The sequence below is a fragment of the Lemur catta genome, chromosome 16 (assembly GCF_020740605.2).
Source record: "Lemur catta isolate mLemCat1 chromosome 16, mLemCat1.pri, whole genome shotgun sequence".
Lineage (NCBI taxonomy): Eukaryota > Metazoa > Chordata > Mammalia > Primates > Lemuridae > Lemur > Lemur catta.
Genome location: NC_059143.1, coordinates 39,687,403 through 39,831,581, shown reverse-complemented (window position 1 = coordinate 39,831,581; position 144,179 = coordinate 39,687,403). Strand labels below are relative to the sequence as shown.

Genomic DNA, 144,179 nt, shown 5'->3' with positions numbered 1-144,179 from the left:
GGTACATTATGGGCTATTATTAATATTTGGCTTAATATTGTGGGATAGATAGTGGCTAGTTATCACGTATCTCATCTGCTGCCCTACACTCTCTACTTCCCATGTAATTAGGTTATGATCATGTGACTGTTTCTGGCCAATGGACAGTGGTGTGTGACGTGCATCACTTTTAGGTCAAGACAGTTAAAAATATGTGCACTCCTTTCATTCTTCTTTTCCCCTTGCTACAGTGACCTTGGAAGCCACATGCTGGAATAAGAACATCACAAGGTGAAGAAAGCATGGGTGTCCAAGTCACTAGGTAGAAGAGAGCCCTTCAAAAACTCCATAAAGAAGAAATAAGCTCTTCTTATACTAAGCCAAGAGTTGGCAAGCTATGACCCATGGCAAATCTGACCTTCAGCCTGCTTCATATGGCTCGCATGCTAAAAATAGTTTTTACTTTTCCAACAGCTGGGCAAAAAAAAAAAAAGAAGAAGAAGAAGAATATATTGCGATCCATGAAATTATATGAAATTCAACTTCAGTGTCTACAAATAAACCTTTCTGAGAATACAGGTGGCTCTCATTTGTTTAGGCATTGGCTGCTTTTGTGCTACAAGAGTTAAGTATTTGTGACAAAGATTATCTGGGCCACAAACCCTAAAATACTTACTACCTAGCTTTTTACAGAAACCTTTTGTAGTCAATGCCCCCCATCTCCTAGGCACACATGTGATGGATCCCTAGCATCATATTTTTCCTAGCTGATTCCTGCCCTTCACCAATAACAGCTGATTAGATAAGAGTGAAAACTGACCCAGACTGAACAAATAAAATTGTCTCTGCATTAAAATTGGAGTAAAACTTGGAATTCGAGAGATGAAAAAAGATATATGTCAGGTGTTTCTAATCTCTGGAAGTGAGAACAAGATAATTTGAGAGCTAAGTTCAGCCATTGTCCAACATGGGCTCAAAGAAGGAGAGATGAGAACCAGGGGATTACAAGAAGAAGGAGAGTGAGAGAGAGGAATTCCTGGTCCCTTGACACCTCTCCCATTCTTGGTTCCAGGTGTGCCATACTTCCTTTTCTCATCTTATACAAAATACCCCTTTATCTTTATTTTCAATGCTCTGTAATTAATTGATTGATTTACCTGCTTGAGCTGGTGTGAAGGAATTTCTTTTACTTGGAATGGAAAAAAGCATCTACAGACTCTGACCTCAAAAGACTTGTAATTAAAATTTCCAGAAAGCTTTCATCAATATTTAATAGGGAAAAGCGCTAGTGAAAAAGAGGCAATTTGTCATAGAGACAGCAACAACATCCTAGAGATATTCTAGAGGCCTTTTGCAAAGTTTCTAATACATTCTTCAAGGTTTAAGATAATGTTTATAATTAACTTTTATACCTCTTTTCTCTTTTATAATTTGACATATTAACTAGAGAGATTTTTTACATGTAATAAAGAAGGAGTTTGAGCCACAAATTCATTACTTACTTGCTGCATGACTTTGTAGAGTAACTTAAGCAAGTAAACTGCTAAGGCTCAGTTTCATACTTAATTAAATGGGAGCAATGCTCTATAAGTCTAATAGCAGAATTTCTTAACTTAAAATTCATGGATAAAATTCAGCAAGTGTTCAAATATCTTCTCAACATTATAAGCAACATTTGATATGTGTATGTATTTTTATTTTTTTTTCGATAGAGGGCAGATAGCTTTCATCAGAATCTTAAAGGGGTCCATGACCAACAGCAGGACTAAAAAACATTAACATAAATAATTTTCATTAAGATCAATGAAGAAAAGGTATGAAAAGTTTTTAGCACAGTACATAGAACACTCATCATTTATTCCAACTTCTGACCTATTCTAGTCTTATTCTCCCAGTTATTATGCAATTCCTTTGGGGGCACAGACTATCTTATATTTCTTCGTATGGCTTCCATTGCACTTAAGTGCAGTAGGAAACTATTATGTATTTATTGAATAGATTGCAAAAAAAAGTGATCTTTTGTGTGTGTATTATTTTCAATTTCAAATGGCCCTTTTCCTTATTTTCATTTTTTTTTCTTTTAGCTTTTTAGACATGAAATAAAACATGGAGAAATGTGGAGAGAAAGTTTCAGCAGCTAGATCTCTTTTGATTAGTATCTATAATTGTATTTTTCCCTTAAAACCTCAGGGATCTTCCTGTCGAATTATTTCCCTTGGAAATGCTGTCGCTGCCCTGTTGCTACTGAAGGTCTCTCTTCACACTACTACCTCTGACCTGCTTCCTTCCTGGCTTCGACCCTTCCTGGGACCGCATCCCTACTGGGTTGCTATGCAACCAGTCCCAGGAGGCAGTTTTATTACACATGTGCTTTCCCTTGGATGGATGATTTGTTTTATGAGTTTTTATTCAACCACAATTTGAATCTAATTCTTTCCAACATCTTCGACTGTAGCTTTGAATCTTGGGTTTTGACAAACTATTACAGTACACAAGTCCTTACATTTTTACTCCTGATTTTTGTCTGATTTCTTCTCTAGGAAGCCTTCTTTTTTGATGTCTCCCATGAGTTTCTCCTTTTTCATTAAATGTTGGCATGGATCTCACAGTCAACCAATTTACATTTATATTCTCTCACTGTGGAATGATGATTTTCGACCTGGTTATTGAACTGTAGGTTGTATTATAAGCACTAAAACTGTTACATTTAAGAATCACACTTAATTTACTGACTTTCACTGTAGATTTTACATCCTACTCTGGAATTTTTCTAAACGTAGAGTGAAAATGTCAGTGATAAAGTTGTTATGAGTTAAGTCTTTTTCCTTTAAACATCATAAAACTAGCTACAAAATCTGTGTGGTCATCTGATAGACTGCACTGAATAACTGAATATGTAAAAAGCTAAAATTATCTGTATCCTCCCAAATGAATTAACATTAAAATCTTATTACATGTAATAAATCAATTTATTTTCTGAACCTATTTTCTGTACCTTTCTGAATAGATGAAAATAAGCCCCCTATTATTAAAAAATTTGAAAATATTTACAAAGAAAAATTTTAACTATCTTACATTATGATTTGGACTATTCTGTGCTAGCCCTAAATCAAACAACAGAGACATCACTTTGAACCTACCAAATTGCCAAATTTTTTGAAACGGTAATAACTAGGGTTGATAAACCTCAGTGAAATGATTGTTTTGTACTTTTTGAAGCTTAATAAGTCAGTATATCCTTGCTAGGGACAATTATGATATCAAGAAGCTATAATTCTGAAATTATAGCTTTGTTTTACTTCCCAATTTTTTGACCAAGCCAATTTACTTCCAGATACCCATCCTAAGGAAATAACTGACATTCAGTCAAAAAGTTAGGGTTAAGGCTGATTATCACACAGTGATGATAATGAAGGCTGTGATTACAAATGTTGTCTTCCTAGCAGGTTTCCTTCTGTTTCCCTTCTACTACCCCACAGGGGTGCACATGATTAAAGCCTGGCTTTGTGGAGTTTCTCTTGCAGATTATTTGAAGTTTGGAAACAGGTACAGCACACAGGGATGATTGAAGTAAGCCCTCTGACAGCAATGTGCCAAAGAGAAGTTCCAGGGAGGTTTTATTACTACTGTGATTCCTATAGCTGCTCTGGTTCCTATCTTTCCCAAGCCTTGAGCACTTAGTTCTTAATTCTTTTTACAATTTTCCTGGTGAGCTAGTCTTCCTCCTATTTGTTTATTTTGGTATAAATTTAATAGAATCGATTTCTTTGGCTTAAAAAAATATTATGATATAGAAATTAGGACCATATTGTGCATTGTAAGCACACTCCCTAGGGGATTATGGAATATTTGAAATGGGTTACAGCATCACAATGGGGCTAAAAGCAGAGAAAGTTTGGCTATACACTGGGAAAGGAAAATGGCATCCTTAGGTGAGCAATAGAGAAACACCCAATCATGTTATCACCTGTCACTTCACATATAAATCAGCCCAGGAGGGAGCTCTGGGAAGATCAGCCAATTTCAAGGTGATTAGGAGTATCAGGACCAGAGGTGGGAAACAAAACAAAACAAGGCATTTCAATATCAGAATTCTTACTTTAAGGCAGCACACAATAAAACTCAGAATCAGTGTGCCCAAGTGCCAGAAGAATGTCTCTCTGCTTGGCCAAGAACGTCGAAAGGCAAATTTAGATTTGTGTTAGAGACTGGTCTCTGATTCAGAGGCTACTGAGTTATAGCGTCACTTGAATGAACAACTTTGCCATATCTCTCATGTTCAGATTAGAGGATGTTACAGAAAAATTGGGATCTTAGCTGCTGAAATGAAGAAATATGGGAGTTTCTAAGGACCTGGAAATGCTAGTACTGCTTTATCTCTATTACTGTAGATTTATGATAAGTTTTGAAATGGAGAGATATGAGTCCTTGTATACAAATAACCAAAGCTATTATAAAATACAAGTCAGAATTAAATAAATGCTGGAAGAGATACATAAAGAGTTATGGGAGGCTGGGCACTATGGTTTGCACCTGTAATCCCAGCTACTCGGGAGGCTGAGGTGGATCTCTTGAGCCCAAGGGGTTCAAGGCCTTACTGAGCTATGATTGCACTACTGCACTCTAACATGGGCAACAAATCGAGACTATATCTCTGAAAAATAAGAATAAAAGTAAAAGAGTTATGGAAACATAGTTAGATTAATGATTAACCTAGGAAGAGAATTTATAATTGGGAGAGAGCATGGGAATTGAGTGTGAAAGAATAAATAGGAGTGTTAATAAATAAAGAAGGGGAGAGGATATATATTTGATTTTAAGAAAATTCAAACAATAAAAATTTATACTATGTGTTAATCAGTAGAGCAGAATAGTGGACTTAGAAATAAACCTAGATAAATACGCTCAACTGATTTTTTACAAAGGCACAAAATCAATGGTGCTCAAGCAATTTGATACCCACGGGGAAAAAAGGGAACTTTGACCTAAAGCTCACATCTTATACAAAATTAACACAAAATATATCATAAAATTAAATATAATATATAAAACTATGAAATGTTTAGAAAATAGGATAAAATCTTCAGGATATAAGGCTAAGCAGACTTTTGAAACATGACACCAAAAAGTATAATTTATAAAGGGGAAAACTGATAAATTTTCATCAAAAATTTTAAAAATTTGTTCTATGAAAGGTCATATGAATAGGATGAAAAGAAAAATTATAGCTAAAACAAAATATTTGCAAACCACATCCTGAAGAAAGGCCTAGTATCTGGAATATATATAAAAAATTCTCAAAACTTACAGTAAAATCCCCAAATAATCCAATTAGAAAACAGACAAAAGATATGGACAGACATTTCATCAAAAAGGCTATATAGATGACAAACATATAAAGAAGATATTCAACATCATTAACTATTAGGGAAATGCAATTAAAACTACAAAAAAGTGTTACATAACTATCAGAATAGCAAAAATAAAAAATAGTGACAACACAAAATGCTGGCATGGATGCAGAGAAACTGTATCTCTTATATATTGTAGGTAGGAATTTAAAATGATATAGCCACTCTTGAAAACAGTTTAGAAAGTTGCATACACACATATCTCAGAATGCTATTAGCAATAAAAAGGAACAAACCACTGATACACATAACAACTTCAATGAATCTCCAGGTGTTTATGTTGAGCAAAAAAAATGCCAATCCTGAAAGGTCACACACTGTATAATTCCATTTATATAACATCTGAGAAATGAAAAAAATTGTAGAAATGGAGGACCAATTAATGATTGCCAGGGTTTGGTGGGGGTAAGGGAGGATGTAGAGGGGGATGGATGGAGGTGGATGGGATTAAAACAGGACAATTTCAAAACCACAGGAGGGTCCTGTCCAATATCTCCATGTGGTGGTGGATACACAAAACTACACCAGTAGTAAAATTGTACAAACTAAACAAGCACACATATACATGTGTACACGCATACACACAGATGAGTGCAAGTAAGACTGTGAATATTTGAATAAGGTCAGTAGGTTGTATCCGTATCAATATCCTGCTTATAATATATTAGTACAGTTTTGCAAGATCGTATCATTGGGAGAAACTGAGCAGAGTGCACAAGGGGTCTTTCTATATTATTTCTTACAATTGCATGTCAATCTATAATCATCCCAATAAAAGCATCAATTTAAAAAATTGATTGAAAATTCATACTTACAGAAAAAACATATTACTAGTTTATTATTTGCTTGACTAAATAAAGAAAAAGATTTTTAACCCCACAAGAAAATAGTCACAGGAATTCTTTAACTAAATTTACATACATATTTTTCTATAGTAAATTCACAAGGAGAAAAAATTGGATTCTACATTTTGCAGAGATATGCTCATTGTTTAAAGAGAGTTGTGCATCTTTAAAATTTTACTTTCGTTATTAAAGAGCAAGCAAGTCCCACTCTATAATGATTATGCTTCAAAATATGCTATTTACAAACCCATGGTACTTGCTTTAGTAGTAGCCAAATCCCTAAATTCATTCTTAACCCTGGAGGGTTAGAGGGGTGTCTTCGGTAGCATGTGATTTTCCCAAGGGCAGTTAACCAGCACCTTAGAATGCTCCATGCTCTAACTCAGGGGCACCCCATTGTGGTCAGTAGAGGAATGTTTGAAAGATAAAACAGGGGAGCATGAGTTCTCAGTGGCCCCTGGAACATTTCTGAGTTGTCTGTACAATTGGCGGACATTCTTTGGTGATGTCCTATTTCCTTCCAGAGTGTCATTTCCTCTGCTATTCAGGGATTGGAACTATTTAGTAGGACACGATGTATTTTTTTCTCTAGGTAAACTTTCCCCTGGATACACACTTCTGAAGTTGTCAATGTGATCGTTTTATAAAAATTTATTCAAAGTTTCAAACTTGCTCATCTTTGTAAGTAAAACATACTTTTTTAAAAGATGAGATCAAAAGTACAGATGTTAATGGCTAGATTTATTTTCAGAAATTATACAAAACTTACTGTTTCAGAGTTTTGGCATATTTACAGACACTTTTCTCCCTCCCCCCACTCACCCAGAATAAAAGGTACAAATCTTCATAACATTCTATTTCCAAACCCACATATATCTGCGGCTAATAGTGCAAGAACATGACCAAACTGAAGCACTACAGAGACATCTACTGGTTGATTTCTTTTCTTTTGGTTTGGCTTTTCAGAGATTATATTCTGTGTCATAGGAATTGTAACTGAACAGGACTATTTAGCCTTGCATATAAGCACTATATAATACAGCTATGCAAACCATTATATTGCCCCCAAATCTAGGACAACTAACTGGAAATGTGGAGGGACTGATGTGCTCACAGTCCAATCTGCCCATCACATGCACTCCACCAGATTCTAAAGCACGTCTGACAGCCACAGGGGCAAAGAGCCAACCCTGTTAAATCTAGCGAGCAAGGCAGAGGGTGGTCACCAACAGGGAAATTCACAAATATGGCCCACCTGGAAAAATCTGCAGATGCCATTCTAATCTTTCCATAGATTATTTCCTATAGCTCATTAAATAGGCAATAATTATGAACAGGGTTAGAAATACTTGTTTGGGACATTTTCTTAGAATCATATCTGAAGCTGAGAATCTAAGGTTTTTTTAAGAGGGAGACTTGAGGTGGTAACTCCTCAAAGCTATTGGGCTCTGCCCTCTTGGACATCAAGGGATGGTGGCTTTGGTGCTCCCTGCCTCATGGTAAGTTAATGTTCTGTAAACCTATTTATACTTTTCTAGAATTTTTCAACTGTTGTTCTGTATTTTTATACTTCACAGACATCTTTGGAGGCCTAGCTGTTTTTAGGTTTCAGCACAGAGAATATTTTACCTCAAATACAATTGTGGAGAACAATGATAGCATAAGCTGAGCTGTGTAACATTTGATTGAATTTTGATTCAATTATCGAATAAATCTGGAGCATATGAGGTGATTCATGGATCTTAAGTCATCACGGGCTTAGATGCTGGGCACAAGAGTCATGATTTATTTCTGTGGCTTTCCTCTCACCCTTTCCCGCATGAGGAGAAATCATGTTTATGGTAGAACCAAAGACAAGAAACATTACCTGTCTAGCCAATTACATATAAAATATATCCTTATTAGTATATAACAGAACTACATTGATATCGATTTGCAAAAGAGAAATGGAGAAGCACACTAAAGAAAAGGTACATTTCCTTTGGCTGATTTAAACCAATTTTAGAATTGATCGTATTACCATAAGCATTAGCTATGAGGTAGGATTTCTATTGTTTTTGCTGATTATGAAGACAGCACATGCTCATGAAAAATTCTAACCCCTCATCATCCTATCATTTTCCAGAGAAAACTACCGCCAAGAGATTGCTGTATGTTCTTTCAGGGTTTATATGCATATACAAACATGCATCTACACGCACAAACATAAACATGGAAACACACCCTAGTACTCATCTGTCACCTGGTTGCTGCTTTTTTCCCTAAACTAAGCTTGTTTAGGATATATTTCCCTTGCAACACAGATAATAGCTACTTCATCTTTTCTAAATGCATTCTATATTTACACAGATATTAACTCTTCTCTCATTTTCCCTTTGAGAGAACAGTGTTCTTTGACCCAAAGCAGTAATCAGAGGTTATGATCTTCCTCTTGAAGGGCTCTTTCTATTTCTCCTAGTTCTGCTATGGGCCTCTTTCTCTTATTATCTGTTGCCTCCTTTACATTTTTCCTATAGATCCAGCAAGTATGTGGACAGTCTTGTCTTGTCACAATGCCAGGATTTGTCCTTCCCCTTGTCTTATGGAGTCATTTATTAATAACAAGTGGCACCTAGAGTGAAACTATTAACATATTTCAAGACCTCTGCTGCACATTTGATAGATATGAGTCAGCAAAATAGACATGAGCCCTGCCCTCTTGAAGCTTATAGTCGATGTCGTATATATTTCTTGATTAAAAGAATTTATGAACAAATCAGGACACTGAAGCTCAGAGAAAATAAGTTAACCCTTGCCCAGAGTAACTCAGCTAGTACATTTTCAGAAAATTTGTCTAAACCTAATAATAAAAATATCTCACTTTTATTGCTGTTTCTATGTATTTAATTATTAGTGAAGTCAAGTATCTTACCCGTTGTTTATATTCATTACATAGATTTTTCTTCTGTGATGAGCACATTAATGTCCTTTGTCCATTTCTCTTTTTGTGTGTCTATAAGTACCTTATTAATTTGTAAGAACTCATTATATGTAAATAATATTTGAATTTTTTTCTATGTGTTGAAAATATTTAATATTTTTCCCCGTTTGTTGTTGACTTTGGTTTATTGTGTCTTTATCATGTAAAAATTAAAAGACTTTCATGCATTGACATCTATCAATATTTATTCTTGAAACTCTGAGTTTTGGTGTAGGATATATAGTGTGCCTACATAATATAAATTTCATTTTATCTCTGATTTTTAATGAAATAAGGTGACATAATACAGGCAGCATATTTTTAACAATTTTGATATGTCTGTAAATATTTGATTATACACCACATCTATTAAAGTACTTAGAAACTGCTCAGCAAATTTCACTTTGATTTTCTTTCCTTAAATTCACACAAAGGTGAATTCTGGCAGAGGTGAATTTGGGCCACAGCCTTCACTCTAAAGAATGTGGAAATTATTGCCAATGTCCAAAGAGAAATTGAGCAAAAGCTAAAAGAAAACAACCAAACAAACAAATAAGGAAGTGTAGGGATAGATAGAGAATTTAAAATGTTATTCTCTCTTGCTTTCTCAGACGGTTTTGTTTGTGTGAATACAAAATTAGGCCCCGTGTGTGACCAATGAATCTTCCCAGGCATTCTGGGGACTGTGTTGTCAGCCATTTTAATGGCCTATTAAGCACACAATTGATTGGATTAAGCATGCAGCCATCCCAATTAGACTTGAAGTCATCAGACTGACCATGTTAGACCCTGTGTGACTCGGCATCCCTTAGGCTGATGCTAAGGACTCAGACAAGGTGAGAAAAGAGGCTGAGGCTGTGCCCCAGAAACCCTGTCCTCCCCAGGACAAAATAAGCCAACAGATATGGAGGGCAATGGTTACTTGGCTGGAGAGGTTCACAGAACAAGGATGTTGCTCAAAGCCCAGTTCTGCCTGTTAATAATGATGTGATTTTGGACAAGTTATTTAAATCTTTAAGCCTTAACTCCTAAGAGGAAATGGCAAAATCAGTATCTGTCTTTCTTGGTAGTTTTCATCGAATTAAGTAAGAATGTCTATAGTGCCCTTGGAATATAACCAAATGTGAAACAAATTCGTACAAACCTCCTTCATTAGCTTCTCTTCCTATCTTCTTTTCATGTTTCATAATCTCCAGGTCTCATCATTCTCTTTCCATTTAAACTTATTTTTGAGTGCCTGCTTTGTGTAAGACACTATGCTATGGGCTACTAGACTAGTACACTGTTGAATAAAACATGAGTTTTGCTCTAAAAAAGCTTATAGGTTAATTAGAGACATAATGATAATAAAAGTCAATATTTATTGGGAAATTATTCTGCACTAGATGCTTAATTCTAAGTTAAGCATCCCTAAGGGCTACATTCTCTCATTATCCCCATTTTTAGAGGAGAAAAAAAGTCAGAAGAAATGTCCAAAGTCACAAAACCTGTGCCTGAGCAAAGGCACAAGCCCAGATATCTATGAATTCATAGCCCAAGTTTTTAATCAGGCTTAACCACTATGCTGTATAAAACATAATAGAACCGTGGTGCATTAGAACTAGAATGGAATAAGTGGTATATAAAGGGCAGATAGATCTCCATGGAGATTTAGAGGAAGGGGTGGCCACTTTTGGCTGCAAGAGTCAGGGAAGACTTTGTGTAGGAGATGTTGGAGATCTAGCTTTAAAAGCATTCACGTATTAGTCTATGCTCTGCCAAGATATTATTTTTTCTTTCTGCAGAAATGCTTTCAAGTGAGACTAGGGGGCTATCCAATGACAAACCAACATGAGTAAAACACAGCTTTAAAAGTTAAGTGCCCACTGCTGTGAAATAAATGTTCTTGTCTTAGGCCTCCAAATGCCAAGCCTGGAAGTGGAAATTTTCCACAGAGGAGCAAGCACTATTTCACCCTTGGCTAGCCATGAGTGGGGGCCAATCTGTGAGCTCTTTAACATGTTAGCTGGGAAGATGGACTATGTGCATGCTAGTGTGACAGCCCAGCGACTGTGTGAACAAAGACAAGTGTTGTTCTTAGAACCATCCAGAATAATCTCTTTGAAACCAGGATTCCCTATAGAGCATGGAATCATATTACCTATTTCATGGGAAGGAGACAAACAAGGATTTCTCTAACCTTAGGCTAATATTTTTATGAAAATATATATCCCTAGATTTTTTTTATTAAATTATTAAAAACAAAATACAAAGCTGCTAATTTTCTTTTTAATGTAACACATTTCCAGGACTAGGTCCTATCAGGCAACTGGGAATGGACATGGAAGGGAACTCATTCCAGTCCTACTCTTGACACCCTGAGCTGTGGATTTTTAGGTCAGCCAGGGTCCATGCCAGGGGATTCACTGCCTTTAATTTTCCTGTTTGCACCCCCAGTCCTCTTTTGTAGATGTTTCAGCTAGAATTGCTAAAGACTGACTCTTAATAGGGTACAAGGTGAAAAATAGGTAGGGAACCTGTGGCCTTCTGATTTCAAGATTGTTCTTTTTTAAGCACCAAGGAGGCAAGAAAAGCTTCATCTTTCTCTGCTGCTCCCCTTTTAATAATGGGATTTGTTCTGTGAAGTTTGGATTCTGTCGAGGGGCCACACTTGGGGATCTGGATGGGACACATGTGGCCTTGAGGCTGCAGGTTCCCCATCTCTGGCTCTAATTGCCTGTCCTCCCATTCCTGAAACTCCTCACCATGCTGGGTTGGATTTGAAACAGGCATTGGCAGCAGACTGTCTACCTCTTGGGCTGACCCCTGACACACAGGTGCCTTGCTCAGCCCTGCATCATTTTCTTTTGTTTGTCCAATCTGTTCTGTTGTCTTGCACTCCCATGCTACCACGACTCTTATTCTCAGGAGCACAGATTTCATGCCCTGCTTCTGTTAGTCCCCTCAGTCTGTTCAGGTGGGACAATCCTGAATGAAGGGTCTCACTGCTCATCTGGCTGAAGTTGAAATCAAAATTGACTTCAGTGCAAATAATATCTTCAACTTAAATGCTTAACTTCTGTGTTTTGGCATACAGTACCTTTCTAATGGGCATCATTTTGCAAATGTAGACTCAGATGAACAAGAAATTTCTTACTATTTTATTTAATTTGCATAAAATAGAATAAAATGAAATATTACCCTAAATCCTTTTGTCACTTGGCTCTTGGGAAATTCAGTCACATCATTAGTGGCTTCCCTGCCTTTCGTTCTGTTTCTACAGTCAAAATCTGAAGGAGTAGTAAGAAAGCTATCATTTTTGGTTCAAATAAAATAATTTAACTGAGCATGAGAATGTATACTGTAATACACCCCCAAAAAATATTTCCAAGACTATCTTCTTAGCTAGATTGAGAACAATGAACACTGAGGCACATTGGGAGGGAGAACACAGAGTGGAGGGTATGAGGGTCTTAGATGTTGAGTGCGGATATTCAAACAGAATCCTCTAGGTCTTACCAGTTAGCCCTTGTGTGCTTCTAGGAATGCAGATTCCTGATACCAATGTCCAGAGATTCTGATTCTGTAGGTCTGAGGTTCCATCCAAGAACCAGCCTTATGAACATGCATTCCAGGTGATTTGCCTGCAGGTAGTCCATGGACCACAGAGTGAGCAGTGCTGCTATTGGTGATGCAGAGGCAATGGCAATTTAGAGCAGGGAGCTGACACTGTGTCCTGGAAGAACAGTTAAAAAGTGTCCTGCAAGAAGGATCAGAGAAAGATATATTTAAAGACAGAAGAGGCCAATTAAGTACAACTAAAAGAATTTAGGCTGCAAGTAAGGGGAGGATGGATGAGGCTGGCAGAAGTTTGTTTAAAATTTTGTTTTACACTAACATGATTCTAGATCTTACTGCCTGTCATTATGCTGCTTCTGCTACATTGCCAAACACATGGTAACTCTTCAGTAAGTGTTTATGGGCAGGCTAACTTCAGAGTTTCTCTATGAAAATTTTATGTGCAAAACTCTCCTTTTACATCATTTTATTCTGCAATAAAATTACACTTTTATTCAGCATGATTCTTTAAAGAGAAAAGATAAAATATTATTTTTACTCTTCTAAACTTTTAGGTTTGGGTTCTTTTCTGTTTTTAAAAATGACTTTTTAATTTTGAATTAATTTTAGAGTTATAGAAAAGTTGCAAACATAGTAAAGAGAGTTTCCAACTATCTCTTAGCCAGCTTGAAACAGAAAAAGGACATCAATGGAAAGACTGGTTCAAATAAGGTCTTTAGTAGAGAATACTGTACCAATGTTAAATCCTGGTTTGACACTTTTAGTCTATCTTAAAGTAATTATTGTAAACAAAAAACTATTGAGAGGCTATAGGGGTAATTTTGTGAAGGTTATTTCTTCCCTACCAGAAACAACTATTTCTCTGTATTAGGCTTATGCCTTACTTGTATGCATTTCTTATTTTTCCATTTTCCAAGATGTTGATGGAAAATTAAAAGCATTTTTACTCCTTAAATTACTTAGCTATAAGCTTCCCATCAAGATTTTATGTTCTCTTTTTAGTACCACCATTTAATTTTTATGATGAATTGTGAAAAATTATATAAAGAGAAAAATAAATTATATCTATAATAATCATATATAATTGCTATAATTAGCTATAGAGCAAAATTAAGAGTATGCGTTCTGGATGTAGGCAGACCTGGCTTCAAATCCTTCCAACCCCTTCCTAGCCGTGTGACCTCCAACACACTGTACACTTTTTCTCTTGTCTATAAAATGAAAAACTGATACTATGAATTTACATGGTTTTTTTTGAAGAGGATTAATATAATTCATGAAAAGCAATGAGAACAGTCATTGGTACGTGATAAGCACTCAATGGGAGTTTCAATATGATGTTACAGTAACATCATCATGATCGTCATCATCACCATCATCATCACCATCATCATCATTCACTACTGTGTCAGCACATCTACCGAAAAGATAGAGCCGTATCCCACAATCCATTACATTGTTGCATAGTTCTCATTATTACCAAGCTTTTGTCAATTAAGGTAAAAGAAAGACTCTAGATTTTCAATACACATGAACTCTAGCTGTCTGCATCCTTCTATATGTTACATTGTGCTCCTGCACTAGCATCCTTGCCAAAAATGTTTTTTCACCCATTTCACTTCAGTGAGTGATGTGGACCAACAAACACACAAGTATACTCTATATTGATATAGAAAAAAATATGATTGTTTAAAAAAGAATTTTATTTAATAATGGCAAACAATAAAGTGGCTTCCTGTTTCTGAAACTAATAAAGAACAAAATTTTGTAGAATTAACATCATGAATGTTATGCTAAAATATGCTGGGTTATTTCCCTAAAATATTTAGTTGTAGTAAATCATATTCTTTCCAAACTAAGTAATTTTGTAAGAAATTACATTCTTGTTATTAACACTTGTATGCTTAATAGCACTATCAACTCACTTCCTTCTGAATAGCATAATTTGAAATTTTTGATTGATGAGAAATACATTTTGTGGAGTTTTAAATTAGGTTTGAGAACTTTGATTTCTTCAATAAAAGAGAGTGATTGTGAGCTATTTGGGCAATATCAACGTATTTCTTAGCTAATTGAAAAACTGGTTATTTAATGCAATATTAAGCAATTCTAAAATGTGATGACTCTCTTACATACTAATTTAGGAAACCTAAAATTAAAATTATATACATTCAGTGATTTTTGTAAGTAATAAAATGCAACAAGCCTTTTTTTTTAATTTTTGTTCACTATAAACTACCCACTAGATGGCACTGAGCAACAACCAAAATTTTTCTGACAATGACTTTATACCAGGACAAGAAAATAATCCAGGAATCCTAATGATTAATGGGATAGTTGTTGCAGACACACCTAGTTTCAAAGTCCCTAAGTTGCAAGTAAGGTGATATTGAAAGTACAATTGAGTAGCTATCTTCTCTATATACTCCATATACGAGGCAAGTAGCTATATCTTAACAACTCAACACAAATGGTAAAATGTAAATGATTCTTATGATTAAATTGCACTCATTTGAATTCCACTAAGATTCCACTATCTGACCAAGGCCTGGACTTTCTTGGTGTTTATGAAGAAATACCAGTAACGAATAATGAAAAAGAGTTCCAGGAGTAACAATTGAGATATAATTTGAACTGATATTTATAATTACTCTTGACCAAGTGCTGGTGGGTGAAGGTAAACATAAAACATTTTCATTTCTGTAAGAAATTCTGACATTTAGAATAATCTTTGTCCAAGATATTGAGCTTATAACCTAGTTCATAAAATTAGGACCATTATAACATACCTACATAAAGCCAAACCCTTAGACAAAAGCTCCAAGTTTCAGATAATGGTCAGCATATTTGTATGTGTTATCCTGTAGAAATATTCTACTAACTCATTTGAAGGCTGATGTATATTCCGCCAGAAAATGCATAGTCAAAACAGTAGATGGTTTTGAGGCAGTGCAATTTACCACTTTGCACCCATTTTATTGTATACAGATGAGGTAATGGCGATCACTTTGATATCACTTCATTTTTGCTCCCAGTTTTGCATGCAGGGTGTTAGATCCCTGAAATGTGCACCCCTCCTAAAACATTTATGAAGCTCCCCAAACACCTGACTCTTGTTCAGTCACCATAATGCTCTCTGCCCTTTTGTTTGCCCTCTAAGTTAGCCCCATCCCTGCTGGGTACCTTAGAGGCCTCCCAGGCACTTCTGCCACCGTGCGCCACCATGTATGTGTACTGGTCACTGCAGTTCACTGTTACAACTTAGCTACTAAGGCCACAGAAGTACCCAGGCCATGTGGTGTTGTGAGAGGTGGTTTGTACTGGGCACTGGGCCAACTGCTGGAAACACAGTGGTGAACCAAACATGGCCCTTCCCTCATGGAATTTGCTGGTAGTCATTATTTCTTTCTCTCTGCCTGTCTATCTGCTTTACTAATTGGAAACAAAATTGCTAAGAATGTGGTAGCTTCATCAAATTCTCTCACTTGGATTACAAACAGGAAAAACAATTAGGTGGTAAACGGTATGTTTTGAATTTGGATTTAACTTGTGACTGTTTATGTAATTCTTACTATATTTCTTTTAATTAATATATAACAGGATTGTATATTTATTCATGGTAGAAAATTTGGGAGAAAACACTAAAATATACAAAGTAAACATAACAGTCATAACCCTACCTCCCAGTGAAAATTAATATTAATATTTTGGTGAGATCCTCAAATAATTTCCAAGAATATACTTGCCTGCATTATTGTTTACTCATATGTGCACATCTCCAGTTCAGATTAGTGTGAACTTGTTAGGGTCCAGTGATTAAATGGTTTCATTTATTTATTTATCTTTCCACGTGCAGCCACTTTGACAACTCTCTCAAGTCCTTAACATGTAGAAAGATCGTATCACATAGTGGTTTCGATCAGAAACCCAAGAACTAGCTAGCCTGCCCCTTCAGTTTGTGGGACCCTGGGAAAATTGACTAAATCTGTGTGTGTTGGTTCCCTTACCTATGAAATAGTGATAAAATAGTATTTACCTGATACAGCTGTTATGAGTTGAACGAATCAACACTTGTAAAACAGTTAGAATAGGGCCTGCTCCAAAACAAAGCCGATTTCCTTTGAGTTATAGAAATTTTTCTTTCCCATTAAGCTCTAATCTCATCTTTTCCTTTCTCTCTCCAGCTCCTGCTTGCAACTGGAGGGAAGGGGGCTATTATCCACTCTTCCATTTTTCTCTCTTTTTTGTTCTAGTTCTTCAGCTATTGGGGGATGGGGAGGGAAGAGGGGGTAAAATTTAGAATAAAAGGCCAAAAAGATTTTTGCTTAGCAGGGAGAGAGAGTGTCAAATCATCTGTGGGGGGTTGCCGTGTCTCTGGATGATATTCCCTGGTGGCCGAAGCTGGCTCTACATGGGCCATGTTAGCTGGGAGGGAGGATTCTTTAGGGACTTCCCCAGCACTGTGGGAGCCGCTCTCCCTCTGGATGAATCTTCCCATCAGTTCTCACCAGCGGGTCATCCACAGAAATGAATCTGGCTCTGGGATCCCCCTGCTGGGCAGGCCATCCATATTCATAGGAACAAAAAGGCTCTTACCTGGCTGTTTTCCCTGCATGAACTCCAGGCATAAACTCCCAGTCCACCCTTGCCAAGAGGGACAACACATGCTGGCCATCTTGCTGTTCTGTGGTCTCTTTTTTGTCCTCTTTCTCCTTGCATAGGCAGGCACAGGGCAGATCAACAAATCTGCTGTCTAATTTAACATCCATCCAGGGGATGAGGTGCCAGTTTCCTCTTCTTACTTGCTTCTTACAAAGCCACTCTCACATGGCTCTGAGCTGAAGAGGGCCACTTTCTCCTCTTTCCTGCTGGGAGGGAGAAGGAAAAGCCTCTTTGTTGTGAACTCTGCACTTCCTTGACTTGGAGATTCTAACAGTTCCCAGCTGTAACTCTTAGAATTCCTAGTCCTGTACAGGTGGGAGATGGGTGGTGATCACAAGATCATTTTGGCCACTTCATTTGCAGCAAGACCTGGAGGGCTGCCCGGCCCCTCCTTGGTGCTCTAGAATACAAGCATCTTAGGGTATAGCTCACACCTGTTGCACTCAGCTTTGGGGCTCTAATGAGAATCAAGGTAGTAGAAAAAGTGTTGTTCGATATCCTGTTAAATATGTTTATTTACGTTTTTGTCAAAAGTTTGCATCTTTAACCCAGACCTCTCCTCAGAGCTCCAGACCTTTATGTCTAATTGTGATTCTGACATCTCTTCTAGAACTTCTCAAGGACAACTCACACTTAACACGTCCAAGATAGACTTTCCCCTCAAACTTGAGCAGCTTTCATTATTTGTCTCCACCAAAACCTAAGTCTAAGAAGTCATCTGTCTTCTTTACCTTGTGGATTTTACATTCAAAATATTCCCTAAATCAATCCACTTCTCAATCCCCAAGACTAGCACTTTCAACCAAAGGCCCAACCTCTCCCGTCAGGTTTCCTTCAAAGCCTTGTTTTATTATACAGACTCCTGACTTTTTCTGTCTCCCTCCCTGTGCCCAGGCTGACCTTTGCAAAATGCATGCACAGTCTGCAGTCTGGTTATTCCTCTGCTTAAAATGGCTCAGTGATGTTCCATTACTCTTTAGAACTAAAACTAAAAAAAAAAAATTTTAATTAAAGTTAAAACTAAAAATTTTATAACTTGATTTATAAGACCATTCAGTTCTTACCTGTGGTGGTTTAAACTATGTCCACAAATTCTTTGGCATTGTCCCATTGAAGGCTGAGCATTGGCACTCTCCCCTGGAATCTGAGCCAAATTTAGTTACTGGTCAACTAATAGAGTAGGCAGAAATGGTTTTATATGACTTTTGAGGATAGGTCATAAAAAGCAATGTAGCTTCCACCTTCTTTGCTGGAACCATTGACTAGTGTCCTGAGCTGTGACATAAGATGTCCTACCACCCAGTGGGATCTTAGCATTGGTGGGGAGAAATCTTTGCAAATAAACCTGTAGGAATACACTCCTAACTAACTCTAAAAACCTGGGCTGAGACAACTATTAATGGCAACCTTCTCATATGATCTACATCTGTCTATTTTTCCCAGACTATCTATGTTTTCTCCCAAGGCCCATCAAAGTAAATTTCATATAGTTGGCACTCAATAAATATTTTTGAATAAGTAAATGAATGATTGAATATGAAATTAAGACATACTGTACATACTGTTTTGTAAGCTGCTTTCTTCACTTTTCCATGTCATTAAATATTCTTCCACAATATGATTTTCTTGGCAAAAATATTCCTTCATGAAGTGTAGGTTAGTTTATTTAATGAATCTCCTTTTGATGAGCATTTTAGCAGTTTTTGATTTTTCCCTGTTATAAATAGCACTAGCTTGAACATTCTTATACAGAATGCTTTTTGCATCTCTTAGATTCTTTGCTTAGGATGAAAGTCCTAGAAATGAAATCATTGCATCATGGAACACTAGTATTTTAAAGTCATTGAGATATCCAATATGACATTTTAAAGTAAGTGTGTTTTATCTTCAGAGCAGGTAGCCTTCACTAAGCTTCAGCCTGGTTTATAGTTGTCATGGGCTCTTAATAATTTGAGTTTCAACCTGAGACTCAAGGACAGAATTATACCGCTTTTTTAATAACAAGAGGATTGTTGTAGGTAGTAATTTTTACTCCCAATATACATGTTCAATAAATGAGACACATTAGCAAAAATCATCCAAGGATATTCTGGAACTCGGAACCTATAAGAATAGCAATCTTAACCTTATTCATTGTTGCTGATGAAGAAGTGATCTTCAAGCCATATATGAGTTGTTTATGTCCCATTCATATTATGACAGACATAGATAATAGAACCATAGCAATTGTACTTTGTCTTCAAATACTAATTGGTTTAAATATGGTGGGTAGAAATCCTTCTCAAATACTTTTCCAAAAGTAATAATAATTATGGAATAGTTTGCATTGTCCTTTGGCTACATCATAACAAAACCTTCTCCTTCCCCAGAAAGAAATGAAAACTATATATAAATGTTATATTTTGTTACAAATTGATATAATTTAATATAATATAATGTAGAATATTAATATATATTATTAAACACATTTAAAACAACTTTATTGAGATATAATTCACATACCACACTACTGATACATTTAAAGGGTATACTTCAATGATTTTTCATATATTCATGAGTTTGCAACCATGACCACATGTATTTTAGAACATTTTCTTCACCCTAAAAAAAGCCCTGCACTCATTAGCAGTCCCTATCCATTTCCCCCAGCCTTCCCAGCTCTAAGGAACAATTAATCTATTCTCTCTATATAGAATTGCCTATTCTGGAAATTTAATATAAATGGAATCATAAAATATGATTCTTCTGTAAGTGGCTTCTTTCACTTAGCATACCATGTTCAAGGTGCATCTAGGATCCAGCACATAGTAGTACTTCATTCGTTTTTATTGCCAAATAACATTATTGTTGCATAACGTTCTATTGTATGGCTATTTCAAATTTTATTCATCCAGTCTTCAGTTGATGGACATTTGGGCCGTTTCCATTTGGGGCTGTTACGAAAAATTCTGCTTTGAATAGGTTTTTGTGGGGACATATGTTTTCATTTCTCTTGAGTATATACCTAGAAAGGGAATTACTGGGTCATATGATAACTCTATATATAACCTTTTTAAGGACTGCCAGACTGTTTTCCAGAGCATCTGCACCATTATACGTTCCCATCAGCAATATATGAGGCTTCCAATTTCAACAGTGTCTTTTAACGATGGAAAAAATGAAGATGCTGCAGGTGTATTTATTAACTTTTGTAAATGATGTGAGCTTTTTCTGCTCGCAATGAAGGAAGATACTGGAATTCTCTCAGCTTATCAAGAAAAAGATTGCACTCTCTCAAAATGCCTAAGTTGTTATCAGGGAGCAGTTTAGATTCTGAAACAATTTGGCTCAGGTTCAGGGAAAACATGAACACTTTCACCTGTTTTCATTTGTAACTTAATTTTAACTTCTATTTAGCAGCTTTGGTTAAATAAGGACACGAGAACTATTTTTATGTGGATAACAGTTGTCATCTGGGTTTTCATAATGGTGAAGATAGCAGACTATTCATCAGAAGATGTGACTTTCCTTTGAAGTTAAAACTAGAAAAAAAAAAATCTGCGTCTTAATGCATAAAGTGTCCCCACCAGGGATGTAATTCCTAGGGGGCCCTTGTGCCTCTTTGAACAAGAGCTTAATCAAGTGTCAGTAATGATTTTACATCCTTTAAAAGGGGAAATTAAATTTACCATCTTATGTGCCAAGACATTAGAAACCAATATAAAAGAAGAAATCTGTATATTGCATAATGGATATGAGAATTATAAGTTCATTTATCACAAAAGATCACCTGTTCATGAGCCCTAATGAGAGCTCCCATTTGGTGAGCATTTGGCTAATAACTCAGCAGCTGTGGAGAATTATTGCATAATCTACTTATTTCCAAAGATATGTGATCTATGTTCTACAAACAAAAATGTGGGTAGAGAAAGAAATAGGTCTTTCTGTTTCTAACTATTCCAAATTAACCACAGAAGGTAGAAAAATAATATTTACCTATGAGCCCACTGTAGTCCCAATGTAATGCTAAGTCCAGATTGTCAGGGAAGGAGCATCTTAGAGAATGAAAGCAATTAGGCTGATAATTAAAGGAAAAGCAATCATTGTCCCCTCCCCTTTTTCCTCTTTGTCTCTTTAATTATCAGAAAATTAACATGAAATATTTTTTTCTTTAAAAAGTGAACTATATGAGTAATTGCTTTAATTTTCTGCTTGATTTTTCTAGAAAGTCCTATTAAATGAGAAGTCAATTAGGAGCATTTGTTCATTACCCAAAATGGTTAATTCAAGCATTGATGAAGTGCCCATCCTTTCGTGTATAGAAAACTACCTGCATAAGAATCACCTGGGACTGGAGACGCAACCCTACTACCAACCAAATGTTTCTTCATTGACTATTTCCTAAACCAAAAACAAAAGCTATAAAAAACAATTTTGTGACAATTGGGAAAATTTGAAAATAGATTGTATGCTAGATGATATTATGATGGTATTTTTTAATATTCTTGGGTAAAATAATGATATTGTGATTGTCTCTTTGGAGATCCATGCTGAAATATTAAGGAATGATTCAGCCAAAAAAGGTGGAATTTAGGTCAAGAGTCAATAGATATTGCTTCTTTTCACTTCTCTGTAGGCTTGAAATTTTTCAAAATAAAATATAATTGGGGGAAGGGATGGGAAGAAGATATACTCTTGCTGCCTATGAGAAATTTAAATATCCTCTAAATCCTGCCTTAAATGCTACTGTGTGGGGGGGGGTGTGTGAAATCTTATCTACCCCATTGTGAATCCCACCTCTCTGAGTTACTACAACACTTTGTGGTTAGCCACTGAATCAGCAATTAGTCATGCTCTGCTCCCAATATACATCTGTTAATTGATGGATTGATGTAGGTTTGAAGTTCAAGCCATCAGTCTCTAAAGCAGATTTTGTAAGAGCTGATAATAACAAAGATAACAATGACAGCTGTCATTAATCACATGCTCATTGTGTGCCTGGCATACGGATAAATGTTCACATAAAGCACATCATGTTATTTCACTTACTTTTGATGTAGAATCCTGGATTTTCTGATTATTCATGAAACAAAACCCTGATTTACCTTAGTAAAGCAGTTCTCAGTGCACCATGGTATTAAAAATGAATGAAATTCAGGTTGCTTCCTTTCCTGTGATGTCACACAACCTAGAGATGTTTGGTGGAGATTGTGTTGCTTTAAAACCCAAGGAATAAACCACTGAAAGAGTAAAACTACTGGGAAATAATTTGGGGGCAATGATGTACTAGCTCTATTTACGCAGGGTGATTTCATTTTCAGGGAAAGCAGCAATGAGCAGCTGGGCTCGGTGTGTGCTCCATCTCCTGGCAGGGCCCAGCGAGGCCGTCAACACACCAGCTCCATCAGGGTGCTGGGCCAGAGGCTCTGTAGATCCTGAATTCGTCCAGCAACCTGCTGAATGCTTTTTCTAATTGTCCCTGTCAATGGGTAAGATTAATTAATAGAATGAAGCCTGGGGTCTATTTCCAAGATGGAAGGTTGTCTTTTCTGTCTACATAAAGCATGATATCCCATGGCTTTTATATTAGATGTCCTTGACTCACGATGTTCAAGGAAGAATCCTTTAGGCAAAACATTGTGCATAAAACTGTGAGAAGGCCATGGAGATAATTATACAAGTAGCTATTGGCAAGACAATTTGTCACAGAGGCACCGAGGCTAACCTTAGGTTGGACACGGTTGTTAAGAAAATCGTTGAAATGGATGCTGCAGAAACGGAAAGTCACTGGAACATTTAGGAAGATGATAAGAAATACAATTATTACCTTCAGCCTCAATATTTTAGATGTGTTATCTTTGGGTAATCAAATAAAAGTAATCATAAAGTAATTAAAATGAGTGATACTTTTCTATCAATAAATTGTAATGATGTATTGTGTGACCTAACTCATGAAAAATGTGTTTATTCATATTTTTGAATGATTAACTTCAGTGAAGTTATGTGACCATACACAAAGCAGAGTTAAAAAATATTTTTCATAGAATGGAATTCTTTGTTTTATGAAATGTCTTTAAAAACCCAAATGGCCCTTAATTTAAAAAAATAAAGCCTAGACTCAAACATATTTGGCCCTGGTGTTTTTCCTGCTCAGCAATGTCTGTCTACATAGGACAAAATCACTGGGTAAATCAAACAGGAGATGAGTGCAGGTATTCTTGTCTTTAGCTTATCCTCGAGTGAATAGGGAACCAGCATGCTGGCACATTTATATGGCTGAAAACTGCTCTGGAATTTAGCTTTGCTCAAACCAACATCATCTCTCATTCCACGTGACACACTGACATTTTTAGTGCTTCAAACCAAGCCCAGGTATTTCCCACGCTACAACCTTTGCATGCAGTTCCCTCTGCCTGCAGTGATTGAAACTGTCACATAGTAAAATTCATAAATGTTTGTTAATGGAAAGAGTGAATGACTGGATGACTGAACCTTCTCTGAACACCGGAACACCAAGCAGGTTCTGTTTATTTTTTACATTGTGGCATCATTAAATTTAACTCTGCATTTTATATATATTTAGTCCCCAAACTAAATATAATATAATGTGGCTTAAATTATTTATTAACAATCATATGTTTTCTAATATAGTTAAAGTTAATTAAACATGTTTTAATTAATATATAAGTGGTAAAATAATTTTGAAACACATGTTTTATCTAGTTGAAATATTATTAAATATTTTATTAAAATAAACTTTATAATATCTTTAACAATGTACTGATCTAATGTAAAGTGTTTTTACTAAAAATAACTTCTTTATTATGCAACATACAAATTATAAGATTATTTGAAAAAATCTTCAGAGGACTTACTAGAAACATATTATTGTAAAAGGACTTAGTAAATTTATAAAAAAAATAGCAAATGTATCTGAATAATTTTTAAGTCCTTTCCAACTTTGAATGCCTGTAGTCTGTATTTCCTCTATTAATTTAGTATATATATAAGTTAAATTGTTTAACAATTCACTATATATTATTCAATATATCTTTATAGTAACCCATATTACTGTTTGTAAAATAGTGTATGTGTTAACTAGTTATCATAATATGTGTTCTTTATGTATATATTTTAATTTTTAGCTATTTAATTCCAGTTAGGCTAAAGGTCATTTAAAAAAAATTTCTATGTGAGAATTCTTCACATCCTTAGTGAATGAATTAAAAGGAATATGTCAATTTTACTTCCTCAGATTCCTTGATGACAAAAATTCCAAAATCATGAACATAAAACTTAATGTCATCTTCAATCAAGATATAATAAAAAGTATTAAAAGGTTAAATAAAATTGATCCAAAAATGCATAGAGAAAAATGAAAACTTATTTTACATTCACTATTCAAATTTCAAACCAACAGACTTTATGAAAATTGTTTTAAGACAATTCCTTATAGTTTTGGATTTATAGCACCTAAAATTTACACAAAAATCCTGTCAAAGTTATTGCTACAGACTTTTAGTTACAAAACCCAGATACAATGAACCATCTAGAGAATGGATTACTAAACATTTTTTATACTGAATTATATTCTGCTGTACAAAAGTTAAACTACATTACAAAATGTGCCATTTGAAAATGAAAATGTCTCCGAAGTATCACAAATGTGTAATAATGTGACCATCAGAGCAACTTGGCAGTGTCAATGCTGAGATTATTTTACCTGTACTATAATATTAAATTCTAATATTGTCATTCTAAAATTTTAATAACAAATCTTTCATCATTATTGTACTTGATAAAATATCAGATTTTTTCTTTTCTCCCAGAAGTCCATTTTCTTAATGGTGTTATTTGGCTTTGGCCTCAGCATTAGCTGAATGTAGATTTTAACCCGTGGTCCTTCAGCAGTCAAAACACATATTCTGTAAACTTCTAAACAAACATTCATGTGTATACACATCCTTTTTATGCAAATCATTTATTACTGCAATACTGTTCAGGAATTAGCTTAATGATAACAGATCTATCTCATTCTTTGTAAGTATTACGTTTCATTACATTGGCATTCTCCAGTGGATTTAGTCACTCTTGTAGCATGGAAATCCAAGTTGTTTCTAGGTTTTTGTTTCTTACAAACTATGCTTAATGAACATGGTCTTACATTTATCATTGGGTACTGTTGCCAGTGCATGAGTGGTATACATTTCTAGAAGTTGAATTGCTTTTTTTCTATGTACATTTTATTTAAACTTTGATAGAGAGTGCCAACAGCAATATAAAAAATAGATTTTGAGAAAGCTTTTCTCATAGACACTGGATAGCTCATCATTGTTTTTATTTTCCCCAAAATGTATTCAATCCTGTGTCAAGGCTAAAAATGGTAACAAAAAATATTAGAGGTGCTAGCTAGCTAGAGGAAGAGAGAGAAAAATATATATATTTAAAAATTCAAGCTCATTTAAAATAATTTTAACTGTTGCCAACAAAGACTAATGAGTAAATTATCAAGATCTTTAATATCCTTACCCTCTGTCCTTTTTATTTACTCAATATTGTCTTTTCAAAAACATCTATTGCTTTCAGAAACATCTGTTGGCAGAGTAAAAGTCACAATATTTTTTCATAGAATTTGTTTTATTTCAGGGCACATATTATCTCTTTAAAAATAAACATATGAAATTTCTTCTTTTAGAACTACTACCTGAGTAAAAATGGCTTGAAACTAACAGCATTTTTTCCATTTTGAAAAAAAAAAGAAGGGGGACCGGTTTCCATCACAGAAAAAAAAATTCAGGAAAACATTATATGTGAGGATGGGATGTACCTTAATAACATAAAACTAGTTTACTGAAGAGGATCTATCAACCAAACTCATTTGTTCTGGTGTAATAAAGATATATCTGCTTATAGTTGAAATATATTTACCTCCACTTAGATTTTTATGAAAGCCCTATTTGGTACTTTCTGAGTTTCTCAAAGGCAAGCTCTTTCAAGTGTAGCCAAATTATAAATATTGAGTGTTCAATACATATATTTAATACCTCCTATATCACTTGGTACAGGAAGGTGATTTACAAGAACAAAGGAAAACCCCTACATCCATAAAGGAGCTATGCAAACAGGAGAAGGGTAGGCAAATAGGGAGGAGTGCCTCAAAAACAAAAAAGAAAGCTCAATTATTCAATGTAGTGTAGCATTTACAGTATTGGGTATCTAAATAGTCATGGTAGAACAATAAGTATGAGAAATCTGTGTACAATGATAATAAATGACTATGTTGCTGGTTTATGTATTTACTATACTATACTATACTTTTTATGATTAATTTAGAGTGTGCTCCTTCTACTTATAAATAAAAGTTAACTGTAAAACAGCCTCAGGCAGGTCCTTCAGGAGGGATTCCAGAAGAAGGTATTTTTATTACAGAAGATGACAGCTCCATACAAGTTATTGCCCTAAAGACGTTCTAGTGGAACAAATGCGAAAATGCAAGACAGTGATATTGGTGACTCTGACCCTAGGTAGACCTAGGCTAATGTGTGTTTTTATGTCTCAGTGTTTAACAAAAAAGTTTAAAAAGTAAAAAATAAATTTTTTTTGAATACAAAAAGGCTTGTAGAATAAAGATATAAAGAAAATATTTTTGTACAGCTGTACAAGGTGTTTGTGTTTTAGGCTAAGTATTATTACAAAGGAGTCAAAAAGTTAAAAAAAAATTAAAAAGTTTACAAATGTACAAAGTTACAGTAAGCTAAGGTTAATCTATTATTGAAGAAAGAAAAATATTTTTATAAATTTCATGTAGACTAAGTGTACAGTGTTTATAAAGTCTGTGTAGTGTACAGTAATGTCCTAGGCCTTCACCTTCACTCACCACTCACTCACTGACTCACCTAGAGTAACTTCTAGTTCTTCAAGCTCCACTCATAAGTGTGCCCTATATAGGTGTGCAAGGTATTTTTTACTGTACCTTTTCTATGTTCAGATATACAAATACTTTCTATTGTGTTACAATTGCCTACAGTATTCAGAACAGTAACATGCTGTACAGGATTGTACCCCAAGAGCAATCAACTTTACCATACAGCCTCGATGGTAGCAGGCTATACCATCAGCTTTGTGTAAGTGCACTCCATGATGTCTGCATAATGATGAAATCACCTGAACATGAATGTCTCAGGACATATCCCCATCTTTAAGTGATGCATGACAGTACTAAAATGTGTATAGTGCTTGCTACTGTGTGGTGATATAACATAAGTTATTTTTAAAAAAATATTGTCCTGTTTTCCAGAAAGTCTTTTGCTTTGAACAAATTTCATTTTCCCAATTAAGGTAATAATATTAAAATATAGAAGTACTAAACAGAATATAGATTTGAATTCATTTATGTCAAGTCCAACTCAATTAACCAATTAGTGCTGAGTCTGACCAGGACTGCTTCGGAGCTCACAGAAGCATTTAGACTAGTTAAGATTTACCTTTTCTCCAACAGCACAAAATAGTTATCTTCAGGGAAAAAACGCTCTTCTCCTATTAGTCCCTTTATCCCATTTATAGAAGTGTTGTTTACAGAGTAATGAGCATTATTTATTTCCACAAAGCAGAAGGGGTTGGGCTTGTCATCGGGAGCTTAGAAAGCAGTTCTTTTGGTCTTCAAAGAAAAATGTCTCTATAAAAATTTGAGGTAGGATTACTGCTGAACAAGGTTATTCATGTTTAAAGATATTGCTCAATCAGTAGGCTTTCCTCTCATCATGTCTGTGGTAATTCAGGATTATTAAACAAAGTGATTGAGACATCAAGGTATTAAATAATTTAGCAAGAGCCACTTTTTGTTTCTCAGAAGTCATGAAGATCTCTGACATGTGGAGGACGGCTGGGCTGGGCTGGGCAGGGGTGGAGGAGGAGAGTGCCCGGGAAAGCTCCTGTCCTCTGGGAACTCGGAGAAACTCCAGTGGAACAGTGGAAGTGCCACTGGACAGGACCTGACTGGGAGTCCCCAAAGTGCATCTGACTTCATCTCAGAGCCAGAACGGATGCTTCCTGCCTTCCTCAGTTTCTCCACCAGACATGGCTTTGTCTTCAGTGGTCCATTTCAGGCTGTACCAAGTTTCATTGTTTTCTGGTGCCAATGCCTTAATTTTCACAAAATGAGTTTAATATTGAAAGACATAATAAGGCAGCTGACTAACTTTCTTTTGCCAACTTTGAGAAAAATAATGGATTAACATAATATTGTATCTAGACTAAAATAAAGGAGAACAAACTAAAATTACTCAGAGACAGATGTGTATATTTTGCCAACATGTAGTGTAGTTTTATTACAGTAACTGCTTATCTTTAAGAGCTAAATTATACTTTAAAAAGAAGTCAGTGATTATGGACAACATATAGTTGAGGCGAAAGAGGAAAGGAAAAAGGGAAAAAATGAACTAGTGACCTCCTCCTACTGACACAGTTCGGAATATGTCCAAGAAAAGTCAGTTAATTTTTTATTTCACATTCTCTAATTTTTGATTTTGTAATTCAAGATTTTTTTTTCAAAATTGTTTGATTTCTCAGAAAATCTGGACAAATTTATTCTGATTTGGCTAGATCTTTTCAGTGACATACTTTACAAATTTTTAGCAGGCATACTTCACTACCAAATTTGAAATCTGCACTATCACGTTGGTTAGCATTCTGTTTTCTACGTTTAAGAAAATTCAGTTCTATTTATAACACTGTAATTTGGTTATCTGTATTGTTCAGTATGGCTATTCTTTTTTTTTTTTTTTAGGTGCTTTCCACAAACTAATATTATTAGCATTTCATTAAAGAATCTTTAGGGGACTCCTGGATTTTGGATAAATTATCAGTTTCAAAGTAACTGGGGTCTGAAATGTGTTCATACATATTGAAGGCAGGTACCTTTACGGAAGACACTCAAGTTTTTGTACAATCTTCAAAGCTTTGTGACTGTCAATTTAATGCATACGGTATTTTATCAGTTTTTAAACGTTTCACCCCTAAAGTGATCAATAATTTTTATTTTCCTTTCTTTACAGGATCATATTCCAAGGAAAAGGATGGTGTTTATAGAAAACAGCTGATATACGTGCCACCATGTTTAAAACCACTGGGTCAAGATGAAGACCACTTGGTGACATTAATTCTCAATTTCAGTTCAGAGTTTTGCCTATGGTAAATACTAAAAAAACATTTTTGGTTGTCTTTTTAAAAAGGTACCACCAAAAAATTCATAAAAATATCCCTTCATATTGTTTTCTTGAAAAGCACTTAATTTTATCAGTCTACAAAGACTTCCTATGTACCCTATTTTTTAGCCATGAGGAAATACAGGAAAGAGACTTTACCAGTGTATTTAGATTTTATTTTTGTTGCTATCACTGACTATTTGTCATCATTTAATACTTGCATTGAGTAAATTTAGAATGCTTGGAATTAACTATGTAGGGTTGACGTAGGTTTCTGATCTTGATTTGCCTGTTGGGCAGATGAAGTAATAGAGTCTCCCTGGCCTTCAGGGCTTTCCCTTTGTCATGAAGTGGCGGGCAGGGTGATCATGGTACGAGACCTTTGGGTGGGGATGAGCCTTCTCAGAGCTCCGTAGCAGAGGGAATTCATTATTCCTTCTTCAATTTATTCCTCTTGTTTTTCCTCTTTCTCTCCTGCCATGAAAGTAAATGGCAGCAAATTGAGGACTGAGAAAACCCTCTAAGATCTGTACTCGAGCAAGGGGAACTCTATCGTGCCCATGCTGGTACAGTGGCTAATGCCGTCACAGTACAATGCTGAACTCTTTAGGCAAACCAGGTATGGCTAGCCCAGTTTAGAGAGTGGAAATGGGAGTAGGTAGAGCCCAAGATTAGGCAGTGTTGAAACAGGGATGAAACATACAACATAAAATAATTTTGAAGCTTCTACATTGAAACTGCTTCCTGATCATTTAGTCAGTTGGGGAGATGACAGAGTTGATAGAGACTTGTAAGGATGCATACTGATTATCTGTGAAAATATTCAATAATGGTAAATCAAAATAAGTGATGTTCTGATTGGCCCTGAGAACGAACAGTCATCATAACACTGACAATCTAAGCAGAACACAAACTTTAAGCATTAGTCATGCAAACAAATGTGAAATTACAAAACATAAATGTGCTAAATGCTATAAAGATGAAATTCAGGGTGTTATAAAAGAATGTAACTGAGAGATAAGATTTAGGTTGTAGGGTCAGGAAAGACCTTTTAAAGAATAAGCAGGAACTAGCCAAAGCTAGAATTGGAAAAGAGTTTTTTGGACAGGAGAGCAATTGAGCAGTGACTCCCTAAGGTGAAAAAGAGCTTGGAGTATTCAAAATGCCAAAGGAAGGCCAATGTGACAGTTGTTAATGAGCAAGGGGAGAAGGTGGAGGCCATGTTGGAGAAGGACTCTCGAGGATTTGCAGGAAGTTATAAGCCATGGGAAGGGTTTGGAATTCCTGGTGTTCCGCTGAGCATGCCAACCTGCATGCAACTGACTCAGCACTTGGATGATTCAGTCCAGCTCCTCCTTTGCTTTCTTTCATGTCCTGGCGACAGACAACCTTTCACAGTCAACTGGTCCAATAAATGTTATGGAACAGCAAAATGGCTGAAACCCAAGATTCATAATGCTGTCAACCTGTGCATCTAAGAAATAGTAGAGTCATCATTGTCCTTTCTTTGTCCCGAAAGAGCAAAGGTAGAGAATTCTCCTTGATCACAGGGCACCTCTATTACTTAAGGAGACCCTGCCCATAGCTCTATTTACCAGAGCCTAACCTCTGTGTGTTTAGGCTTTTATGTTGTCTAGAGTAGATAATGAATGAAAATTGTCCTAGTAGAAAGTTGGAACTTACAAATAATGTAGAGTAACTTATTTATTTCAGGGGAGAATTTACAAGGAATAATAAACACTAGTGTTCTACATCAGGCAGGTCCTGAACCATACTGTCAAAAAGTGACCCCACCTACACCTGTCCAATAATTAAGCAAGGGTCCTCACTTTAACACCCTCTTCTCTCTTCATTGAAATGTCAATATTCTTTCTCAAATTCTGAGCCTCCTTAATAGAAACCATCAATTGACAGAACAATCTGCACCAAAGGGGTGAGTGGGTTTGGGAAGCAAAGGATCTTCCCCTTCTGCAAAATTAACCTCTGACATTTTAGTACTGATCATCTGGAAACAAGGTGGGGAAAACACAAATTTTGTTCTACTCTCAGGTAGGAGGATCCTTTTAAGAAGACAAGAACTGAAATTCATGAGTTAGCTACTGCAAACTCTCCTGGCTGATCTGAAGCCTGGGCTTTCAAACTCCAGGAAGCATCGGGCAAGGAGGGAGCGTGGTAAATGCACACCCACAGTTTGACTTGGTTTGCATATGAGTCTTTTGCATTTCTCACAAGTTTGAGATGCTGGGAAGGGAGACCCCTTCCTTAAGAACCACTAATCTAGAGGGCAAATACTTCTAACTCTTTGTTACAAGATGGGGTCTCCTGGGAACCTGCTTGCTTATTCTGGAGGCATCTTTTCTTGCTCCCGCTTTCTAGCCAGGGTTTCTACCTCGACCTGCTGCTCTCTTCCCGGGCCCTGTCTTAGTTTCAATCTGTTTTTGGTCCTTTTCTCTCTTCTACTCAGATGACTTGATGGAAATTCAGAGATTCTGGCCTCTCCCACCTGTAAGCTCTACTGGAGAACCTCACTGATCAGCTGACTAACTTCTCTCCCCAGATACTGACCACACAGCTCTCAGCTATTGACTCTCTGCCCTGGCCCTTTTGATTAGAAACTGAATTAAATGACCACATTTGGCCCTGTTCTTGCAAGAAATACTTCCATCAAAATGAGTGACTTTAGAGGGAAATAATTTAAGGTTTATAGGGCCTTTCAGATCACACTCTGTAGAAAGCCACACATTTCACCTATGTGTTCATTAGTGCAATATAATTGAAGCAATGAAATGAGACTGGAATGCATAAATGGAAGGTCCCTAATGAGATGTGCAATTAATTACAGGAAAGGAGATGAGGTGTTAGGAAGCATTAGATCAGCCTGAATAAAGTTCTCCCTCTGTAAAAGATTCCTGCTATCCTAGTCTATGGAGTTCTTGCTATAAGAAACTGAAAATACCTTTGCACATGAGTCTTTTGGTTCCTATAGCCACCTGCAGTGGAAGCCAAAAGATGTCTCCTAATTGAAGGCAAAGGGTACTTGTTGGAAATATGTGTGGAAATTTAGTATTCTAGAGGGGGAAAATGTTCTTTCTGCCAACATTTATTAAACATTTATTTTACATTCATAGCAAAGAACTGCATTAGGGAAATGCTTGACTATGGTTTTGGAGCTAAATTTCTGTCCTCTAAAAATATTACAGTTCTGCAAATTTCCAGAGGACTTAGGACAGATGAGGAGTGTCTTTGCCCTGTAAATCTCTAATAAGATATTGTCACTCCCACCTAAACATATACCTGTTACCAGCAAGGAGACTTCAGTAAAGAAGAGAAGAACTCCATGCCTTTGGGTAGGGGCTTCCTAACTCAGAGGATGCTAAGTGATTATTTGCCTTCTGGTTCAGACTTGTAGGTAATGTAGGCATGGAACCTGGTCAATGAAACATGGACTGGGGAGGATGGAGGAGAAGAGAGCAGAGGGTACAGGGAGTAGGCTGTGCATAAGACTGTATTATTTCAAATTGAATATTTGGTATAAATGAATGTACACAGAAGAACTGGTATAGCCAAGGTTCAAAAACAGAGCTCCCCTCCCTGACTTTGGCTGGCAGGAATCTCTGGGAGGTCCAGAACTGGCAAGAGGTGAATGGAAACCTACTGTGAGCTAAGCTATTACCAAGTTGTCTTGAAACCCATTCCCCCACTTCAGGGTTCTCAATTGGGCTCAGCATTGGTCCTTCCCCTCAGGATGCTCTGCTTGACAGGAGCTAACCTCGTAACCATATTCAAGGTCAGGTGTAATACCTGATGAGAATTTCATGCTCTGTCCCTATTCTATGCTCCCATAACTTGGTGTTTATTACACTATTATATACTCCCATCCTTACTTCCTTTATCTTCCAGTTTCAGGGCATATTGTTATGCCTGCTGTCCAAGGCATGTTCCATTTCCTCAAGGATTTCCCTGCTCTGGTCATTCTTAATCATTGTCCTTTAGGGAGCAGTCAGAGTGTTTCTATATAGTTCACTATTTATAAAAATGCCATGATGAATAGTTTTGTACTTGAGTCTTTATCTACATTCCTAATTATGACTTTTAAGAATTCTATAAGAAGAAGTATTGTATTAAAGGCTATGACCATTTAAAAAATTTTGATACATGTGGCCAAGGTGTGATATGGTATCATAAAGAAAGGAAAATATTAATAGTGATTTCTTCTGGTGCTAAGAAAATTGGTGATATTTTTTCCTTCTGCTCAAACATAGTTCTTTGAACTCTGCAATTTTGTTTTTCCCAATGAACATGTATTTCATTTAAATTAGAAAAACAAATCTACAAAAAAAACCCCCAAAGAACAAAATCCTAGCTCAGCACAAATGCTACCTCTTCCACGAAGTCTTCATTGATTTCTCCAGAAAGGAACATCTACAAACTAGGAAAGCCTCTGTTTGTACGACTGTGACCCCACAGGTATTAAGCACTTCTGATTTTCATCGCAGGCTAAAGTTCTTTGGGGATAGAGGCTATTTCTACATGTTCTTTTATGCCCCCAATGTCTTTAGCATAATAAATATATGAGCAACCAAATGAAAATTGTCAATCAGCAGTGTCAAAATCTGCTTCTTGGGAAAAGCCTAGTGCCTGCCATCCCAGCTCAGTAAAGTTTTGCTAGAATTTGGCTAGTACTTCACATTCCACTGAGTAATGGTAGAAGCTTTCTTGAAAATGGTGAGGAGTAGTAAGGCAAAACCCCCTCTAATACTGATCTCTAGTAGATTTATTCCCATACATACACAGGTTGCTGAGCTTGAAGCAGTGGTTCCTGATCAGAGGTACTAACCAGAATTTCCTGGGGCAAATTAACACATCTACAAAACAGGTTACAGTTGTGTTCCAGTCTCCACTGGCTACTGCTGAGGCTTTGCCAGTAAGAACAATGTAGAAAATAAAATCCCCCAAACCAAGTTTTACTTCCTTTTCCTCTGGATTCTCACTGGCTTGAAGGTCACTGGGCAGTTTCTGGACTACAGTTTGTTATTCAGGTGTAGAGCCATGAATAGAGTCTCAGATGACTGTCCCCAGGGGGTTCCCATGCTTCACGGATGCCAACGTCACCATTTTTTGCAGCAGAATCTTGTGGCTTCTCCACCAGTAATATAATTTCATTCACTATATGCCACAGTTGCTTTTGAGGCTGCTAATCTCCCATAATCCAGTCATGGCTTGGAAAACTCTTCCTTTGAAGTATTCTATTCAGAAATATGATTAAAATGGAGATTACTAACCTGCTTGTAGACGACAGATAAGGAAAACAAAGACACTTCATGACCTTGCTAAGAGCCTCGGGAAGCAAGACTGAAATGGGGTGTGGGTGATGAGAAAAGGCACAACCAACTATTGTGCCAAGAATTTGAATCCAAAATGAGCTTGAGGCAGAATCCTAAATAATGATCCTCTCCTCATAGAACCACCGTCTTTTCAGGCATACTTTATTTTTTATTACACGAACCCCTAACCTCTATTCAGCTTTGAGGGAACTGTGTCATCATACTTTCTCGGGAACTTCGTCATCTTGTGACATTTTTTAGCTGAATGACAGTATTAGTTGTAATTTTCTGAATATTTATCAATTCTTAATTAAAAGAAGAGAAATGACCAGAAGTATGCCAGGTGGCAAGGAAAACCCCATTTTTGACTTAAGAGTTCACCATTATCCTCTGACACCAGCTAACACTTATTGAACATTTGCCACCTCCTGGGCCACTGTCCTGAGTGCCTCACGTATACCAATCTATTCATTCTTCACAACAGACCTGGGAAGTAGGCAGCCTTGTTATCCCCGCTTTCTAGATGAGGAAACCAAGGAAAGGAAAGGTTAGGTAATTAGCCAAAGGCCATGTAGTAACTGAGAGAGCTAGTTTCAAATCCTGGCTGCCCAGTTTTAGAGTGTGTACACTTTGACTTCTCCATGACTCAATAAACACAAAACCCTTTAAGACTTAGAAAGTTGAAAACATGGATCTCAGGAAAACGGAAAGGTAAAATTGATCTTATGGAAGTAAAAAGTAGAAGAGAAGGGGGGATAGGGAGATATTTGTTAAAGGTTACGAAATTATAGCTACGTAAGAGGAATAAGATTCACCGTTCTATACCACTGTATGGTGACTACAGTTAGGACGTTGAATGTTTCCAACACAAAGAAATGATAAATATTTGAGATGATGGATATGCTAATTACACTGATCTGATCATTACGTATATATCAAAACATCACTATGTATACTCCACGAATACAATTATTATTTGTCAAATAAATAAATAAATTTTTTAAAAGCAATAAGAGGAAGGCTTATATAACAAATGTAAATGGAAGAAATAATAAAAAAAATTCAAAGTGGTGGGAAAAAAATGATAAATGTTGCAGGTGATTTTAGAAAGAAATTGTTTGCTGGTAGAGATCCTCTTCAATGACAATAAGAGACTACTGCAAAACTTGGGGAAAGTTCTCATAATGCCATGGCAAAAGTCAGCAAGCAATGTGGCAAAATAAAAACATGTTTGACTTGAGAATAACTCCAGTATGAGACGTCTATCACTACCATGGCCATTAAGAAGCCAGGAAGGTTATTGAAGAACTTGAAGACTAAGCAGGTGAAAGTTCACAAGTTATAATTTGTTACAAAGTGTAGATGGTTCAAAAAGCTTTTGAAACTGCACGATATCAAAGGCATACCTTCTAAAGCTTTCCCTAAAATACTTGTGGACATCATAGTGGAGCAGGGCTATCTGTTACAACAGATCTTCAGTGTAGATAAATGGGCGTATTTTAGAAACAAAATGCCTAGTAGAGTATTTTTCAGTGAAACAGCTAAAGGAGTGAAATATACTCTTACCTGCTGCAGGTATTTAATATATTTGATTCAACTCCATGGAAGCGTATTTGAAAACTGAATGTTTTAATCCCATATGAAGTTACTTGGATTTAAACAAAAATGATGAACTCAAAAAAGTGCTTGTAAAAGGTGTTTCAAATACAGACATTTCCTGACTGATTCAAAATATATTACTGTCATTCAAGTTCAGTGAACACATTTTTGAAGTAATAAATACTAGAACATATATGGTTTTAATATTTGCTGAATAAATCATTAAAAGTGGGTCATTAGGTACCTATTGAATATGCACATTTCGCTCAGTATTTTCATAGTACTTTGTAAAATCTTTGTTCAAGTTATGTATTTTAACTTGTGAAGACATTTTCTATAACCCTGTTGATTATTTTTAATACTTTATTAAACTATAAAAACCTAAAGCATAAGAAGAATCCAAGAGCTCATTCACATCCTTATTTTATAAAGTACATAAACCTGATCATCTCAGATAACCATATCAATCATCTAGTTACTTAGTACAGTTCCTAGAATACAAAACCTTTTTTATTATCCTTTATTAAGTGGACATTTAGGTCTTTTTAAAAAACTTTTCATTACTTTTATATCACAAAGCAAAGTTTAAATTACATAAGAAAGCACATTGAACCTAGTGAATTTAAGCTTTCTTCTTCATGAGCATTTAAATCCAAGTATAATAGAAATAAACCATTCTAAAAGTATACTGGGGAAAAATGTATGCACACTTACTCCCTTCAGCTTTATTAATCTTATCTAGAGCTTAATAAAATTTCTTTTTTAAAATGTATATAATATCCCTCATTATTCTTAAATTCTACTACTATACTTAATAATGGTTAAGGTATATGAAATTATTCTTCAAAGACTCAAATTTTTACACTTATCTGTGTCTGAGAAATAATACTAACAGCTATCTAAATAACGGTCTCATTTCTAACCTTTCTTTTACAGAATCTAATTACTCAACAAGGCCTCAAGGTCTATGCTAATTTAAATGGCCTATTATTGGCTGCAGCAAACCAATCTAGAATTATATAGAACACAAAATCTTTTGCTTTGGGAAATCTTGGGAAAAAAAATGCTTTTAGAACCTGTGTGCAGAAATTCTAATGCTTTGCAAAAGAGAAATGGATGTTGTAAACTGGAGATGTGGGTTCTAGCATTGGCTCGCTGGGCCTGGGTCTTTGGCTGGGAGTACCCCCTCACTGGGACAATCTTCCCCTTTTATAAAGTTAAGAGGTTAAGGCGTAAAGCAGGAGGGTTTGTTTAGCTCTAAGTTCTTTTCCAGACTGAAAAGTGTACGCTTCCAAGAAGTACAAAGCCCTCAGGATATAAGCAACATTGAACAATAATTTGTTTTTCACAGCAAATTATAAGCAATGTGTCCCTCAAAGTTGCAGTATGAAGTGTCAGACAATTTAAAAGTTCAAAATTTCTAAGTAGCAGTTTAAAGTGGGTAAGAGATTCAGCTAAATATCAAATATGGAGAAAAATACTGACAATATCAATGAAAAAGTGCAGATATATATACCTATGTCATTTGTTAACATTTCAAGTCCTCTGAGTGTGCCTTTGATTTTGGTTCTATTAACTTCCCTTGGAGCTCTCATTTTGTTTTAATTATCTCTACTTAAATCTAAACCTTCACCCTTTTCTTATGTTAAAGCCTTCACTGAAAGCTTTTTTTTGACTATTCCTACTTTCACTGATCTCTACTGTTTTCTGAATTCTCCAAGAGGAGGAACCCCTCTGTAAAGATTAATAGAGTATTTAATACGTCATGCTTTTCAATCACTTGAACCAAACATTTGCTTCTTTCTCTGCTGGCATACAAGCACTGAAAATAGTCAAGCACATGAGATTGGGAGATAATCAACAGTGACCAGGTGGTAGATACAGGCTTGAGAACCAGCATGCAGGGGGTTAAATAGAGCAGGATGCACCAGGCAGCCTCATCCAGGCTGAAATTTTCTTTTCCAAACATTTGAACATGAGTGGGTCCAAGATTGAGTCATCACCATGTGGGAAGCCAGCAAAGAATTGAACAAGAGTGGCAAGATCTCAGGAAGCTAAATGCTTCGGGACCTCATGGCAGGGAGGAGAGGGGCTTGGATGTACCTCTTTTAGCGTAAGGATGTTGATCTGGCTCGAGGAGGACTGAGGGGTCAAGAATGTGACTGCTACTCGACGACAACTTCATGGCGCTGTGTTGCAGCAGATGTGGATACCTTAGCAGAGGAACTTTGGTTGATCACAGGAGTATCAGGTGGGATGTACTGAGGCCCAGGAGGGGCAAGAGATGGGGTAGGACCAGGGAGGCAGTTGACCCGACAGGACTTTCCATCTGCGTGGATGATGATAGTGGTATCACTGGTGGGCTTGCCAAAGTGGATAAAATATAAGACCAGAACTACAAGGGAGGTGGCAATTAGACAGGCCAACAGAGACACCAGAAATGTTTTCCAGAGTGACCATGGTTTTCCTGTAACCTGCAAAGGTTTATAAAAAGTGATTATTTCAGCAAATTAGATAATAGTGACTTAGGTAACTGATTTCAATTAGAATAAGACAAACATTTTGCATTACTCTAAATGCTGTAATTTAAAGCACAAAATTTTCAGCCCCCCCCACAATACATATACATAATGCATGCACACAACACATATACACGACATACACACACAATACACATACACAATATACACATACATATACACAAACATCTTGTCCACAAGCCTGTGAAGACAAAATATCCCCTCTCAATTACCCCTTTGTGCTAAAGCAATAAGGCTTCATCTCCAATGCAAATAGATTGCCATGGGAATATAGTACATGAAGTTATTCTCAGCTACCAACATCGCAGTATAAATTAAATTACCTAATTAATCCTAACGGGTAGAAAAATAATGGAGAGGCATATCAAAACATCTAGATAGATTACCTTTGGATAGTGGAAAATTGCAAGGTTTTTTTCTCATTATTTTCAATTTTCACATTACATATTGAGATTTTGTAATGATAAAGTTACTTATTAAATACATTTTTGTATGTTAAACATAAATTAAAGGAATTTCATTTGAGTTTGAAAGTATATGAAAATAGAAAAAAATAGCTGTGTTGTGGAGCAGCATCTTAGAGGAATAAAATCCAGCACTGACATACTGTTAGGGGCCTTGTGTCCCAGGTGAACTCAGGAGATTGTGTAGAGACAGCTTGAGCCTGGCAGAAGGGCTGATGGAGAAGGGTCTGCCTGTCCTATTTTATCATTATTCCAAAGGACTGCTGAAGACCCTGAAGACTTCCCACAGCCTCCCCAGTCCCCAAATCTTATCCACTGTGGCTGGAAGGTCACATTGTGCAATCTACAACCACAGTGTATTCCTTCATGTGAATAGTATGAATTTCTGGGTAACTGTACAGAAAGCTAGATAAACAAACAAATCCTGATTGTTAGGGACGAAGAAAGTTTATCTTACCCAAGAACATAAGCATATAAAATAAATATCGAATGATATGGATCCAACATAAATAAAGAAATAACCAAGTTTTAGGAGAATTTTGAAACTGTAATAATGGCTTAAGGATAGGAAATATATAAATACATTTCTCACATCAAATGATCAAAGAAGGAAAATAAAATGATCATCTTAATAGATGCGCAAGTATCATTTAACAAATTTCAGCATTCAGTCCTGACAAAAGCAGACAAACAAAACAAATCTCAATAAACTAAAAATAAAAGAATAATTTCTAAATGTGGTAAGGGGTGTTTACCTCAAAACAATAACCAACATCATATTTAACAGTGAAATATCAGGGGCATTTCATTATAGTCAGGAGATGTGAAGAATGTCTTCTACTACTGCTATTTGGTAACATTTTCCAGAAGTTCTAGTTAGTACATATGAATAGAAATGTAAGCACAAAATTATCCTTCTTTGCAGATAGTATGATTGTCTACAATCAGAATCCCAATCAACCATATGATCTAGTCAAAGTAATAAGATCTCATTAAGTTGGTTGATTATAAAAATATGAAAAATATATACAGTATAAGCAATTGTTTTCTGGGAGTGTAAGTATGTGTGCATTGCTATTTACCATAGGAATAGAGTATATAAAATACAGGACTTATATAAAGAAAACCATAAAACTTTACTGAGGAACAAAAAGGGAACTAGAATAAATGTTCTTTTATAAAAAGTTTCAGTAGCATAACCTGTCAATTCCCTGAAATTCAATTAAGATCTTTATAGAATCTTTGGAGGAAAAACTTAGGTAATTTGACAAGGATTTCATGTGGCAAAATAAATCAACCAAAAAAAAATAAAATTATATGAGATTGGACAGGGAGAAAGAGCTCGCATGTGAGAGACAGAGAGGACAGGAAGAAAATATAAGTAGTGATTTTCTCTGGGCAGGATCACAGGTGATTTTTAAATTTTTTTTTGTCATTTTCTATATATTTAAATGCTCTTAAGCAAATAACACTCATATAATAATTGTCAAAAAAAAGCATCATTTACCCCTTCTTTCGGGGGATATAAGAGGTAAATGGTTAGATTATCTTATTGTAGGTTTCTCATATAAATACCAAAATTTAGGCAAAAAGTCTAATCTACAATTGCAAATAAACTGAAAGCTCTGTTTGGTATACTAAACCACTCTCTCAACACTGTGATTACTAATAATAACAACTCAGATTCCATACATCTTATAATAGCAAACATCATAAAAAATGCAACCCAATTTTCTTGAAGGATTAAATGTTAAATGTTGAAAGTAATAATATTAGACATGAAAGCAATTAAACATTATTTACAATACTCACCTGCTCAGCCTTATTTTGTTCAATATTCACAACATGCTGCTGTTGTTTTCCATCCATTCTGAGGGTGCTGTTATCTCAAATCCAACTCCAAAAATGTCTGTATTGACTTTGTGAATTAGAAGTGAGGAAATATTGGATTTATGTTAAATTAATAACATTATATTTATTCAATGTGGATTATGTAAACTAATATTTATTTTCTGGAAAACTTCCAAATTCAATCTGAAAGTACACAATTTATGTTAGGTGGAGAAAAGTAAATAGAAATATCTGATCCCTTCAAAAAATAATGTGTAAAAAATGATCTCACGTGTAAGAATGACTCTAGGTTTCTGAGAAGATATAAGCTCTTGCTTTCCTTATTTCATGTAATTTATTTGACATCACTGATATTTGATTTCTCACAGGTTAGGAATTTAGTTTTGGCTTCTAAAAAAGCCCACAAAGTCACTCGTTGATGATAACTATTGCAGAATTCAATGACTAAGCAGACAGGAGGATGATGGTAATGACTAATCTCAAACCTGTCCAATGATAAGATAGTATTACTGGATGCCAATAAATTTAGGTGAATGGTGAATAAAATCTTCTGTACTATTGAAGTCAGTGGCTGCGCTGAGATAAACAAGGAAAAAAAACTTATTAAAGAGGTTTTAGCTAGAATTAAAGGTAAAAATAGGAGTTAAGCACACTTCAGTTACTCTTGATTGTATGAATAAACACTTATTCAAGGTAAATCTTGTCTGCTTCTTGTGACATTATATTTTGCTTTGGGCTATGTAGTGATTAACATTGTTTCCAATGACCTTAATCTTTTAGATTGGCAGGAACTAGGAGAAAAAAAAGTCTCTGGTACTTTTCCACTCCTCAAAAGAGAAAATGTATATGATATAGCATGCAAAATTCAGATAATGTTTTATATCAACCTGAGAGCTGATGTTTTCTGACCATTTGGCAGAGTAGCACAGTAGTATACAATAAAGAAAAAATAACTTTAAAGGTCTTTCTTAGCCATGCAATTTTATAGGTCAACCACTTTTGAGGAGGTTAGTGACATGCATTTCCAAAATATTGATAGACTTACACTCATAGCCTTATTCAAGAGCAGACCTGTTTTCTTGTGTGTAATCGATATAGTCATACAAAAAAGTATATAACTGAACTAAAGGTGAAATTCATTAGATCAAAAACTCTTGAAAAATATTGTCAACTTAATGACGAAAATTGTACCAGTTTACACTCGCTAACAATGTGACAATTATCCCCTACTTACTGCATTCTCCCTGCCTGGGCCATTCTGTCAGTCTTTGCTAATCCAGTCAGGAAAAAAATGTGTGTGTATTTAGTCATTTCCTTTGTTTTGTAATTTTGAAAATGAATATATAAGTAACCACTTACATATTATTTAATACTTGTATTTATGAAGTATTCATATTTATATATTCACATATGCCAATTCATATATTTTTGTTTGTTCATATTCATATTTATATTTTATATCTGTTTACTGTGATTCTGTGCTCTTTATTCTTATGAGCATTGCATCTATTAAGTTATTAATGACTTTTTATCCTATGTGTTGCAAATATTTTCCCAGCAGTTTTTCCTGTTTTTTTAAAGAAAGATTTTTTTTTTAACTTCCAGAAGTTTTAAACATTTCAGAGGTTAAACTAGTTATTTCTGATTTTCTATTTTGATTTTCATCAATTAACTTATTAGTGCATTTGAGATCAATTTCTAGTTTTCCCCAAATATCTAATCAATTTTCCTGGAACATTTATTGCTCAGTTTCTTCTTTCCTACTAATTTATAATATATCTGAGTTTTTCCATCATATAATTTTGGTCATTTTCTTCTAAACAATTTAACCTGATAACAATCCAATTTAATTATTGAATCAAGAGCCCAGGGTAATTAAAGGTTGTTGGAAATTCTGGCTACCACATACAGGGCACAAATATTTTAAAAAATATGACATGAACATCCAAACTTTTATACTTCATTTGAATTTTAGGTAATTGGCTTACATATGTTATTTTTATAAGGATCATTAGTAATTGGTTACACATCTGGTTGACAGCCAGATCACATCCTGCTATCTATTCTTCACAATAATTCCCTGATTCTTATCAAATAATTTGGGCACTTGACTTTTAACGGTTGTCCTTTCAATACCGCCTTTCTCTGAAAATGTTTTTTCTTGCTTTAATTACCATCTGTATTTCTGCCTTTTTATCCTGTGACTCCTAATTCACTCTGCACACAGTATAGTCCCAGGTTAGCTCTGCCCTAGAATTGAACATAGGCAAATATAAATATTACAATGTTTATGTGGGGTCCAGGTCTATTATTTGAAATGAGTTTGCTGAGTGGATAGTATCCAACTGCAAAATGTATAAGAATGTAATTAATAAGGACCACTGAGTTTCAATGGCAAAAAAAATAATCAATACTGGGTGACTAACTGATAAATTACTGTTTTGGGATTACAAAGTTCCATAGTATGTAGTTTATGATAATTACAAAGAGTCTCTCTTTTGTTTGAGAATACATGACAGCCAACTCACTTGGAATATACAAGTTAATTAATGCACATATATTTGGTGTCACTTTTTAAGTCTGAAGGTTCTATCCACCCTATAGAATATTTCATTATAATGAAGGTTTCAAACTTCTCATTTCTGCTATCTTGATAGGAGTTTTCAGTCCTACATCCTTTTGTATTGCTATATCTGCTTTGTTTTGATCAGTAGCAAATGAAGGCTAAAGTTCCCATGAAAACAGAACCTAGAACTTTTGTGACCATTGCTCCAACAGCTACAACTACAGTTTAAAACTACCGTGTCCAAAGTGACTCAGCAACCTATTTTCACATAGTGGCATAAGTTGGAGTAAAAACATTTGTTAAATTATTAGATTTTTCTAAGCATTCACCAAAAGAATATTTAATAGTAAAGAAAAATGATAAGACACTTACATATCTACTGCCCATCATAATAAATAGAAATTACTAATACAACTGAAGCCCCAGTATACACTTCCCAGCTAATATCCCTAACCCCAGAAATAGCCAACACTCCAAATTATTTTTTTATCATTCTTTTGTTTTCCCTTATGGACATCCAAACTTTTATACTTTACTGGAGCCTTAGGAAATTGGTCTACACATATACCATGTTGAGTAATAATTTATTTTTTATCTGGTTAAACTCCATATCTGTGCAGCTTTGGAAACATAAGTGGCATGGATATCAGATAGTAGGCTTCTGGACTTGCCTTTATTGGTTGACATTTAAATTTATTTTGGCTTAAATTCTTTATTCTTTACAAACATTGCTTTTTTTTTTCTTCTTATAATTTTCTATTTTGTGCACCAGATACTTCAAACATAGTTTTGAAACTCAGCATCAATTAAAGGATTTCCTATTTCTTTCAACAGTGAGTTTGGGAAGTGGCAAGTATTCCTTTAGGTATTGCTTCTGGCATTGCTTTGGGCATTGCTGCAGCATTACCTAACTGAGTCAGGAAGTCTCACAACAAAATTTCAAATTGCCCTGATCAAAACAGGACGTAGGCAGGCAAGTTCCAACTGGTTAGAACCAAGATGGTGGAGAAATGGAGGATGGTACCCTGATTCCAGGAAAACAGTGCCCCTTCTATGAATATTCCTCCCCTTGCTTAGGCTATAATTAAATTGCTTAAATAGAAAGGAAACAGGATCCAATGGGCTGGTTCTCTCTCTGCAGAGAGAACTTGCCCCTGCTCTGTCTGTGGAGTAGACTTTCTATAGTTTGTGACTAAATCTCGCTTTCACCTTCTACTGTTGCTGCGCTGCTGAATTCTTTCTTGCATGAAGCCAAGGACTCACTTGGACCTCAAGGGGCTCCCAGCATTGGGAGTCATTTTCCTGTGTCCAGTGGACTGGGCCAAAGACTCCTCGACTTGGAATCTGTGTATTCTTTCCCTTCCATTCCCACTCCCACTACTCTGAATGATTTCAACAGACTCCTGAAGGTTCTCTCTGTCTTCTCTCTTTTTGCTTTCCAATCCTTTCTGTACAGTTTCTAGGCTAACAGCCCTAAATGCAGGTGTTAAGACACCGAGTCACCTCCCGTTACCAAATAAAGGCCAGATTCCCTTCATTAGGCAGTCTCCAGTCTCCAGTCACCACAGGCTGAATCCAGCTTCTCTGGCTTCCCATAAAACTCAGTTATGAGCATATGTAATTTCCATTTGTTAATTGGAAATCCTTTAAGAGCAGAATCTGGAATAGATTTGTCTTTGTATCCCCACTATCTCTGACAGATACTGTGTATCATTACATGAACTTTCCTCTTTGGTCTTGTCCTGTCATGACTTCCAAGATTACACAAAAAGACAAGATCACGTTCTGGGTAACTCACACTCATAACAGCAACAACAAAATGACAATGTGTGTGGTTTGTGGAAATAAAGTGTGGGAATTTGTGGTTTGCAGGATTCCCTAAACAAGGAATTTTACTAGTATTCCTGTCCTCTGCTTCCCTTCAAAGAAGGAAACTCCCACTTGGCTCTTGTCCCGCCCTCCCTGTTCTTAGTGAGTCAGAAAAATATTCATCACAGCTGCCACTACCTCACTCCTATAATAAATTACCATAAACTTAGAGGTTTGAAACAATACAAATGTGTTGTCTTTCAGTTCTGGAGGTTAGAGGTCCAAAATTAGCCTCACTGAGTGGGAGTCAAGATGTCAGCCTGGCTGTGTACCTTCTGGAAGCTCTAGGAGAAAATCCATGTCCTGGACTGTTTTAGCTTCTAGAGACCACCTGCATCCCTTGGCTTGTGGCCCCTTCCTCACATCACTCTTGCATCTGTCATTCCACCAACTACTGACTCTTCACCTCCCTTTTATAATAACCCTTGTGATTACATTTGGCCCACTGGATAATCTGAGATAATCTTTTCATCTCAAGATCCTTGCTTTGATTACACTCGCAAAGTCTCTTTTTCCATGTAAGGTAATAATTAACAGGTTCCAGGGATTAGGACATGGACATCAATATTCAGCCCCCCACAATGGTTACTAAAAGTTCACTATCTGACATGGAAAAGAAATGTATTAATGTTACTGGGATTGAAGAGAACTTGTTTCTAGACTTGGCTTAGTCAAAAGCAAGCACCCACTCCTAGGGCTGCTGCACGTCCTCTGCAGTTTCCTACAGCATCCTGGGCTTGCTGCTCCCACAGCCTCTATTACTCAGCTTTGAAATAGTCAGCTCATCATATCATATTTTCCATTGACTTACCAGCACTTAGCACAATGCAAAGCACATAGGAAACACATGCCTGTGAAATAAAATTAATGATGTTAGAAATATTTCATATTAAAAGATAATGTATAGCATAGTACCTTGAAAATATTAGCATTCAATTGATGTTTGCTGATTAATCTGGTGAACCAGAAAGACTGAGGCTCCTCTTAGAACAGAAAACGTCCTATTTAAGTTAGACCTTGGCAATCGTTAAATACACAAGTCTTTGTTCACTGGCTCCTCAATGCTTACAACACATGGCCCTGTTTTTAATATTAATTATGTAGTGATACACAACCACAAATGCAAATGTATTTTAGAAGGTGTCTACTGCCTTTTGCAAAATACAGTTAGGAGGCACAGGAAGTATTTAAGTAGGACTAGGAATCTACTGTAAATTAATAATGAGGTATTAATACATTAGTAAGAATTATACTAAACAGACATTTGCCAAAGATTCCACTTTTGAATTTTTAGCTAATTAACCAAATCAGAGAAACCCAAAGAAATTGACGTTAAATAGAACCAGACAATAAGCATCCGACTTTCATTAGTTCCTAAGGTTTAAGTACATTTATGTTGCTCATGTTGAGCCTAAATTATAGTTGTGAGCTTCTTTCCAAGGAAGCTTGTGCCATCATTTTAAAGCACAAAGCAGACTCTTTATAAAACTCTTCTGTGACTACACATTTCACTGCAAATGAAATCTACAAAGGCTCAGTATAAGGGGGCTGCTACCTCCTTGAAAAATTCATCTTCCTTCACTTAATAGTTCCAGCCACACAAGCCTTATGTCAGGGCACTGAATATACCAGGCTTTATCTTGTGTGTTTTTTGTGTCTGCAGAACTCTTACTCAGGGTTCTAAGTGCTTCAGTTCTTACAACGACCACATGAGATACAACAATTACCACCATTTTATACCAGAGGTTAATAAAGTGCTCAAGATCACAAAGTTAGTAGTGGCAGAGCTCAGATTTGCACCCACGGGAAATACGGCTCCAACCCTTGCTTTTCACATGTGGTTGGTTGTCTTAAATTTATTTAAGTTCAGATTTTTTTTTCCATTTCTCAAACTCTTTTTTTTTTAACTGCATAACTGGATAAACCTGCCTGGAAAGAGGGGGCATGGCCCTGCCAACAGCATTTGACCCCACTGACAGCTCTTCCCTCCTCCATACAACGTGGCTTCCAGGGCCACAGTTTTTCCTGATTCTTCCTCTGGATCACATACCCTTTCTCAGAAGGCTTTTCTGGGTCCTCCTCATCTCTGTAACCTCAACTGACTGCAGTTCTTGGACTATCTGCCTGCTTCACTCTTATGCTCTAGGTGAGCTCATGCAGTCTATGGTTTAAGTACTAATCACATGCTGGCTCCCAGATTTGTATCTAAAGCCTGGAATTATCTTCTAAACTCCAGACACATATGTCTGTCTACCCTACAACTTCACTTTGACATCTAGCAGGCTACTCAAACAATTCTTTATTCCTTCTTCCCCCTCCCTCTTCTCCCCCCAGTCCCAGGAAACCGATTTGCTTCTGTTGTAGATGTCCCGAGTAGGTGAGATGGACCACCACACCCAAATTTGGCTTGGTGATGCCAAAACACCGTGAGGGTATGAGGGATTTATTACTCACATAATGAGACTTTCTGAGGCGGACAGGGCAGGATTGCAAGCAGGTCTGAAAATGGCTTGAGAAAGCCGGGAAGACAGGCGTTTGGCTTTCCTTGTGATGAGGGAGTGATACTGGAGTGAAAATTTCTGTATGCGGGCTGTGACTTGCATTTCTTGAACTTCCTGCTGATGCAAAGGAGAGACTGAAAGAATGGCATTGTTAGTATAACAGAGACCACTCAGACTTTCTTATCAGCTTGCCCAGATGTGGACCAGAAGGATGAAGAGTCTACACCCTTTTCAGTAAATGGCAATTCTATCATTTCTGTTAAAGAAGGCAAAACATAGGATGCCGTCATATTTCTCCCACACCCCATAACCAATCCATCAGTAAATTCTGATGACTCTATTATCAAGCAGACCCCAAATCCTGGCACTTAGTGCCTCCACTGCTACCATCCTGATCCAGACCCAATCATCTCTCACTGGGGTTATTTGGATTTTCTCCTAACAAGTCTCTTTGCCCGTATAGTGGCCCTTTTGTAATCTACTTAGTATATAGCAGTTGAAATGATTATTTTCATGCCACTGTTCTGTTAAAACTCTGTAATGGATCCCCATGTCTCTTAGAATAGAATTTAGTCCTTATAATGGTGTGAAGAGCTCTACACAATCTGCCTTCCCACTGCCACCTTCTGTGACTTCACCCCTCCACCATCTCTCTCACCCCCTCTTCTGTAGCCACATTGGCCTTTGCACTTTCTGGTGGCTCTGAGTAGAATGGTTTCCACAGTTACCTACATGGCTTGCCCCTTTATTTAGGTCTCTCCCTTTCTTGACAATCCTACATCAAATAACACCCCTAGTTCCTCTGAAATCTCCACATTTTACTTATTTCACTTTTCTCCAGAGCACCTATCCTCAAAGGACATTCTGTAAATTTCTCTTATTTATTTTATTATCTGTCTTTATGACTAGATTATATGCTCCATGGGGGGGGTCTATCTACAATAGTTTCTATCACATAACAAATAATCAATGATTATTGAATGAATAAAAGAATGCAATATCTTCTGTACAAAGTATTCAATGATAGTCATGTCATATATAACACATAGATTAAAAAATATTGTAATTCATTCCCTCCTCTCATTCCATAAACATATGCAAGGCTCTGCCATCTGAAAACAAATGAAGGAACAAAAACAAATGCTGCTCTAGCCCTGCACCCTCTGGTAATTGTTTCATTTCTTTCCTGGAATGTTGTGAAGAGGACTGAGTGCACTGGGTCCCCTTCGTGCTGTCCCACCCACTCCTCCACCCTGCAACTGGCTTCTCCACCCAACATGCCTCTGAACTGTTCTACTATTTTCTTTATAACTCCCTCATTGCTAAATCCAGTTAACGTTCTTTCTTCTCCTTTCGGATGATTTGACAATATTGAGGTCTTGATGATTAGACAATACTGAGGTCTCCTCTTTTCTAACAATTTCCTCTTTTGGTTTCATCATACTGTGGTTCCCCACCTCTCTTCTGACCTCTTTAATGACTCCTTCTTGGTCCCTTTTACGGGTACTTAGTCTTCTGCTTCAAATATCAATATGCCATGCTTGGAGAAGGAGCACTCATAGCCCTCTCACCAAATGGCAGATTTCAGAGGAGAACAAGGGAGAGGGAAGGGAAGGAAGAGTGGGCCAGAGAAGAAGGAAGCCCACAAAGAGCTTTGTAAATTGAAATTTACACTTCCAATGGGGGAGCTATTCCTATAAGTGACAGGTCTAGGGTGGGGTTGTGGGTTATTGGAAACTGGATGGCTATTCACTACTTAAAATTGATGGTCACTGGTACTAAGGTTGTCAAAGAACGATGCTGGCAGCAAGAGTCAAGTAGGGAAAAGGACTGAGCAGGTATCAAGCCAGAGTGGCCAGAAGCTGAATGACAACAATAACAAGGAAGGGGAGAAGGTGGAGGAGACAAATGTCAAGAGCTCCAAATAATGTGTGTTTCAATGAGGAAAGATAAGTAATGGTTTTCCAGTAACAACAGAAAACTAGAACACTCACCTTCCCCTTACCACCACCCCCAATCTGGCCAAAATATGGTAGAAATGATATAGAGCAACGAGAAATCATCAAAGAAGACAAAGGGAAGCCTTGTCCTATAGAAAAAGACAACTTCCATTAAGGTAAAAAGATGGTGTCATCATTGTTCAAAGAGACTCAAGGCAGAGGAGAGTTTGTGTACTTGGCAATGAGGGTTCCATGAGGCACAGTGGAAAAGACTAGGAAGGAGGGAAAGAATTGAAGGGTCGACTAGGAGAGAGGAAGTAGAGCACCAGATGGGGATGGGGGTCAGGCCAAAGATTGGTGATGAGAAGGGCTTCACTTGGGTTATAGGCCAATTAGAATTTGCTGATCTTAAGGTTCCAAGGAGGATCATACTCTGGTTAAAATGGGTTCAGTGATTCACAAGCCAAAGCTTGATGTCTCAGGGCTCCAAATGGTGGGACTTTGATGAATGAGTCAAGGTCTAATTAAGCATGTTCAGCAAATATTTTCTAACCATATATTATGAGGTTGGCACTATACTACGTACTGGGGATTAAACATGTGTATGTCTCAGCTTTAGAACTATAAGCATAGTTAGCTTGTAGATCCAACATGGCCAATAAACAGAATTGCTGACCTCCCTAAACTTGGGTTTTATTGCTAATTTTTAGAGATTATTCAACTTACCCAGTGGTGGAGACTGAAAAACAAATCAGAGGTATTTCAAAAAGAAAAAAACCCTCTGACTCTCTCAGCCAGATGTTTTGCAGATTCTTCCTGCCTTGCTGGAGTCCAGTTCTCATTAACAGGCTGCAGAAGAAAGTGTGAGCATCAGAATGGTATAGAAATTCCATGGAGCAGACACTGAGTGAACCCCTTTTCTCACATCATCTTATTTCCACTCTTGGAGATTAAGACTGTCTATACCCCAACTCTAGGATTTGAGACTGTTGTCTAAGAACTTAGCTAAATCCTGAAGAACTATTTAGAAATTGTTCTCTGAAATGACATATTCTATCTTCTATCTATTTGTTTACATAGTTAATACTGTGAAAATGTGGCATTGAATCTGTATTCTGGAGAGTGTGACCTCTCAAATGGCTAAAATAGAAAAGCAATTTATTAATATACCTAAATTATTGCCATTTAGCCTCCCAACAAGAAGTTTATATATTAGAAATGCATGTCCCTATGGAATTGTGCCTGTTTTAATATTTTTTAAAATAAATCTCTTGTTATGAATTCATAAGCTATAGGAAAGCTTTATTTTTTCAATTTGTCTCATTGTTTTGTTTTGTTTTGTTTTTATCCTATCTTTTGCAAATTCTTTTTATTTTTATTTTTTTTAATTTTTTTAAATATTGGAATATTATGGGATACAAATGCTTTGGTTACATAAATTGCCTTTGCACCACCTGACAAGAATGCCCATCCCCCAGAAAGTGCGCCACTCATCTGTTAGGTGTGGATTTACCATCTCCTCCTCCCCTATTTCAATCTTAATATAAGTGAAAAAGAAACTGTTGTAAAATATATCTTGATTTAGCAATAGAAAGCTAGATATTTCATGATAAATAGTTCACTACTAAAGATAATCATTCATTCATTTATTCATTTATTTAACAAATACCTATTGACATCAACTATGTGCCAGGTAAAGTCCTGTGAGTTCAGAGATAAAAGCCAGTGAGTTCAGCCTGTTTAGGAGACTGACACCCAAGCAGGTGATTCCAATAGAGTGTAGCATGTGCTTTGATAAAGGTACTTAACTCCATGGGCTCTCAGAAAAGGGTGCCAAACCACCTAACCCCACTGGCAATAATACCAGAGGATTCTGTAGGATTCAGCAGCTAAGCTGAGTTTCAAAGGATAGGTAAGGAGGTATCCAGGTGAAATCACAAGAGCAAGTGCTCCAGGAAGAGCTGGCAGCCTATGAAGAGACTGATGGAACTTCGGGGAGTTCATTAGGCACAGGGATAGAGTGGAAAGGAAAGACATCATGTGCAGAAAACTGGGTTTTATTCTGAAGCCTATTTGAAACCACAGCATTCATTTAAGTATCAGAGTGGCAAAATAGAATTTGTCATTTTGAAAACTCCTTCTAGCTGAGGCAGAGAGGATGGTTTGAAAGGGCAAGAGGGGAGAGAGGGAGCCCAGGCTGAAGGTTGAGAGAAAGGAATGATTTTAAGAAATAGTAAAGAGGTAAAATCAATGTATTTTATAAATTTCATTATGGGTTAACCCAATACCTGAAATTAAAACTTCAGCTAATGGGATTTTTCAATGTACATAGCTTTTGTGATTAACCTAGATTATACTTACACTAATAATAGCTAATAGCTGAAAATATTCACTAGTGTACATAACCATTTACTGAGGAACTCAAGCTTCTGTAATGTCTACATGAAACAGGGTATGTATTTTATAAAACCTGCTTTCAACTATACTATGTTGAGTTCCTCTTTGCCAGTGGATACCAGAATGCTTAATGACACATCAGTCAGTCTACAACTTTCCTGCCTTTTTTTGGTATTAAATCTTATTTTGGTATTTAATCTTGACCAATTAAAAAAACCCTTTAATCTCAAACTCAATTCTATTTGTCTCCTCCCTTTCCTCAGCTGGGTCCATATTATTTTTTCCAACATCTCTAAGGAACAGAGGTCGTACAAAGGGTAGCACACGGATCAGGGTGGGGGTGTGGATCTGTTTTGAGACACCTCCTGTCCCTTCCTCTTCTAAACTCCAGCTCCTTCTAGTCAAGGGCAGAGACGAAGGATAACAAAGGTGGAACTTGTTTACCTTTGGTTCAGGACGGTTCCACTTGATGCTGGTGGCCTGTACTCATGTGGTCCTCACTGTGTGGGGGGCATGTGAGATTTTGAGGGAGGGCTGTATTCGGCTTCGCTCCAGCCCCTCTGTAGCTGCCCTGCTAGAGCACCAATTATGTCTTAGCACTGCCAGCAATCTCGCCACACCCATGAGTCTTTCCCTTACCCCAGAGGCCAACAAGGGCACACACCTTCTGCACCTTCACCGACCCCATGATCTTTCATCTGCTGCTAAGGGCACTCAAGTTCTCTTCTTACCTTCAAGAGCCTCAGAGATATTGCCATGGGGGGATGTTGCCATGGCTTCTCAGGAAGATTCCAACAAGGTCCCTTTAAACCCTACTCCAACCAATGAACCAAACTAACTACCTTCCTTCCATCCTTCCTTCCGGGAATTCTGTCAGGTTTCAGTGTGAAAATGTCAATTCTTTACGCTCATGGCTGAAGAATTTTAGTTGAATTCATACCTGCTCATATGGTGACCTCATCTTCCTCCTATGCTCTGTCACAGGTGAGCCAGTGTGTGGGTCCCACCTTTCCCTGGAGGGCACCATGTTATATCTTTAGCTTCGCTGCAAGAGAGAGAATAGAAATGCTGATCAAAGCAGGATCGTGAATCACCAAGTTCTGATGGCATTCTGCCTCTTTTTGGTCAAGTGGCTGAGCAGTCATCATAAATTAGTAAATAGGGAGGAGCTGGAATTTGTGGGCCAAGATTAAGTGGGGTAGAAGTCATTACAAGTCTTAAGGAGAAGTGAAAGAAAATCAAAAGACTGTTTCCAGAAACATTAATCCAGATGGAAAACCAGTACTGAAGCTAAATGTGAAGATGAGGGTCCACTAGGTGTGATCCTGAAGCAAAGTCAAGTAAAGAGGGTTTGAACACAGTGTTTCAATGTTAGATGTCTACACTCCATTTATCTGGGAAGCTGCACTGTGTCTGTGTTAAAGCAGTTGGATTCAGAAGTGCTGTCTGGAAACTGGCTAAAACCATAGCACGCGTTGTCTGATGCACCCACAGAAAAGCTGTAAGTTTCTTGTGCTATCATTAAGAAGGGAAAATATACTAAAAAGTTTCAGGCCGGGCGCAGTAGCTCACGCCTATAATCCTAGCACTCTGAGAGGCCGAGGCGGGCAGATCGTTTGAGCTCAGGAGTTCCAGACCAGCCTGAGCAAGAGCGAGACCCCGTCTCTACTAAAAATAGAAAGAAATTATCTGGCCAACTAAAATATATATAGAAAAAATTAGCCGGGCATGGTGGTGCATGCCTGTAGTCCCAGCTACCCGGGAGGCTGAGGCGGTAGGATCGCTTAAGCCCAGGAGTTTTAGGTTGCTGTGAGCTAGGCGGATGCCACGGCACTCACTCTAGCCTGGGCAACAGGGCGAGACTCTGTCTCAAAAAAAAAAAAAAAAAAAAAAGTTTCAAAACAGTGTATGCCGACATCTGGAAGTAAGCGGCAAGGAACGAAGAAACAGAGCAAGACAGGTGTACAATGTTCCAGGAGCTAAAGTGTGAGAGAAGAATATTCCAGAGGAGCGAATACCACAAGCAAAGACTTACAAGATAAACTGTGCATGAGAGAGCCAGTGAATGCAAACATAGGGCTCATGAGCAGAAGATTCTTCCCAGGAGTTTTTAGAAGAGGAGATTGGATGGATAAGGTGTAGTGAGTTTGGGAAGGGTGAATTGATTTGAAGAAAGATTAAGGAAAAAAAGAGTAATAGGAAGTTAGAATGAAACTCTTTTATTCATTTGAGTTTCTCCATCAACCTAGTTGGTACCTACTGTCCCCAGCAGCCACCAGAGGCCCAGACAAAAGAACACCAGCAGGGGATCCACCCACATGGGTCTCACTGGGGTGGTCTCACTGCCAGGGATTGGATTGTGAGCATGGCTTCAGTGACACAACCACAGTGTGAAAGTTTAAGGATTTTAGTATTTACACACCGTGGGTGGTACATGGCATGCACGCATACACACACACAAACACACACACACACACACACACACACACACACACACACACACGGAGGTCAGGGGGTGCAGATAGGGAGAGGGAAGGGATCCGTGGGTGGGCCCATACCTTTATTGGGTTCAGGGCATTATCCAAACAGGTTTCCCACAGGGAACTTTAATTGGTGGGTTTAAAGCAACCAGGCACTAGTTCCAGGAGGTCACACTGTGACTGAGAGATGGGCACTCTAAGTTTGGGGCCAAATGTCTGAATGGTCCCTTTAAAGAAAGCCGCAAGCAAGTGGGGAGTCCATCCTGCTAGGCAGAAGAGATGCCTCCTAAGTTTTTATCTCTGGCCACCAGCTGGAGCCATTCCGGTGGGGTATGGTCTTGGAAACTGTCCAGAGTGACTGAGCCATGCTTCTGGTATGAGAAAGCTAAATTGTAGTTTTAAATGGATGCTGAGGCAATGTCAAATTATGGGCACTCACTACACGGCAATTCAGAGGAAAGACTGTAAGAGATAGATTATCCACCTGCTTATTCTCTTACACACACACACACACACACACACACACACACCAATTGCCCACTCTATTCTCACACCTTCTGGGCTCCCAGGCTTAAACCCATTCACTCTCTTGGATAGTCAAAGGCTGCATAAGACTTTCCAGGCTAAAGAAACGTCTCTTCAAGGGTTTCTATTCTCAGGAATGTCGTGTTCAACAACTCCAAGGAGGAACATGGAGGAATCGGCACCAGGGGAGCCCTGTCACTGGTTCCCTGTGTTAGGCTGTCCTCATCACAGCCCAGTCATACGAGGCTTGACATCCACTGGGCTTCTGTCTGCACATCTACTCTCGCTGCCATTGGATCAGTGAAACATGAAATGGGGGTTGTGTGATTGGTCTTGCAGGCCACTGCCACTTGGGGAAACCTAGAAGCAATCCTGCAACAATCATTTGAGAACTGTCACATAGCTTTTGCCTATCATGTTATGGCCTTTTGTCTCTTTTTGTTCCATATTATTGTGAAATTTTTTAAACTCATAGGTAAGTTGCAAATATCATGCCATAGAGACTCATTTACCCACCATCCAGAACAATTTTTAAAGTTTTGCTATATTTGCTTCATATTTAAAGTCATGTTGCTGTTATTATTGTAGCTGTCATGCTGCAAGTTGATATTGTATTTTTATGTATATATTACATATTTATCAGACACATCACCAATTTCTATTGGATATAAAAATAAACAATAGAAGAACATTAGAACGCCAAAGACTTCAAAGGTTATGAAGTACATTAAAACCTCTTTGTTTTAGAAATAAGGGTACTAAGGCCAAAGAAAAGTGAAGCTAGCCTTGTTTTATGACTTGTCCTCAGTGCCGATCATAATCTCCAAAGACACAATCCTGAACGCCATAATCCTGAATGTTAAAATCCCAAAAGATCAAAATTCCTTAGAATCTAAAATCCCTAACTTCAAAATTCTTAAAATCACAAACCCAGAAGATTAAAGTCCCAAATGTGCTGAAAGCTGAATTCCAGGGAAGGGATTAGTGCATTTTCAGTTATATGCAGGATAGTTACATCTTGTTAGTTGCATCATGTTAGGTGGAACTATTACCTTGTTAGTGTCTTTATTTGGGAATTAAGTAAGGTTTAAAGAGCTGTGCATGGCTGCCTGAAGAAGCCAGCAAAGTTACTGACTGGTTCAAAAATAATTATGTGCACTCAGGGATAAGAAGACACAGAACTCTGCTGCTGTTTAATCACTAGCATTGTTTCCACCAAATTTGTGGTCTGTATATTAGTGCATGTGGAATGGATTTTCACATACCCAAAACAACATAGAAGCATGGCAGAGAAGATTGGAAGATTTAATAGAGAATGCTCATGTCAGTGTATATAGAATCATAGAAGAATTTCAAAGGGAGCAGTGCCATACGGGAAAATGAAGTAAACATATTCTGAGGACAGCCATAAAAAACCCTAAAAGAAAAAAAGCAGTTTCTCATCTAAATTTGAGACTTCAATATCGTTAACAGTTGTGATAGGCAGCCAGCTCTCATGGACTACCTCTATGCAATTGCTCATAATCTATCCCTGTAATACATTTTTTCACGTGTCAAATTTTCTTTTTGTGTTGTTTTTTCTCCTTTTTTTTTTCCTTTTTTAGGTTTTTTTCTCTACTATTTTAAATTGTCAGCATTAATTTTTACAATTCACTATGTTATGTGTTTCATCTTTGCCTCATTTCCAATGCTGGAGGTATAAACTGTGTAAAGACTTTGAGGGAGTTCTAATTTGTTTTATGCATTTTTTGCAAATTTGGCTCCACAAAAGTGCATTATCACAATGTTGACTAGCATTGTGTGTGTATGTAAAATGTTGAAACTTTCTCAATAAATGAAGAGATGTCCTTTTCGTACATCTACCTTTGTGAAAGATAAAATTTCTCTAGATCTCAACTCTGGGTGACCATTGTGATGCCAAATTCCTAGCACCTGACACTTAGTATATACTGAATAAATAGTGGTTGGATGAATGAATTAGGAGATAAATGAATGACAAATCAATGCATAAACCAAGGGCAAAAAATATAACCAAAGAAACTTTGACTACAAAGCATGTCATATGGAGTAGGTCCAAAAAAGCTACCTGATTGAGTTCAAAGGCACTCTCAGCAATGTGTTAGATATTACTTTTTACCTATGTGTGATGTCTCCTCTACTAGACTATAAGCCCTTCAAGGTCTGTGTCTATGTCATTCTCATCTCTAGCAAAGAGCCAAGCCCAGCCTGGTATAGTGAAGACAGCACAGACCTTTATAGCCAAGACACTTGTGACTCCTGAGACCACCACTCACTCACTGTGGGACTTCACTGCACTATTGCAAGGGTTAAGTGAGGCAATGTTGGCAGAGCCACCAGAATAGTGCCTGACACAGAAGACGAGGTCCGCAGATGTTACTATACTTTCTTTACTCAATCTTATACTCCCACTTTGATCTTACATATAGTAGACACTAAATAAATATATGTTCAAAGGCATGCTATTTATGCTTTCTTTGTAGATATTCATTTATTCAGGCATTCACTTATTCAACAAATACAAATTGCATGGCTACCTATGTGTACTAGGCATTAGGTATCCAATGGCAAACAAGCAATTCTGGTATCTGACCTTTTGAAGTTTATTGTCTTACGGTAGTGTATTGATAAACTTTAGCCACAAAATTACTGCTTAACAATAACTCACGAAACCTCAGTGGCATATGACAATAAACATTTGAGCATGCAAGGTTCCTTTCATCAAGGCTGCCTCAGCCGAGTAGTTCTACTTATCTCTACTGGGCTTGCTCATAGATTGGGGAATCACCTGGGCATTGGCTGATCTAGGCCAGCTTGGCTAAGGTGCCTCCACTTTAGCTTTTCCTGTTTTGCATCCTCCATCCTCCTACTAGGACCAGTAGGCTGGGCCAAGTATGAATTTCTCATGCAGACAGCCGAAGAGTGAGAGAGCAAGTGGAAACGGGCAAGGCTGCTGGAGACCTAGGCTCAGAACTGTCACTCCATCACTCTGTCTCTTATAAGTCAGTGCATGTCACACGACTAAACCCAGAGCCTGAGTATGAGGCCTCTGCAAAGTAACCTAGCAAAGAACATGGAAACCATGAGAGCTGAAGACCTGGGGCCCTTAACGCAATCTACCATAGAAGAGACAAACCACTAAGCAATAAATCATAAATATATCGGCAACCATTAATTATGTCAAGTGATATGAAGGAAATGGCTTTTAATTGTTACTTTTACACAAGTTTGCTTGAAATGATCTATCCAAGGTAGCTTTAGTTGAGGGAGGTAAGATTTAATGAACACCTTTTTTACACAAAATAAAAATAAGAGCAATAATTTCTGAGCATGCACAGGTTGAGTATCCCTTATCTGAAATGCTTGAGAACAGCAGAGTTTCAGGTTTTGGATTTTTTTTTAGATTTGGGAATATTTGCATATGAGATATCTTGGGAATGAGACCAAAGTCTAAACACAAAATTCATTTATGTTTCATATACGCCTCATAAACACAGCCTGAAGGCATTTTTATGCAGTATTTTCAATAACTTTGCACATAAAACAAAGTTTTTGTTAAGTACTTATGTGTGGAATTTTCCACTTGTGTTGTCATGTTGGACAACACAAAAAGTTTTAGGTTTTGGAACTTTCTGGATTTTGGGTATTCAGATTAGGGCTGCTCAACCTGCACTAAGCACAAAAATATTAATAGAAAGTTCTAAAGAAGCAGTGATTATGTGATAAAAAATGTAAATGAAGTTAGGAATCAAGAACAGAAGAAGACCACAAGCCAAGAAAGGGCAGAGCTCAACTATACACATCATATTTAGGACTTTTAAAAAGTCTTTTTCAGGCAGGGGACAAGGAACAGTTGCAAAAGTTCTCACAGAAACTTTGAGATCAACAGATTCACCCCACTATGTCTTACATTTCTTCAAGGTCCCTTATAGAAAGGACTTATGTAAATAATTCCTACAGAATTATAAATGATTTATCCCTTAGCATTGCACAGCACCCTTGAATATTTTCCTTTTCAAAGAAGACATTTGGAAAGACAACACCTTATTGAAAGCATTGAAGATCCATGGTCTAGTTAGCTAGTGGGGTGGGAGATTCTGGCCTTGGTAAGATTATCAGATACTTACTGATGGAGTATTGCTGTCCATTTGAAGTTCATCTGGCATTTGGTAGAAGCACCTTATTTGTTTCTTTAGGTCTCAGGAAGAAACTGCATCCATAGGCCATTAATGTAGAAGCACCGTATTTACTACTCTCCCGAGGTTGCATCTCAAGTTGTAGCTCATCGTTCTCAAATAAGGAGTTTGGGTAGTGAATCCTTCATCATTACGCCAATTGGCCTACTTGATTTACTTGTGTAAAGGCTGGTAAATGAGCTTAAATCTTCTAAATGATCCATTGGTTTGTAATTGAATCAAGGTGACGTCCCTGCTGTTTGCAAAAGAGAAGACCTTCCCCAGCCCACATTATGCAACACTCATTGAACCATTCTTTTTCAATGGATTTAGGAATAAAAAGATTATAAGCCAAGTTTATATAGTTTATATAGGGAGAAAAATTCCAAATAATGTTCATTTAATATATTAAAGTTGGGGAGAAAAGCACATAGAAGTGTTACACATAGAAAATTCTCTAGTTAGATATTTACTGAAATGGGAGAAGTATTGGGGCCAGTGGTGGATCACAAAATGACCACATAATAAAAATAGCATTAGGGAAAACATAAATATGAGCCAAATGTATGAAAATACCTTATAATCATGCCTGATATATAAGAGTTGATCCATAGTTATTATTGTACCCTTCCACTACCACCACAGTGAGCAACAGTGACCTGAAGCCTTAATTGTCTACTATAAGAACTTATGAACTCCAAATTTATGAAAACTTTGAGCATTCACAACATAATAAAGCACACTATTGAAAAGTGGAAAATCAGTCTTCGGAAAAAAGATTTAAAAATTGGAATGATCCAACCTAAACAAAAATGGGCTAAAATGTTTTACTAATTTTAACACTGAAAATGTTAAATAATCTTTTGTTGCAGAATAATACATTAAAAATTATCTTTCATTTCTGAGTATTTATTGGGGTCTACTATGTGCCAGATAAATACAATCATAAGTAATAAAGAAGGTCTATTCTCAAGGATCTTATATAGTACAAGACAGCTACCACTTATTCACTTACTTAACATGTATTTCTTAAGCACCAATTGTGTTACAAACTGAGGCAATCTTACCATTTTTTATAAAATAAGCTGTACATGTATTTATTTACAAACATGGATAAGTTTTAGATCATTTATCATTCTGATGACTGGAAGAGCTGTGAAAGAATTAGAAAATGGTAACTCCAAGTCAGTGATGTTTTAAATAGCTCATAAAATACTCCTCATCAAAACAGCAAGGAGAGAAGAGAAGGCCAATGTGCATTATTAGAAATCCAAATGAATGTTCTTACTAAAATGTCATTACTTCTAAGCACACATAATTAAAATAACTCAGCTAGTAAAATTTAACAATAACTATCCCCTTAGGTCCAACTTTAAGAGACTAACTGATTTAAAATTTGTATAGCTTAAAATTAAAAGCTTTTTTAAAAATATTTCTTTACCAAAGAAATGATCTTCTTGATCATTGGTTAATCAAGCTTTTGTATGTAGCTAGGTCTATAATTTCTTTTCTTCTTGCATGCCTTGATCCATGATTCTCTGATTTTTAATATTTCAAATTATAATTTATATCACTCTAATTAACATCATTATTATTATAGATTAAATCAGTTACTCTCAAATCTTTCTAGACATTACAAACATCTATGAAGTTTTTTAAATTATAGGTTTCTAGTTCTAATCTAAAAATTCTGATTTTGCAAGTCTGGGGCATCATAAATTATAATTTAAATCTGCCAGAATTATTAAGAGTTCAAAATTAACTGACTCTAAATTAAGGAATTTACTACTTAATGTACATTGCTATTTTCTTCTTCTATACCTTCTTCAGTGCTTAGTACACAGTTAGGACTTAAGAAATGTCATTTAGTTGAGTGACTTGCAAGACTGCAGAAAATTAATTATTTAATTTTAAAATGCAGATTTGAGTGCATTTTCAATAATATTAATGCAAACAGAATACTACTGCTTAAAAGGCAATATAATCTAAGGAAAAATTGAAGAAACATAATGAACTTCACCATAGAGGAAACAGTTATCATAAACCCTAAAATTTTTTCTACATAAATTTGTTTATATCTTCCCTTATGAAATTTCTGTTCATTATGTATATGATTTGTGTACAGAGGAACACAAGAGTCTGAACTGAAACCAATACATATTAAAATCTAAATGGATAATTTTACTATAAGATTTTATATACAATTTCTTAAAGATTTTTTAAGTGAGCAAATTGGATCGCTTTTTCTGTATGAAATTGTATTATTTTGAACTATAGAATCACTATTAGACTCTTATAGCTTAAATGTTCTGTTCTTTTAACACATTAACTGCTGTGAGAGTTGTATTTAACTCACCCTAGTTTTGAACCCAGGGCCTCATGAAGCTTGTATAACTCACACGTCTCTTCATCTTGGGAGCCACATAAGCTATTTTTCAAGTTGCATATAACTCACACACAGAAAACAATAAAAAAAAACAAATTTTTCATTAAATTAGAAAGGATTATTTTGTTTTCAAAGTTTTTATTCTATGTTCATAATAAAACACCATGGTTGGCCCCAAGGAAAAATTTTTTCTTTCTATTGTGGCAGCCAATGTGTTAATAATAAAAAGAGTTTGACAGTTTTAGAAATCATAAGTGTTGATATAGCGAACATTGGGGTAATTATTACATTATTTGTGGTCCAAACTATTATTCCTTAAGTGGCATTGTGGTAGTTGCCATAGGCATAGTGTAGTAATAGCAATGATATAGAATTAGCTACTGTAGAACAGGTAGCCACAATTTCAATTTTGGGGAAGAGCTGGTGCAAGGGGTAATTTCAGTGGTGATAACTAAAGGGTAACTTGATATGGAACAGGTCATTTTGATGATTTATGGCAGTTCTATTAAGTTTAAAGTGGTAATAGTGGCATCTGTGGTTGCAGGTTCAGATGAATACGTGGAGATTACAAATTGTTGAAGGACAGTGATTAGCATTGTTATTGTAGGTTAAATAGAAGTCACCATAGTTATAGGTTAAGTGGAAGTGGTCGTGGTTGTATAGATTCATTTGAAGTGAATGTAGTTGTGGATTCAGTTAAAGAGATGGTGGAAGTGGTGAGTGTTTTGGTTGTCAGCTACGGTGAATTTGGAATAGCACGTGACGTTATTAAAGTTGTAGCAGTTGTAGAGTCTGTTGAAGTGGAGGCATCTGTGGTTCCACTTGAAGTGGTAGGAACAGCTGTTGTGGTTGCAAGCTGAGTTGATGGAGTAGGGGTTGTAGTTTCAGCTGATGTGACGGTTGTGGCTGCTGAAGTTGGAGACTGAGTGGAAGTTGTAGCAGTTGTGGTATCTGTTGAAGTGGTTGTTGTTGTAGGTTCTGTTGAAGGGGTAGAGGTTGTAGGTTCAGCTGAAGTGACGGTTGTGGTTACTGAAGTTGTAGATTGAGTGGAAGTTGTAGCAGTTGTGGTATCCGTTGAAGTGGTTGTCGTTGTAGGTTCCGTTGAAGTGGTCTCTGTAGTTTGAGAAGTTGTCGAGGTTGTTCCAGGTGAGGTAACTGTAGGCTCTCCATTGTTTCTTGGTAGCTGGATAACAACGGAGACATTGTCATTTCCTTTATTATTCACCAGGCATATTATGAGCACTCCAATTGCTGTCGTTATCACACAGGCTAAGAGACAAGCCAGGAAGACTTTCCACAGAGACCAGTCATTGCGGCAATTTCCTTTCAACTAAGAAAAGTGTAAATAAAAATATCAATTATGAAAAACAAAAATGCTTATGAGTCACATCTCTTTGTTATTATTTATAATTTATTGCATTAACATCATTTGAATCACTATGTGTCTCTGAAGTTTAGACTCGAAGTCCAGGTTTTCATTCAAGTAGAAATAATTGCATGCTATCCCTAACATTAGAAGGAAGACAAATCTGCCAGTATCTCACTTTCTGTTATTCTATTTTCCAGTAGGGGGCCTTTGGGTTTTTTTTTTTTCTAATAAACTTTATTTATTTTTCAGAGCAGTTTTCGGTTCACAGAAAAACTGAGCAGAAGACACAGAGATTTCCTCTTTGGCCCCTGCCCCACTGGAGTGGTGGATTTGTTACAACTGATGAACCTACAATGACATGTCATTGATGATACATCACTATCAACCAGAGTCCATAGTTTACTTTAGGGTTCACTATTGGTGTACATTATATGGGTCTGAACAACGTATAATGACATGTATCCACCGTTATAGGACCACACAGAGTAGTTTCACTGCCCTAGAAGTTCTCTGTGGTCCACTTATTCTTCCCTCCATCACCCCGACCATTTGTCTTTTTTGTGAGCAGAAGAGCACTTTTAAACGGCAAATTCTCCATTATGTACTTCATCCTCCACTGGATATTGTCATTATCCCAAACTGCTCCACTTCCAAAATCACTTCCTCAAGAATCTTGTCCTCTAACCACTGTGGCCTCTCCTTCCAGCTTGTTGGTTTTACAATTCCATAATGACCTGTCTTCATTTTTATTGAAACTTTTAGTTCAGCAGCCCTTACTTCATGCATATCCCTCCTTATTCACTTTTTTTTGGATGGTCCATTATTTCAATAACACTCTTGCTAATTCCCTAAAATCTCTTGCACTTCCCTCTTCTCATCTCTCCTTGCTGGCAAATAAATGACTGTTTGCTTTCTCTGGACCTTTGCTGGAGCAGCCATATTGTTGGGGAAAGCCAAGCATCTGAGCAGATGAGACTCAATATAAATGCATGGTCACCATCCTCAAATGAATTTTCTGCAATGCTCTACCATCCTATTGTATTAATCTGATTAAGCTACTCCCTCATTTTTTTTAATACCTTCTCAACCTTCTTTTCTCAAACCTGTAACTTCCATCCACCAATGCTCGCATGCAATTGCTCCTCCTCATTCCTATCAAATGACTTCATATCCTTCCTACTTCACTGGGAAACTTGAAACCATCAAACGGAAACTCTTTCAAACCCTTACTAGCTACCAAACCTGCAAACTTAAACCTACCTGGACTCTACCTCTCCTTCTTCATTCCATTGACATAGAGGAACTATCACTCTCTTTGCCTGAAGCTAAACCCCTGTCTGTCCTTGGGCATGGGCCATGGTATTTGTGGGAAGGCCAGGGTTTTGTGAAAAGGATGGCAGCACCAAGACAGCTGGAACAGAATGAGGGCAATTATCAGCAAGGCCGGGGAAATGAGGGCCACTAAGACCAAGTTAGCCCTTGGACAAAGAGCATCTTCTTTACCTTGAATGGAGACACTGAAAAAGGAGGCTCAAGGAAAGAAAGTGCCAAACAGGTTTATGTCCGTCTGCGAGGAGTCTGTAATACTGCCTCAGACAAACTGAACAAGAGCACTTTAGTGAAACAAAGTGAACATAACCAGACAACAGGTTCTTCTCTTGCTTAGGCCCCTTTTAGCAAAAAATGTGTGAGTTCTCGCAAATCTCTAAACTTTCCTTAGCCATATTTTTCCTACTAGAATGGGACTAGATCAGTCATTCTCATCACTTCTTGCACATTAGATTCAACTGTAAAAATTTTTTTTAAGCTTTTAAAAAATATCTTGTTGTAAGGGCCCCACCTCCAGAGATTTTTATTTAATTGGTCTGGCATGGGGGCTTGGCCATTTCTCTTTCTTAAGCAGCCCCCAGGTGATTCTAAGGTATAGGCAGGGGGAAGAACCAGCAGAGTTGATGTTACTGAAGATCTCTCTCAATTCTATAATTGATATGAGTTATTTTGCCTCTGCAGACAAGAAGAAACATTTTCATTTTCTAACTTCACCCTATTGAGTTCATTCATCCCTTCACATTGCCCCAGAAACAGTATAAACAGTTGAAATTTTTTATCCACAATCAAGAAACAAGGCTCAGGGGCTCTCTAGTGAGTCTCTATAGTAAGAAATTCCAGAGTCTCGGGAATCCAACCAAACTGCCAAGCCAAATCAGCAATTTGTAGTCAAGATCAAGTTTCTATATAAGGGCTGAAGACTTAAGAGATACAGTCTGAGGGAAAGTTAATTCAGCCAACAGGACATGAGGTCAGGAACCAAGTAGAGCTGGATCTGGTCTCCAAAGCTAGTAGAGAAGCTTCAGAGAACAGTTAGGTTTCTGTGTCAAGGTCACATGCATCAGAGGTCAGGCCCCAGGAAGCTAAAAAAAAAAAAAAAACGTGCCACACATTGGTTCAGAGACTGCACGGTAAAGAAAATAAGGTGATCACCAATAGAATAGGACCCATGAAACTTCAAATATGACACAGTCTCCCGTCAGAGTCTAAATAGTGAGGTAAGCCCAATATGGTCCCCTGACCTGCCCTGCCCTTGCATTTTTATCTTACACTTATTTCTTTGGTTTTCATATATGTTTTTTATCTATTGTGGATATTCAAATCCCTAATTAAAACATTAACTCTTCGAAAACAGAGACTATCAAATATTCTCCTTCTTGTGAATTGCCTCACAGTGACTTATAATTGTACTGAGAATACAGAAAATGCCTAACATAAATGTAAATTAATTAAGTAAGTAAATGCATTTTGGGGGGAAGAATAGGCAAAGTACACCCCCGCATGGAGAGCCCATCCCAACCTGAATAAAAGCTGCCATGCCAAATGTTACCTGTGTATTGCATACTTCTGGCTGTGGGCATCTGGAATGCTGAAGGATGCCTGGGCTCACCCAGACCCCAGTCAAGTCGGAGGAGACATCACAGGTTGTATCCATTGAAGGTGGACACCAGCGTGTGGAGCTGTGAGCCTCTTGGTCACTTGGACACGTGACTGGCTACAGAGATGAAGTGCAAGTGAATAACAGCAGCCCATGGTGTTGAATTGCTAAGATAAAACTCTTCCGTGAAAAATACACAAGAGTGTGACTTTTAAAAGGAATGTTTTCTAATCCTCTAAAGATAAAAAGTCTAGATAGATTATTATATATTACATTTTAACTAATTTTTGTAACTTAACAAAATTCTAGCTCAGGAATGCATATCCTCTTCCTCATCATATGACTACCCTTGTGTTGCAAGCTTCTGTAGGCCGAGTACATATTATGGAGCCTCTATAGCGAACAGGATGGTAGAGCTGAAAACAACCTGTTCAGGTCATTTTGAAAATAAGAATATCGAAGCAAAAGAGTTGAAGTGATTTGCTATCATGATACGATAGCAAGCACTGGAGCTCAGAATTTCTAGTGTTAAGGCTTGTGTACTTTCCATTATACTACACTATGTGTAGCATATTATTATGTTATACTATGCTGTGCTAATATAGTAATATAATGCGCACTATAGTACACTATATTGGTTATAGTTACACTATATTGGTTATAACTATGTTATACTATGCTATGCTAATATAGTAATATAATGCGCACTATAGTACACTATAGTACACTATACTGATGACAAATTCTCATACAAAGTGACTACTTTGTGTAATTCACACCATGCTCTTTCCAACAGCACTTGCAAGCCCATAACAGGAAACAGAAGACAAATCATTCGTCAAGTTTGCGAAACATCTTTGCTGGACATACAGCAGCATGAAAACCGTCCACAACAACAACAAAAAAGTCTCTGCTTTCAAGGAGCTTATTTGCTAACAAGGAGGCAAAACAGATTAGTTATAATTAACAAATAAATGCAATAATTGTAAAATATTGTTGAGAAGAAGAGATGAGTAAGGAATGAAAATGAGTGAATTTTGTGGAAAGGACTTTAGGGAAAGAGGTGTGTTAAAAAAGAGGAAAGAATGAGATAATGTAAAAATGAGAGAGGAGTCAGTTCAGAAATTTATGGACCTTGGGCAAATGTTTTGTTACATATCAAAAATAATGTAGAATTGTCTAGGGCTCTTCATATCACAGGATGGTGACATTTACTTTCTAGTTGTGAATCAAGGGCTTCTTTGGCCACTCTTTAATCAGCTTCAAAAGGGCTAAAATTACCCACTTGCAGATTTGCTGTGATGATTACTGAGTAAATAACTGCAAAATGCTTACAGCAATGTCTGGCACATAGAATGCACTCAGTAAGTTTTAACTATCATTACTACTAGTAGTAATAGTATTGTTATGACTTCTGCTATTCTACTAGTTGTCTTTGGTTGTGTTGATTAATAACCCATTACTAAATAGTTACAGAAATTGCTGGCCAACCACCAGTGAATTCCATTAAAACTATCAAACCAGAATTGTATATACTTATTGGCCCATTAGGAGCTATCATTAAAAATACAAAAACATACAATTGCCATTAAATATATAGAAGATAGAATATTCTTGGCAGCAATCAATTAGTTAAGCTAAATTTTTCTATAAGTATTATATCAAAGAAATAAAGGTATCAGCTGTATGTTTTATTCAGTATGATTAAGCAAAATTCTACCTGTTATTCATGAGGCATATGTGAGGAAAGTTAAACTGACCTTTATTAACACCCTTGCAGCCGGGGACAGTGGCTCAAGCCTGTGATCCTAGCATTTGGGGATGCAGAGGTGGGAGGATCGCTTAAGCTCAGGAGTTCAAGACCAGACTGAGAAACAGTGAGACCTCCATATCTACTAAAAATAGAAAAACTTAGCCGGGTGCAGTGGCATGCACCTATAGTCCCAGCTACTCAGGAGGCTGAGGCAGGAGGATCGCTTGAGCGCAGGAGTTTGAGGTTGCTGTGAACTAGGCTGATGCAACAGGCTAGAGTGCCGTCTCCAAAAAAAAAAACATAATTGCTTATTTTGCTTATTTTCCTGGGTGTTGATTCTGTTGCTTTAGTTACATCCAACTTGCCTGTGATTTATGAACTTGGACATTTTAATGCACTTTGTAAACAAAGTAAAACTCACTCACTAGGCCAGTTTTCCAGAATTTTCTGGTCCTGTTGAAATTACAGCCCTTTTAAAGAGGAAGGTGATATGTGGATCTAACTATGGGTGGAGACCTTATGATCTAGGCCAGCTTTGGGATAATAAATTTACCGTGTTAGGTTGCTCTGACTCTTAGTACAGGTGGAGTCTCTATACAAAATTGGAATAGTTGGAGAGCTGTAAATAATGTTTAATGAGATCATCAGCATTAGCTAATAATAGCTATAGGCAACTGACGTGCATTAGCTTTATTTTCCAAAGGAAGTTTTATAGGGTTTTCCCCCTAACTTTATGAGGATTAACTTAAGATCTCTTGTATCCCCAACAGAAAAACAAAAATAACCACATTTCTTTTTGTTCATTTATAATCTTCAAATAATTTTTAAACCCCGTTATTGAATTTGGCATTAAGAGAAAAATATTTTTATAACTATGCCCAAATATCTATAACAAAGTCAAATATTTAGTCAGCTATCCAGATATATGCTGTAAAAAACAACTTAAGATAATTATTCTAAACATCTTCAAATTTGTTGTTTTCTACAGAAACTATCAAGATGATGAATACCTGGCTAAAGAGAATTTTTTTTCCATAAGAGTATTTGGGCATGTTGAAGATCCAATTATAGAATAGTAAGACTCAGGAGTGACAAAAACCATCTTCAAGAGGGTCCTTTGATAATTCAAAGGGACAAACTTTCTCTTTTGGTGAACCAGGACTCCTGCATGGGATTCTTTTATTCAACTAACGCTTACTGAGAAACAAGACTTTCTTCTTTGGTTTATTTCATAAGTGATTAATACCGCTGATTGCCACAGTGCCATATGGCAAAGGCAAAATATTTCTTCACACACTTTTTATTTATTCTTCAGGCAGTGAATTTTAACTTACCACTTAAATTTTCAACACCTGTTCTTCCTTTGTTCTGACATCAAAGATTATTTGATCAGATATAGCCAGATACATAAAATCTGTATATGATACATACATGATATGATAACTGTATACAATTATGATAGGTATATACTGAAGGCTTGGTTCTTAGTATAAAAATGATTTTTAAAAAACAGGTAGAATTAGCATCTTTTTACATGAAGCAGGTATTTTTAGAGAATTTTTTTTCTTAGGCCTAAAGACAATATCTAGGATTAATATCTAGTTTTTCAGCATATTTAGAAATCTGAGTTCTGATATGTTTAGAAATTATATATAAAAATCTCAGCATCAAATTATAAAATTATAACTTAATAAATAACAATGACATTATTGGAGCTTTATCCTTACATGATGGTAACTATAGAAAGTTAAATGGATTTATTTCTATATCATATGGTCATAGAAACATTCCTAATACTTTACATCTATAAGTATTTAATGTTTAAAATATAGCAAAATATAACATGAAATTAAGGCAGAAAAATTACTATACGGTTACTCTTCCTTTTGGAGAAGAATGCAAAATTATGACCTTAACTACTAGTAGTAAAGAGATTAGATTGTTTTTAATGCTGAAAATGAGATTGTAATATAGGCAAAATATCAAAATGGAACAATACTCACTGGCTGATTTTCAGAGTGTTCAACATTCAGTACATATTTTCCTTGCTTTTTGTCCATCTTGAGTTGCCAATATCACAAGCTTAACTCCAAGAGTATTTTCCAATTTGTTCATTGCCCTTTATACCTGCACTCGTGAGAAATGATTAAAACAACTGGTAGAAAATCCAGTATGATGCATCAGTACAGTGTGGATTAAACTAGATAATAAATTAATTATTCACTAAAACAGGATCCACCTTAGAGGAGGAAATGAAGTGTTAAATTATAGAAAGACAAAAGAAAACCAGTACTTCCTCTGAGAGCTCTTGTGACTACCCCCTGAACAACTCTCCTGAGGTAAAGCAACTCTGAAAATCTTACATAATTCTTCCTTCCCTTCTGTTTGGCCCCACCTTTCAGACACCTGCCTTCTATTTGAGGACTCACCCAAGGAAAAAATTCTGAAGTACAAGTTTTCCATTGCTTTCTCTCTACTCCAGCACAAATGCCTTCTCTTCCCTTGTCGGCACCATCTCTTAGGCACCCATAGCCTTAGGGACACTTCACCTTTTCAGACCTTGGGTTGGTATCTGGAAGTCTGCTTGGTCAGTTGTTCAGGTAATTCACACACATTAAAGACCATTAGGATCAATTTCCTAGGCAGTAATGTCAAAGGAATGATGGAATATTAAAAATCTTTAGGAAGAAGGTTTTGTTCTTTTTGTCAAGAACTCTAGTTTGTCCCAAGTTGTAAAAGGATCAACTCTTTTATTGGTTTATTCACTAAACATGTGAGATTATTGAGTTTCAAATGTGTGCTAGGTATTCTTCTCATGCAAAAGGTTCAGTAGCAAACAAAAGACCCCACACCTGTCCCCTTTGTATATGACACTTTTGGGTTTTCAATTTTTTCTTAAAGTTTGAAAGTTCTCTTATAAATATATTCAATATTAATAAATTTTACTAGATCACCTGAAGTAACACAGACTCAAGCTTTAGAATATCAAGAACATGGAAAATTGGTGAGGAACTGTGAAGTTGGGAAAAAGTTTGGTCTAAAGAGGAGTTAAAAGCATGATGACTTACTACCACATGGATGAATCCTGAGGATATTATGGTAAATGAAATAACCCAGTCACAAAAAGACAAACACTGTATAATTCCATTCATGTGAAGTACCCTGGTGTCATAGAGACAGAAAATAGAATGGTGGCTGCTGGGGGCTGGGAGGAGGGGGAGAGGAGGAGTTATACCTTAATGGGCATGGAGTTTCAGTTTGGGAAGAGAAAAAGAGTTCTAGAAATGGATAGTGGCAATGGTTGTACAATATTGTGAATGTATTTAATACTACTAAACTGTACACTTAAAGATGATTAAGATAGTAAAGTTTGTTATGTGTATTTTGCCACAATAAAAAAATTGGGAAACAAAAACATGATGACTTCTTGTTGAAACAAAACCAACAATACCCTTGTATAGCCATGGGGTACAAAGACAGACATGGGTTGAAGGTGTTAATAATATTTAACAGGACCTCTGAATAAACTGATTTATTTGAAAATAAGAATAATATTATCATCAAACAAATGATAAAAATTTAACTGTCTTTTATGTAAAATACATTTTTTTAGAGGGATGTTATCTTTAACCCACAAGAAACATCAACAGGGCTTGAGGGTGGGGCAGTTTAAAAAAAAAAGAAACACCAAGAGGAGAGGTCTTTTTCTGAGAAGCTGAAGACCTAAGGAAGGAACTGTCAGGGCAAAGCTTTGGATGAATAATCCTTAAGACAAGACCTGCAGCCCACATGTCCCCTCTCATAGGCCCATGGACACGGCCAGGTCACTGTGGTTGGGGCAGGTCTGATGGGGCTCGCCACTGTGGTGTGCATGTCCAGACTGGCCCCTTCACGCTCCTTGACTGGTATCTCAGACAAGTTTACTCCTGACACCATCAGTGATGTGGTAGCTGGGATACTTATTCCTCATGCTTATCCAGGTGAGAGAGACTTTGGCTCCTCTGTCAGAGATGATGGATGGGGGATGGAATGAAGTTGGTGGAGTTCTGCCAGCAGAGATGTCTAGCTGTGTGAGTAACTGTAATGTGCAGTTTTAACATCCTTTTGGGTCATTTCCTAGGAAAGGTTCAGTTATGGCTTATTCTGGGGATTTATGCAAAGGGGAAAAAAAGTCATTTTATCAAAAAGACATCTACATTCAAATGTTTATTACAGCACAATTCACAACTGCAACTATGTGTAATCAACCCAAGTGTCCATCAATACACAAGTGGATTAATAAAATGTGGGGTGTGTGTGTGTGTGTGTGTATATACATATATATATATATATATATATATATATATAATGGAATACTACTCGGCCATGAAAAAGTGATGCACTATCAATAATACTTTTTGTAGCAACCTGGATGGAACTGAAGACCATTCTTCTAAGTGAAGCATCACAAGAATGGAAAAACAAACACCACATGTACCCATTATTAAATTGGAATTAATCATTCAACACTCATGGGCATATATGGAAGTAAAATTCAATGGAAACCAAGCAGGTGGAAGAGGGGAGGAGAGGCAGGTAAATTCACACCTAATGGGTACAGCGCAAGCTATCTGAGTGATGGGCACACTTATAACTTTAACCAAACTGTACAAAAACAATTCATATAACCAAAATGTTTGTACCCCTACAATATTCTGAATTTTTTTTTAAAAAGCATAATCATAGCTTTAACCATAGAGGGATCATAGCAAATGGTGCTACTCTTGGGCAGCCTCTGACATAAGATTTGATTAACATAACATTACTGACATTATAGAGATGTTTGTGCCTATTCCAATGGGTGTACCACACTGTTCATAGCTAATCCTTGTAATACCTATGGGAATTTATAAGAATTAAGTATTATTATCCCTACTTTTCTGATGAGACACATATGCTTCATAAACCCAAGTTTAGAGTGTGTGGCTCTCAAGCTCTCCATTCATTTCTTGTCTATAGCCATATGTTAACTGTCTATTATGTACCACACCATTCCCTAAGGAGGATGCTCAGAAAAGGTGAAAGACAACTTGGAGTTCAAATTCATGGTAAAGACGATAGAACCGTCATACCTTTGGAGATTCTGGTGACGTATGCCAAGATTCATTAGGGAAGTATGGATGTTTACTGGCAGCAAAGCCAGGAATTAGACCTGCCCACAAAAACAGAGATTGCTGGAATTCATGCTATAAATAACAGCAAGGATTTAGCAACTCCCAGGGTGGAGGCATGGGTCGTCATCCATGCTGACCCTGCAAGTCTTGCCCAAGCATCAGATGACTGTTAGGACATTTACAGAGCATGGGGACTGGCAATCAGCCATGTAGGCCAAATCTTTCTGAAGACAGCAGGGCCCTCGATATTGGAACTGAGGTTCACCACCAAAAGGGACTACAGCTTGCAGAGATGGGCACAAGAAGAATAAGGCAGGGCTCCAGTTCTCATTAAAAAAAATTGCAGCAAATAAATTGGTTATTGGAATGAGCACTCAGAATGGAAATCTCAGAAAATTTCAGGTATGTGAAATGAAGAAATTGGGGTTTGTAAGGTTCAGAACCATAACTGGGTTATCAGATCTGGGTCCCAGATTGGGGTCAACTCTAAAGCTAGGATTAGAGGGAGGTCCAAGGGCTCAGTGGTGGGACATCATCGCCCTGTTCAGGGTTGCAGCAGCCTAGCTGGAGGTCCAGTGGATGGTGCAGACCCCGCAGTCCCAGAGTTCAAAATGAGATCTTGGCTGATTTTTTCACCTCGCTTGGAGTGGAGGGTGGAGTAGAAAAAGACAAGGGCTCTGTGGAGGTGGAGCAGCTCATAGAACTCTTGTCTGAGTCAGGCTTGGATCTGGGACAATCATGGGGACCAACGCAGGCCCAAAGGAGATAGCAGTGAACTCAGCACTGAGGAGCTGGTGGGGAGGGGGCAGGTAGGCAAGGTCAGGTGGATAAGAGAGAATAAAGCCACTGGGGGTGATGGCCAAAATATTAGGAGAGCAAAAGAAGTGATCTTTGAGGGATGAAGGAGGTCACAGTTTGGAAGAGGCAAGCTGGGATCCGGATCTTGAAGGTCCTCACTGCCGGGGGGTGGGGAGAAAGGAGGAAGCAGAAATTGTAGAAGAGGGCAGCTGAGACCAACACGGAGAGACACAAAGCAGGAAGAGCAATCTGGATGTGGAATAAGGTTGTAGTGGAGTAGAAAGATATTACATTACACAGACAAAGGGGAAAGAGAAAAGTCAGGATGTGAACTTTAAAATATGAATTGAGAAATGAACAAGACAGTAGTCTTTGAAGAGCAGATGTGGTATAACCAATTTTGTAGCCACTGGTTTTGTAAACAAAGAAAGATTATGAATGTCCCTAAATTAATTCTAGTTATAATACCACTTTTCATAGTGTTGACTGCCTTTCATGCCCCCTGCTCAGTGTCGGATGTGGAAATACGAATGACGATCCCACCCTCATCCCTGAAGAGGGCCACACACGACTGGTTCTCCCAACTTCCAGCATTGCCCCCTCTGATTCATAGTTCACAAGGTAGCTGGAATGTTCTCTCCAAAATATGAACGTGTTTATACGACTATCCTGCTCAGAACCCCTAAACGGCATCACACTCCCCTTAGAGTAAAATCCCAAGTCCTTTCCAAGGCCCAGGAGTCGCTGAGCTTTCCGGCCTCTGCCCACCTCTGAATCCCCATCGCACACTTTTTTACACATCACATACCGTGCCCCATCCACATCATTTTAAAAAAATGTATTAGGAAACATTTCAAACACACAAAAAAGTATAAAGAATAATCTGGTAAATAGCCAAATTCCCATTATCCTGCTTAAGCAATAACATTTTTTTTACACACAATTACAGCCACCTCTGTACCTATGCCTGAGCCTATCTCCTCCTGCCTCTCACCCTTCCTACCAGCGGTGACCACACTGCTTAATTTCATGTTTATACTTCCCTTTTTTAAATGTTTTAATATATTCTGAAAATATATAGTATTGTTTACATATTTTAAAATTTATATGACTCCTATAATGCTGTATTTTTCCATAATCGGGTGCAGGGGGCGGGGGGGGGGGATTGATCAAATTACATTTATAAAACTCAACTACATGGACATTTGCAACGCTACTTCATTCATTTGCAACCCTACTTCATTCATTTGCACTGCTTTATAGTATTTCATTGATTGATTACATCATAATTATTGATCTATTCTCCTGTGGATGGAAATTGAGTTTGGTTCCCTTTTTAGTGCAATGATGCTGTTTCTAGATGTATAATTAAAAGTGAAATTCCTGGATCGTCAGATGTGTGTTTTTTTCAACTTTATCATATAATCCCAAAATTGTTTCCAAGATTGTATGAATATTCACTTCCATAAAAATATTCTGCTTTTTTTTATAAGTACCAACACAGTGAAATGTTTAACTTCGCTAATGTGTATTCTGTAAAAAATATTCTGCTTCTTTCACATTTTTTTCATTCTGCTTATATGTAAGTTAGAGTTTGTGGGCCTTTATTATTGAGTTACACAACAGATATTTGTTGGGGGAATATCTGCTTCCTTTTTTTTTTTGCTTTGTATGTATTTGAGACATAAGTGAAAGAGATTCAGAACCAGGTAGCTGTTTTCATGCTACAGGAATTAGAAAGCTTCCATCTTTTTGTCATACATTTTTTTGAATGTGATCACATTATACACACACACACACACACACACACACACACACAGAGTATCATCTTTTATGCTTGGCATTTTAACATATGCATTTGACTGAATAATTTAAAATCTTTTGTAAAAACATCACATTTAATGCCAATATAATCATACCATGCAGGATGTGACATAGTTGAGCTAACCTATTCTCTAATGTTGCCTCTCTAAGTTGTTGTATGTCCACAATTATGAGTAATAGTGGAAGGTGTTATTATCTATATTTTAAGCTATTTTCTGGTGACCAATTCCCAGTAGGTGGGATTACACAGTCAAAGGATATAGGTATTTTATCACCCTTAGTGCAAACTGCTTTCCAAAATGCTACAAAATTTTTGATTTGCCACAAATATTGACAGCACATGTCTAAACATATGATTGGCAGTGTTAAGATAATATTTAAATATAACACTAATTAGACAGATGAAGAGTGTAATTTTTATTTATCTGTTATTGAGTTTAAACATATTCCCATTACTTTGTAAATAGTTGTATTTCATGTGCTTTTGGCTCCCCCAGTTAGAATGGCTTTTATTAAAAAGTCCCAAAACAGTAGATGCTGGTGCAGATACAGAGAAAAAGGAACACTTACACACTGTTGGTGGGACTGCAAATTACTACAATGGGTATCTATCCAAAGGAAAAGAAGTCATATTATCAAAAAGACACCTGCACTTGAATGTTTATTGCATCATAATTCTCAATCGCAAAGATGTGGAATCAGCTTAAGTGCCCATCACTTCATGAGTGGATTAACAAAATGTGGTATATGTATACCATGGAATATTACTCAGCCATAAAAAGAAATGAATTCACATCCTTTGCAGCAATATGGAACTGAAAACTATTATCCTAAGTGAAGTATCTCAGGAATGGAAAAACAAATACTGCGTGTACTCTCTAATAAGTTGGAACTGATTGATGGGCACACAGGGGCACAGAGGGAAGTCACTGGAAATCTAGAAGGGGGAAAAGGAGGGGAGGGAAGGGGTAAAAACCTACCTAATGTGTACAATGAACACTATTCTGGTGATGGGTGCACTAATAGCCCTCACTCAAGCATTATAAAAGCTATCCCTGTAACAAAAACATTTATACCCCCTTAATAGTTTGAAATAAACAATATAGAACTATATGTATGGAAAAAGAGAGGCCTCAGTGCAGTGAGCAGCATACATGCACACTCAATTCGAGACAGAACAGGACAACACACTCTGACAGTAAGAACTGGTGTATTATTTCTCATTGGCTCAGCATGTTTAATGTCATGTGGTTGTGTAGCCTTTATTGGCTAAGAACATACAAGAACACATACTATAACATGTATGTTTGTATCTGCATGTGTACATTTTTCAGGAAGAAATTTCAGAGACAACTGGCTTTATAACAAACCACTGCTGCACAAAGAAACATTAAACGGGACATGCCTAAATTTCTGTGTCCTTATTAATACTTAAATATATATAATTTTTGATATGTCTGTTGAAAATGTTAAAAGGCACTAAATCTAAATCATATCTGTGTATGTACATATGTTTGTTGATATATAGTCTTTACATGTTTAAACATGGACTATATATAACCTCTTAGTTTATCGCAAATATTTTGTGTGTGTGTGGTTTTTTTTTTTGAGATAACATTGAAGAAAAGCTATCAGGCTTTTACCCAATTTGGTTTGAAAAGTATAGGCAAATGAAATTTCCTGTTATACTCTACTTAATGCTTTAGGTGAAGTACATTTTATTTTGAATTTTTTTTATTTTCATTCCTCTGTTTAGAAAATATCTGCATATATAGTTTATAAATTGAGTCCATAAATAGATACTATATATATATATGTGAAGATAATATATATACACCAAGAAGCATAAATAATTCACTTACAAGATTAATATAAATATTTGCAAACAATTATCTTGAAAAATGAACTTTAATAAAGTTTTAATACTAATAAAAGATTAGTCTCTTAAACATAGCATTTTTTCCACTGCTCATGAGAGAAAATCCAAACTTTCTGTAAAGATTAAGAAACCCCCACATTTCTTGGTGTGTTTGAGGAAGTTCAATAGATTTGGAGGAATTGCCCAGGATAAAGGTGACTGCCATGTCCAGGCTGTGAAGGTGGAGGAACTGCAGCCCAGGCAGGGGCTCTCTGGATCCATTGTTTCAACCACCCTCAGATGGAGTGCGGGTGGGCGAATGCAGCCTGGCAGCTCTGAAGACCTGAGTGGAGGGGAGGGAGCATTTCTGCTTTAAGATCCAGGACCACTCCTGGGGAAGAGACCAGCGGGGCTTGGCTGCTGGCCTCCTGGCAGGTGTGGAAAAGTTCCTTGTGGCAGGGTGATTCTCATGTTCTCTTCTAGGGATTGCAGCATTTTTAATATCGTCTTCATTGCCTCTTCTTGTTTAGAGCGTTTGGATTTCTCCTTTTTTGTTTCTTGAACCAGATACGTCAATTCCTCCATCAGCACTAAGTTGAACCTCTTCACCTTTTTGTAATTGTCTATAAGGCTGGGTATATTTAAAGACTTATTCGCGAGCTGGGCATTCTCTAAAGATGCTTCAGTCTCTGCATACTCCTTTTTAGAAGCACTAAGCTTGTCAATGAGTTGGCATTTCTTCTTAATTTGTGCAGCCAGTGTTTCTCCGAGCTGCTTGTCACGCCTTACATAAAGGTGGCTTCTAATAGATTGAACAAGTCTAAATAAAACAATGAGACCCACCAATAAGCCGATGAGAGGTGGACAAACCAGTGTTTCCCACTGGAGACTATGGAAAGCCAGTTGTGGACTCATCACCACCTTGCGCAGCTTCCCAAAGTTCAGTCCAGAGTTCAGCTCCACAGAGGATCACAGCTTCTCCATGGCACTGCAGTCACCACAGGGCTCTGGCCAGTAACCATGGATCCCACAGCCACAACAAACCCTGGAGAACACCCCAACATTCCACCTGGAACTCAACCAAGATAGGTCAGTTATATGGTCAGTGGGGGTTGGGGGTGGGGATTAGTAAATAAAATGTACTTGTCTCTATTACTCTGTCAGTATTATTCTTTACCTATTTCTTATTGTGTTTGTACCAATATAAAATGAAAATACAGTGAAATTTGCCGATCTTAAGTATATGCCTTTTTTATACCTTAAATGTGATGCCTGGAAAAAGTCTAAAGCTTTATACTCCTCACTGTGTCCTCCCACCCTATTAATATATGGACCTTTTCCATTAACACAAAAATACCCTAGTAACTTTTCAATCAATGTCTGCTCACCCTAACCACATGCTCCCTCTGCTTCGGTTGCTATGAACATACATCTTTTTAGCTATAAAGAAAATAAAATACCTCGGAATATATTTAATCAAGGAGGTGAAAAATCTCTACAAAAAGAACTATGAATCATTGAGAAAGGAAATTGCAGGTGATGTAAACAAATGGAAAAACCTATCATGCTCATGGTTTGGCAGAATCAACACTGTTAAAATGTCCATACTACCCAAAATGATTTACAGATTCAATGCAACTCCCATCAAAATATCATTATTTTTTGCATATTTAGAAAAAATAATTCTGCACTACGTTTGGAACCATAAAAGAGCCCAAATAGCCAAGCAACCTTAACCAAAAGGAAAAAATCTGGAGGCCTCATATTACCAGACTTCCAACTATACTGCAAGGCTACAGTAATCAAAACAGCATAGTACTGGCCAAAAATAGAGACAAAGACCAAAGGAACAGAACAGAGAATCCAAATATAAAACCATCCACATACTGCCATCTGATCTTTGACAAAGCAGACAACAATATACACTGGGGAAAAGAATACTTATTCAATAAATGGTGCTGGGAAAATTGAATAGCCACATCTAGAAGATTGAAACAGGATCCATATCACTCATTACTCACAAAAATTAATTCAAGATGGATAATAGACTTAAACCTAAGACATGAAACCATAAGAATTCTAGAAGAAAATGTTGGAAAAACTCTTCTAGATATTGGCCTAGGGAAAGAATACCCCAGTGGCACTCATAGCAACTACAAAAATTAATAAATGGGACTTGAGTAAATTGAAAAGCTTCTGCACAACCAAGGAAACAATAACCAGAATCTTCAAAGAACTCAAACAAATCACCAAGAAAAAAAATCAGACAACCCCATTAAAAAGTGGGCAAAAGACATGAACAGAAGCTTTTCAAAAGAAGATAGACTAATGGCCAATAAACATGAAAAAATGCTCAACATCACTAATCGTCAGGGAAATGGAAATCAAAACCACAATGAGAGATCACCTAATCCCAGTGAGAAAGGCTTTTATCAAAAAGTCTCAAAACAATAGATGCTGGTGTGGATGAGGAGAGAAAGGAACACTTATACACTGTTGGTGGGACTGCAAACTAGAACAACCTCTATGGAAAATAGTACGGAGATTCCTCAAAGACCTAAAAGTAGACTTACCATTTAATCCAGCAATCCCACTACTGGGTATATACCCAAAGGAAAAAAAGTCATTTTATCAAAAAGACACCTGCATTCAAATGTTTATTACAGCACAATTCACAATTGCGAAGATGTGGAATCAACCCAAATGCCTATCAATTCATGAGTGCATCAATAAAATGTGGTATATGTATACCACGGAATACTGCTCAGTCATAAGAAGAAAATGATGAATTAATACCTTTTGTAACAATCTGGATGGAACTAGAGACCATTCTCCTAAGTGAAGTATCACAAGAATGGAAAAACAAACACCACATGTACTCACTATTAAATTGGAACTAACTGATCAGTACTCACATGCACAGATGGAAGTAAAACTCAACAAAAATCAAGCAGGAGGGAAAAGGGAGGAGGAGATGGGTGAAATCACACCTAATGGGTACAATGTACACTACCTGGGCAATAGGCACACTTTTAACTTTGACTCAAGCAGTACAAAAGCAATCCATGTGACCAAAATATTTGGACCCTGTAAATATTCTGAAATTAAAATAAAATTAGCATCCCACATATGTATCCAGGGGGATCTTCACAAAACTGGCACAAAAAGTTTTTAGTGAAGAACAATATTTGAAGAACTTATAAGTTTAAAAAAATGACTCTTACATAGAGACTAATCAAAAACTAATTCAAAAGTAATGTTCTTTTATGACAGATGTATAATTAGTATACTAAATAACTACCTATAGATCCATTAGACTTAATATATCGCAATTTTCCAATGATAGAACTCAGACATGAGAAAGATCATCTAATCCAACTGTGCCATTTTACAGTTGAGGAAACTGAGGCCCCAAGAGGAGATACGAGACAATGAGTTTAATAATCATGGTCAGAATCTCCCTTCTTTTAGGATAGGAACCACTCATATGTCCCAGCTCAGGGAGAAGAAAGGCAGACAGTCCATAAGAAAGTCTGTTAGATCTCCTTTTGAAAACAAAAAGGAGCAAGTAAATCAAGTCCTAGAGATGGAAAGAGATGGAAAGACCTCTTGGGAAAGATGTTCCTCAGACTACCTAAATCCGTGGGCAGGTTTGTCCTCTGCTTAGGTGACTCCTATGTTCATCATGTTGGAGAAGCACGAACTTAGAAAACATTTTAAAAATAAGTGATGGAATTCCCTGAAATATTTAGGAAGAACTTTTTTTGTTCATGAAAAATAAACCAAAATGTTCAAATTATGCAGCTAATTTTTATTTATTCATTCAACATGCGGCAAGCATTATACTCTGTTCTCTTGAAGCAGGGAGAGAAAGAGAGAGAGACGAGAGAGAGAGAGAGAGAGAGAGATGTGTGTGTGTATATGTGTAATTTTGCTCTTTCCAAAGTCTTGTAAATGTATCCAACACTTTTAAAACGTACGGGCAATGAAAAAGCCATGGAAGGAGAGAAAAGTAACTGCAAGATTGATTTGCCCCAAAAGCAATATAATATGATGCCTGCCAAGAAATAAAGCATGGTCTTGTGGGCTGTAAGAATCCCTGTGAATTAAATGTTTCAATATTATTTAAATTGAATCAATGAAATCATTAAAAATTTTATATAATAATGACAGAAAACAAATGATATTATGCTTGAAATGACTACAAATTGGGCTTTTCTTTCAACCTGAGAACATGTTTGACACACTGCTGGTTATCCTTAATAACCATTTTCCCCTTCACTGTCATACTAAGCAAGCTCTGAGATTTTTAGCTGGACACTGCCCACCCTCTCATATAGCGAGACACAGCCACATCACTAAATTCCAGCTCATGGCATGACAGAGGAAGGTATGTATGCAACTAACAGGTTGTGCCCTTAAGAGCAAAGGGATATGCCTGTTATTTCCCCTTTCGCTTCCCTTTTGTTTGAATGCAGGTGAGTGGGTGAGCTATCCTGTAACACAGAGACAAGGGCAACATCCTGTGAACAGCAGGTAACCAGCTGAAAGAAGCTTGAACCTCTAAAACCTTCATAAAGAAGAACCACTGCAGCACACTAGACTCCGGTAACAGCTGAATTACATTCTTAGCCATGCAATAATGTATTACTGTTATGCGTTATAACAGTAATCGAGGAGACATTAGCTTAATTTGGCCTAGAAGCTCCACAGCCACAGCACAGATAAAATTTCACAAACATTTATGTGTATTTATACCTTATCTTGATAGCCTACAGAGGAATAAATAATTTCTGATACTTGTGCAATAACTGGAATATTCCACTTTAAAAATGCCTGATTGATTAAACAGTCACAAGACTCAATTATAGGGTAAGGAAGAAAATATAAAATATGTTACTGTGAAATTCATCTGATCTCTGCTTTGTCAAAGAACATTTCTTGGGCTGGTATTACTACATTATTGTACAAGACAGAGTAGAACACACCTGGATTAATACAATATGCAAAGAGTGTATGGGTAAATCCAAGATTATCACTTTGCCCAAAACCAGGGGCACTTCTGGCATCCCAGGTTGTGAAAATGATCCCACTTACCATTGTGTATCCCACTGTCTTCACAGTTTTATACTCCTCCTCTGGTGGATTTTAACCAAAAGAATTTGGAAATATTTGTTAGTTAATAAACTAGTGATAGTGCTTTGATATTTGGCTCTTCTTTAGCCAAAAGAACTTGGTGGTCTCTTTCAGATTCATCTATTAATGCTATATCAAATTGCTTCATTTTTTACCCACAAAAAGAAACTCCTTTGCTGAAATGTCACTATGGTCTGACGATAACTAAAACAACTTTGGTTCATTCATTGGCTGAGACCAATATGACAGCTCCAATTCTCTAATTTTTTTGACAATTTTTAGGCAAAGAGATTATTTTAGTACATCCTTTTTACTGTTTGATTGAGGTAGTAACTAACAAGCCAGACAATAGGTTTTGAAATATAGTATAGTTAGTGATAATTATATTTCCAGTATTATTCAATTAAATGTATGAAAAATCATTATAAAAATACACAGAAGGTGCAAAGAATTTTTCAAAAACCCTATTAGAATTGGCATTAATTCAATTAGTGCTTTGCATAAAATCACTAAATGTAGAAGTAACAAAAGGAAAAGTTTATACTTTATTTTATGTCATTAGCATAAAAGATAAATGTGGTTCTTTATTCAATTCTCAATATCTACGACATTATGTCCTTTCAACAGATTAAAATTAATGAAGGATTAGTTAGATAACATCTTATAATAGCAATAATTAGTACTATTCAAAATGAAAACAAGCATCTTAAAATGTTTTGATCCATATCAGTAATTTTTCTAATTTAACATTGCATTAGATTTGATTCTATCTACTAAAAAGTCAAATGTGTTTTTACTGATAGAGTATTCCTCTGTTAAAATTCACTCAGAAAATGTCTTTTGAAGATGTAATATATGTCAGATATTTTTCTGGGCAGTAGGGATCTACACAGTAATAAATGAAACAGATAAGTACTTGTTCTACTGGAGTTTACATTCCAAATACACAACTAATATTTAGTAACGTGTTTACAATATAATTATCACTAACTGCACTATCACAATTGGTAACACATGCAATATTTGACTGTTGATTATAAATTTTAAAGTTCATTTAAATAATACTAGTCGTGTCTTATTATGCATACCACTCTGCTTTTATAAATGTATGCAGCTATATTTTAGATAAAAAGAACCTAAATATTTGATCAAACTCCAATGAACGAAAGTGAACTCTATCTTCCAGCCTCTGTGTGCAATTTACAGTGACCAGGAGTTCATCGATTTTTTTAGGGTTCAACGTGCCTTTTGAGTTGATTCTCACTGCTAGATCATTCTTCTCTATGTTGAGTCAGTCTTCTCAGTGACTTCAACCTAGTGACCCTGGTTCTCTTTCCTAGAGAGACACACAAAAGAAACCAAATTCTTCTTCTAAATAGTATTTCTTAATATTTTGGCACAATAAACATGCCCCTCATTGTTCAAGACTTTTAAAAAATCTACTTCTTAAAAGATAAAAGTTAGCCATTTGACTTTTACTTGAGCCTGATAATTATTTTTAATGGGGGAGAAGAAAATGAATAGCACCATCTGTTGTTGCAAAATGTCACTGCAGCCTCCTAAATATAGCATCTGTCCCACTTTCAGCTTACCAGTACTATCACCGATATTTACTGTGGAGAGATGTGTGCTCTATGAGTGGGTGCACTTCTTTGATCATAATTTAATTCTTATGAACCTGTCTAAGAACTAAGAATTATTGTCCCAATGTCTTGATGGGACATCAAATCTTGAGGAAACACTTACCGAGTCCTAAGCTAAGTTTACGATGTGCACCTGAGATTGCCTTGCTCATCCAATAATCACTTAATTAATGTTATTCTATACTTGTTGTACACTTTTGCTAAGAATAATAGAGTAAGGGAAATTGTACACTGTAAATTGGCAAATTTTAAGATATGTGAATTAAATTTCAATAAAACTGCTACTGAAACTACAACCATACAAGCCAGCACTACTGCTTCTACTGAATCCACAACCACAATTATATTTCAAAAAAACACAACGGGGAGTGAGAGGGAAGTGGAATGAAAGATATTTAGAAGAAAATCATCAACGAGAGCAAATAAAACACTGGTAAAACAATAAAAGAGAAAGTACAAGTGGTTTATCTTCAAATGCATCATGGAAGCCTACATGTTAACAAGACTGGGCAGCAAAACAGAGGTGGTGTTGAGGGCTGGAAATGGGACATCTGTAGGGGAAGTACATGAGAAATATAACCACTACATAACAGGAATGGTTATAGATTCAGTAGAAGCACTAGTGCTGGCTGCTGTGGTTGTACTGTCAGTGGAAGTGCCTGCAGTCATTGCGGTAGTTGGTTCAGGTGAAGTGGCTGCTGTGCTTGTGGATTCAGTAGAGGCAGTAGCGCTTGCTGTTGTGGTTGTGGATTCCGTAGAGGCAGCAGCACTGGCTGATGTGCTCGTGGATTCAGTTAGCAGTAGTAGTGCTGGCTGCTGTGGTTGTGGATTCAGTAGCAGTAGTAGTGCTGGCTGGTGTGGTTGAGGATTCAGTAGCAGTAGTAGTGCTGGCTGCTATGGTTGCAGTGTCAGTGGAAGTGCCTGCAGTCCTGGCAGTTGGTTCAGATGAAGTGGCTGTTGTGGTTGTGGCTTCAGTAGAGGCAGTAGTGCTGGCTGTTGTGGTTGCGGATTCAGTAGCAGTAGTAGTGCTGGCTGTTGTGGTTGTGGATTCAATAGCAGTAGTAGTGCTGGCTGGTGTGGTTGTGGATTCAGTAGCAGTAGTACTGCTGGCTGATGTGGTTGCAGTGTCAGTGGAAGTGCCTGCAGTCGTTGTGGTAGTTGGTTCAGGTGAAGTGGCTGTTGTGGTTGCTGATTCAGAAGAGGCAGTAGTGCTTGTTGGTGTGGTTGTGGATTCAGTAGAGGCAGTAGTGCTGGCTGTTGTGGTTGTGGATTCGGTAGCAGTAGTAGTGCTGGCTGGTGTGGTTGTGGATTCGGTAGCAATAGTAGTGCTGGCTGCTGTGGTTGTGGATTCAGTAGCAGTAGTAGTGCTGGCTGGTGTGGTTGTGGATTCAGTAGCAGTAGTAGTGCTGGCTGGTGTGGTTGTGGATTCAGTAGTAGTAGTAGTGCTGGCTGGTGTGGTTCTGGATTCACTAGCAGTAGTAGTGCTGGCTGCTGTGGTTGTAGTGTCAGCGGAAGTGCCTGCAGTCGTTCTGGTAGTTGGTTCAGGTGAAGTGGCTGTTGGGGTTGCCGATTCAGTAGCAGTCGTAGTGCTGGTTGGTGTGGTTGTGGATTCAGTAGAGACAGTAGTGCTGCTGGCTGTTGTGGTTGTGGATTCAGTAGCAGTAGTGGTGCTGGCTGGTGTGGTTGGGGATTCAGTAGCAGTAGTAGTGCTGGATGGTGTGGTTGTGGATTCAGTAGCAGTAGTAGTGCTGGCTGTTGTGGTTGTGGATTCAGTAGCAGTAGTAGTGCTGGTTGGTGTGGTTGTGGATTCAGTAGCAGTAGTAGTGCTGGCTGCTGTGGTTGTAGTGTCAGCGGAAGTGCCTGGAGTCGTTGTGGTAGTTGGTTCAGGTGAAGTGGCTGTTGTGGTTGCCGATTCAGTAGAGGCAGTAGTGCTGGCTGTTGTGGTTGTGGATTCAGTAGAGGCAGTAGTGCCGGCTGTTGTGGTTGTGGATTCGGTAGCAGTAGTAGTGCTGGCTGCTGTGGTTGTGGATTCAGTAGCAGTAGTAGTGCCGGCTGATGTGGTTGTGGATTCAGTGGCAGTAGTAGTGCTGGCTGATGTGGTTGTAGTGTCAGTGGAAGTGCCTGCAGTCGTTGTGGTAGTTGGTTCAGGTGAAGCGGCTGTTGTGGTTGCTGATTCAGTAGAGGCAGTAGTGCTTGTTGGTGTGGTTGTGGATTCAGTAGAGGCAGTAGTGCTGCTGGCTGTTGTGGTTGTGGATTCAGTAGCAGTAGTAGTGCTGGCTGGTGTGGTTGGGGATTCAGTAGCAGTAGTAGTGCTGGCTGCTGTGGTTGTAGATTCAGTAGAAGCAGTAGTACTGGCTGCTGTGGTTGTAGTGACAGCAGAAATTCCTGCAGTTGTTGTAGTTGGTTCAGGTGAAGTGGCTGTGGTGGTTGCCGATTCAGTAGAGGCAGTAGTGCTGGCTGTTGTGGTTGTGGATTCAGTAGAGGCAGTAGTGCTGGCTGTTGTGGTTGTGGATTCAGTAGCAGTAGTAGTGCTGGCTGCTGTGGTTGTGGATTCAGTAGCAGTAGTAGTGCCAGCTGATGTGGTTGTGGATTCAGTAGCAGTAGTAGTGCTGGCTGATGTGGTTGTAGTGTCAGTGGAAGTGCCTGCAGTCGTTGTGGTAGTTGGTTCAGGTGAAGTGGCTGTTGTGGTTGCTGATTCAGTAGAGGCAGTAGTGCTTGTTGGTGTGGTTGTGGATTCAGTAGAGGCAGTAGTGCTGGCTGTTGTGGTTGTGGATTCAGTAGCAGTAGTAGTGCTGGCTGGTGTGGTTGGGGATTCAGTAGCAGTAGTAGTGCTGGCTGCTGTGGTTGTGGATTCAGTAGCAGTAGTAGTGCTAGCTGCTGTGGTTGTAGATTCAGTAGAAGCAGTAGTACTGGCTGCTGTGGTTGTAGTGTCAGCAGAAATTCCTGCAGTTGTTGTAGTTGGTTCAGGTGAAGTGGCTGTTGTGGTTGCCGATTCAGTAGAGGCAGTAGTGCTGGCTGTTGTGGTTGTGGATTCAGTAGAGGCAGTAGTGCTGGCTGTTGTGGTTGTGGATTCAGTAGCAGTAGTAGTGCTGGCTGGTGTGGTTGTGGATTCAGTAGCAGTAGTAGTGCCGGCTGTTGTGGTTGTGGATTCAGTAGCAGTAGTAGTGCTGGCTGCTGTGGTTGTGGATTCAGCAGAACCAGTAGTACTGGCTGCTATGGTTGTAGTATCAGTGGAAGTGCCTGCAGTTGGTTCAGCTGAAGTGGCTGTTGTGGTTGTGGATTCAGTAGAGGCAGTAGTGCTGGCTGTTGTGGTTGTGGATTCCGTAGAGGCAGTAGTGCTGGCTCTTGTGGTTGTGGATTCAGTAGAGGCAGTAGTGCTGGCTGTTGTGGCTGTGGATTCAGTAGCAGTAGTAGTGCCGGCTGTTGTGGTTGTGGATTCAGTAGCAGTAGTAGTGCTGGCTGCTGTGGTTGTAGATTCAGCAGAACCAGTAGTACTGGATGCTATGGTTGTAGTATCAGTGGAAGTGCCTGCAGTTGGTTCAGCTGAAGTGGCTGTTGTGGTTGTGGATTCAGTAGAGGCAGTAGTCCTGGCTCTTGTGGTTGTGGATTCAGTAGAGGCAGTAGTGCTGGCTGTTGTGGTTGTGGATTCAGTAGCAGTAGTAGTGCCGGCTGTTGTGGTTGTGGATTCAGTAGCAGTAGTAGTGCTAGCTGCTGTGGTTGTAGATTCAGTAGAAGCAGTAGTACTGGCTGCTATGGGTGTAGTGTTAGTGGAAGTGCCTGCAGTCGTGGTAGTTGGTTCAGATGAAGTGGCTGTTGTGGTTGTGGCTTCAGTAGAGTCAGTAGTGCTGGCTGTTATAGTTGTGGATTCAGTAGCAGTAGTAGTGTCAGCTGGTGTGGTTGTGGATTCAGTAGAAGCACTAGTGCTGGCTGCTGTGGTTGTAGTATCAGTGGAAGTGCCTGCAGTCGTGGTAGTTGGTTCAGGTGAAGTGGCTGTTGTGCTTGTGGATTCAGTAGAAGCAGTAGTGCTGGCTGTTATGGTTGTGGATTCAGTAGGAGTAGTAGGGCTGGTTCCTGTGGTTGTAGTGTCAGTGGAAGTGCCTGCAGTGGTTGTGGTAGTTGATTCAGTTGATGTGGCTGTGGTGGTTGTTGATTCAGTAGAGGCAGTAGTGCTGGCTGTTGTGGTTGTGGATTCAGTTGCAGTAGTAGTGGTGACTGCTGTTGTTGTAACCTCATTGGATGTGTCTGTACTCATTGTTGTTGCTGCTTCAGTTGAAGTAGTAGGTGATGCTTTTGTAGTTTCAGTTGAGGCATTCATGGTGGTCAGTGTGCTGGTGGGTTCTGTTGAAGTCCAGGCAGCGGTTGTTATGATAATGGGCTGAGTTGAAGTGGATGTTGTGGTAGAGTCTAGCACAGGAGTGGTAACTGTAGGTTCAGAACTTGTTGATGAGGCTGTTCCAGTAGTAGATGAGGGTGTCCCATGGCTTTGGGGAAATTGGATTACAATAGAAGCATTACTATTTTTCCCACTATATACCAGGGACAATATGAGTACTCCGATTGCTGTTGTTATCACAGAGGCTAAGAGACAAACCAGGAAGATTTTACACAGAGACCAGTCATTGAAGAAATTTCGTGTCACCTGGAAAGGATTTAAATAAAATTATTAAAGATGAAACAAAAGCTTTCAAGGAAAATAAGTGCCATTGATCATCCTTTCTGTATTACATTTTTCTTGTAGTAGTTTAAGGCTCCTAGGCCTTACACTTAAGTCTTTAACCATTTTGAATTGATTTTTTTGTATGATGTGACATAGGGCCAATTTCATTCTTCTTCATGTGGATATTCAGTTTTCCCAGCACCATTTTTTGAAGAGACCATTCCTTCTCCATTGTGTGTTCTTAACATCTTTGTCTAAAACAAATTTATCATAAATGCATGGATTTATTTCCTGGCTTTCTACTCTCCTCAATCGGTCTGTAGTTCTTTTTGCTATGCCAGTACCATCCTGTTTTGAAGATTATTTCATTAAAAGAATGTATAAACATAAATACTATGTGAAGCAACAAATGCTGGGCTCAAATTTTAGTTTTCAGTAGGAAAAACCTTGTCCTTGTGTTTTCCTTAAATTTAGAAAGAAGAAATTTCCAGTGACCACTCATGCTTTCTTATTCATATGGCTATATCTTTCCAATTTAAAAAATAATAAATGTTTTCTTAGAAACTCTTTATATCCCCCAGGATACAGAATGGTTTCTAAGCCATAGTTGAATACAGTAAGGTCAGAGCCAGGCCAAAGAAAGGCCCACAGTTAGACTGTGAGGCCGACAGGGAAGCAGAGTCAGAGAGATCACCCCCAGATCAGGCCCAGGGGCCTTAACATATGACTTCACCTTCTACCTGAGCAAGGTTTACAGTCTCATTCACTGCCCGTGTATTTCCTATGTTGTCACCTATTCAGTACTTCTAATTTTTCTTTGTTTTCTTTGACCTTCATATATTTTCTCTAAACTCTGTATATGTTTTTGTCTTTCTGTCAGGATCACTAGCTTCTTAAATGAAGAGCCCATGAGTCTTCTACCTCTCCTATATACCCTCAGTGACTTTACATGTTCAAAGGATACTATAGATTCCCACAAGAAAAATGTTATGTAAAGTGATTGTTTTGTCTCCAAATATTGGATCATAAGTGTTTTCATATGGATTACATCTTAACCCAGCAAAATAGTGTTGCTCCAAGCATTACCTGATAATGTTGGAATTCTCCATTTGGAAACTGTGAGTGTTCCAGGGTTTCAGGGTTGGTGCAGACATCAGTTAAATTGGTAGCACTATCACCAGTTATATTAGTTGATGTAGAAAACTGACATGCTGAATTATGAGCTTCATTTCTTGGGCTCAGGAATGGCTATAGACAGAAAAGAATGAGAAAAATGTCAAATAGAAATTGTCTATGGAGGAGTCTGGCTCCAGGGAAAAAATTCTATGTGTGACCTTTCAGGCCCAGCCATAGGCCACTGCAAAGTCTCCACCTGGCACAGAAAGCTCAAGGAAGGAAGATGCCCTCCTTGCAGCCTTGGTGCAGCCATGCGTTGCAGCCTCTGGATGGATGTGCAGTCAGGAACTCAGCCTCCCCTCTCCCCAACCTTGCCCTAGGCCCATCATGCTCTTAAGCATATCTGCACTCCTAGCCTAGGGGGGTTACTCAGCCGAGATACTGTTCAGGAACCTATGTGAGACTTCCTTATCAGGGGCCTTGAAGACAATTTTCTTCACTCTGACTTGGTACTCAGCTTTTTTCCACTTCTAGCCCTTCCTCCTCCTTTTCCCTCCAGCCTTCCAGGTCCATAAAATGATAGAAGATTTTTGTTCGGGGCTCCCTTGGCAATGAGATGATCCTGGTCTGCACTGATCCACTTAACCCTTGCCCCGTGTTGTTACATGGAGGAAAAAATGGAGCATTGTGGTGGCTGACATCCTTTCCTGTTTCACTTCTTGCTTATGCTATTGCAGTAAGTGAAAAAGGCCTTAATCATTACTTTCAATTTGGCTCAAAGTCCTAACTGACCCCCTGTAAATGTAGCAGCTCTCAACACATATTCTCTGACACAGTCACTGTGTTCCTGCATGTATAGTCAAGAGCTATGAAAGCATTTGTCCACCATAAGCCATGGGTAAAGAAGTTCATGGCAGTTTTTATTCATAACAACCCAAAATGGAAAACAACTCAAATGTCGTATCAACAGGAAAATGGATAAATAAATTGTGATATATTTATGCAAAAATGGAATATTTTATAGAAAACAAAAGAAGGAACAAGTGACACAGATATAATGATGAGCAACAAAAGCCACACAAAATAGTACTACACTTCCATTTATGTGACATTCAAGAAAATGCAAAACTTAAATTGTGGCGATAGAAGTGAGAAGCGCGGTTACCTCTGAAAGATGGGGCACCACTGAGACCCGGCACAGGGGAGCTTCTTGGGTGTTGGAAATGTTCTGTATCTAGATCCAGTGGTGGCTGCACAGGCATGTGTGTGATGTATACATGTATGTATATGTCTGTAAAATCACCAAGGTGCACGCTTAGCATGGGTTTACTTTATGTATGTTTTACATAAAGTGTATTGTATCCTTTTTTTTCTTTTTCAGAGTATTACTGGGGTACGAACACTTTGGTTACATAAATCGCCTTTGCACTGCGGGATAAGCATGCCCATCCCCCAGGCAGGGCGCAGCCATCAGGGGCGCACAAAGGCAAGTCGCAGTGGTATTGAGGAAGTATAAACAGAAGATTTCAACTATTTCTGCAATGGCTTATTTCTGAAGTTGTTTGGCACATGAGTATTCTTTAAATCTTTTAAACACATTCAAAATTTTTTAAAGTAAATAAATAAATAAGGTGGGTTCAAATAAGAAAGGGTAGGTTTTTCTTGAAGTGAGGTTAAAAAAAAATAATTGCAGACACACTTTCAAGAAAAGGAGAGTAATCTGTGTTAGATAGTTGTGGAAGTATAAATTGTTACATGTAAATTTGTTACAGCTGAAAAATAGCATAGAGTGATATATACTTTTTCCTCATAGGACAGCAGGAATATTATTTAAATGTATACTCTTAACCATATTGATTAAATGACAAATCCTAAATGGATTTTTAAAAGACTATTGACATTGCCAGATCAATTAACCTCTAAATTTTATTAAAACTATCAAACTAAATATGTATACAGGGACTGGTCAGTGAGAGACTATACATAAGAAAAAAAAAGAGAGTGTAATTGTGATTAAATAGAGCCAAGAAGGAATACACTTGGGTGTAAAGAATTAGTCAGGGTCTATTTTTCTAAAAGTACAATAGCATGCCAAAGAAATAAAGAAAATAGCTGTGCAGTGATACCAAATAGGAGCAGATCTGATCTATATAGGTACTTTAAGAAAATCCCATCTGTTTTTCAATAGATAACTTTGAGAAAAATAAAGATTTATCTTTTATAAAAGTTTCACTGATTCTTCAGTTATTCAGTATGCTACGGGTGATGAACTTGGACTTTTTTTAGAACTTTTATAATTAAATAAGAACTCACTTGCTAGATCAGCTTGCCAGAATTTCTTGAAAATTCTTTAAAGAAAGGAAGATGACAGGTGCCTATACCAAGAATGGAGAACCCATGGAGAATGGAAAACCCTAGAGCTTTGGGGGTAATACAATTCTTGCTGTCTTAGTTCCTTCTGTCTCTTAGTAAGAGTGAGGTCACTAAAGTTAAAAATTTGATCATGTAGGAAGCTGTGAGTTATATTAATTAGCTCTTGGTGGGAGCCAATAATCTTCTTGTGTATCTGATACACAAGAGTTAGCTATGCTCATGTGGAGTAAAATTTTAAACTCTCTGTTCATAGATTTAAAAAGATTAGTTTACTATTTTTTTGTTTCCTAAGAGGGAAAAACAAACTCCTAAATTTTATTTTTATGTGGCCTTCAATTGCTATTTAATTCATTAGTAAAGATGGCTCTAAATGAAAAAAAAAAATTTCCATCACGACATCCAAATATCCATATGTAAAGTAAAATGTTCAGTGTTAAGATATGTACCCTTTATCTGAAAACTCAACTGTTGAATAGGAAAACACTCCAGATGACTAACTGATTCCTTACCATTACCAAAGGGACCTTTTTATTTGAGTTTCTTAACACTGTGAAGACACAGTGACAGATTTGCAGGGCTGGAAGGACGATGAAGGCTGTCTTCAGGGGAGAGGGTGCTCATTTAGAATCAAAAGAACAATTTCTCTGCCTTATAACTTCCTTGTTAGTGCATGGAGACAAAAATATTTTTCCTCACAAAATGTGACTATCCACTCAAATGTATACTGATTTCCTTCAGCTCAGGTCCATTTCTGTTTCCACTATCAAGGGCTCTAGACAGACATGAACAGTTACATAAAATGCAATCATAAAACATGCAATACTAAATTATTTCTTCTAAAAATATAAACAATAGTCAAACACTATTATATATAATTGAGCTCTAATATTTTACTTCAATGTAATATTTTACCAAAAAAAAAAAGAAATTCTCAAGTAGTTAGAGACAAACCTAAAGGGATTTGCTAGATAATTTGCTTCATAAGCCTAGATTTCACTCACAAAATTCACTTCTGACTTTCAAAGATCTATAAAAATCTTTGGGTTCTAATAAGTCTAGATATGTTGACTAAAAATGTTGACAGTTAACACAAAAATCTGCACTTTAAAACTATAATTTGTTAATGCAATCAAAACCAGACTTGTTGGCTTATGCCTAAATTATAATAACTATAGAGTATTATTTGGACATATTATTCAATTGACACCTAAATAATTGCTAATGTCTTAGATCAGTAAATATTAAAATTAAATTTCTCAACTATTCATGTATTAATGCAGAAAAAAACAAGTTTTCTACTAATAAGTTGTAAAAGAATAGCTAAAAATGACCTGCCATCTAAAACTTTAATAAGAAATTCCACTTTGGGAAGAACTGTGTTATATAATAAAAAAAATATTAAAGTTTCATTAATATTGGAAACAAGACTCTGGGCTATCAGAACATACCACAGTGGTGCCAGCAATACTCACTGGTCGGTTTCCAGAAGGTTCAATATTCACTACGTATTTCCCATGTTTTCTGTCCATTCTCGAACTGCCAATATCACAAGCTTAACTCCAGAAACATTTTTCAGCTTGTTCATTGTCCTTTATACCTGCAACCTTGAGAAATAATTGAGTTGATTAATATTAAATCTACTAATGAGACACAGGTGCCAGTGTGGATTAGACCAAACAATAAATAGTTATTCTTTATGTGGGATCCACCTTGAAGGAAGAAGTGGGGTGTTAAGCAGTTATGTAAAGAAACAAGAAAATCAATTCCACCTCTATGACTACACTCCCAATACTACTGCACCAGGCAGGCTGCCTAGTATTAATAGAAAGATGCTGCAATCATATACAATTCCTCCTTTTCTCCCCAATCACATCACCTCAAAGGACTCTTTCTTCTGACTTCTGGAATGGCCCAAGACAAAATTATGAAATCAGTGAATGTTAATGTTTCTGTTGCTTCTTTTCTAACCCCATGTGACCATCTTCTCCTCTTATTGGCAATAACTTTTAGGAACTCACAACCCACTGCTCAACAAGTTTTGACCTTCTTGGGTTCCTTCCCAGGCTCTAAAACTTTTCCAGTCTATTTCCACTTTCTGCTTCTTGAAAAAATTAATCTGGCTTGGCTTAGACTTTCTCAAGCCCCAATATATTAATAACAGAGATAGTTAATCTGATGGACAAATCTCTGAGTGCATTCACCAGGGTCCCTTTCTCTTCCCTTTCTGTGGGCTCTATTTGGCGTGGCTACCCAGAAGATTACTTCTGATTGTGCTCATGATTTAATAACAGGACACTTTGGCAGGCAGGGCTCTGACAACTTCTGCAAATTATACTCAAAAACAAAGGCCATTTTTCTTATCTGTAAAATATCTTTGGCAGGATCTAAAAGACAACTTGCAGGAGTTAAGAAAAAAATTTTAACCTCTGAAATGAGAAACTATCAACCAGCTCTCAATACATGTATCCAGGGAAACCCCAAATAAAATTGGTACAAGTTTGTGAAGCATGGTGCTTAAATAACCTAAAAGTCTAAAAATATCTCTTAAGTAGTAATTAATCCACAGATAATTTCTTTCAAATGAAGTAACAAGGTAGTTGTGCTCTTTTGAGGAAACTATCTCTTCATGAGACATCAGGCTTCAAAGGTAAGAATCACCTGAAAATAGAGGTGCACCAGGTCTGAGACATCTTGTAGCTCAGCCATGTCATTTTAAGGTTAAGGAAATTTGTGCCCAGAGACAGGAAGTGATAAAAACCAGTTGTATGGGGGAACCTGGCTTTCTTTCAGTCTAATGTCTTCTCCACAGCTAGCTTATTAGTAATGACATTGTAGAAAGATGGACTGCCTAGTAGGATGTCAAGGAAATGTACTATCAAAAATAAAGTAAGACAAAGATTTCAAAGACTTGGAGTTGGAAAGGACCCTAGATGGAATGCATGTTATACATTGGGCATAGCCTGAGACCGAACCAGACTCTCAGGGGCAGAATCTGGGAGTCTGACTTTTTGTCCAAATGCCAAGTGATCCTCATTCAAATATTGGGAATATTTTACTAAGCAATGATTCCAAGGATGTTCATGGAGCATCTTAGTATCTTTGTGAAGAAGAGTAATGTGTGAAGAAATCTACATTTTCTTAAATTAAAAATTGGTTAGGTTTTCAATTGCTTATTCATTCAACAAGCACTTATGGAGTTTCTACTCTTCCCAGGCATTGCACAAGGTGCTGAGTGTTCAATATGAATAAGAGCCAAGATTCCTGCCTTCCTGGAGTTGAATAAAACATATATTGGTTATGTATTAATAATTTTTTTTGTATTTTTCTAAAGTTCTTTTATAAATACATTCTTTACCAAAAAGTTTCTACTGGAATCCACTGAAGCAAAGTAAAATAGCCCCAGGGCCTACAGAACAAAAAAGGTAAGAAAAAGCTGGGGAAAGAATTTGTCCCAAGAGTAAGAAACAATGGTTTCTGGGACTGTATAAATAGTGATCATATTAATATAATAATTTATCATCCATACAGAAATAGTTTTGAAAGCAAAGGGAAGCGGTATTAATAATTTCACACAGACAACAGTATCTCATGCAAACCAGGACATGTGGTCACTGAGCTATACAGAACCCATGTGAGTTGGAAGATTTACTAGTATTAAACATGACCATGGATGTCTCTAAATTTAAAAATCAATTTAATATCTCTAGTGAACACAAATTTTAGTTGAAATTTTAAAAAATCTAATATAGCATTGTGGTACTGAGATACAATTATTTAAATTTTGCTCTGGAGTTTCATAACCATCAAGTAAGTGGAATTCTACCAATGTATATCATTATTTCAGAAATATATGGTGTATATACATTATGCTGTCATCAACAAAATAATATCAAGTCCCTCCTTCACTATCATTAATTGATTGTTGCAAGAGTCAAAGAATGAACAAGTAAATTACTGTGTACTTAAATTTTCAGTGTAAAATCTAAACTTTTGCTATTTTTTTCCGAGAACACTTTTTGTTCACTTATTACATCACGACCAACAGCTAGAGTGGAGTGCACCTGGATTATTACAATGTGCAAAGAGAATACAGATATCTTTCATTGGTATGCTGAATATCTCCTAGAAAAGCTTTTTATATCTGTAGAATTCTAAGCCAAAAGAATTTGGAAATCTATTTTAATTGAGAATGGTTGACAGTGCTTTAACAATGGGTTACCTTTTTAGCTAAAAGAACGCTGAGTCTGTTAATGTAAGTCATCTATCATTATAAACTGAACCACATCATAGTCTTAAAGATTACAACAAAATTGATTTATTGATCACGTTACCCACTTCAAATTTTTCTGTGGCTGAAATTTCACTATGATCTGATCATAATCAAAACACCTTTGTATCTCTGCTTTGGCCTTTTATTAATAACATGATGAGAACCAATGTGACAGCGCCAGCTCTCTCATCATTAGCAATTTTTTTAGGCTAGGGACATTACTGTAGTTCATCACATTGTGCTGAGTGATTAATTGGTAACCAAATAGATAGATACCAGATTTCAAAGGCTTCAGTACAGTGTTTAGATTTGCATTTAACATTAATTTAAACATAAAAAGATAATTGCTTAAAATGCGTGGAAGTTTTTAAGTGTCAAGTAAAAATCAAACCAATGCAATGACTATGTGAAAAAATGATCAGATGGGAGAGTGAAAAAACTAAAACTATCTACAAATTTGTTCAAGAAACCACCTCTCTCTTGCACCCCTTCAATAACAACAAAAAAGATGATTTAAAAAATAAATTAGGGAGTTGTTTTTTCTCAACATAAGGAGAGAGCTCTAGAACAGCAGTTCAGGTGGGGGTAAAAGGTAGGAAAACAAAAATTTCACCTCTTGCTGAAGAATTTGACCAAGGCACACTAAATGGGTGCTACTCTACATCTGGGTAGCCTCTGACTCAGACACATCTCATCATTAAAATGTATCTGAGTCATTTTTTATTGACATATGCCTTCTTCCAGTGCATACCACACTGGTCATATCTAATCCTCCTAATATCTTCCTGAATTATGTATCATTACACATTTTCCTGATGAAATACCAAAGCATTTAGTGATATTTTATGAGTCTCAAGATGAGTTTGTGGCTCCCAGACTCATTCACCCAAGAAGTGATGATTAAATTCCTCCTATATTCACTGTGTCACATTAGAGGCTGAGAAAAAATTGGGAGTTGGAGGAGAGGGAAAGATATTTAGAAACTGAATATTTTATGGAAGGCAAAAAAAAAAATCAGAAAGCATCTAGAATCTCCAGTGATGTGCCTCAGAATATATTAAGACAGCATGGTTGTTTACTGGCAGCAAGAAAGAGGTGGTGCCAATGCCTGGAAGACTTGCCCACTAGGAAGAGGTTTCTGGGACGCAGACCCAAATTACATCACAGGTTTAGAATTATCAGGGAGAAAACAAAACTTATTATTTATTCTTTTTGAAGACTCTGAATCTCTGCCAGAGTTCAAGCAAATGATCAGCACAAGAGAAGCCAAACAAAAATATCAAGGCTTCCTAACAGGTGCAATTCAATTAGAGAATAGTCAGGGGTTCAGGCATTCACTGGCTTCCATGCCGTGGTCTGCCTGTGGGTATCAGGGCTCCAGCATCTGAACAGATGAGACCCCAGTCCATCGCTCTGGGGACTGAAAAAGAACAAGACAAAGCTTCCATCCTGATGCATCGTGCATCCCATCATGACACGCCCCACTCAGCACAGGCAATATGGTGGATCCTCAATAAGTATTTATTGAATAAACACGTAAAATAATTCTACATGCCTGCAATACATTTTACAGGTAAACAAAAATCGAAGTTCAAAGAGGTTTAGTAACTTACCTCAGGTACACAACTAAGTTGTAGATTTGGAAGTCGAACATGAGTCAATCTCATCTGAGACCCAGTTCTTTCCTCTAGGCCTGTGACCGGGTCATTCATGGTCCACTTCTTAGCAGAACCTCTGGGGTCTCTTACTGACAGTTATTCCCTCAGTGAATAACTCTGTCCTAGTTGCATGCCTTTAACGCAACTAGAAGTTCTGCAGCTCACATTTAACATTTTCAGAATTGAAACAACCACTGACCAGAGCATCCAAACCTGCTCCTCAAATTGATCAAGGCAAAACCTCAATGCTCATTTACAACATAAAAAAGGATTTAGAAGGAAGACAGCAAAGAATCTTACCCTTCTTTAATTTTGACCTTTAAGTGAAGAGACGAATATCATGGGTTCTTCATAATTTACATTTTTAAACTAAGAGTATTGGATAAGAGTTGATTAATCAGACGGCGATCGGGCAATGTCTCTGGCCAGCTTTGCCATGACCTTTCATCACTGTGCACCTGTGCACACACTCACTCATTCAGGCATGCACTCGACAAGTGTTTGCTGAACCTTTTGCTGTGCCAGGCCTGCGTAAAGCACTTCGTAAGCATTTTCTCATTTAATCCTCACACCTGCATTCTCAAGCAGGTAATACTAGTGTTCCCGTTTCATATAAAGAAACTGAGCTTCTGAGGTGTCAGAACTTGCCCGAGGTCACACAGCCAGTGAGTAACTGAGCTCCCGTTTCCCTCCCAGCAAACTTCTACTCTTCTTTCCAAACGCATCTTAGGCGTAGCCTTCGCTCGTGATCTCTGGAAGTTCTTCCCCGTCTTCTGCTCCCATCGCCCTCAATCCTGCCTCTAAATGGCTCTTAGATCCGTGATTTGTGATTATCTATTTTTGCATCTACCTTTCTTTCTAAAAGTTGAGCTCCTCAAGGAAAGGAATAATGAAGAATTCATTTTTTCCTCTATGTTTTCATCATTATCTCTTAGCCAAAAAAAAAATTACTAAACTGAGTTAAAGATGAAAAGAAACTCCTGACATCCATAAGGGGCTAGGACATGTAATTGAGTAAGTTTTCTTTTTCCCTGCTCTCTCATTTTGGTAAGAATGATTCAGGCTTAAATAACATGGGAAAATTAATACAGTTAAAACTAGGAGAAAAACAAAAATGTTCCTCACCTGGCACTGTGTGAAATGACCTCAGGTCATGTCTTCCCTTCTGCCCTGAGAGTCAGGCATTGTGCAAGTACTGACGCCCCCAAAACCCAAGCCACCCTCAGGGCCAGTCCTGGACAGCCTGCCAGGCCCTGCTGAGCAGAGATGCCTCTGTCTCAAAGGGTGGTAATTTCAATTTGTGTGTCTTTTTTAGAGAAATTAGCCATAGCAATATCATATGGGTATTAGTCATTTGTTATTTCTTCCACTGTAAATTGTTTATATATTTTTTCCATATTTTTGTCATTTATGTGTCTTTTATTATTTATTACAAATAAACTTCTTTTTTATGTGGCTATGAATCCTTTGCTTTTTCTTTCAGTAAAATAGTTGGGAACAAGGATTCTGGAGCCACGCTGCTGATATAGAATCCTACTTCACAGATACTTTTTAATTACATGCCTTTGTACAAGTTATTTAATATCCCTGTGCCTATGTTTCTTCATATGCAATATTGATATTAATAATTTATACCTTCTAGAATGTTGTAAGAAATGAGAAAAATAATACATGTAAAGTGCTTAGAACAGTGCTTGGCATATAGCCATCACTCCATAAATACTAGTTATAATTTTGTTCCAAAAGGCATATTCCTTAGCCTTAACCTCAGTTTCCTCATCTATAAAACAGGCTGATGATACCTAGATTTTTTATGTAGATTAAATACAATAAAGTAAAGGGCTTAGAATAGTAATAGACATAGAATAGGCCCTCATAATATATGTCTATTAAATTATGAACTATTATAATAGTCCAATTAAAATATGGAATATTATACAGGTAATATTATAGTAGACCCTCATAATGTAATGGCTCTTTTCATCATTTTGCCTAAAGATCATCATATAACAGAGAATACCACCACTTAGCTTTTAGTTGAATGCTAATATTTGTACTTGCTACTTAAATAATAATGAGAACTTACATATATTGAGCACTTAATATATGCCACATATTAGACTAACTGCTTCATGCATATTGGCTCATTTAATTCTCATACCAACATATGAAGGGGAGAGTGGTATTATCTCCATCTCACCAATAGTGAAACTGAGTTATGTATAAATTTAAAACTTGCCCAAGGACACATATTGGTAAATGGCAGACAGGGATTAAAACCAGACAATCTGATTCCAGAGTTCTTAACCTTGACTGCTATACCCTGCTGATCACTTAGCAGTGTACTATGCAGAACCTATGATAGCTTTATCTTTGCTTTCATAGTAATAGATGAAGTCTCCAATTTTATGTGTAATTTAAAAAGAGGAACAAAACATGTGGCATATTATTAGGATAAGTTTTCTGTGGTGATTAGTTGCCCACCCAATACAGAAATGTAATAACAATATTTCCAAGTTGCATTGATTTTTGGCCTCCTACAAAACCTTACAGAATTATCAATTATCTTTCCCATGATGACAGGTCTATCAAATAACAAAGAAACGAAATGGGAGAAATCTATAATTTTTTTTACAAATAATAATTGCTTAGAAATAAATGTTTAAGTAAATTCCAAGTTTGAAATGATTGAAATCCACTTCTGTGTGGGATCTGAGAAGTCTTATGTTGTGTTAAAGTGCCATCTACAGCAGACATTGAAATATCTGCACAAAATGTGTCTGTGGGATATTCCTTTCCATGTCTATTTAAATATCAGCTCCTTGCATTAGGTCTCACACTCCATCAGCCACGGTCCATTTTTACTCCGTGGTTATTTCCATTCATTATTAATATCTTTTGGAATGCAGGGACTATATTTGAAGGGAAATGAGCCAGTCAGACATATCTGGAGGCTTCACAGATGGCATTTTTTAGAATAGTTTTGTTTTCATTTTGCTATTGAAAAGTCCTTTTAGACCCCTTTGCAACATGCAATAATGCACTCACATTAACTGATACATGATGCGTGCTTCTGCTATTTTTCCTCTGCTTCACTTGGCAATTAAACACATGATTTCCCTGCAAATGACTATAATTTTTTGCTTCCATAATATTTATGTCAACTCCAAAGGAGCTGGGAGTTGGCATCCTGAAAACCTGACCATCTGAGGCAATGGCAGCAGCATGTAATTTCATCTGTATCCACTAATTACTGCATGATCAGAACACCAGAAATAAAAAATCATATGCTAAAAAACCATAATGCGTGCCCTCAGCTGGCTAAATCAGTAATTTGAAGCCATGTGCAAATGAGCACATAACTTTCTGAGTGATTTATTGCTGTTTTGGGAATACATACTGAGCTTTGAAAATATTTCATTTGACCGGAACTGCAAACTTTAAGATGAAAGTGAATCAAAGCACTCTGCAGATACCAAGAGGTCTGCAGAAGTGGTCCTTTCCATGTCAAAAGGTATAACCAGAGAGCACACGTCCCTCAGAATTGACCATGAGATTGTCTGAACAAAATGGCAGTAAGTTGAAGGCAGAATCGGACACAAAAACTCCTGTGGTTATTTGTTTTTCTGCATTTGGGCCTCATGGGAGGAAGATAATGTGCCATCTAAGCTTATTTTGCATCTCAGGAACTGCCAGCTTCCTCTTTTCACATTCTAAATTCACTGGGCCTTAGACATTAAACTAGTCCAGTTGCCTCATTTTGCTTATAACAAAACTGAGGTCTAGGGAGGTAAAACTGTTTTCACAAAGGACACATTGAAATAGTAGCGGCAAAGCCCAACAAGGAGCCCAGCCCCTTCATTCCAGAGTCATTTCCACCTCACCACCCAGGTGGCTGTGTTCACAGGTCAGCCCTTCTCCACACATGGCAACTTCCCTACCAACAGACAGATCCCCAAGACTCTGGCCTAACAGAAGCTCTCCCTGCTCTGCACCTCCTACCACATTCCTGGTTTACATTAACTTGGAAAATAATTGGTGTACACTGACTGTATCACCAAATAAACATATGTTGAGATTTACCCTTCCCGAGGCCCTGGAGATACAAAAATCTCATGCATCCAATTCTCATTATTCACAGTAGTTCTATTCTATAAAGTTGCCACAAACACTGAATTAGCAAATAGTGAACCATTGTTCCTAAGGGAAATACAGAGTTAGGTTCCTAAAAGCCTTTGGTCACAAAATTTTTATCAACTGATCAATACATAATTTTGTTTTATGTGTACATTTGTTTAAAGACACCTTACTTAAAATATACTGTTAATTCATGACCATTGAATTCATGGCCAACAGCACTATAATTTATGCCTGAATAAAGTTTACCTAATACGTGTATTTTCTTGGTAAGGCACAACACAACCTTCTTGAGCTTAAGAACCCTAGAGGGCACTTATGCACTACACTTGGGAGTCATTTTAAACAATGAAATCTACAACAAAAATATAAAAATTCAAAAGCCTGTCACTACATAGACCACGAAAAGGATAAGTGTTTACAATACGAAAGCTGAAATGAGAAGGCAGAGCCTGTCCTTGTTTGAACTTACCTGGCAATGTGCACATCAGGAGATTCAATTTTTTTGCCACTGTGCATCTTTATGAATGACCACAAACTCACCACAAGTATTGATTTTAGAGTTACAAATAAATTTTAGCAAGCAGCCATTTATAAATACAAAATCCATGAATAATAAGGATCAACTGTAAGTCCTGCTCCTGATGAAGTCAGAGAGCTAAGAGCTGTGAGAGACAGAGGAGAACAGACTCGCAGAGAGTAGAGCAGCCAGGAATAATGCCACAGAGTAGGGGGCACAGGAGATGGGTTTTGAGGAACCGACAGGACCTAAATAGAAATAAAAGAGGTGTTCAGGTTGATTCAGTTTTTTCCCATAAGATGAAAATGTTTTCTTTCTTTTGGAAAGTCTCTGTTTTAAGGGCCTTACTGTCTTAATACAAAGACGTAGGAGCTATCAGGACAAGGCCAGTGTGGAATATAGTTCAGAACGCCTTTTGTCTCTCTTGTATCATACAATTAATAGAGCAATATGTATTCCCCTTACACCAAACATAGCAAAGGACTATAGAAGAACTTCCAATGCAACAACAAAGGTGTTTAGCAACCATCAGCTGGACTTCTGGGTCACAATAAAGGAACGTAGCCTTATGGTTTTTATTTTGAGAGGAAAGCAACAACAGGATGTGTACATGGCATTTCTGAAAGCTCCCGGACAGCCTGGGAAGAATCATGAGCTGCAACAGAGGACCCTACAAACCTCATTCATGAGTTAACAGTCAGGACCATCCATATAATTCCTTTTCCAAAAATAACTTAGATCATATTAATTACTCGAAGGCCCTTATAGGTTATCAATACCAAATTTAAAATTGGGTCATTAGACTAAAAGCCTGTGCTCCTTATGAAGACCCCTGTCATTGGTGGTCTACTGAAGAACTCTCACTGGTTCATTATGCTGGGTACTAAAATCCTGGCAGCAGTCAGTGAATTCATGACTATTCCAGGGCTAGCTAAGCAGATTGACAATTGTTCAGACACTTTCACAGTCCTTTTCCTCTACAGAGAATAAGTGGGAAAAGGAGAGACTGCAATATTTGTGTCAGTCAAAGGTATCACTTATAAGTTTGCTTTTATAATAATTTGATGGTACTAAAATTAGGAATTGATAGTCAAAGTGGGATTTAGAAGCTATCAATCAATTTTTACTTACCAGACTACTTTCAGTATAATAGCTTTCCTTGACTTCTCCATCCCTCTTCTCTTTTTTCCTCTTTAATCTTCACACTAAATCAAAAATAACACTTTATTAGCAAACACAGAAAACCCATTATATATTCTTTTTTGAGAATTTTTTAAAAATATTTAATTGACAAAGATCATATATATTTAAGTTGTACAATATAATGATTCAATGTACATATACATTGTGTAATGATCACCACAACCAAATTAATTAATATATCCATAACCACTCATGCTGTACATTAGATTCCCAGAACTCATTCATCTTATAACTGTAAGTTTGTACCCTTTGATCAACATCTCCTCATTTCCTCCACACCCCGAGCCCCTGGTAACCACCATTCCACTCTCTGTTCCTACAGTATTTATCTTTCTGTGTCTGGCTTATTGCACTTAGCATAATACCCTCCAGGTTCATACATGTTGTTTCAAGTGGCAGGATTTCCTTCTTTTTATGGCTAAAGAATATTCCATTTTGTGTCTGTGTGTCTGTGTTTATGGTTATAGCTTGAATGTGTCCCCTTCAAAATTCAGGTTGAAATGTACACTCCTGTGGTGGTATTAAGAAGTGGAGCCTTTTGGCAAGTAATTAAGTCATGAAGGCAAAGCCCTTATGAATGGATCAGCACCTCAAAAAGGGGGTGGAATGAGCTCATTTATGCCCTTTGCCATTCAGCCATCCTCCATGTGAGGTTGCATCATTTGACCCCTCTGGAGGATGCAGCAACCAGGTGCCATCTTGGAAGCAGCAAACAAGGCTCTCATCAGACACCAGAACTGTCGGTGCCTCGATCTTGAACTTCTCAGCCTCCAGAACTGTGAGAAATACATTTCTGCTCTTTACAAGTTACCCAGAATTAGGTATTTTGCTATAGCAGCACAGACTAAGCCAGAAATAGATAGATAGATATCTAAAGGTATATGTCCTTTGGATATATACCCAGACGTAAGATTGCTGGATGGTATGATAGTTCTAGTTTTAATTTTTTAAAGAATTAAAAAATACTGTTTTTGGACTCTTTTTTTCTTTACACCATGTACAAAAGTTAACTTGAATTGGAATAAAAACTTAAATGTAAGATCTGGAACCAAAAAACTCCTAGAAAAAAAATATAGGGACAAAGCACCTTGGTATTGGCCTTGACAATGAATTTTTGGATATGACACCAAAAGCACTGACAACAAAAATAAAAATATACAAGTGGGACTACATCAAACTAAAATGCTTCTGCACAGCAATGGAAACAATTAACAAAATGAAAAGGCAATTTATTGAATGGGAGATAATATTTGCAAACCATATATTTGACAAGTGGTTAATATTCAAAATATATAAGAAATTCACACAACTGAATAGTAACAACAGCAACAATAACAACAAAAAACCCAAATAACTCTATTAAAAAATGGACAAAGGACTTGAACAGACATTTCTCAAAAGAAGTCATACAAATGTCCAAAATAAAAAGGTGCTCAATGTCACTAATTATGAGAGAAATACAAATCAAACCCACAGTGAGATATCATCTCAAACCTGTTAGGATGACTCTTACCATTATTTATCCTTTTAAAATTTCCCTACCACCTTGGTTACTTTGGGTTATTAAGTTATCTAAAAAGTATATCTCTAAATTAATCACTTAGCTTAAATGTTCTATATGCTTGAATAAGTACAGACCTAACATAATTCTGCAGTGAATATTATAAAAATATCAATGATGTAAAAATTAATTTGTCTTACTATATCCTTCAGAACAAAGTCTAAAATGTATCTGGGGAATAAATGAGTGAGAAAGCATCAAAGTTTTGAAACTTTCTGTAATAGATAATAAAAATATTATGAAGCCACAATTTGGAAAATATTTTAAGTGTGTTACTTGCTGTCAAATTCAGAGATAGATTAATAGAGCAGAAGGAAGTCCAGGAATAGACCTAATTACATGTAATTTAGCATATGACAAATTGGGAATTATAAGTGGCTCTATTTCAATAGATAACTGCTTGGAAAGTATATATCAGGTCAAATTCTTACCTGATAGCATATGCTGAAATGTGTCAGATCAGTTGCAAAGTTAAATGTAAAGAAGAAAATCACTGGAACAAATACTGGATCTATACAATAGAGGGACAGCACTCACTCGTACCCACATAAATGACTGTATCTCACAAAATCTCTTCCACTACAAAACACCAAAAATGATACTATGGGGCAGTGGTGGTGCAGGGGAGCCTGGCAGGACTCTATGCCATAATAGAAATCAGGCACTGAAGCTGCAGCTTCTGTGAAGCATCGTCTTGGGTTTTCAATACCTCAGAGGGATCAGGTCAAGGCCCAAGGCAGGGATATGGGATTGATATCCCTGCAAAAGTGGGAACCCTCTGTCAGTTACACCCTCAGAGACTAGCTCTCACTAAGGTTTGGGGTTCAAATGCATACTTCCTAAATTGTACCAGATACCCCAAGCAGGAGCATTAACTCATAGTTCCCAGAAGGTTGCCCTCTAGGACACCAGGCAGACACATGTACGTCCTCTCTGTAGAAAGTCTCAACCCAGTCTTCCCAGGACTTCTGCAGGGAGAACCTCACTAAACATAAACTCACAATCCAAACTTTCAAAAGACACAAGAAATAGGAAAACATTGCTAAATAATTGTCTAGTTTGGGGATACATAAGGAAGAACTTTCCAAGCAAAGCTACAATGAAAAAGAAAGTACAAATAAAAAGGCTTTAATTAAAAATAACACTAATAATATTAAGAGTAAACATTTATGGAGTATGTATTCAATGCCAAACGCTCTGCTAAATGCTCTATATTATGCCATCGAGTTTCCTTCAATAAGCCTTTAAGGCCGGTAGTATTATCCCCAATCTGCAGAAACCCCATCATGTATTAACTGATAGAAAATATTAGAGCTGCTGGGGGGTCATGTGCTTGCAGGGTGGCTGAGAATTTCCCAGGCCTCAGGGGTGAGTTATAACTGACATAATACCACTCTCCTTACCAGTGATAGCTTTAGGCACAGGCACATGATACAATTTTGGCCAATGAAACACGAGGGTGCGTTTACTTGATATATTCCTTGCTCTTAAAGAGGACACAAAAGATGCTTTCTCTTTGCCTCTGTAGTTTGCCATCTGCATGCACAAGCTGAAGCCAGCTTGCGACTTTGAGAGAAACCAGTCTATGGGTGCAAGCCAACAGGCTGAGGATGGCAGTGCAAAAAGATCCATGAACCTAAGTCCTGGATGCTGCTGAGCTACAGGACCTATAAACCTTGCAACTACCCTACCTCTTTCTAGACTGTGCTTCTCAAAATGGGGTCCATGCACTAGTAGCTGTCATGAACTTTAATCACCATAGGTCTCAATGAGATAGCATGTGCCAGGACAGAAAGCAGAGCACCATATCCTTCACTGAGAAACAAACAAACAAACAAAAGTGTTGGCTAAACTGTGTTTATTTATCTACTGAACTAAATGGTGTTTGTTTGATTTCCACTCTGGAGCAAGTTTCTTATCACTCACTGGTAACAAACAGTTTGCAAACTGGCATTTTGAGTAGCACTGTTGGAAATTTGTTATGGAAGATAGTAATTGCCCTTTATTGTTTAGGTTGTCTATAATTGGCTTTCTGTGGCTGGCAACTGAAAGCATGTGAACAAATGGTGATATACATTCAAATAATAGCATGTCATGTATCCATATTTCCAGATATTTTGTAATACATGTACAATTTAACATTAAAAAGCAGGATACAAAACCGTTCATATGGTATGACCCTACTTTTCTACATACATGGTAACATACACCAACAGTAAAAGAAATACACCAAACGCTATTAGTTAATGGTAAGTAGTGGGAGTCCATATTACTTTTATATTTATGTATTTTCCAAAAGTGCCACAATGAATATATATTAATTTTTTATAATGATTAAAATTTTTAAATGTTTCTTTTTAAAGTAATGAATCCCTGCCCTAAAAAGGAAGTTTTATGTTCTGTTCAAAACTATTTGAGTTTAAAACAAAAACAAATGCTTCTCTCTTGCCTGGGCTGTTTTAAAATTCCATAGGAGGAGAAGTTAACCTGTAGATTTTTGTCTGGTCAAGATGCAAATAACTTCTGTCTGGTGGAACAGACAAAACCAAAGTTTATGGTTTATGTCCCTGTTGGTCATTAACCAGTTTTGTATCTAACCTAGCAACTTTACCCTAATATTAACTGTAAATACCTAACTTCTCAAATGATCTTTAAACCTGTTTTAATATCTTACTGGTTCTCTTATTACTTAATGAGTTGAATACAATTGTTGACATGTCCATTTTACATTTGCAAGAGAGTCATTATACAGCCCTCTTGAAAATTATACTCTTAACACTTAGTTGCCTGCCTCCTCACATTAGAATATAACTTGAATGAGGGAAGGGATTTTTGTTTATATTACCAGTGCCTACCACCATTCTAGGGATGATGTTTGCACAAAGCTTTGTACATTCAGAATATCACTTTCAAGAATTCTAAATCATCTTGAATATCTTTCTTCTTTATGTTGCCTTTTAAACATGATCCTATAAATCTTTTCTCCTCTTTGAATTTATTGCTTTTTCCAAGTAAGGGCTAGGGAGAACATGGGGGAAGAAAAAAGTGCTTAAATCTGTCTCTGCATGACCCTTTCTTCTTGATACAGATCTGTGATCAGACAAGGCACTTAAGTGGAATGTCTAGTGGAAGGAAAGATAAGTTCCTGAAAAGTACTAATAAATCATGTTTATTGCATATATGAGTAGAGACAGGTCACCTCAAACCAAACTGAAAGCCACTGACTAGCAAAGAAAAACCATTTTATGGTTTCCATCTATTTGTTAACTGAAGGAATTTTTATGGGAACTCTGCTCAAGTCATTTCAAACCAAAGTTTGTGTCCTCTCCAACGGGGGGGAAAAATGAATGAAGAAAATCTATTAGAACAGGAGGAAAGAATGACTGGGGTCTTATTTCTCAGGTAATCAACCTTGATACCTGGTTTGGCAGCTTAGTTAATGCCTTTTGGAAGAAAGGAAAGGGAAGTATAGATATGGAGAGAGGAAACAGATCCCCAAATCCATCAAGGCAAGGACTTGAGCTTTTAAAACACACTAGGAGAGGTCTTGGGGAGCACTATCCAATAGAAACACAATGTGAACCACAGAAGTAATTTTAAATTTTTAGTAGCCACATTCAAAAAGTAGATATAAAAGAGAAATTAATTTTAATAATATATTTTACTTAATTCAATATGTCTAAAATGTTACTAGTTCAACACATAACCATTATAAAAAATTAATCAAATATTTTGCATTCTTTTTTTAATACAAAGTCTTCAAAATCTAGTGTGTACTTCACACTTACTACACATTACAATTCATTTTTTTTTTTTTTTTTTTTGAGACAGAGTCTCACTCTGTTGCCCGGGCTAGAGTGAGTGCCGTGGCGTCAGCCTAGCTCACAGCAACCTCAAACTCCTGGGCTTAAGCGATCCTACTGCCTCAGCCTCCCGAGTAGCTGGGACTACAGGCATGCGCCACCATGCCCAGCTAATTTTTCTATATATATTTTTAGCTGTCCGTATAATTTCTTTCTATTTTTTAGTAGAGACGGGGTCTCGCTCTTGCTCAGGCTGGTCTCGAACTCCTGAGCTCAAACGATCCACCCGCCTCGGCCTCCCAGACGGCTAGGATTACAGGCGTGAGCCACCACGCCCGGCCTACACATTACAATTCAAACCAACCATGTGTCAAGTGGTCAACAGTCACACATACCTTGGGGCTACCACACCATACTACAGATGTGTGCAAGGAGGCTATTCTTTCACACAGCCCTGGCTTAGTCATTTGCATCTATCCTTTTGTAACCCAGTGCTGTAGCGAGGAATATTTTTACATGGCTAGGTAAAGAGAGAGAACCAAAATTCATCAAAATGCCACCAGATTCAACAAGAAGCAATAATTTTCTTTTTTCATTTTGATTCCTGTAAAGAATAAGGCTTGAGGCCATACCTTTAATCAAAAATGCAGCCCTGCAGCAGTTTCTTCCTGAGAGCTTTCTGTCATCCATAAGTTTACATCAATCATGAAAGCAGTTAAAAGAAAATGATTTAGAACCATGTGAAGGGTTAGATCTTATTATCACATATGCTTTGCATTTTTATGCTGCTTTAGTTAGCTGCTTCTAGTTCTATGAGAATCTATACAAGCTAAAAATTATTTTGTGGGTCCCCACACTGTTATTTTTCCCAGTACCCTCATTTTAACCTAATGGCCATAATTGTTTCTAATAATAACCATAATTATCCTTCATATTTCTATCGGTTTTTCACACATATTATCTTGTTTGAGCCTCAGAGGGACCTCGGGAGGTAAACCCAGATTATGGGGCAGGAAATCATGGTTCTCACAGGGTTCAGAGTCTTAACAAGGTTATACATCTCATAAGTGGGAAAACAAAATTTAGTACTGAAACATGTCTTGGTTCATGAAAAAGTGTAAACAAAGATCTTCCTGAGGTGAATTTTCAGGTTTTATTTTTTAAAGAAGTCAATTATAACATTATTGATACATAATTGTGAGAATTGGCTGCATGAGGATTTTCTCACGAAATTTTCTCAGACTTAAGTAGTAGTATACATTAAGTAGTATTGTATGCCTAAACAACTCGCTGTTTAAGTTTTCTATATCCCTAAAATGCAAAGGCAATAATTGGGAATTTTTCAGGAATAAGCAACCTCTAACTTATTGTCTGGCACATAATTAACTCAAAAAATATTTTGATGAATGAATAAACTAATGCACAAATTTGTTTCCAGCTTTTTCAAATACTCTTATATTAAGGCAATACAGAAGGAACATGTTATAGAAAGTATTTGTCTTATTTTGTTAAAGAGTAAACATATGCACATAAAGGTTACCTTGAGTCAACACTGTCCAGTAAAAATATAATCCAAACCACATATGTCATCTTAGATTGCCTAGTAGCTATATTTTTAAAAGGTAAAAAAGAAACAGTGAAATTAATTTTAATGATATATTTTTCCCAATATGTCCAAAATACTATTATTTCAATGTCTCGTTAAATGTTTTTTTAATCATTAATGAGATATTTTACATCCTTTCATTCACATTAAGTCTCGGACATTTTGAGTGTATTTTACACTGATACCATATCTCAGTTCAGACTAGCTACATGTCAGGTGTCCACCAGCTACACATGGCCAGTACTCTATTACATTGGATAGTACAATCTCCATAGCAAGGACTTCAGCCCTCATCTCTTCTCATTCCTCACCAACCCACAAATATTTATTAAGCATCCACCATGTATCTGGTACAAGAGCTAAAATTCAAGTGAAGCCCTCAAATTGTCACATACTTGAGGAATACTAAATGGAGAGCTTGAATGTACAAATGGACCATGGCCAAGCCATACATGACAATAGAACTCAACCAATAACCTCTGGCAACCAGCAACCACCCAACCAACCAGAGAAGCCAAACCACAACCTCTGCAGCAATTGGCCTCGAATGGTCAGGACTTGATCAATGACTGCCAGCTGTCATAAATTTTGCTCCCTCTCCCCAAACTCAGGACCAACCAGAGAAAGCCAAGCATACTCTGCAAACCAATTAGATAAGACAACCTGCCTCTAGGTAGCCCTCCACAGCTTCCCCATGCCAACACCTACAGTCAGGGCATACCTGAAGCTTTCCATTTTTCGAACATAAAGCTTTCCTAGCCCCCTGGCTGCCTCTTGGTATGTGACAAATACAAATAAATGATGGTGGTGGATGCCTTTACAAACTCTAAATAAAAAGCCTGTTTGTTCTCATATGAGTAGTCTTCATTTATTTCCACAAAATCTTTGATTAGTATTTTCATAATGACTGAAATAATCAACATCCTCTTATTATACCCGTGGGTTCAATTTTTTGTTTTATTTGCATCATTCATTCACACAGTGACTCTTTGCTGTGCTCTACTAGGCGCCAGCTATTATGCTGAGTCTTAGAAACTAAGTAAAGGACCAGAGACTCAGTTTTTTTCCCTCAGGAATATTAGAGCTCAGCAAAAGCACACATAAATAAATGTTTAATAAGTTGTACTAGACACTACAAAGGAAAAAATGTACTATGAATGAAAGTATATAAGGGGACCTCAACATTTTAATTTTCATAAGATGTGAATGCCAATTCATCTCAAGGAAAAACTTTTATCAAGGCTACTCACTTAAACATCAACACATGCTTGGCAATATGAAAAATATTATTTTCCCAACAGACTTGCACACTGAAGTGTCCAGACATTTTTCTTTATCATCCTATGTTTTTAATACCTTTTTGCTTATTTCTCATGTTCCTTCAGTAAACACCCCCAAATGGTTCCTCGCATTCCTTCAGCAGGAGAAAAAAAGGACACAAAAATTTCCTATTGAATAAAATAACTATGGCTCACTCAGGAGTAGTTTAAATAATTGTTCTCTAATTTTATGTGTATTAATAGTTCTCATTTTACCCAGGCAAAGAACTGTGCCAAGGTTTGATTGCATTAAAGCTGAAATGTTTCCATTCTGGCAGAAATTCAGGTAGTTTAAACACTGGAAGTGTTTTCTTCATTTGGGCACTGTTAAAAATTTTACTGAAATCATTTTTATTTATTTTATTTGTAGAATGTTGCTCAATTTAGGTTAGCCTGGTGTAGTTTTCCTATTAGAATACTGTTATGGGCTTTTTGAACGAATACCACAAAGGTAAACACACTTTCTCATCGCAGCATACCAGGGGATGTCTGATATCCTCCTGGCATCACTGGGATATTAATCTTAAGGGTAAGATAGTGCTTTGTCGAGTTCTCCGCTATAAAGTTACTTTTCTCCTCTCATCTTTGCAAGTGTGACTCTTTCATTTTTTAGAGGCAGGCAGATTTAAAATATGTTAGTGAAAACTAAAGGAGGAGAAATCAAAGAAGTAGGAAGAAAACCCAGAGAGAGTATTTTTTATGTAGCCAAGAAAGACAAAGGCATTCATGGGAATTAGGGCATGGTCCACAGTGTCAAATGCCCCAGGAAGTAAAGTAAGATAATTACTGAAAAATGTGGCATGGAAGGTGGTCAGGAAGTATGTGGAACAGGTGGTGCATAGAGAGAGTCACAGCATCCAAGGGAGCTTATTGAGGAATCTTTGTTTTGCTTTGGTTTGTTTTTAATGTGGAAGAGATTTGAAAAATCTTGTATGCTGAGGAAAAAGACATTAAATAAAGAGGAGGAAGAGAGAAATAAAGGAGTCAGGGTTAAAGATCTAGACAACTTTGCTGGGTAAAATAAGTGTACATAGGCTATGTCACAATATCTATCAGAATGTTGGGTTAGTCTTCTGAATTATTGCTGGTCAAAAATGCTCAGTTTTAATGAAACAGAGGCTATCAGCTCAGAAATCACATTCCCTTTAAAAAAAAAAAGTGATGTCATTTCTTAGATATGTCCAAATCTCTAAGAAGCTTTTCTTCCAGAATTTTAGTTGACTGGAGCTGGATAAACTTTCAGTTCTATTTAGTAATTCTCATGCTCTGGGTAAATTTTCTTTTCAATAAAGCTGGGCAGACTTTTAGCCAGGGAGACAAGAAACTTGAATGAAATTTTTGGTTTACACTGACATTCTATTAATCTTTAGTGAACTCTATTGGTTCTTATGCTTTTGTTTTTTAACATGAGAAAGCATAGCCTAATATTTTCTGTGAGCAATACTACTGCTTGTCAGCAGCTTAAATAGTACATAAAGATGATTTTTCTAAAGCATAGCTATGATTTTTTTTAATTAGAATTCATTCAAGTCTTCTTATTTTTCCTGGGACAAACACAGAGGTTTTTGTGGTAGTGGTGGTGGTGGTGGTGGTACTGGTTTTTAAAAGGATGTAGGCAATTCCAACAAAATAAGTAGATGTTTTTATAAATGATTTAAATATGAGTTTAAAATACAGCATAGAATAAAAAGCATTTCATAAAATAAAACAACACCAACTTATCACAATGAGCAATTTTGGAAAAAAATTATAAATACATAATCTTCTACAATTGAGCAATTTTTCTTCTGAGAATTCATATTAATGCTTGTAATGAGTTAATTAGCTAATAGTGAGTAAATGAATGAATGAATGTGTTATAGGTGCATATTATGCACATTTTTATTATTTTCAGCAGCAGTAAAGCAACAAAACCATACACTAAGCTGGGATGATGCTGAGTGAAGCATAACCTCTCTTTAAGGGCAAGCTTAAGTCTTTTTCATGTTTATATCTCCAGCACTTGGTATAGTGCCTGAATTTAAAATATTTGTTCTTTGTTGTAATTATTAGTGATCTAGAAATATATGAGTATAATAATCAAAGGAATCAACAAATAATTAAACATAAGTAGCAAAATTAGGTTGACTAAGCATCAGTCTTGTTCCCCAACCCTATGACTATCAATTGTCTCTAAATGGTGAAGTATTTCTGAAGAAGGTAGAAAGGTATTTACAGAGAACAACGCAAAGATACATACTTAATTGTTAGCACACTGCTTTACATGTATATGAGGGAAATCAATCAACTGATTGATTTTATCTAACAAAGGCAAAACTGGATTCATATAAGAGAAAGAAAAGAGAGGGAGGAAGAAAACAGCTGAGGAACAGTGACTTCTGTTTACATGTTTTTGGAGTAAAGGGGTTAGCTGGCAGCTAGTAGAAAGCTCAGGTTGACCTTGAGCAAGCTGACTAAGGATATCAAAGAACACGATTTGAAAGGTCTAAACAAGAGGTCACAAACTGACCTAAGGGTCAAGTCTGGCCTAAGGGGAGCCAATAGTGACCTGCCTTGGACCAGGGCAGCCACTCCCGTTCATTTATGTATTGTTGATGGCTGTTTTTATGCTGCAATGGCAGAACAGAGACAATATCACTCAGAAAACTGAAAATACTTACTCTCTGGCCTTTTACAGAAAAATTTACCAGCCCTGGTCCGAACACACTAGTTGAATGACAGAGATTGTCAGACTAGATTTTTAAAAAAGCAAAACCCAACTGTAAGCAGTCATCCCTCAGTATCTGTGAGAAGTTGTTTCCAGCAGACCCCCTGGATACCAAAATCCAGGGATGGCATTTATATAAAATGCCACAGTCCCTCATATAAAATGGCATTTTGTGTATAACCTACATAGATCCTGCTGTATACCTTAAATCATCTGTAGATTACTTATAATACCTAATATAATATAAATATTTTTATACTGTATTGTTTAGGGAATGATGTCAAGATGTCAAGAAAATAATCGTGACTATCTTCAGCACATATGCAACCATCCTTTTTATTCTGAATACTTTTGATCCATAGTTGGGTGAATCCACAATGCAGAACCCACAGATACAGAGGGTCGAGTATACTATCATTGACAAAAAGCAACTTTAAACATCAACACTAGGTAAGTTAAAACTAAAAAGATGGAGATTGGTTAACCAATCATAGGGATTGGTTAAGTAAATTACGACACATCCATTAAATTGTGTTAGTAGTCAGCCATTAAAAACAATGGTATGAATCTGTATTTATTAACCTGGAAAGCTACCAAGGCTATATTATCTGAAAAAAGTAGGTTTTAAAAAGTTCCAATTTTACTTAAAAATAGATACATAGATATATACATATATATGAAAACATATACACCAAATATGAACAATACTTAGCTCTGGGTATGGGATTATAGGTAATCTGTTTTCCTCTTTGTGTTTTCTTATACACTGATTTTTTTTCCAGTTATGATCATAATTAGAATTATTCACATGCCTACATTTATATAAATAAATATTCCCATACATACCTACACATTGGCATTTCCTGACCAATAACTTCCATTCTTGGCTCTGAAATAAACGTGGCTGGCTACCATGTGGTCCCACTTCGTTCAGCATTCCTGTAGCCTGCTCCCATCCCACCCTCAGTGGGAGATAAAAGACAACTGATCTCCTTCAAAATCTGGGGTTGATCCCTCAGGTTTCACAAACCTCCAGAGGACAAGCAAAGTAGTAATGATAACCCAAGAAGCCCCCAAGGAAACACAACTTCCTCAGCCAGTGCATGCTGAATGGTGGGCAAATGAGCAAGCCAAGACAGATGAAACAAAGGCCCCCTCTGGTGTCCTGTAAGTGATTTGACCCAAATGAATATGTCTTCCAAAATATGCTACAAATCAATGGGAAATTTTGGTAGTCTCTGAGTAATTTGTCTTATTGACAGTTTGCAGAAAACAGGTTGAGCTTACCACGTCCTCCCATACGCATTAAGTCATTTGAACTTCACAAGCCAGTGAGGTAGGGAGGATAGGATGCCCTTTTTCCATCTGAGAAAATTGAGGTTCAGAGAAGTTATGTTGCTCATATAAGACCTCCTAATGAGTGAGCATTAAAGCCCAGATTCAAACTCAAACCTTCTGATCTCGAGTCCTGAGCCCTTCCCTCTACCTCAGGACATCCTAAACTGGTGTAATTACAAAAACTACCTGGGGAGCTTGAAAAAAAGTCCAAATTCCAGACCAGCCTTTCCTATGATGATTCTGATTCAGAAAGTCTGAGATGGAGCCTGGAAATTTGTATTTTTTCAAAAGCTCACCAGGTGAATTTTATGATTGGGTCAGCTGGAGAGATGCTAACATTGTCACATCAATCCCTTGTAAAGAGGAATATTTACTCTGCGTACTAGGTTTTCAAATATCAAGATTAAGTAAGACAAGGGCTGGGCTTCTGCTTGGGGAATGGCCTGTTGCACTTCAAATGGAACATACTGGGACTCTTTTGGTGTGGACATTTGTTTATCTCTGTTTAGTTGTCCTCACCATAGGCAGCAGAAACCACACCTTTGGCCTGACAACCCCTCTTGTTGATTTCATCTCCCCTGCAGTTGAATCTTCCTTCATTGGCCTGGCTTCCTGGTCTCTTCAATCTCTCCCTGGAACCTACTGTATGAAACTCTCTCACAACCCTTCAGAGGTCGACTCATGAGCTGACTCAGCTTCCTGTACAAGTTAGCAAGAAATCAGTACCCACTCGCCAATAAAGAAGCTTCCAGAAGCACAGGTTCCTACAATCCAGGTTCTAAGAAGCATAGCCCCACCTCACCACACACCAATCCAGCAATTTCTTGCCCTGTGAAGAATTTAGGCTGCTGACATAACTGCTCTGTGTGGATGCATCGTGACTGGCTGAAAGGGCTGAGGGGAGGCCCATAATCCTCCCAACAAAAGACCCTTTCACGGCTGTGACGCTGCCTCCTCGCCCCCGAGTGCTGAGGGCTTAGCTGGGCCGCTCCCATCAGGCGAGTCTGTCTGCAGTTGTCTCCCCAGCAGTCCTCATCTGGGCTGTGCCATGGGAAATCTGTTCTGCAAGCCCATTTCCAAGGCTCTGCCACTGTGTAAGTTGTATCCAACTGCCCTGCTCAAATGTGAGCATCTCGTGAGACATACAGATAAAGTCAAAAGAAGGGAGTGATTGTTTCTAGCCAAGGGAATTCAGAAAAGCTGTCAGAACTGCAGTGCACTTGATCTGGACCTTAAAGTGTGAGTTCGATTTTACATTGGTAATGTTTGGAAGGACATTATGAGTGGAAAGAAAAAAAGCAACCACAGAAAAAAGGAAAAATGATATTATATAAGACAGGGTGAGTTTGGGTTATTCTGTGATCCCAAAATTGATTCTTAGCTAGTTAGATTTTAATACAGTTTGATAGGCTGTAATTCTCTTTGGAAAGCCAAACTTATGAAGAATGTTCAAAAAACTAAATTAATTAGGGGAGAAGGGAATGAATATTTATAGAATACCTTCCATGTGCCAAGCATCCCAAATTATCTCATGAAATCTTCAAAACAACACCTCCTGAAAGGCAGGTATCTTCCACCTTATTCCCCCCACCATTTCACAGATGAGAATAATGAAGATAAGAAGTTAACCTGTCCCGAGTCACACTGCTTACAAACAAAATCAGAGAAGAGACTTAAACTGAGCTCTGTTTTCCTCTAAATCCCACATGATGCCTACTAGATCATGTCACCTTTAGGATGACATAAAGGGGGTCACATCACGATTGTAGAACATTGCTCAACTGAGATATGTGCACCTAAGGTCTGAAAATTCCTATTACAGGAGGCAATTTAGTTTTAGCAGTATAGCCTCATCCATCACATCAAATTAATGGCATCAATTTGAATTTTATTGGTTTTAAAGTCTCATTGGTATTTAATTTGTAAATTAATCTTTGTCTTATGTCCATTTTATAGCTAAAGTACAAGGAATGTATATGTAGTTTTATTATATATTTGTACATTTCAAGTAACATTATAATAAAAATATTTTTCAACATTCCAAGGGTATGAGATTTTTTTATCCATTAAAAGGTCTCCACATAAAAGATCTCCAATTATGATACCATTGTATTAACATATTGCTCAAGAATAACCACTGGGAGGGGATGGGAGTATACATACATAATGAGTGCCATGTGCACTGTCTAGGGGATGGACACGTTTGAAGCTCTGACTTGGGGGGGTTGGGGGGCAAGAGCAATATATGTAACCTAAACTTTTGTACCCCCACAATATGCTGAAATAATAATAAAAAAATAATAATAAAAAGAAAAAAAAAAGAATAACTACTGGCCATTATATGAATCTCTAGAACAACAACATGTCCATCTGATGAAAAAGCTGAGACTTTTCTACATCTTCATCTTCTTTCTGTGAAATTATAAACACTACACTCATGTCTAAATTTAGGTCTATGATCTGTTTTGAGTTAATTTTTTTATAGAGTGCAAGGTATGAATCCAAGTTTGGATTTTTTTGCCTATGGATAACCAATTGTTCCAGCACCATTTGTTAAAGACTTTCCTTTCACCACTGAACAGCCTCTACATATTTTAAAAAGTGGTTCTACTTCTCAATTATTAATTTTGTTCCATTCATCCATTTGACTTATCACCAACATCACATTAACTTCACTTCTGTAGCTTTATAATAAGTCTTGACTTCAGGTAGTATAAGTCCTCTGATTTGTTCTACTTTTTAAAGTTATTTGAACTACAGTATTTCCTTTGCACTTTCATATAAATGTTAGAACAAGATTTTCAATTTCTATAAAAAGTTCTAATGGGATTTTTATTGGGATCTCATTGTATCTGTAGATTAATTTGGGGTGAATTGGTATCTTAAAAACATTGAGTCTTTCAATCCGTAAATGTGGTGTATCTTGCTATTAATTTAGGTCTTTAATTTCTCTCATACATATTTTGTATTTTTTAGTGTGTGAATATTTCATATTTTGATGATTTTACAAATGGTTGTGTTGAAGATCTTGTCATCTAAGTTGTTGAATTAATTTCTGTCTAATATCTCTACTCATGTCACTTGTCTCATTCTTGACATTGATAATTTGTCTTTTATCTTCTTTTTCATGAGAAGTCTGGCTAGAGGTTTACCCTTTTTATTGATCTTCTCAGAGAACCAAGTTTTGGTCTCATTGATTTTTCTCTACAATTTTTCTATTTCTATTTTATTGATTTACTCTCAGGTTTTTATTATATTCTTTCTTCTGCTTACTTTGAATTTTATTTGCTCTTGATTTTCTAGTTTCTAAAGACAAAAGCCAAAGTCATTAATATAAGACCATTCTTTTTTCCCAAAGGAGCCATTTAGTGCCATAAATTTCCCTCTAATTGCTGCTTTTGATACATTCCACAAATTTTGATATGTTGTTTTTTCATTTTTACTTATTTTAAAATATCATACTTTGATTTCTTTTCAGATCATATAAATCTTTCAGCTTTTACTTAGTTTAAAATATGTTGTAATTTCTCTTTGATTTCTTTTTTGACCCATGTATTATTTAGTTTCCAAATATCTGAGAATTTGCTAGAGACTTTTATGTTGTTGATTTCTAATTTAATTCTGTTGTGGTCAGAGAAGATACTTTGTGTGATTTTTATCACTTTATACACATTGGGACTTGTTTCATGGCTCAGAATATGATCCATCTTCACAAATTGTACATGTGTCCTTGAATATTTATTCTGCTATTGTTAGATGGGATATTCTACAAATGTCAATCAGATCAGGTTGACTGGTAATATTGTTTAAGTCTTGTATGCTTACCTCCTGTATCTCTATCTTCTGCCCACTTGTTCTATCAATTATTGAGTTTGGATATTGAAATCTCTGATTATAATTTTGAGTTTGTCTATTTCCCCTTGCAGTTCCATCAGGTTTTGCCTCATTTATTTTAAAACTCTGTTATTAGAAGCATACATGTTTTTAGTATTGTTATGGTCTTTTGATGAACTGACCTTTTTATCATTATGGAATGATCTTCTTTATCCTTGGTAATATTCTTTGCTCTGAGATTTTACTTTGATATTAATATAGCCACTCCAACTTTGTTTTGATTAACATTATCATGGCATATCTTTTTCCATCCTTTTAATCTATTTTTTCTATATTTAAAGTCAATTTGTTATAGGCAGCACATAAATTCGGTCATTTACATCATTTTTCATCACCATGATTTTATTATTTCAAAAAGCCTTAATCCTGACTTCTTTGGGGGTCATTTTTAATTTCCAAAGCTTTCTGGGCATTTTGAAGTGTTTGATTGAGGGAAATTGCCTTCAGGAAATGGGAAAAACTCAAATAATATACCAACATATTTGCTATTTAGGGACCTACCTGATATTTTCACATAAATATGACCTCAAAAAATCAGAGAAAAAGAAAATCAGAGACTCTCACTCTACTTTTTGTGAAATTACTAAATAAGACCACATTTTGAGGGACTGTCCATTGTCTGAGTTTTGCTAGAGCAACTGGTCAGCCCCCACATTTACCTTTGAGAAGTGACTTTCTGCTTTCTTTGCTGGCAGAACATGTCCATTTACTCTAGTCAGTAGATCACAATGTATGTATGTCAGTGTTCTAAAGGAGGACAAGTGCAAACTCATGTTAGAAAAATTAGGGGTGCATGCCCTGCTGATGATGGGTCAGGAGTGTCACCTGTGTTAATAATAATTAAGATAATAATTCACATTTGTGGATTGCTTACCACATATCAGGGCTTTTGCTAAGTTACAGCCTTATAAATTGTCCCATTTAATCCTCGCAGCAACCTGAAATGTAGGAGCTATGATTATTCTCATTTTGCTTCAGAGGAAACAGAGGCTTAGGGAAGTTGATAAACTTGTTCAAGTCACTAAACATAAGAAACAAATTTTCAGTGATGGAGGAAGGAAGAATAGGCCCCAAAGGAAGACATTGTCTACTCTTTCAGACAAGGATACAGATACATCAACAGTCAGGTGTGTATCAACATTAATTTGAAAAGCTAAAAAGGAAATTATAGAAATTTCCACAATGACTAGTTCCACTATCTTTAGAGTTTCTACAAGAAGTTTCTCTCAAAGAATTCTTACCTACATTCCTTCTCCTACAGAATTAATCTATCTCTTCTCCACGGGGAAGACAGAGAATAAGAAATTATTATTCTTCACACAGCATCTTTTGCTATTTATATAGGAAGTTATTTTCTTCTTCAGATTTTAACATTTTAAACTTTCACAGTCAATCTTATTTTAATATTTTCTCTCTCTTTCAAAGTTTGTTCAAATATACATATCTGCAGATATTATAAAACATTAATAAGGGGATTATACAGTGGGAAAAATCACCTGCTTTGTTTCAGTAGCCCAAATTTGACAAAGTCAAAAATTTTGGACTAGCATATTAGACAACAGGACTGTACAGATCTTGGAACTAATCAAAAACCCTATTGTGAAAAAACTGCCCCTATGTTCCAAAAGACTGACAAAGAATGAAGGAAAGGTGGGCTCCACCCCAGGTACACTTAAACATAGCTGGTGTTTTGCAAGTAGTTTTCACTTCTTTTGTTTTTATGTAAATATTATAGGTGGTAAAATACATTGAATTCCTGTGTACAGGAAAACATCATGTGTAAGTATGGAACAGAATATGAAAGGAACACTAGAAGGCTGGGCAAGGGACCCAGAAGTCTGTTTCTTATTTTTTCAGAAAGTCCACATCATGGTAACTCTTCTCCATCATAGCTATAAATACTTCCTAGGACTCAGGGAAACGTCCCTTTCCACAATTACAGATCACGAGGGCTGTGGCCTCCCAACCTACATCCTTATTATCGCATGCCTTCTTGATACCACTTAGCCCACTCCAATGATTCATCTTGAAGATCATTGATTAACTCACCAGCCTCATCAACCATTACCTCGGATGAAGAATCTACCTCTAAGGGGCACTGATGGGCAGCCCCGGACTTGTGTTTATCAAAGCACTCATCACGCATGTTAGAATGACCCATCCAGTTGTCTCACGCACAGTGAGCTGGAGCTGGGACAATGTCTTGTTCACTTCCCATTTCCTAAAACTGGCAGCACAGCACCAGTGCCTACGAAATAGGAGGTACTCAGTAAATGTTTCTGAATGATGTCATTCAGAAATGTTCTAATTCTGTTAGAAAACATTGGGTAAACATATCACAATATGCCTCCCCTCTCCTGCCATGCAGTTATAAAACAATGGACTTGGGAGAGTCCAGTGTTCCCAAACTTTTATTCTAGAGATTTTATTTGGCAAGCAGTATTTTTAAATTGTCTTAAATTATGAGCATAAATTAGTACAGTGGCTAAAAAGGTGATCTTGGTATGCTTATCTATTTTTAAATGTCACTCTGAGTTAGATTTCACATGTCATATCATATAATTGATCTCTACAAAATAAGTATACTCTAAACATGCCAATGAGTTCAATATAGAGATTACTACCATATGGGCCCTTAATTCTGCCAGTTTCTTCTTATAATTTAAAAAGAAAACAAAACAAACAGATGTGTGTGGCTACACACACACAACACACACACACAAATAGGACAGTAGCATCTACTATGTGTGTAAAAACTAAAATAGCATTTGTGCAAACCACGAGTATTTTTATGTGCCAGCAACAACCTGTATTTTGAATCCTTATTAGGTTTATGTATGAAACAATTATTCAGGAGGTATTTTATTTTGGTTTCTATGTTTTTAATTTCTATCCTTCCTATACCTTTAAGAAAGTATAGCTGGGAGGGATACATTTAGGAAAAGCAGAGTATGGTGAGGCAAGAAAATGGCAATAACAAGACTATTCTGAAGAACAATAGGGAGTGTGCACCATTCACTGTAGACCTTTAAGGATCATATCATGGAGCAACCATTAAGATTTTTGGACTATTTTACCTAGATAACTCTTTAAAATGACAAGCTAAATTAAAAGGCTCCTTGAAAGGGTATTGGAACTTTCCTTAAGCCCAGCAGAAAAACTTCAGCTGTAGCTGGATTTGTCAAATCTGTCCCCTATTAACTTATTGGTGATCTGAGCAGTTTTCCTTCCACAGATAAATTTTCTGGCTTGTTTTATAAGAATTGTTTTTAGAAAGGAGTAAGTTCCTAAGTTTGTTCTTCTCACGAGGCCCTGTGTTGTAGAGATGGGCCTGCCTCTTAAATTCTCTCGTCTTCTTTGTCACTTGGAATGATGTGTCTAGACACGCATAAGGAAGTAAAAATTTGAAGCAATCAACTACATAATTTGGACAGAAAATCACATACAGCTGAAATATGGAGTTGATTGGATAAAATGAAATAAGCTGCCCACCATTCCTCACTTTTCACTGCCTGCTCAGACACAATTCTTGTCTAGGATGCAATAAAGGAGCTCAAAATTGGCATAAATCCATGTAATCCATCTCAATTGTTGATAATCAGTTCAGCCTCACGGTAGAAATAGAGACCACTATTTATAACGAAATAAACCACCTGTCTGTCCTCCCTACTCACAGGCCAGAGCCCCCAAATAACTAAATGGAAATTGGCATTTCACCCAAATATGCAAATTTGATGAACATGCAGATATAGCATCTGATATTTGGATTTTCAGTTTCACTGTATATTTACAAAATATCTATTAACTAAACCTTGTTCTGCAAATATAGAAGGACAAGTGGAACTTTAGGCACTTGAGTGGGTTTGACTGGGGATACAGGAAGTAAAGAAGGTACAAGCCTACCTGTAATTTATCTCATGTAATCCTCAAAAAAATCCTTCATTTCTCTGTTCAACACAAAGAGATTGAGTGCCCACTATAAGAGCACAATCTAACGTAAAAAGAGATATGACCCCTGCTCTCAAAGAGCTTACAGGGAGTTGACACTGAGCCAATAATCACCACCCAGCTTTGTGCTCTGATGGAAAGCACCATAATTCTCTAAGACTAGGTGACAAAGGAAGCTTGTCAAGAACAGGGATCCCTCATTTCAGAGATGAGGCCACAGAAGCTCAGAGAGGTTATGTAAATTGATTAAAGTCACACAGCCATAAAGGAGTGGAGGTAGGGCTCCTTCCCAATCCTTCCTGACTCCAAAGCCCTTGCTCTCTTCCTTCTGTTTCTTTCAGGCTTATTAAGATGACTCCATGAGACCCAGGGCAGTCACAAACCTGGGAGGATTTTGTAGTGGATTGTACCGCCCTTTTTTTTAGCCCAGCAGTCCCTACTAACCTTTTTGGCACCAGAGACTGGTTTCATGAAAAACAATTTGTCTACGGAAGTGGGGGGGATGGTTTTGGGATGATTAAAGCGCATTACATTTATTGTACAGTCAAACCTGTCTGCTAATGATAATCTGTATTTGCAGCTGCTCCCCAGTGCTAGCATCACCTCAGCTCTACTTCAGATCATCAGGCATTAGATTCTCATAAGGAACGTGCAACCTAGATCCCTTGCTTGAGCAGTTTACAGTGGGATTCAGGCTCCTCTGAGAATCTAATGCAGCTGCTGATCTGAGAGGAGGTGGAGCTCAGGCGGTGATGCAACCATTGGAGAGAAGCTGTAAATATAGATGAAGCTTTGCTCATTTGCCTGTCACTTACTTCCTGCTGTGTGGCCTGGGTCCTAACAGGTCACGGGCTCCTACTAGTCCACAGCCCAGGGGCTGGGGACCGCAGTTTTAGCCTATTCAGCTTAACATTTCCTGCAAAGGTGTATCTAAGTCTGAGGAAAAGGTTTCTAAATTCTTGAAGGATTATCTATGATTTTGCTTCTACTTTGTACCTCTCTGGCTCCATGCTGGCACTCCAGGGGACCTCCCCGCAGCCTGTCAAGTGCAGTCAGGACTTGGTGTCTTGACGAGTCAAACATGGTGTTTTTCTAGACTTTATAGGTACACTGCAGTAAAATACTTCCTCTCCCTTTCTGAGTAGTGTGAGTCTGCATAGTATGTATAATGGCTTCTGTTTATTTTTGTTTTCATAGAGGAGGAACAATTAACTAAGTTTTCTGTTTGTTTGTTTTTGTATTTTCCCAGAAAAAACAAAGTTTAAAGGTCCACAATTGATATACATTTAACTCAGCAATCTCTACTGAGTTTATTTTTACCAGTCCAAGAAATTATAAAAATGCTGAGGGCCAAAATCAAATTGTTATATTAATAGATCTACACAGCCTTGAAAAATTGAGAATCATGTTATCGGCATCTTTTACATGAAAACAATTACAACTATGGCACCAGGAACTCAAAGATGAAAGGGTAGTTGTATGTGTAGTTATGCTATAGTCCACCACTGGGTCAGTATCTGGTCTCCAATAGGCACAGCTCCCAGGTTGAATTTGTGTGTTATGTAATGTGTTAACTTCAGCTTTTTGGAATCCTGGCACACCTCTAAGGTGATCAGCAGAAATTGTATGCAATTAACCAAGGATGGATTTGGGACAAAAGTCAATAATTATTCCAGGGTGTTACAGGAAACAATCCCATAGCCTGAAAAACATGTTTAGTCATGATTATTATAAGTAATTAAAGTATTTTTCTCTATTTCTTACCAAAAAAAATGTGAAATGTATCTTTGTCAATAATATGATGCTATTTTCTTAGTATTAAGTTACTTTTGATATTTTGAATAAGCAAAAATCAATATTTAACAATTCTTGCCATTAAAAGTAGGGTCATGTCTGCATTTTCACGGTCGGCTTCATCAGAAAGAAAGCCAGTCAAGCCATATCACCTTAAAAGGAAGAACCAGCTTGTTTTGCTCTGATATTATTCTGCTTGCCCACTTGAAAGTCCTTTGAGGGCTCATGTACTGCACACTTCTATTATTATTATTACTATTGGTATATAATAGTTGTGCATCTTTATGGGATACAAGTGATGTTTGGATACAGGCATACAATATGAATTAATCAAATCAGGGTAATTGGGGTATCCATTATCTCAGGCATTTAACATGTCTTTGTACTAGGACATTCCAATTCTACTTGTTCAGTTATTTTAAAGCATACCCTAACTTGTTGATTACATTCACTTTGTTGTGCTATGAAATATTGTTTATTCTATCTATCTAACTATATTTTTGCACCCATTAACCATTCCCACTTCCCTCCACCCTGCTACTCTGGGCTAGCACAGGCATGTATCATTGGTCTTGTTATTTTTTTTAACAGCTACCAATTATGGCATATTTAATGGGTACTATGCTGTGAGAGAATATAATCCTTGCTTTTTTGTTTTATTAAAAAACACACAAATTTCTTAGAAGAGTCAAATATTTTTCTGGCTATAAATCTTAAGAGGAACTTTTTAAAATTACAATGTCTACCATTTAATGAGTGTCCACTGTATTCCAGGCCCTGGTTTTGGTAGTATACATTTTAAAAAATACAAACATATCAAACTTTCTATCAGGCTCATAAAACAAAATTTTTAAAAATACCTTTGACTACACTTTTGCAATTATTCTGATTCATTCTGCCTTCTGGCCAAAATGATTTGCCAAAATGATTTGCAAACCCCTATAAAAAGCATATATTAAAAATGCATATATTCTCTAAGAGAACCCCTGGCTATGATTTTTGAGCCCTGAGGTAGTACAGAAAAATCAACCTGGTATAATTATTTACATGTTGTATCTCTCTTCTTTCTTGACAGAAGTTACATGCGGTTTCTACTTTTGTCGGGGGCTTACTCAAACATTTGCCTTTGGTGTGAATGATCAATATTTTCCCTTCAAATCGATTAGCCATGAATTAATTCTGCTGTAGCAGATATGAGTCTCAGTGCACAAACGCAGGTGTTCAGCAAAAATTGCTATTTTATTGCTTTTTAATCAACTTAAACCAAGCCTGTGTTTTCATCCCAGCCCTTATGAGTACCCCCTCCATTTCCAGGTCACACCAGAATCACTGGGGCTCATGTAGAGAGCAGAAAAAGTAGGAAGAGCACCTGGCCGACAATCTATAATGACCACCATTGACGTCCTCTTTTTCCAAGCCCAGAGTGGTCTGGAACGCCAGTGACTCTGGCCTCCTTGCCATACCTAGGGATTAGTGATCTTCTCTTGGTCCAGAAATACCTGTGTCCAAGGTCTCTCCTCCCCTAGGTGCCATTTTTCTTGAGTCTTCCCACCTCCCCAGTCATTGCCCCCACATAATTTCTTCATTCCCACTTCCCATAGGACACTAAACCTCTCTTCTTATCACTTTGGGGAGAATCTTCCCCCTAGCTTTCCCCAGGCCCTCAAAGGCCTTATCTATTTCCTTTTTCTTGATAGGACATTTTTATTAGCTCTTAAATCCTAGCATCTTTATGAGACTTTTTCATCCCACAAAAATCCCCAAGCCAAGAAAATAGGACCAGGCTATATTCCTCAAACAGAGAAGAGAGGTGAAATAACAGGAGCAGCAACCAGTTAAATTTCAGTAATTTATTCTGCCACACTACTTCTGCTCCTAGGTAGGTCTTTGAAATAAGTGAGGCATTGATGCTACACCATTTCACAAGAAACAAGATTTAACAAGACTGGCTCCTCAAAACTATGAAGTCAAGCCCAGCTGAAAGCATATATTAAGAAGCATTATTTGAATGTAAACTTCCAACAGGTCCTGCAGACAGGGTGCAAAGCTGCTGGATAAACATAATCTCTCTTCTAGGTGGGGAACAGGGAAGAGGTGGTGATGGCTGAGCCTTGCATAACAAGAGGAGAAATCCCTGACATGCCCACTGAATTTCTACTCCCAGATGCTCCCTAATCCTTTCATACCTTCAAACTTATCCATCTCTTGCAGGGCTCGCCAAAAGGGAACTAGAAACAGCCCTTGGAGGATGACTAAGAGATTTGTTTTTTTACTTTTCCAAAAGTATTTTTCCTCATCTAAAGAAATAGTTTTTGAATACCCACTGAATAACATTTGGTGGGAGGGTGGAGGAGACAAGTAAGGATGGAAAGAAAGAGGAAGAATGAAATTGTCAAAGCCTACTCTCCTAGACATCAGCAAAATTGACTACTTTGGCCTCATTTTTCTAAGTGAGGGAAAAAAATAAAAGAACTCGAAAGGACCATCAAAACCCTGTATTGCTTGGCTGGGGCAAAGGTGATATATGTAACCTAAACATTTGTGCCCCCATAATATGCTGAAATAAAAAAAAATTTTAAACCCCCCCTGAATTGAAGGATTATAAGCTTAAAAATCATTTAAAACAAAGACAAAAGAACTTCCTTCAAGGGCTTCCTTTTTCAAAGACAGAAAGTTATCGACATTGTTTTAACAGCTTTTTGAAGAGAGACTCTCTCTCTAACCCCTCCAATGTTTAACTCGTTAACATTAGACTAATGTTAAGACTTCTTTAGGATGTCCTGGGTTTTTTGTAATTAAAGTTTGCTTTGTTTACCTTTAGGCACTTAGTTTTGACCTGGTATTGAAAACTTGATTATACTTTGGAATTGTTTGCAATTGAGCTCAGATTTGTCTATTCTCCCCCATTCATTTATTAGTTGATCATTTGTTTACATTAATATTGATATTTATTTTGTACTTTGGGCAATAATCCAATATTATTTGTTGCCCAAATTGTTTCAGCATTAAAAAAGTTTTTTTTTTTAAAAATAACAATATTAATAATTTTTAAAACAGCAATAAAAAGACAACCCTATAAAATAAACACTAATCTTATCCTAATTTTATAAAAAAGAAACTGAGACTCAGAGATCTTAAATACATTTTGAAAAAGCATAATTTGAACCCTTACCAAAAGGATTGGCAAGTATAAATTTTACATACCTTTGCCTCCAGTGATTGGCAGAAAAAAACAGAGAAAGGCCAAACTCAATATTTGTATTGCACTTAAATGAAAAATGAATGGTCCATTAAAACAAGCTATTACAGGACACAAATGTAAAATGAACCAAAACATAGTCATTTAATGTTATTCTATCTGGATGTACATTATATCATACTAATTATTGAAGAGCAACTAGAAGTAGAAAAACACTAAATAGATGCCTATAAAGAGCAAAATGCCTTTGCGGGGTAAACTGAAGGATTACTAATGCTATTCATCCAGGTATCACCAGCTGCCTCTATGTCTCCAAATTTTTTTTTCTTTTTCTAAGACAGAGTCTTGCTCTGTGGCCTGGGCTAGAGTGCCGTGGCCTCAGCCTAGTTCACAGCAACCTCAAACTCCTAGACTCAAGCGATCCTCCTGCCTCAGCCTCCCAAGTAGCTGGGACTATAGACATGTGCCACCATGCCCAGCTAATTTTTTCTGGTTTTAGTAGAGACGGGGTCCCACTCTTGCTCAGGCTGGTCTCAAACTCCTGACCTCAAGTGATCCTCCCGCCTCAGCCTTCCAGAGTGCTAGGATTACAGGCGTGAGCCACCATGCCCAGCTCATGTCTCCAAGTTTTAATAGGTCAAAAATGACCAATTTGAATTTCCTCTCCTTTTCATCCATTTCTTCTACCCATATCATTTTTAAAAGCTTCTTAAAAACCCCTGAATTGCAGAGGTGAACTGAACAAAAGCATCAGGCTGTAAAGAGTGATTTAGGAAAATTTAAAAGTCCAGATTAAATCTAAATTCCCCGTAGTCTGAGTAGGAACTGTCCATGGTCCCCCAGTGGGAGACCATAGAGAGAAGAGGGTCTTGGGGAGAGGTAGGGTGGAGATCCAACCTGCCTTATCCCAGCCCCTCACTACACATCTGGCCAGCCAAGCAACTCTGACAAAGGAATGCTTGAGAGAAGGGAATACTAATTCTACTCAGCTCCTGGGATTCTTCCTTTCCTATGAACTTTTCCAAAGCATATAAATTTAAATCTTTATGGTCAGAATTTTAACTCAGAAGGCTGGAGTAGCAGAGCCCACCCCTAATCCTTTTCCTCCTGCATGTGTGTACTGAGCTGTGTCCTCCCCTGACGCTTGTCTGGTCAGTCACCTTGTCTCCCACCTCACAAAGACATGCACCTTGCTTTACACTGTCTCTACTTCATTTTGGATCCATAGGACTTAGAATCTCCAGTTTGTATCTGAATCTTCCTGATCCTCAATGCTGCTCATTTATTCTCTCTACCAGCCAGACACAAGTGCTTTAGAACAGATTTTAAATAAGTCACCAGCTCAAAATGGCATCCTACCAGAAATATCTCTATGAAAAGGTCAAGAGCAGGTTTCCAACGGTGGCTGCACACTAAAATCACCCGTTAAACTGTGAGACCCAGGCCATGTTCAAGACCAATTAAGTTAGAATCCCTGGGAGTGAGACTCAGAAATCAGCATTGTTAAACATTCCCCTCCTCTACGCCAGTGATTCTAACGTGAAGTCACATTTGAGAATCACCATGTGGAGACTCTTGACCTGCTGCCAGGAGCCAGGCAGGGTCCACATTTACTTCCAATTAGCTTCTGAAAAGGAACTAGCAGATAACATAAAGAAAAAAACTACCTTGACTGCATTTGCAACACTTTTCTATTGCGTCCAGGCAAGTGTAATTTTTAATAACATAAAGCAATCTTTGAGGCCCAAATTATCCTTAAGTTCTGAAAACGTCATTGTAGCTAAATGTCTTATTAGCTTAGAAAGAAAGATGCAAGGAGAGAAGTGGAAGGAAAGAGAAAACAAAAGCTATTTACTCTAATGGTGTCACTTAGAAGTTCCATGTTTCTATGTAATGTTTCTCTCTTAAATATTGGTGCCTTGATCTTGGAGGGGAGCTATTGAATAACAGAGCTGTTGGGAAAAGGCAAGTCAAGGTTTTACTTAAAAATAACTACAGTCACACACTGCACAATGTCATTTAGATCAACGACAGACTACATATAAGATGATGGTCCCATGAGATTATAATGTAGCTGAAAAATTTCTGTTGTCTACTGACATCATAGCCATCATAAGTTCACAGCACAATATGTTGCTCACATATGTGTGGTGATGCTGGTGTAAACAAACCTACTGCAATGTCATATAAAAGTGTAGCAATATAATTCTCCACAGTACATAATACTTGATAATGATAATAAGTGACTATGTTATTGGTTTATGTATTTACTATACTTTTAATCATTAGAATGTATTCCTTCTAACTATTAAAAAAAAAAGTTAACTGTAAAACAACCTCAGGTAGGTTCTTCAGGAAGGGTTCCAGAAGAAGACATTGTTATCACAGGAGATGACAACTCCATGCTCCTTATTGTGCCTAAAGACCTTCTGGTGGGACAAGACGTGGAGGTAGAAGACAGTGATATTGATGATCCTGACCCTATGTAGACCTAGGCTGCAATTGGTGTGTGTTTATGTCTTAATTTTTAACAAAATTTTTTAAAAGTAAAAAATAATTTTTGAAATTTAAAAATAGAAAAAAGCTTATAGAATGATGATATGAAGGAAAAATATTTTTGTACAGCTATACAACTATGTTTATGTTTTAAGCTAAGCATTATCACAAAATAGTCTAAAAGTTTTTCAAAAACATAAAGTTTATAAAGTTAAAAAAGTTACAGAAAGCTAGGGTTAATTTATTGTGGAAGAAAGAAAAGTATTTTTTGTAAATTTAGTGTAGACTAAGTGTGCAGTGCTTATAAAGTCTACCATAGTGTACAGTAATGTCCTAGGCCTTCACATTCACTCACCACTCACCCACTAACTCTACCAGAGAAACTTCCAGTCCTGCAAGCTCCATTCATGGTAAGTGCCTTATATAGGTGTACCATCTTTTATCTTCTATATCATATTTTTACTATACCTTTTCTATATTTAGATACACAAATACTTACCATTGTGTTACAATTGCCTACAGTATTCAATACAGTAATATGCTGTACAGGTTTGTAGCCTAGAACCAACAGGCTATACCATGTAGCCTATGTGTATAGTACGCTACACCATCTAGGTCTGCGTAAGTGCACTCTATCATGTTCACATGACAAAATCGTCTAATGATGCATTTCTCAGATGTATCCCCATCATTAAGCGAGTCATGACTGCATTTAGCAGCTGACAGGAAGGATGAAATACATCTTCAATTATAGTAGAGCCAAGAATCAAAGGCGGCAGAGCCAGACAGAGCTAAGAACAACACACTTGCCAAAGAAAACTTCATCGAACCAGAAAAACTACCATCACTGGAGGATGTACAAGCTCAGGGAAATCTCAAATCATAAGATAATTTTTAACCAAATATAGTTAGAAATATAACTCTATCTACCACACTTGCAGAAACCCCAGGGTTTACCCTGAAAGGAAGGAAATATATGTTCATATTTTGTTATATTGTGACATTCATAGTTAAGTTTGGAGAGATAGAAGTATAGCTTTAGTAAAACTTTTTTCTGATCCAAAAGAAAAAAGGTAAAATTTCAAAGCTTCTTTGAAAAACTGAAGAGCAGTCCTTTCATCAGGGTAGACATGGTTTCCTTTAAAAGAGTGGAGTTTCCCTTAGGATCTCAGTATTTCTCTCCCTCTCCTCTCTCTCTCTCCTCTGTCTCTCTCTCTCTCTCTCTCTCGCTCTATCTTTATCTCTTCCCCATCTCTCCATCTCTCTTTCTCTCTCTAGAAGAGGAAGGCACACCTGAAATAAGGAAGTAAATGTTGTAACTGGAAAATGTCTATTATGGGACAGAATCTCTCCAAAATGGATTTTAATAATTTAGTCTTTTTTATTAGATTTTGGGAACAGCCATATCTATCATCTAAGTTTCATGATTTTCTCTGTTTTTATCATTTGTTCTACGGCAAAATTGCTAACTATCCCCAAATACTCATTCTCCTCTTTTCATAGTAATACACCCTCGGAATTTTACCTGGCTTCTTGGCCACCCAGAATATAGACAACAGCCTCTCTGGCCGCTGGATGGGGCCATGTACCTGAGTTGTGGTCAATAGGATGATTGTGAAAGTAATGTGCACAACTTCCAGCCATGTCCTTAAAAAGACTCTAGTGGGATACAGACACAATGGTGCATCACCTTGGACCTCGCATGCAGCTGCCGTGCAATGGCAGAGCAACAAGGTACTGGGTTGCCTGTCCATGTCGTGAAGGAGCACCCCCATAGCAGCTCAGACTTCCATATGGTAAAGAAACAAAATTCCATCATATTCAAGTCATCATTAATGTTGGGTCTCTGTTTCTATAGCTAAACCTACATCCTAATGAATATAACCTCCAGTTTATTCCTTCAGTCATGTTTTGCATCAGCGGTGTGGTGAAGAATTAAGTAAGAGTAGGAAAAGACATTGTGTGCTTCTCAACATCGCCATTCCACTAATGCCAGCATTATGATAACAGCATCATATCATGTGGACAGCAGTCACAGGGGCCAGGCAGTGATCACCCTTGAAACAAGCAGAGCTCCAGCACTAAGCTGAGAGAAGTGGGCAGGAACACATGCTACAGAGAAACAGCTCAGGACAATAAAGAGAGAAACCCACCTTTCCTAAATAGGAATATATCTAGATTTGGACAAATTGGGTTGGCACACAAACTTTTGTGAAGGACAGACTTGAGATTAAAGTGTCCACTGCTGACTAGCTGTATGACCAGGGACAAGTGACTTACTTTACTTACCCTGAGTTTCCTCGTTCAGAAATGGAGTTAGAAACAGCTACTTTCTAATGCTATTTTATGGATTAAATTAAATGCACCTTAATGCTTGGCAGAATGCCTGGCATATAGTAGGTGCTGAATAAATAGCCTTTAAAAAAAAAATCGTTACTCCAGCCAAGAGAAAATCATTACTTTTCCTCAAAATACAGGCCTTACTCATTCCTGCTTTGGATTCCAATATACTTCCACTCCCCTAAAGGGCTCTTTGTCCTCCCCTCCCTGTGATCAAAGTCTAGACAGAATAGCATCTCCCTCACAAGGCCTTAGCTGATCATTCTCTCTCTTCACTGAATTCTATAGATGTATTGTCTTGTCTGTATCACTCGTTGCCACTTAATCCCATGCTGTTTTTCATTATAATTTAAGACTCCGTGTATGTTGTTTGTCTTCTATTAGAGTCAAAAGTTTCAGAGTATGTTCTTTTCCTTCAGATCACACATCCTATTTAGTCCAACATGGTGAGCTCCAAAATACTCATTAAAGGGATAAATGATACCCTTCAAACAAATGTGCATGTGTAGCTAAAAGAGAGCCAAGCAGAATAAATGTCATTCTATTCATATACTGAGTAACCAAATGGCAGAATACCTTAAACTTTAAAAATCAAATTAATGGAATTTTGACATTTGCAATCATGTGCGAAGCCAATACCATGTACTTTAAATTTTTCTTTGACAAGAATAGTTCCCTCCCTAACAGCAGGTAGTTCTAACTGCATACTCAGCTCCCTGCAAAGCTGTTTCCCCTGCCATTTCAAAGCCCATCATGACACTATATTTTATTGGCTTTAATTAAGTAATATTCATTAATTTCTTTCTCAGCCATTTATGTGCTAAGTAAGACTTTAGACATCAAAAATAAGCAATTCAAAGAATTGCCAATCTAGTGTAGTTTGCTACTGACCTGGTTTTTAGTGAGCTATTACACCAGTTTGCTTGGTCTGCCATAACAAGGTACCACAAACTAAGTGGTTCAAACAACAGAAATTTATTTCCTCACAGTTCTGGAGGCTAAAAGTCCAAGATCAAGGTATTTGAAGGAATAGTTTCCTTCTGTGGGCTGTGAGGAAGTATCTGTTCCACGCCTCTCTCCTCACTTCAGGTGGTTTGCTGGCAACTTTGGTGTTCCTTGACGTATAGAAACATCACCCCAACCTCTGCCTTCATGTTTGCATGATGTTCTCCCTGTGTACATGTCTATGTCCAAATTTCCCATTTTCATAAGGACACCGGTTATTCTGAATTAGCTACTCCTTCCCCCGCCAGTCTGATCTCAACTAATTACATCTGCAACTACTCTCTTTCCAAATAAGGTCACTACTCTATTTCTAAATAAGGTCACACTCTGAGATACTGGGTGTTGGGACTTCAACATATGAATTTTGTGGGGACACAATTCAACCCATAACAAACCCAGGGGAGGACAAGAGACTTCTGCATTCACTGGATCTAACTTCATGGGAAGGTATAAACCATTATTTACTCTGCACATTGACTGTAATAGTTGTTTTCAGTGTATAAGTCAATTTACATAAAGCATTTAGAATAGTTCCTGGCAATATAGTAAGTGCTTGACAAGTGTTAGCTATTATCAGTAGTAGCATTCATATTAGTATTATTTAGATATATTAATAAATTACAGAATTCAATGTTATATCAAAAATAATTTACCCTCAGCTATGAATATCAGTAAGAGTTGAACCCTAGAAAAGAGTGGTGGTAAAAAGTACAATGTGCTAAGGTTGGCAGCAGTTGGCCGTAACTGGGAACTTAGCAATTAACTTTTCATGATCTAACATTAATTAGAAATATAAAAATTAAAGTATAATGAATTTATTATGTAAATATTTTCCTAATGTATCTATCCATCATGTGTTTTAGCTTTTATTGAAAAACAGCAAAAAAGGAGGCAAGAATGTGCCAATGGGATATATTTAATGAATAATACATGGAGCCCTATACATTTGGAAAATATTAGAAGTATAAAAATAAAAAAATATATATTCAGGTTATTTAGCTCAAAAGTCAGAAGATATTTTTAAAGGATACACAAATGATTAAGATGGTCAGTTGTATGTTATATTTATTTTATGACAATTTTAAAGGACAGGAAAAACAGTGCAAATATTCCCAAAAGTGGCAACATCCATGTTGATACCTATAAATTTTTGTAACTTCAATATAGATGAAGCTTATGCTAAAGCATGAGTAGTCAGCTTATTCACAAGCGTAAATGATTTTCAGGCAAAATGAGATTAGGAAAATTCACTTGCTTACAAGTTTACAAAGAAAATAATTTACAGGTACATATTCAAGGTCTCCTTGGCTTTAAAAGGAGGCCCTACCCTATAGGTACAGCTAACTGAAAGCTTTGGTTTGAAGAAAAGGGTACTGAGTATGATGTGAAGAGAGGTAAAATATGAAGTCATAATGTGAAAATATCAGCTATTTAAAGCAGTGCATATTTAATAGTGAAATGAATGATGAGATTATAAATACTATAGGAGTTTGAGATTATTAGCACCACAGGAGTTTGCAGTGGGGCATCTGTGCTAGTGGTAAGGGCCTAGGGAGCTTCCTTACTGAGTTAGGTTATGAGCTGTGTCCTTCAGGACTCCAAACAGGCAGGAATAAGTGATGGCATTATACTTTAGGGAAAGGAGACAGGAGCAGCAAGATTTTGAAGGACAATGAGCAAGCAGAGAATTAATAGATAAAGTGTCACATACGTGTGGCTGAATTTATCCATCCACTTCCCTTGGAAGTAATGTCTAGTGCTTTTAAATAGGTTCATATTTGGGAGACGTACCAACATCCTGAGATTTCCATTTCTGACTTGGCCCCCACAGCCAACCTGGAGAACAAAAGGTGTTGAGATAGAGAAAGAAGCAAGCACACAAAGTGAGATTCTCTATGCATGGTATACCTGCCATATCTTACCAACCCAAATATCGTGCATTGCTTCAATCACTCTTTTATTTCTTTACTTTACTTAAAAACTTATTAAAAGTTGCATTGCCAAGGTAACCTCAGCAGCATGGTACACATTACCAGCAAAGACGTAGGTTGAGGAAGAAAAGAGCTGTTTTTTGTTGCTTAGATTGTGTTTGTGACTAAGCTGTGGATCCTGTCTCCAATCTGTCAAAAGCTGCTCTGCTCCTTCAAGCAGCCATGTACAGACGTCCTTCCTGGTTACCTCTCTATCACAGCTCTGCTGGACTCTAGTTCATCTCTTTGCAGTTGTGTCTTCCCCACCAAGCTGCAACCTCTTCAAAGACAAAGACCCTGTCAAGATTCAGTTCTGGAGCCAGACTGCCCAACTGTGACTCCTACCACTACTATTTCCTATTGGTGTGACCTCAGGTAAATCACTTAACCTCTCTGGACCTCACGTTCTGATTTATAAATGGAGATTGTGCGACTATGAGTTAACACATGAAACACACTTTGAACAGTCAGTGCTTGCCCTTAGCAAGCACTCAAAATACACTACCTATTTGGTTCACCCAGAGCCAAGCTCAGCATCTGAAATACAGGGTGTGCTCACGAAATAGTGTAGAATTAATTAATCACTTAATTAACATGTTCCTTGGCGAAAAAACTTGTATTCTTATTTGCATCTCCCCAAGAACCTAGCACAGTGACTAACAGATTTCTATTCCAAGAAAGGCTGCAAGGCAAAGATTCTACCTAAAAGGAGGAAACAAAGTCATTGGGATGTCATTCCAGATCCTCATGAGAGGTTTTATTTGGCCAGAGATCTCTTTGAATAGTTCTGTTCAGGCATTTCTTTAGTTACCTCTTTAATCCACCAACACATGAGATCTCTCTGAACTTTACCTCCTACCAAAAAGAGATGTTTACAATGGAGGGATTAACACAGATGGGAGGAATCCATCCTCCACTCCTAAAATATTTATTGATTTTCTACACTATGTACGATGCTACCACCACATTTGCCTCAGAAGTTTTGGAGTCATTTTTTAATAACAACTCACAGAAGCATTAGAATTTTGGAGCTAATCATTGGTTTGTGAAAAACGTCCAAGAATCAGCAATTAGCAGGTGTAAGCATGTCCAGAACATTATGGGTGGAGTGTAGGTGGTGTGGATAATTCCACTCTGATTAACACCAGTGCTACCTACAAACAACTTTTCTCTACAAGATTGCACTGGTTGTCATTCAGATATTTGTACTGAATCTCATCTAAGAATCCTTACCTATGAAAGAAAACTTTCATGAACATAGAATGAGACTTTAATTCCAAAGATTGAAATAAAAGAATGCAGGAGTAAAATTATTTTTAAAAAAATTTGAATTTCAGTTCTAATTCCACTCCTTTGTGAACCATATGACTTGTCCCTAGTCATTTAATATCTCTGAGATGGGGCAATGGTACCTACCTTGTCTACATAGGGGGATTGTTGTAACGATTTATTCATTCAACAAGCATTTATTGGGTATCTATTATGAACCAGGCTGAATGAAAAGTATTAGGGTAAAAAGATAAACTTGATATGCTCTCCAAAAGAAACCTGTTAATATAAACTGCAAAATGGATGGTATCATTACATTGTTATAAATATATTTGCATTTCCTATTTAAGGATGATAAAAATAAAAATCTTTAAGCAGGTATTGAGTTCATGGATTGTTTCACAGCCTACTCCATAGGAAAGTGTTCACTTTCATCTCCGTTTCCTCTGTATTTTGATTTTACTGCCCTAGAAAGGCCTTCTCTGGCCATCCTCTTTGAGCTATCCCTCCACTAATTGTGTTTTTTTAAACTATGGCCCCTGTTTGTTTCCTTCATAGTAAATATCTGTAATTACATATTATATGTTTGTTTCCTTGTTTGTTGTTTATTTTGGCCACAAAACATACATTCCATGAGGTCAGGGATCTTGTTCTTGTCTTATTCTCAGCACCTAGTATAGTACCTGGAGCATAGTAGGTGCACAACAAATACTTCTCCTATAACTGAATGAATGGATAGACAATCATATCACAAAGAGCCACCCCAACTAGAGAGAAGTAGATGTGATACCTTGGAAATAATGAGACTGAAAATGAATGCATGAAGATTTTGGACTCAAATTCTAGGTTAGTGTTAGTCTGCATTTGTTGTCTATTCAGAGGTATAAGAAAACAAATGATTCATCATATACTTATTATTTTGTTCAATTCTTGCTAAAACAATCTTCCCAAGTGTGTATTATTAATCCCAACTTCCTCATAAGTAAACTAAGGCTTAACAAGGACTCTAGCTCAGGGTCTAACAGTTGGTAAATGGCAAAGCCTGTTGTTTGGGGGTTTTTTTACTACTTCATCCCTGCCGATTAATAAACTACTCCTAATCTCTCTCTTTAGACCCCAGGAATAAGAAAGAAGAGAAGGCAGGAGGAGAGAGATCAAGGCACAACAGTTCTTGCAGAGGAAGGAGATGAGAGTTGATAGTAAGTAGTAAAAATTCACCTCCCCAAAGATCAGAAAACATTGAGTCAAGCGTCCTCATTCCATGTATGAAAAGCCCAGAGTAAGTGATTTGTCTAAAGTCACAGGCTTCTGTCCTGGGTTTCTCTATACTCAACAGTGACTCGCCAGTCTAGACGATACCCTGTTACTTTAGCTTTCTTTCTCTGCTTTTTCCTTTAGTCTTTTCTTCCTCTGTAAGGAAGCTATTTAAACAGCACAAAGAACAAGCAAGAAAAGACAGTGTCACTGTGTTCACAGAAAAAGGATTTGGCCTTCAATACAGCCTGAGCTGGCTGCTTTATAATAAGGTTTTCATGCATGTATATTAAATTCTCCTTTGGAGAACAGAGCTATGGCCCAGAAGTATACAGGAAATCAATTTTTGGCAGAATTTCCCTGACAGTCACAGCTACACCTTTTGTAAAACAGAAACTTCAGACCGAAGTGGTTTGCAAAAACTTCTCTAGTGGTGTATGAGCGCCATCTGACGCCCAGAGGCAGGGTGGCTTCAATCTCAGACCTGGTTACAGCCTTGATAGTTTAACCGTAAAATGTCATCAAAACACGGAGCCATCCACTTGGATTCCGTAGAATTCCTTGTCAATAATGTGTAGCCAATAAAATTCACTATAACTGCTAAAAACTTCGGTTGTAAATTTTATTTTAATATGTTTCTATATAAATTTTATTTTATACTTGTAGCCTGAGTCTTATCAAGGCATATCTCCTGTTTCATATGTGTATTATGTCCTCTCCAATTTCATTCATTCAATTCATATTTATTGGGCACCTACTATGTGTGACATTCTACTCTTGGTACTGCAGAGGAAACAAAAATGAATAAAAAGGAAAGGGAAAAAATCCTGCCCCAAGGAATTTCCACTCTTGCAGGAGAAAGAAAACATCTTGACAACTTAGGGCCAAAGGTCAACATGAGTCAACATTACAAGTGTGATAAGAGAGGATTGAGAAAAGCTCAAGGAACACCCAGAGAAGGACCTGCTCTCTTGCAGCTGAGGAGATGCAGACAGGCTTTATTTCACCTGGGTAAGAGATCACTCGGGGACATTGCTGCACCTGGGGAGGACCATCGCTCTCCTTGAGACTAGTGATTCAGCAAGGGGAGGGTTGTGGTAGGTGAAGACTGGCCTCAACACTGACACCTGGGGCTGGGAATACAGAGAGAAGGCTAATGCAAAGGAACGCAACCCAGACACAATAAGAATTCTCTTCTTTTGTACTAGGATAAACCTCCCGGTGCTGATAATGTGCAGCTGACCAACCAATCAACTGACACCTAAGATGGCACAGATGACTATGAGCTCCAGCTGTGGGCTCCTCACCCAGCAGATTTCTCCCTCCATGTGGGCTGCTGAGATACTGGACTTGGGCTTTGAACTTAAGGGTGCCTCCCTGAAGAAGAACGAAGACTCCTGAACCTCTGCCCTGACCATGAACTTAATCAGAAATGCCTTCTTTCCACTGCGTTCTTGCTGGTTCACTAGTGGTCTTTTAACTGGATGCAAGTATGCAAGGCCATACAGAGGCTTTGAGGGGAATACATGGGCCTGGACACTGTTAAAAGAACCAAGGTCCAGATTCTCAATCTTCATGTGTTTTCCTAAAAGTGACTGTCCTAGAGCAGGAGGGGCAAGGTCATGTCTGTCACCACCCCCTTTCACAGTCCTCCTCTCCCTCCTTAGAAAGAAGAGGCACAGCCTTCCCCCAGTCTTACTATGGAGCATTGCCCCAGGTTGGGCAAACCCCGAGACCACTAACCATGGACAATTTGAGAAACATCACCCCGAAGGAGAGTCCTGTGAGGGCTAAACAAAGCCAGTAAAATAGGAAACACTGAAGGAGGGAAAGTCTTATTTCATTCAAATGTCCAACTCAAGTGAGTCTCTAAGCCTTTTTCTGTATTAGTATCACTTGTACTCTGTTGTCTTTTCACTTCTACTTTAGGATGCGAATTGAGAAGTGAGATGGTTGTCCTGGGAATGTATTTAAATGGAATTAAAAAGATGAAGAAAGCCACTTTTTTATCAGGAAGAAAAAATCCTGTCTTGGCTGTTTGGGTTGACAATGAGGAATGATTTTGTCAATTAATTACATGGTGGGCATATTCTATGAATAGATAACTTACACCTGCTGCTTCAAAAAATATATTGCACAGATATAATATGCAGTAATCTGCTAACTGCATCATTTATAACTATTTAAGGTTATGATTTAAAAATTTTAGATGTCAAATATAAATATGAGAGAGAATATATAGGTTTCCAAATTATTTGAAAGTAACGCATGTCAAAAAAAGAAAGGAAGGGAGAGGAGGAGCAATGCAATAGAAAACCAAATTGAAAGTTACCTAAGCCATGTTCTGTTGTCATTTTTAACAGTGCTAGAACCTGGGCCAGCTATTTTGAGATTTTTTGCCTACAGGGTTCTTGATTCTTAGCTGGATGTCCACAACCCAGGCTCTTATACAAGAGCTCCTCTCAGGGCTCTGGAAGGTGTGGGCAGTTCAGGATCTCTTTCATATCACCTCAGTCCAATTTGGGCTTTGTTGTTCATTTATAAATATTTTCTATTCTGTCTATTGTGTCTTTCTTTGACTTTCTTTTATTAGTTTAATGTCCTTTACTTAGTGACCAAATACCCGCCCTCCCAGCTGTCCTCCTGCTCCCCTCCCGCTCTGATGTTGCACAGTGCTCCCAACTGCACCCTGCAGAACACCAGAGATGTTGATAGTACACCGCAGTCAGGCTTCCACTCCCACCCGTACACCGGAGCTGCTCCTGCGAGGGCCCTGCTGACCTCCTGAACAGCGACATCAGTACACTTTCTTATTCTGCTGCTGACTGGACTACTCCATTTGCCTCTCCCAGTAATTCTCTCATCCTTGAGCTGCTTCCATTCGGCGGCTTTCCACCTTCAGTTTAGCTTCACTCATATTTCTTCTCCCATGCATGCCCCGCAAAACATCCTTTTTATAGTGGCCAGTGTGATTTTCTGTTAAAATTTCAGAGTAAAACTTTAAGGACCTAAGTAGCACATTCATAAATTTAAATCTGTCCAAATTCCAGATCTGTATATTAAACTGTCCAATAAATAATTCCATTTAGAGTTCCACAGACACCTTTAACTCAGCATGTACAAATCTGAGCCCACAGTTTCCCCCTCTATGGCTGCCCTTCCTATATTTCCTATTTCTGTTTATTTATTCAGAACTCCTTCAATACGCTTCTATACATATATTATCCAATCTTCCTAACAAACTCATGAAAGAGTTACTATTATTTTTCAGATTTTTCAGGGAATAAAATTGAAATTTAGAAGTTTAGGAAGGCAAGACACAAAGCCAGACTTAGGCCTTAGTTCTATCTAACTCAAAAGCCCACACAATATGAATGGAAGGAAAGAGTCCTGAAGCTAGGGTATCTTAACATACCCAGTACTTAGTATAATGTCTGATACAAACAAGGTCTGCAATAAGAGTTTGATCCTTAAATTACTGAATATTTGTTTATTGTCAGATATAAACAAGGCTCTGTGGTAAGGATCAAAAGAGGAAGAATAAAAGAACAAAGCATGAACCCTGTTCTCAGAGAGTTACTATCTAGATTAAAGAAAACAATACAGGCAAGATAGAGGATAATACAATTCCCGCTATTCTTTAACTTATTCTGGGAGTCCTAATCAAAGCAATAAGATGCAATGACAAAATAAAGTATAATAATTTTATAACGGACTACCTTAACTCTCTATTTGTAGAAAATGTTTAAATTTGGGTTTTTCAGCTATACAAATCATATGATTGCAAATATGATAGCTTTTCCTCCTTCCCAATTTTTTTATCCTCTATTCTGTCTCCAAAGCTGTGTTCCAAAAATGAAGAGAATCAAAGCAGAGGCAAGCATATCCTTGGGAAGGTTAAAACCTCTAAATAAATCCAAAGCTTTATGAAGTTATGTTGCCCTTTAACTTCATCTTCCACAAGTGACACCTGGACTTCAGGTAACCAGGTGTCATGAACATCTAGAGCAGGTCTATCACTACCACTCTCAGGTGTTTGTATTTAGCAAGT

At 37.2% G+C, this 144,179-nt stretch overlaps 2 protein-coding genes and 3 long non-coding RNA genes across 6 annotated transcripts; all 5 read right to left on the bottom strand.

The window, feature by feature from the left end:
• Nucleotides 1–34,352: 34,352 nt before the first annotated feature.
• LOC123621783 lies at nucleotides 34,353–48,391 on the bottom strand. 2 transcript variants are annotated; one of them, XR_006729241.1, is made up of 5 exons: nucleotides 48,264–48,391; nucleotides 46,621–46,660; nucleotides 41,336–41,441; nucleotides 38,623–38,993; nucleotides 34,353–34,842 (listed from the first exon to the last, which is right to left on the bottom strand). It is a non-coding gene; the product is annotated as an uncharacterized LOC123621783 (long non-coding RNA). The 2 variants fall into 2 exon arrangements; XR_006729242.1 differs by having other exon boundaries at nucleotides 38,623–38,848.
• Nucleotides 48,392–51,026: 2,635 nt separating this feature from the next.
• LOC123621784 lies at nucleotides 51,027–55,286 on the bottom strand. Its single transcript, XR_006729243.1, has 3 exons — nucleotides 55,206–55,286; nucleotides 53,588–53,692; nucleotides 51,027–51,099 (listed from the first exon to the last, which is right to left on the bottom strand). It is a non-coding gene; the product is annotated as an uncharacterized LOC123621784 (long non-coding RNA).
• Nucleotides 55,287–62,967: 7,681 nt separating this feature from the next.
• LOC123621723 (dynactin associated protein) lies at nucleotides 62,968–70,458 on the bottom strand. The gene is made up of 3 exons (XM_045527624.1): nucleotides 70,283–70,458; nucleotides 66,479–66,643; nucleotides 62,968–63,561 (listed from the first exon to the last, which is right to left on the bottom strand). Exons 1-3 carry the CDS (start codon nucleotides 70,337–70,339, stop codon nucleotides 62,968–62,970), a joined length of 816 nt encoding a protein of 271 aa, XP_045383580.1. The 5' UTR covers nucleotides 70,340–70,458.
• Nucleotides 70,459–78,006: 7,548 nt separating this feature from the next.
• Nucleotides 78,007–90,454, bottom strand: LOC123621534 (cTAGE family member 4-like). The gene is made up of 2 exons (XM_045527347.1): nucleotides 90,435–90,454; nucleotides 78,007–78,987 (listed from the first exon to the last, which is right to left on the bottom strand). The coding sequence occupies exon 2, from the start codon at nucleotides 78,825–78,827 to the stop codon at nucleotides 78,285–78,287; it is 543 nt and encodes a 180-aa protein (XP_045383303.1). The 5' UTR covers nucleotides 78,828–78,987; nucleotides 90,435–90,454; the 3' UTR covers nucleotides 78,007–78,284.
• A 3,861-nt stretch (nucleotides 90,455–94,315) lies between these two features.
• LOC123621535 lies at nucleotides 94,316–142,959 on the bottom strand. The gene is made up of 4 exons (XR_006729176.1): nucleotides 142,910–142,959; nucleotides 137,427–137,471; nucleotides 104,554–104,627; nucleotides 94,316–94,441 (listed from the first exon to the last, which is right to left on the bottom strand). It is a non-coding gene; the product is annotated as an uncharacterized LOC123621535 (long non-coding RNA).
• Nucleotides 142,960–144,179: the final 1,220 nt, after the last annotated feature.

Excerpts from the sequence above, each read along its gene's own strand:
- LOC123621723 (XM_045527624.1), bottom strand. The coding sequence starts at position 70,339 with ATGGACAAAAAGCAAGGAAAATATGTACTGAATGTTGAACACTCTGAA. Across the intron at positions 66,644-70,282 it reads AACACTCTGAAAATCAGCCA|CCAGTCACGTGTCCAAGTGA; the intron begins GTGAGTATTGTT and ends TCATCTCTGTAG. Across the intron at positions 63,562-66,478 it reads CAGAAGTATGCAATACACAG|TTGAAAGGAAATTGCCGCAA; the intron begins GTAACATTTGGC and ends CACTTTTCTTAG.
- LOC123621534 (XM_045527347.1), bottom strand. The coding sequence starts at position 78,827 with ATGAGTCCACAACTGGCTTTCCATAGTCTCCAGTGGGAAACACTGGTT.